The following is a 102,500-nucleotide window of genomic DNA, read 5'->3' as shown; positions in this document are numbered from 1 at the left end:
AAAAAGAAGAAGCTCCCTGGAAGGAGATCCAACCTGGAAATAAAGAGGAATTTCTTGACAGTGGGAACAATTAAGCAGTTGAGGAACGGAATCAGAGGTGCTAGTCAGCCGGTTCAGCTCGGTTTGTGCGAACCGGTGGTAGCAACCTGCGGGTGGGCCCAGCCACACGCCCAGACGCAATCCCGTCCTATATCGCTGTGTTTTTGATGCTGCATGCATCTGCGGATGGCACATGTGAGCGAATTGCGGTGTTGTTTGACGTCACACGCATGTGCAGACAGCACATGTGAGCGAATTGCCGTGTTTTATGATGCCGCACAGATGCGCATATGCGCACGCTCACATTTCTGGTGCTGGGCAAACCAGTGGGAACAGTATGTGAAACCCATCTCTGGATGGAATCAAGATCATGTGAAGTATTAATAGCACTTTATAAGGCCTTGGTAAGGCCACACTTGGAATCCTGCATTCAGTTTTGGTCGCCACGATGTAAAAAAGATGTTGAGACTCTGGAAAGAGTGCAGAGAAGAGCAACAAAGGGGATGAGGGGATTGGAGGCTGAAACATATAAAGAACAGTTGCTGGAATTTGGTATGTCTAGTTTGATGAAAAGAAGGACTAGGGGAGACATGATAGCAGTCTTCCAATATCTCAGGGGCTGCCTCAAAGAAGAGGGAGTCAAGCTATTCTCCAAAGCACCTGAAGGCAGGAGAAGAAGCAACAGATGGAAACTAATCAAGGAGAGAAGCAACCTGGAATGAAGGAGAAACTTTTGGACAGTGAGAACAATCAACCAGTGGGACAGTTTTGCCGTCAGAATTTGTGGAGAATTTGTTTCATCCCTGGAGGTTTTTAAGAAGAGACCGGAAAACCCTTTGTCTGAAATTGTATAGGGTTTCCTGCTTGAGCAGGGAGTTCGACCCTTCCAAATCTGATATTCTGAACAGCTTTCCTCCTGGAGTTGTGGGTCTTCCTTCACTGGACATTTTCAAGAAAAGATTGGAGCATCACTTGTCTGGGGTGAAATAAGGACTCCTGCCTTGGGCAGGGGGTTGGGCTAGAGCAGGGGTGAAATCCAGCAGGTTCTGACAGGTTCTGGAGAACCGGTGGCGGAAATTTTGAGCAGTTCGGAGAACCGGTAGCGGAAATTTTGAGCAGTTCGGAGAACCGGTAGCGGAAATTTTGAGTATTTCAGAGAACCGGCAAATACTACCTCGGGCTGGCCTCAGAGTGGGGAGGGAATGGGGATTTTGCAGTATTCTTCCCCTGCCACGCCCACCAAGCCACACCATGCCCACCAAGCCACGCCCACAGAACCGGTAGTAAAAAAAATTGGATTTCACCAATTTTTGGTGGACTAGAGGACCTCCAGTGTCCTTCCTGCCCTAGGGTTATATGATTTTACTTCTGGGGTGGGGAGAAGAGGAGCGGAGGGGGAGGGCAGAGAGGGATGCTGGGAGTTGGCTGAAGTTAAATTATTTCAGCAGTTCCACAGATCTCTCTGGGGTTAGCTACAAGCTGTCAGGAAGTGTTCAGCTTCCAGTTTCAGCCTCTGGGTGTAATCTGTAAACAACGACAACAATATTATTACAAAGTCATTTAGAGACCCGGGTGCTCTCCGATCGAAAGGAAGTTGAGAAAAGGGAGTACCCCAAACGCCTTTCTACCCTTTGCAGTGCAAAAATAATAATAATAATAATCTACTTTCTTGCAAAAGGTCTTCTCTTCCTTACTTTCTGCAATGCGTTTTAGGCTTCGCTATGACTCAGTTGTTTTGAGTCTTTGGTAGAATTAGTCACAATGGGGCTTTGGGGGGGGTTGCAGGAGCTGCTAAGATGCTTCATTGTGAAAGGGGAGGATTAGGGACCGAAAAACAGCTGTCTGAGTGACTTGTTCATCTGATCTGAATGGATGAAAAGAAACCTGTGAGTTATCTTTGACCTGACATCCTGGTTAGCTGGGGAAGTTCTCCTAAGGTGACTTGAAATTAGTCAACAGATTCATCAACTGTCACCCTGCCTGCTTATTCTGGGGATGCTTTTCCTTATCCAAATTCTTTCTAACGCTGAAGAACATTGGAACGAAAGATATAAATTGGCCCATCAGTCTGTCCATCCACTTTACCGTGTTTCCCTGAAAATAAGACCCTGTCTTATATTTTTTTTGAAGCCTGAAATAAGCGCTTGGCCTTATTTTCGGGGAGGTCTTATTATTTTGGGGTGTGTGGAGCAAGACGGGGATCCTCTTGCCATCTTGCCTGATTTCCAGCTCTGTCTCCCTAACACTAACCAGAGGAAATGGCGGGAACCGGTTGCACATGCATTTAAATATTTTTAGGGAGGGCTTATTTTCGGGGAGGACTTAGTTTAGCGCATGTGCTCAAAAGCTCGATTGGGCTTATTATCAGGGGATGTCTTATTTTCGGGGAAACAGGGTATTCATCCGTTTGCCAGTTTTCCATCTGTGCATCAGTCCCCTTGCCCATTCATGTATCTTGTCCATTCAGTTATATCTCTCTGTCTCCCACCCCATTCCTCTGTCTATCTCACTTTTGTCACTCCAGCCATCTGTCTTTCTGCCTGGCCAGCCGACTCTGTCTGCCAGCCCTTCCATCTGCCAGCCCATCTCTCTGCTTATTGACCTATCTGTTGGTCGGTCTGTCCGTGGTGACCTCTGCCCATCCTTCTAGTTGTCTCCCTGACTATCTCGCTGCCCCTCCGCAGAATATATCTCTTGAAAAAAATGAAACAGAATGGGACTAAAAATAAGTACGGGTTTTAAAATGACTCCAATATTAAGCTCTGAAGCGAGGGGGGAAATTCAGAAAATATACCCCGATAAATCTGTGTAGGAGAGGCAGTTGGGCAGTTACTAATTCCTGCTTATTCTTGGTCCTATGAGCTGTTTTTATGGGGTTGTAACCAGGGGTGAAATCCAGCAGGTTCTGACAGGTTCTGGAGAACCAGTAGCAGAAATTTTGAGTAGTTCGGAGAACTGGCAAATGCCACCTCTGGCTGGCCTCAGAGTGGGGTGGGAATGGAGATTTTGCAGTATCCTTTCCCCAGGAGTGGGGAGGGAATGGGGATTTTGTAGTATCCTGACCCTGCCACGCCCACCAAGCCACGCCCAAAGAACCGGAAGTAAAAAAATTTGAATTTGAATTTCACCAGAGTGGGAATCCCCAAAATACCAACTTCCAATTAAAGGAGGATGTGCTTGGTACACCGCCAAAGCAAAATCCCTTTGGAGGATGGACTTTGTCATACTCAAAACCTGGTTTTTGTTGTACTGTTGCACTGGCTAAGTAACATGTTGGGTTTTTTAAATTTATTTTAAATTTGCTTTTTCAATTGTACGGCTAATCATTTTCCAGAAGCCTTAACCTTTAAGAAAAACCTTTCTTTTCTTTTCTTTTCTTTTCTTTTCTTTTCTTTTCTTTTCTTTTCTTTTCTTTTCTTTTCTTTTCTTTTCTTTTCTTTTTTGACTTTTTTTTCTTTGCAAAAGTTCCTTTTACTTTTACTCAGAATACATAATGCTCTTTTCTATGGCTGTGCTCACATATTATTGGATGCTTGCTTTTATTCTTGTGATGTAACTGAAGGGATGGCTATTTCTAAACTGATCAACTTCTTTTTTGTGTTAACTACAAAGATTTTATTTCCCTGGGCTCCAAGATCACCGCAGATGAGGACTGCAGCCAAGAAATTAAAAGACGCTGGCTCCTGGGGAGGAAAGCTATGGCAAATCTAGACAGCATACTAAAAAGCAGAGCCATCATCCTGCCAACAAAAGTGTGTATAGTCAAGGCTATGGTTTTCCCAGTTGTAATGTCTGGCTGTGAAAGTTGGGACCATAAGGAAGGCTGAGCACCAAAGAATTGAGGCCTTTCGAACTCTGGTGCTAGAGAAGACTCCTGTGAGTCCCTTGGACTGCAAGGCGATCCAACCGGTCAGTCCTAGAGGAGATCAACCCTGACTGCTCTTTAGAAGGCCAGATCCTGAAGATGAAACTCAAATCCTTTGGCCACCTAATGAGAAGGAAGGACTCCCTGGAGAAGAGCCTAATGCTTGGAAAGATTGAGGGTAAAAGAAGAAGGGGACGACAGAGAACGAGGTGGCTGGATGGAGATACTGAAGCAGTAGGCGTGAGCTTAAATGGACTCCAGAAGATGGCAGAAGACAGGAAGGCCTGGAGGAATGTTGTCCATGGGGTCACAATGGGCCGGACATGACTTCACAACTAACAACAACAACAAATGTTATCCATTTTTTCCTGGTTATGGAGACCTCACTTTATCATCCTTTTAATCAATCTTCCAACTCGGTTGCTTATTGGAAAAGGTAAACCGAGGCAGAGTTTAGGGCCAGATTTAGCCAACACTTTGCTGCAGTTCTTAAAACTATGGAAAAGCATTTTTCCCCTCCTTGAAAATGTAAAAATAATCTGGATGGGGAGAAGAAGGAAGAGATGTCTACATTCAACTTCTGTCTTCCTTTCCTTTAACATGCCCAGCTGTAGGCAAGATATTCCTTTTGTTTCTTCAGCTGCTCAGCGACAGCAGTTCAAAAGCAAGATTGTGGTGCTGTTTTATCTGACTTTGCATGCAAATGTTGGCACTTTTCCCAGAAAAGTGTTGGCTTGCCTTCTCTTTGCTCTTCTTGCTTAATGGGTCTCTGCAGAAACCGTTCGAGAAATACCAGAGTCCAGCAGCATTTAATCACTGCCCTGTCCTGAAACTTACTTTGATGTATGTGTTTCCTTAAACAGGATCTTTGCAAAAGAAACAAAATGAAATGAAAAAAACAACCACAATCTTCCCCTCCTTATTTGACCTCCCAGGTCAAACAGTTATGGAGGGCGGTATAATTTTAAACAGAGCCTAAAGCTTACAGGTACTTCTTTTGTAATTTATAAAATCTATAATTTTTCACACTTGCTCTTAGCTACAAGACTCATAAGTCTAGGACCACCTGTACTTATTTTAGTTTTGATGTTTTTATGGTTTGCCGTGTCTTTTCGATTGTTTAAATTGTTTTAGAATTGTAAGCTGCCCAGAGTCACTTGGATGAGTTGGGCAGCTGTAAAAAAATGAATGAATGAATGAATGAATGAACGAACGAATGAATGAATGAATGAACCAATCAATCAATCGTCTGCAGCTGGATAGTGGGCTAGGCGAGAGACTCAAAAAAGACCCTCTCAATTTTTGGGGGTGTCAAGAAGACGAGAAAAGTCCTTCCCAATTTCCAAGATTGATGTACACCTTGATCAGGTAGACCAAACGAACACAAGCAGATGAGCTAATTCTACTTTATCGTACGTTAATATTAACAGAATCTTGTAAGCCGGAAAGTCGAATTCTCCTCCCGTCTCCTTTACACCTTGAGAAATTAGGGAGGGTCCTTCTGGAGCCCCACCCACTATTCGCCTTGTCTCTAATCTGATGGTTCCCTAAGTAACATTTCTGGACCTACCCTCCCAAGGTCATTCTTATATATACCATTCCAGGTGACTTCATGAGGCCACAGCCCTCTGATTCTTAGGAACCATATAGAAGTGATTTACTGCCGCCTGGTCTCCTTCCATTTCCACTTTCAGTTGCTCAATCTGGTTTATAGCTCCGATTCCCTGGTGGTCCCTCGTCTGAAAAGTGTTATCCAGGTAAATAAGACACCGTAAAAACTAGTTACTCATTAAGCAGACTCCATTGAAATGTCAGGCTCTTACGAGTTTCTGGCGAAGGAAGGGCCTTGTACAGAGGAGAATTCTATTTTCACAAATTGTCCAAATGCAACAACACCAAGAGCAAAGACCAATGACACAGATCTTACATTTGTTCTCAAATCGTGGTTGGGAGTAAGCCGTGCGCATTAATGAGCCCCAAGTTTGCAAAAAGGTGTTTTTGAAAAAACGTTGATCTTGCCTGGGCTTCTCCAGAAGTTTGATTAACTATTTTCCAAGGCCGTATGTAAGATGGTCTCGGTTACTAATGTCAACAAAGCCCAGCCAAGCCAAGACATAATCTCACACTTACGAATCCCTCCGAATTCAAATCAACCGCACAGCCAACCAGCGAAGGCACTGACTGTCAATCAACCTACACATCCCCACAACTAGTGGTGAAATCTAAAATTTGTTACTACCAGTTCTGTGGGTGTGGCTTGGTGGTGGTGGGGGGGGTAATGTGACTGGGTGGGCGTGGCCAATTTTATTTTATTTTTTTACTTTTAAAGCCATTTTTTCTACAACTTCTTCGGCGAAGAGGTTGTTAAAAAATGCTTTCAAAAGGCTCTGATGATCCCAGCTGAGTTGCCTGATCGGCAGAGGCTTTTTTTTCTTTTAAAAGCCTCTGCCGATCAGGCAACTCAGCTGCGATCGTCAGAGCCTTTTAAAAGAAAAAAAGCCTCTGCCGATCAGGCAACTCAGCTGGGATCGTCAGAAGCTTTTAAAAGAAAAAAAGCCTCTGATGATCGCACGGCTCAGCTGGGATCATCAGAGGCTTTTAAAACCATTTTTTTCTACAACCTCTGAAGAGGTTGTAGAAAAAATGCTTTTAAAAGCCTTTGACGATCCCAGCTGAGCCAGGCTGGTGTTCTCGGCTTCGTGCTTCCAGGAGCATTTGCTCCTGGAAGCACGAAGCCGAGAACACCAGCCTGAAGATGACGAATGAGACTTTGTCGAAACGTCGCCAAGACACTTCCAATTTTACGTGGGAGAAGACCCGAATAACCAAAGACCTACATATATCTATCTATCTATCTATCTATCTATCTATCTATCTATCTATCTATCTATCTATCTACATACTTTTAAAAGCATTTTTTTGGCTAAAGAGGTTGTAGAAAAAAATGCTTTTAAAAATTAAAAAAAAAGCCTCTGATGATTGTGCGGCTCAGCTGGGCATGAGGGGGGGCAGGGATTTTTGTTACCGGTTGTCCGAACCACCCACCTCCATCGCTACCGGATCAGGCGATCCGGTCCGAACCGGGAGCATTTCACCCCTGCCCCCAACCAGCATTTCACCTCCCCATCACAAGACCCTCACTTGACACACCCATCACAAGGCCTATTGACTACACAAAGCCTTTATAAGCTGAAAAACACGGATACAGTCATCCCCTAAACTCCGCTAAAGATGTTACCTAGCTTGGTAAATGAAACATTTGGAAACCGTCCCACAAGTTCGGAGAACGAAACTCCATCCTCGTAATCTCAAACTTAATTTGAGCAAAACGCCATTCTTGATCCACCAAATAAAGCCAACGCTTCCAGTTTCCACACCTGGAATTATTGCATCCAGTTTTGAGCACCACATTACAAAAAACAGATGTTGAGACTTTGGGAAAAGTGCAAAGAAGAGCAACGGATTAAAGGCCTGGAGAGTAAAACATATGAAGAACGGTTGGAGAATTTGGGTTTGGCTAGTCTAGAGAATAGAATAGAATAGAATAGAATAGAATAGAATAGAATAGAATAGAATAGAATAGAATAGAATAGAATAGAATAGAATAGAATATGGCGCAGAGTGCGGCTGCGTGGGTGGTGACGGGAGCGGCGTGGCACTCCCATGTAACGCCTCTCCTGCGCGAGCTGCACTGGCTCCCGGTGGTCTTCCGAGTGCGCTTCAAGGTTCTGGTTACCACCTTTAGAGCGCTCCATGGCTTAGGACCTGGTTATTTACGGGACCGCCTGCTACCACCAATAGCCTCCCACCGACCAGTACGCTCCCATAGAGAGGGGCTCCTCCGGGTGCCGTCGGCCAAACAATGTCAACTGGCGGCCCCCAGGGAGAGAGCCTTTTCTGTGGGGGCACCTACGATCTGGAACTAGCTCCCCCCGGAGATACGGAGGATCCCGGATCTGCGTACCTTCCGTCGCGCGCTCAAGACTTTCTTATTTCATCAGACCGAAGTCTTTCCCCTTCTTAAATGGAAATTTTAAATTTGGTTTTAAATTATTGGGGTTTTAAATTTGTCTCAGTCAAATTATTTAATTCGTTTTAGTTTATTTTAAATTTTGTATCTATATGTTTTATTCTATGGCTGTTCACCGCCCTGAGTCCTTCGGGAGTAAAATGAAAAATGAAATGAAATAGAATAGAATAGAATGGAAGGGAGAGGAAGGGAAGGGAAGGGAAGGGAAGGGAGGGGAGGGGAGGGGAGGGGAGGGGAAGGGAAGGGAAGGGAAGGGAAGGGAAGGGAAGGGAAGGGAAGGGAAGGGAAGGGAAGGGAAGGGAAGGGAAGGGAATAGAATTTTATTGGCCAAGTGTGATTGGACACACAAGGAATTTGTCTCGGTGCATACGCTCTCAGTGTCCATAAAAGAAAAGATATGTTCATCAAGAATCAAGAAGGACCAGGGGAGACATGATATCAGTAATCCAGTATCTGAGAGGCTGCCACAAAGAGGAGGGGGTTAATTTATTTTCCAAAGCACCTGAAGGCAGAACAAGGAACAATGAATGGAGACTAATCAAGGAGAGAAACAATGAAGAATTAACAGTGGAACAACTGGCCCTCGGAAGTTGTGGGTGCTTCATCAGTGGAGGTTTTTAAGAAGATACTGACATTTATTTGAAATGGTATAGGATCTCCTACTAGAGCAGGGGGCTGGACTAGAAGACCTCCAAGGTCCCTCCCAGCTCTATTTTGATTAGTTCTGACCAAGTTACATTGGGTACGTTGGGAATTTAGATGTATCTATTCTACCATGGTGGATGGATAGTGTCCAGCTAGTACAGGAATCAGTAACCTGTGGCTCTGGAGCCGCCTGTGGCTCTTTCACCCCTCTGCTGCGGCTCCCTGTCACTCAAAATATGCCGGTCACAACCGCCAATGTGCGACACCCGCCTGCACCTGATTTATTGAGCTTTTCAACCCCCGGTAGGCCAACCATGGATAAATCCGAGAAAAGAAAAGTTTCAGAAGAAAACAGAACTTTTAATTCAACTACATATGCTCAGTTTTGTGGCTGCTCAAAAAACAGTCAGGCACGGGAAGGATTTTGTGGCTCCCGGTGTTTTCTTTTCTGTGGGAAACGGGTCCAAATGGCTCTTTTGGGTGTTTAAGGTTGCAGACCCCTGGTATAAAAGATGATCTACATGACAGATCAGCATGAAAAAAAAATATCTGTGATTTTTAATAGTCAACACCAACATTCATTCATTCATTCATTCATTCATTCATTCATTCATTCATTTATTTATTTATTTATTTATTTATTTATTTATTTAATTTCTATACCGCCCTTCTCCCGAAGGACTCAGGGCGGTGTACAGCCTGATTAAAAGCACAAAGACAGACAAAATTTAAAAATAATTAAAATTATTAAATAATAGGCCCAATTTATAAAACCCCAAATTTAAAATCCCATTTAAAACCAATTAAAATCTTTACATTGATAGCCCAGTCTGGCGGAACAACATGGTTTTGAGGGCACAGCGAAACACACGGAGGTCAGAGATTGTGCGTATTTCCGGGAGCAGTTCATTCCAAAGGGCAGGGGTTCCCACAGAGAAGGCCCTCCCCCTGGGTGTCGCCAGCCGACATAATTTGGCCGATGGCACCCTGAGGAGACCCTCTCTGTGGGAGCGAACTGGCCGGTGGGAGGCTACTTGTGGCAGAAGATGGTCTCGGAGGTACCCGGGTCCTATGCCATGGAGCGCTTTAAAGGTGGTAACCAACATCTTGAATCGCACCCGGAAGACCACTGGGAGCCAGTGCAGCTCGCACAGGAGGGGTGTCACGTGGGCACAACGAGTTGCGCCCATAACCACCCGCGCGGCCGTATTCTGGACCAGTTGGAGCCTCCGGGTGCTTTTCAAGGGGAGCCCCATGTAGAGAGCATTGCAGTAGTCCAGTCGGGAGGTGACAAGGGCGTGAGTGACTGTGCGCAAGGCGTCGCGGTCCAGAAACATGATGGCACATACTCAATCACCTCTTAATTAGGTGCTATGAATTTAAAATTTAGGTCACTCACATCCTGGTATTCCTGTAGATGAAGAAAATGCATGTTTCCCAACTGTATTTAAGCTTTGGCAATAGGTTTCCTTCCAAAGCATGCACACCACTGCTGCAATTTAGCATTATCTTTTTCATCAGTCTTCTAAATTACTTCAAAATAAATGTGTGAAGTCGTTGAACTCATGGAGGTGACGACGTTGGCCACGGATACGTCAAAATTTACCGTTTTTGCGACCTTACAGCAGCCAAACAAGGTTAAATCCCACCGAGAAATAGATCAGCTTCGTTTGGCTTCTGTTCAAAGGAGAATATATCCTCTCTAGTCAGGTAGTCCTCAAGTTACAACACTTCGTTTAGTGACTCTTCGAAGTTACACCACCGCTGAAAACGGTGACAGGACCGTTTTTCACATTTTCAGACTTACGACCACAGCAGCATCCCCATGATCACATAAATCGAAATTTTCTCACTTAGCAACCAACTCATATTTATGACGGTCCCGGGGTCCCATAATCCTCTTTTGCAACCTTCTGACGAGCAAAGTCAATGGGGAAGACAGATTCACTCAACAACCGTGGTATGAACTTAAAACAAGTGCAGGGATTCACTTAGCAACGGTGGCCAAATGGGAGCAAACTCCTTTAACAACCGTCTCGCTTAGCGACAGAAACGTTGGGCTCAACTGCGGTCGTAAGGCGAGGACTACCTGTACGGTGAAATGGACCTTTTTTTTAAGAACAGAAAGATTTTCAGGCGATTAGACTGACGAAAACTATACAAATGAGCAAGCGGAGGTTTCAAAGCTGGACTTTCCTATATTTTCGGTAAACAAACCCAGCTTTTTCTCCACTCCCTTCCTCTGGCCCCCGTCCTGTTTCAAAAGTCACGGCGATTTCCCTGTTTGCTGAATCTGTAAATAAGTAATTATTTAGTTTACTTATTAAGGGGATACCACACCCTGACCAAGACGGAAAAACCAGCCTTACAGGATCATTCCTTCTCACATTTCACAGGCCTGAAGTGTCATTATACACTTTCACATATCCTAATGCAGAATATTCGCAACGGAGGTGATTTCGCTCCGAATTTGGAATGATTCGAAATGTCGGCTGTTCCAAATCGAGCTGTGCAAACGGTACGGACACCCTGGGTTGCTGGAGGTTTCGGTTATGGTTTTTTTTTTTTCCCTGCTCCTTTCATTCAGAGCCAAATTTCCCACAATTCTTGCAACGGTGGCTTTTGATGCCTTCCGTCCAGCTCAGCCCATCCACACAAAAGACAAACAGAGGCCTAGTTTGCAAAGGCAGAAGGAGGCTTTTAACCTCTTCTAATCCCTTTGGATTTAAAAAAAAATAAAATAAATAAATCTCTCAATTTTTTTTTTTACTGCTTTGGAAGCCGAGGCGGGGGGGTGGGGGGGAGGAAAAACTGGCCTAATCTTTTCCCTCTTTTTAATTACGCAAATTTTAATTGGTTTTTTTAAATGATTGGGGTTTTAATACATTTGGGCCAAATTTGTTTAATTCGATTTTACTTTGTTTTTAAATTTTGTATCCATGTATTTTTACTGTTTGGCTGTTCACTGCCCTGAGTCCTTCGGGAGTAGGGCGGTATATAAATTAAATAAATAAATAAATAAATAAAAATAAATAAAAGGAAGCTAGCCACATCTAAAGCTAAGAAAAGGATCGTTTTTAACCAAGGGATGGGGGACGGGGGGGGGGGAAACCACAGTTATTAAGGCATTGTCTTGCATGGAAAAGTTGAAGAGTTTATGTTAACAGTTAACAGAGTCGGAAGGGATCTTGGAGGTCATCTAGTCTGACCCCCTGACCTTGGTTTGTGTACCTTTTATATCCAAATGGCTAAAGACGTTGTTTGTTTTTCTCTCTTGCTTACTTATGAAGTAAATGGTCCTGTTTACCTTTTTTAAAAAAAATAAATAAATAAAGAATCTTCCAACAGGTTTACTCCATAGAGTAAATATATAAGGCAAAGGCAAGCAAGGGTTTTTTGAAGTCAGGTGTGCAAAGTCTGCGTGAATGAAGATCACGCGGGCATCCGTTCCGGTAGGATGCACGGAGGAGAGAATTTGACAAACATCCATCCTTCACCGCTTCACAGAATGATAGGGTTCCTTGGAGGTCTTATAGACCAACCCCTACTCAAGCCATTTTGGACAAATGGCTTGCCAGTCTCTTCTTGAAAGCTTCCAGTGATGGAGAATCCACAACTTCTGAAAACAAGGCTGTTCAGCTGTTTTAAAGTTGTAGGTCACTTCTCTCCTTGATGAGTTTCCATCCGTTGCTTCTTTTTCCTGCCTTCAGGTGCTTTAGAGAATAGGTGGACCCAGAGGTGGGCTTCAAAAACTTTAGCAAGGGGTTGTCTGCCCGGTTGCTGGGTGGGTGTGGCCTAGTCGGCCTCCTGCACCATGGCGGTGGGAGGGGATGTTTTTGCCCTCCCCGGGCTCCGGAGGCTTTTCTTGAGCCTCTGGGAGGGTGAAAACGGCCTCCCCGGGCTCCGGAGGCCCTCTGGAGGCCAGAAACGGGCCCATTTCCCGCCTTCCTGAACTTCCGGTAGGCCCATTTTTCACCCTCCCCGAGCCTCTGTGCACGCCCTGCACTAACCTGCATCCAAAACGGGCTGCGTGGAGACTCCTGGGAGGGGCAGGGTGGGAGGGGCCAGCCAGGAATGGGATTTGGGGGTTCTCCGAACTGCACAGAATCTTAGCTAGAGGTTCTCCCGAACCCCTGCGATCTCACAGCAGCCCACCCCTGGGTGGACCGGAAGACTTCTATCCTGTCACCCCCGAATCCTTCTCTTCTTTTCACCAGCACCGACTGTGTGGGAGAAAAGCTTTTAACCTCTCCTATAGAGAAACCTCCTTGTGGTTAACAACACCTCTGCTGACACTCCTAGGTGTGCTATATAGGTAGTTCTCGATTTACGACCACAACTGAGCCCTATATTTCTGTTTGCTAAGTGAGATACTGGTTAGGTTTTGCCCCATTTTACGAACGTCCTGGTCCCAGCCGTGAAGGGAATCCCTGCGGTTGTTAAGTGAGTAACACGCTTGTTAAACGAATCTGCCATCCCCATTGACTTGGCAGGTCAGACGGTCGCAAAAAAAGGATGGTTTGATCCCAGGACGCTGTGCCCGTCGTAAGTATGAGTCAGTGGCCCAGCCTCGGGATTTTGATCACGTGAGCTTAGGGCAGTGATGGCTAACCTTTTTGCTGTCGCGTGCCAAAAGCGAGGGGGAGTGCGAGGGGGGTCGCCCATGCGTGTGCCCACACCCATAATGCAATGCACCCGGCCCACCTCCGTGCACGCGCACACGACCCCCCCCCCCCAGCACTCCCCTGTAGGCCCATTTTTTGCCCTCCCCAGGCTCCAGAGGCTTTCTTGGAACCTGGGGAGGGCACAAACAGCCTTCCCCACCCCACCGGAAGTCCTCTGGAGGCTGGAAACGGTTAGTTTCCCGACTTCCGGTCGGCCGGGAAGGCTAGAAAATCAGTGCCATAGGTTTGCCATCACAGCCTTAGGGCAACGGTTGTAAGTGTGAGAAACGGTCGTAAGTCGTTTTTTTTTCAATGCCGTTGTAACTTAACGGTTGCTAAATGAACTGTTGTAAGTCTAGAACTACCCATAGATGCTATTTCCTTGATGTTTTTAACAGCAAAGCAATAATAACCTTGATACACAGATTATGCGTCCTGGCCCCACTGAACCAGCAGTCTTAATCGGGTTCACTGGGGAAGGAGAGGCTAATCTTGGCCCTCCTTCTCCTTGAATGAACCTGATTTAAATGTGCTCACAGTATGATCTCACCTCACACCTATTAGTGGACAGGTGTTGTAGGAATGCTTACGGAGCTTCATGCATTTTTTATTTTTTTAAGTTGTGAGTTACCACAGCTTCACTACGATCCATGCAAAGGGAGGGCCTGGCCTAACAGTAGCTACAAGTAAGTCCTCGGCTTACGACCACAATGGAGCCCAGAATGGATGTTGCTGAGCGAGAAATTCATTAAGAAGAGTTTTGCTCCGTTTTACGACTTTTCTTGCCACATTTGTTAAGTGAATTAGTAAGACGGTTGTTCAGGGAATCTGCTTTCCCCTTTGCTTGTGAGAAGAGGATCACATGACCGCAGGACGCTGCAACCGTCATAAATGTGAGCCAGTTGCCAAGCCTCTGAATGAAAATCACATGTCCACGGGGCTGCTTCAATGGTCGTGTGAGAAATGGTCATAAGTCACTTTGTAAATTGGTTGTAACTTGGTTGTAACTTGGTTGTAACTTCAAATAGTCACCGAACGAACTGTTGTAAGTTGCGGACTACTTGTATTTAGTACGTTTATTAAGTTGTACATTGTTCTGTTTCCAAATTCAGTTTTGAAAAGTCTTCCAAATGTCTTTTTAATTGTTATCTCTCACTGTTCACCCTTTTACCATGGTCCCGAATTACAACTGTGATGGGCAGGCTCCATTGTGGTGGTAAGTTGGCGGCTACCCATATTTTATTCATTTTATTAAAGACATTTACAGTCCTTGACTTACAACAGGTCATTTAGTGACCGTTCAAACTTATAGCGGCCATGAAAAAAATGACTTATGACAAGTGGTGAAATCCAAATATTTTTACTACCGGTTCTGTGGGCGTGGCTTGGTGGGCATGGTGTGGCTTGGTGGGCGTGGCTTGGTGAGCGTGGCAGGGGAAGGATATTGTAAAATCTCCATTCCCACCCCACTCCAGGGGAAGGATATTGCAAAATCTCCATTCCCACCCCACTCTCGAGCCAGCCAGAGGTGGCATTTGCCGGTTTTCTGAAGTACTCAAAATTTCCGCTAGCAGTTCTCCAGAACCTGTCAGAACCTGCTGGATTTCACCCCTGCTTATGACCCTTTTTCACACTTACAATTGTTGCAACTGATCACGTAATCAAAATTGGCACACTGGTTCATATTTACGACGGTTACGTCATCCCCTTTTGCGATCTTCTGACCAGCCAAGTCTAATGGGGAAGCCAGATTCACTTAACTATGTTACCAACGTAATAACTGCCAGTGATTCACTTAACAGCGGTGGCAAGAAAGGTCGTAAAGTGGAGCAAAACTCACTTAACTAATTTTTCACTTAGCAACAGAAATGTTGGGCTCCGTTGTGGTCATAAGTCGAGAACTACTGTCTTTAGCCACTCATCTTATAGAAAACTACAGGTAGCTCCCAATGAACCCCTCTCCACCGTGACGTCCCTATGCAATAAGTGATTGTGTTCAGAAGTGGGATTCACATACTGTAGCAACCTGTTCACCCAGCACCGGAAATGTGAGCGTGCGCATGCGGACACATGCGGCATCATAAAACAAGACAATTCGCTCGCTCGCGTGTGCCGTCCGCACGTGGATGAGGCGTCGAAACACAGCGATATAGGACGGGATTGCACCCAGACGGTTGGGCAGGCCCACCTGCAGGTGGCCACTACCGGTTCGCACGAACCGATCCGAACCGGCTGAATACCACCTCTGATTGAGTTGTGAATGCCATGATCCTCTTAGCATAAATTCTGCTAGGAGGAAATTCTCTTTAGGACTCTGCAGAGAGAATGGAAGGGCCGTGGATATTTTAGTGACTTCGTTACTAAACTATTATTAGCTTGATTACAGTTTCACGTATGCTAATTCCCTTTGTAAAGCAATCCCTTCCGTACCTGTTTTGCAAAAATTAGGGCAGCTTAACAAAGCCACTCTTTTTTCTTTTTTTTTTAAAGGCAAACATTTTTCCGGATGCGGAACAAGGACGTCTCATTGTTAAGATGGTTAAGATAGGGATGATCTTAGCCTCAGTTTGCATCTCTTGTCTTCACCTCTGGAATTTGTCCCCTCTAGCCGTCACGCTCTTACAGTTTTATCGTAATTAATTGCTACTAGACGTTGCCACTGAAACACAAGTGTTTCATCCCCTTGGAACAAATCTACAACACAAAACGATCATATCGTAACCAGAATACATATTTTTAAGTGCACAATCCCGGAAGTTGTTTCAACTTTGCCATGGCTCTCAAAATGTTAGAGGAAGCATGTGTGATCCTCCCCCAAATAGGTCAAAACCAAGTAGGCTGAATGAGAATCGTGTGTTTCGCTTAAATAACCACTAAAAAGGCAGAAAACTGTTCACTTTACAGAATCTTACAGAATCGGCTGACATCTGATAGAGCCGGGATGGCGAACCTATGGCACGCGTGACACAGGTGGTACACGTAGCCATATCGGTGGGCACATGAGCTCAGCTCCGGCGTGCTGATTTTCAGGCCTTCTGGGCCCACCAGAAGTAGGGAAACAGGCTGTTTCCTGCCTCCGGAGGGCCTAGGGGTGGTGGGGAAGGCCCATTTTTCTCTCTCCCCAGCCTCCAGAGCCTTTCTAGGAGTCTGGGGAGGGCGAAAATGGTCTCCCCCCCACTCCCCGGAGGCCCTCCGGAGCCCAGAAACGGCCCATTTGCCAACTTCCCGTGAGACAGGAAAGCCCATTTTTTTGCTCTCCCCAGCCTCCAGAGCCTTTCTAGGAGTCTGGGGAGGGTGAAAACGGCCTTGCCCACCCCCCAAGGAGGCCCTCTGGATGCTGAAAACAGCCCATTTGCGAACTTCCAGAAGTTGCAAATAGGCTATTTTCAGCCTCTGGAGGGTCTCTGGGGAGTGAGGAAGGCCGTTTTTGCCCTCCCCAGACTCCTAGAAAGGCTCTGGAGGCTGGGGAGAGCAAGAAATGGGCGTACCGTGCCATCGCGTGTCAGGAGCGGGAGGGGTCGCGCACGCATGCACGGAGGCAGGGCGCATAGAATTATGGGTGTGGGCATACGCTCGCGCAACACACACACACGCCCCCCCCCCGCTCCTGGCACGTGATGGCAAAAAGGTTAGCCATCACCATGATAGAGGATGTAGGTATCTACCTTCTGATATGGTCTGATGGCTGTTATTTATTTATTTGTTTATTTATTTATTTATTTATTTATTTATTTATTTATTTATTTATTTATTTATTTATTTATTTATTTTATTTAAGTTTCCACCTCCCCCATGTATTTGTATTTGAAACTGTATTTCCTTAATTTGCCTAAATATTCACGCTGAAGAACAAAAAAAAAATTATACTGGAAAGCAGCCTTAAAAATTGCCCAGTGCTGATTAGCCAAATACATTTAGAACAAAGAATAGGGCTGGAAGGGACCTCGGAGATCTTCTAGTCCAACCCCCTGCTCAAGGCAGGAAACCCTCTACCATTTCAGGCCAATGGTTGTCCAATCTCTTCTTAAAAGCCTCCAGTGATGGAGCATTTACAACTTTTGGAAGCAACTCATCCCACTGATTAATTGTTGTGTCGGAAAACTTCTCCTTAATTCTAGGTTGCTTCTCTCCTTGATGAGTTTCCATCCGTTGCTTCTTCTCCTGCCTTCAGGTGCTTTGGACAATAGGTTGACCCCCTCTTCTTTGGGGCAGCCCCTCCAATATTGGAACACTGCTATCATGTCACCCCTACTCCTCCTTTTCGTTAGAGTAGGCATATCGAGGTTTGCAACCAATCCAGCGTTTCAATTTTCTGAACATACCTATAGGTCCATCTGAAGGGACTAGTGCAGTGACTAGTGCGGTCGCGCAGAAACATCGCGTGCTCACGCTCGTCAGGGCCGTGCTCCGGAAAAGCCAAACTTCCGGTTTTCTAGCACGCATTCGTGCCTGATGATCAGCTGGCTGGTTTTAGAGCGCTGCTGCGCTCGCAAAGGGGTCACGCTCCGGAAAAGCTGAACTTTCAGGTTCTGGCGTGGATGTGCACCCGACAATCAGCTGGCTGGTGCACCAGTTTTCAGCACTGCTGTGTACGCGAAGAACAGCTGATCATCCCGCTTGCATGCGAGCCAGAAACCCAGAAGACAAACAGGCAAGGTTGTGCGTGACAGGCAACATGGATTCACGTGCCACTTTGGGCACCGTGCCATAGATTCGCCATCGCGGGACTAGTGCCTTGCTTGCCCTACAAGTAGTCCTCAACTTAACAACAGTTCACTCAGTGACCATACAAAGTCACAACGGCACTGGGGGGAAAAAAGCAAGTTACAACCGTTTTCACACGACTATTGCAACATCCCCATGGTCCCGTGATCAAAATTCGGACGCTCGGCAGCCGACTCGTATTTATGACGGTTGCCGCATCCCAAGCTCACGTGATTCGCCTTTTGCGACTTTCTGACAAACTCAAATGAGGGGGAAGCCAGATTCACTGAATAACTGTGCCGCTAATGTAAGAACGGCAGTGATTCGCTTAACAACTGTGGCAAGAAAGGTCGTAAAAAAGGGGGCAAAAGTCACATAACGAATGTCTCAGCAACAGAAATTTGGGGGTCGACTGTGGTCGTAAGGTGAGGACTACCTAGATATCCGGGTTCTTTTTTTTTTAGGTTTTTGTAGAAAAAAAAATATGGAGAAGTTTATTTGGAATTCGTTTGGTGAAGTGGTTAAGGCAGTGATGGCTAACCTTTTTGCCATCGCGTGCCAGGAAAGGGGGGTGGGGAGGTTCGTGTGTGCACGTGCTCACACCCATGATTCCATGCGCCCTGCCCTGTGCATGTGCGCGCAACCCCCCCTCCCCCCCGCTCCTAGCACGCGATGGCCCAGTAGGCCTCTTTTTCTTTCTCACCTCTCTATGCAGATCCTGTCTATGCATCTGGGGAGGGCGAAAACAGCCTTCCCCACCCCCTCGGAGGACCTCCGCAGGCAGAAAACAGCCTGTTTCCCTACTTCTGGTGGGCCCAGAAAGCCTGAAAATCAGCTGGCCAGCTGACCTGGCATATGATATGGCTGTGGCACGCGTGCCATAGGTTCGCCATCACGGGGTTTAAGGCATCAGGCTAGAAATCTGGAGGACGTAAATTCTGGTCCCACCGTAGGCCAAAGCCGATTGGGTGACCTTGGGCCAGTTACTTTCTCTCAGCCCTAGAAAGAAAGCAATGCCAAACCATTTATCTTCAAAACCTTGCGAAGAAAAATGGAGGGGCTTCTCCAGGTGGTCTGTGAGAATCAAACATTATTGAGGAATGGGGAAATGGAAGGGGGGAGGGGGGGAATTAAATGAAGCCAGGGAAACTTCTCTTTGCTAACCGAAGTGATCCAAGGAGCATCGCGGCCTGAGCCTCCCCTGCTTAACTGGGCAGGAAACATTTTGTCCCTAATAATCCCAGCAGCTGGTTTAGCAGGTAGCAAATGGATTATTATTATTTTTATTTTTATTTTGGGTGATCTTTTGGCATGTAGATAAACTTGTTGTGCAAACGAAATATGCGCTGGTTTTTATAGGGAATTTTGCCTGTTGTAGGATTGCAAAACTACTTTGGTAATATAGTAAGACGCAGAAGGAATTAATTCTCCGAGAACAGGAAAATGAAAGCGTTCTGTTCGTCTATTCAAATGCGATGCGAGTACAGGTAGTCCTCGACTTAACAACAGCTCGTTTAGTGACCGATCAAAGGTTCAACGGCACTGAAAAAAAAATGTTTTTCACAGTTACGACCTTTGCAGCATTCCCCACGATCACATAATCAAAATTCAGACGCTTGGCAACCGACTCATATTTATGACGTTTTCAATGTCCCGGGATCACGTGATTCCCCTTTAGCGACCTTCTGACCAGCAAAGTCAATGGGAAAGCCAGACTCACTTAACAACTATGTTACTAACTTAACAACTGCCTTGATTCAATGCACAACTGTGGCAAGAAAGGTCATAAAAATGGAGCAAAACTCACCTAACAGTGATCTCACTTAGCGACAGAAATGTTGGGCTCAGTTTTGGTCATAAATGAGGACTCTGTTAGGGTTCCAACAGCTGCCCTAATTAAATCATGAGCCTCGAACCAAGCTTCAAAAGAAATCCAGTCATTTATTAGGAGCTTCATGTCGGCATGTTCCAAGTGAAGCCAATTCTGACCCCACGTAATTGATGACCCAATCTTGACCCTCTTTCCTCCCCTTCCCCCAGGGTGTGTCATCAGTCACATTCGCCAACCGAGCAATTTTGCAGGTTGTAGAGATCACTCCCCTCCGGCCGCTGTAGGTTACCCTGGAAAACAGCCTTGAGAGAGATATGTCTGGAATGTGCTTTTGTTTTTGGCTGCCATGCTGCTTCGTCGTTTTCCCATCCCCCTTGCTTATGGCAACTCGAGAGCAGGACAGGGATGCTTTGCAAGTTGACATTCGGCTCCCCTCACTTCCTGAAGGCGACCTGTGCAAAGCAAAAACAATTTGCATTTGCATAGATACGACCTGCCAATCTATCTTAAAAAAAATTCTGCATAGATACGAACTGCCAATCTATCTTAAAAAAAAATCTGCATACATACGAACTGCCAATCTACCTAAAAAAAAAAAAATACCCGCAAACTCTGGCAGGACAGGATCTAAGGATAATCATTGTCTGTTTCAGCTTCCTTTTCATCAAATGCATTTTCCCAGGAATATCACGGCTGCTTTTAAAAATGTGGATATTTCCAAGAGCACGTGAGAACCAAGGCCTGAATCGATAGAGGATGTTTATTGTATTATATATTGTTTATTCTAATTATTAGATCAGTTATTAGATTTGTAGGGTATTTCTTTTTGCAAAAGGGAAATTGAATTTCTCTACGCTTTCACTGTATTTTCCCATTCAGTTTGCGGCTCAGGGTGGCTGTGATTGAAATGACAGTGGCAATAAATAAGCCAATCAAATCACATTTGGGATTTAAAACGATATATTTACGTGTGCAATTTACCCCACCGCTCCGTGACTCTCTGGACAGTTTGCAGGTCATCATGATTTTTTTAAAAAAAAATGGTACAGAATACGACATTGCAGAAAGAAAACTTCCGATACATAAACTAGCAGAGTAACTCTGCATACTAAATATTTGAAATAGCTTTAAATGTTGTTTTGCATCATCTGACTCAGATGATGATGGTTAATCTGTGGCACTAAACCGCCATACAATCGGGTCCCATTAGAATCTGCTGGAACCAAGAAAAAAATAACTAGGATTCAGGCAGTGGTGAAATCCAATTTTTTTTTACTACCGGTTCTGTGGGCGTGGCTTGGTGGGCATGGCAGGGGAAGGATACTGCAAAATCTCCATTCCCACCCCACTCCTGGGGGAAGGATATTGCAAAATCTCCATTCCCACCCCACTCCAGGGGAAGGATACTACAAAATCTCCATTCCCTCCCCACTCCTGGGGGAAGGATATTGCAAAATCTCCATTCCCTCCCCACTCCTGGGGGAAGGATATTGCAAAATCTCCATTCCCACCCCACTCCAGGGGAAGGATACTACAAAATCTCCATTCCCTCCCCACTCCAGGGGAAGAATACTGCAAAATCTCCATTCCCACCCCACCCCAGGGGAAGAATACTGCAAAATCTCCATTCCCACCCCACCCCAGGGGAAGGATACTGCAAAATCTCCATTCCCTCCCCACTCCAGGGGAAGAATACTGCAAACTCTCCATTCCCACCCCACTCCTGGGGGAAGGATATTGCAAACTCTCCATTCCCTCCCCACTCCTGGGGGAAGGATATTGCAAAATCTCCATTCCCTCCCCACTCCTGGGGGAAGGATATTGCAAAATCTCCATTCCCAGCCCACTCCAGGGGAAGAATACTGCAAAATCTCCATTCCCTCCCCACTCCAGGGGAAGAATACCGCAAACTCTCCATTCCCACCCCACTCCTGGGGGAAGGATATTGCAAACTCTCCATTCCCTCCCCACTCCTGGGGGAAGGATATTGCAAACTCTTTCATTCCCACCCCACTCCAGGGGAAGGATACTACAAAATCTCCATTCCCTCCCCACTCCAGGGAAAGAATACTCCAAAATCTCCATTCCCACCCCACTCCAGGGGAAGAATACTGCAAAATCTCCATTCCCACCCCACTCCTGGGGCCAGACAGAGTTGGTATTTGCCGGTTCTCCGAACTACTCAGAATTTCCGCTACCGGTTCTCCAGAACCTGTCAGAACCTGCTGGATTTCACCCCTGGATTCAGGGTTTTACTGGTTTTGCGTAGAATTATTTTTAAGTTTTGACATATGCTTCAGTTCCAAGCAATGGCCGTATCTGACGCTTCCAGAGGATATCGAATATTGCTTTATTAAAAAGTTGGTAAAAGAATGATGTACTGTCTCTGGATATTGCCAAAGAAAACTGTCAATCATCAGACCAGGTTGGAGGTGTGTGTACTCAGTTGAGAAGGCGTTGGCATCAATGAAAATTGCAAAATCCCGTATTTAAGCAAGGCAATGTTACCAAAAACGCCCTGTAACATTGGTAGCCCTCAACTTATGACCACGGTTGAGCCCAAAATTTCCATAGCTAAGCGAGGTGCATGGTAAGTGAGTTGTGCCTCATTTCACAAACGTTTTGCCGCAGTTGCTAAGTGAGCCCCGGAAGTGGTTAAGTGAATTGTGCAGTCGTTAAGCAAATCTTCCTTCCGCAGATTGATTTTGCTTGTCGAAAACCAGCAGGGAAGGTAAGAAAAGGTAATCAAAGAAACCCAAGACAGTGCAAAAACTACTACTACTAGTAGTAGTAGTACTGGCACTAATGAGTGGCATTATTTAAATAAAAGTAGTACTTGGTCATCGTTTTAATGTTTTATATGTGCAAACTTCGGTGAAGCGGTAAATGTGTAACTTAAGCTAAATATTTTCTTTTGATTGCTTTATTTTACATTGTGTACTGTATACTAAACTACTCTACAGAGACAAAAATTTGTGACAATCATGATCTTCTTCTTCTTCTTCTTCTTCTTCTTCTTCTTCTTCTCCTCCTCCTCCTCCTCCTCCTCCTCCTCCTCCTCCTTCTTCTCCTTCTCCTTCTCCTTCTCCTCCTCCTCCTCCTCTTCCTCCTCCTCCTCCTCCTCCTCCTCCTCCTCCTCCTCCTCCTCCTCCTCCTCCTCCTTCTTCTTCTTCTTCTTCTTCTTCTTCTTCTTCTTCTTCTTCTTCTTCTTCTTCTTCTCTGCCTCCTCCTCCTCCTTCTTCTTCTCCTCCCCTCCCACTTCCTCCCCTACTCTCCTGTTTTCTCTTCTCTTCCTTTCTTCTCCTTCCCCTTCCCACTCTCCTCCTCCTCCATCCCTCTGCAAACCCCCCTTCTCTTCTAGCACTGATGATGTTACCTAGTTTGGTCATGAGAGGTCTTCAAGAAAGCCATCCACCTCAGAGAGCCCTGGGGACCCCACACTCCTCCTCCTCCTCGTTTCTGACACATCGGATATGTTATATGCGAAATCAAAAACCAGCCCTTAAATACAGAAACGGTTATTACCTTCCAGAATAAAATCGAACATGTATTTTGGTCGGTTCGCCTGACTTGATGATCCTGTCCTCAGTTTCATTGGTTTAACTAGCTGTGCCAACCATTGGGAGTTACCAGCAGATGGGAAGGAGAATCAGAGTTATAATTACTGGCGTTACATTTATGACACCTTATTGCTGAGCATATATATATATATGTATGTGTGTAGCAACAGCAAAGAACTGCCAATTGTACACACCAATTGTGAGCTTTCTATAGGCGGTGAAGGTAGGTGTGTACACATATGCACAGACAGGCAGACACACAGAGACCCCATTTAAATAAATTTATAGTCCTCAAAAATACAATCATGCTGTTTCACAGAATGATATGGTAATCTTTCGGTTAAATTAAAGGTAAAGGTTCCCCTTGCATATATGTGCTAGTCGTTCCACTGGTATGAGCCATTCCTGCCTTAAGATGTTACCTGTAAGATTAAGATGTTTCCAAGTACATCTCCACTCTGTTGGAAATGTAAAGCGCATAAAGGGACATACTATCATATATGGTGGTCATGTCCCAAAGCTAAAAAATTCTGGAACAATATAAAAATGCAACTGGAACAAATAATAACTCAAAAGGTGCCATTAAAGCCAGAAACTTATTTATTAGGAATACCTACAAGCAAATATGAAAAAGAAATAATATATTTAATAACACACATTTTGACTGCAGCAAGAATCATATGCGCACAAAATTGGAAACAAGAAGAGGTCCCGACTCAAGAGAAATTAATATCCAAAATTATGGAATGCGCTGAGATGGATAAACTCACCAAGGAGATCCAAGGAAAGGAAGAATCTGAATATTATCTGGTCTGGCAAAAGTGGTATAAATGGTTAGAGGGAAGTGGAAAAAAAAGAGAAGAAGAAAGAAAAAAAATTAAATAAAAGAAAAGATATCAATCGAGTAAAATAAATTTTTACATCAAATGAAATTTAAGAAAGAGACACTAGATATCAATAAAATAATATCATTATATAAGGTGAGAGAAATAATGTATACTGAAGAATATAGGATATTGATATTGTAACAATTCAGATATTATAGGTAGATGTCATTAAGATGATGCTTGTTGTAAATTATTTTACTTGCATTTATAAATGTATTATGTGGTTTCTTAAATTAATAAAAGTTTTAAAAAAATTTTTAAAAAAAGATGTTACCTGTAAGTAACATGGCACCTGAGAACATCAAAGCACCCCCAAATCACTTCCCCTCTCCACGTTGTCACCAAATAATCGAGCAAATTTAATAAAGAGCAAACGTTTTGTGAGATCTCATGCCAGTTCTGATGAGATTCTGGCATGCCTATCTGAAATCGGGAGGGGGGGGAAATACATCAGAATTTTCTGAGTTGCTTTGGCAATCGAAGCGGCATTCCTACGGATAAATAAATAAGACTTGGCCATTTTAGGAGATTTGAACGTAGGTCTCTATTTCTCTTATCCCGGGATCCACATCAATCTGCACAAGGGCCTTGGTGGCACAGCGGACTAAAACTGCTGTTAAAGTAGCACTTAGCTGCCAGCTGCCTGCAATTACTGAGAGTTCAATTCTCACCAGGCTCAAGGTTGACTCAGCCTTCCATCCTTCCGAGGTAGGTAAAATGAGGACCCAGATTGTGGGGGCAATAAGCTGACTTTGTATAAAAAAGAACACCGCTTCGGGGGGGGGGGCAAAAGCCCTACTAAGCAGGTATATACAAAAGTATGAAGGCTATTGCTTAACGCATTGTAAGCCGCCCTGAGTCTCCGGAGAAGGGCGGCATATAAATCGAACTAATAAATAAATAAGGAAGAAGCGAAACCTGTGACAAAATGCGACCGAATCACCCTTTGCTTTTTTCTTTTTTTGTCATTTTCATCCTTTAAGGTGAAACTGTTCTCATTGGGAATAATCTTATCACCGAAGAGGATAGACCGAAGCCCTACAGAAGAGAGAAGTAGGGACTGAAGGCATGATTGAATTATTCTAGCCCCGTGATGGCAAACTTATGGCACATGTGCCACAGGTGGCATGCATAGCCATATCAGTGGGCACGCCAGCTCAGCTCTGGCGCACATGCCCGCGCCAGGCAGCTGATTTTCTGGCCTTCTGGGCCCACCAGAAGTAGGGAAACAGGCTGTTTCCTGCCTCCGGAGGGCCTGCGGAGGATGAGGAAGGCCTGTTTTTCTTTCTCACCTGGCTCCAGATCCTCTCTATGCATCTGGGGAGGGCGAAAACAGCCTTCCCCGCCCTCTTGGAGGGCAAAACAGGCCTACTGGGCCATCGCGTGCCAGGAGCGGGGAGGGAGGGGGGGTTGCGTACACATGCGCAGGACGGGACGCATAGAATTATGGGTGTGGGCACACCCACGTGCGCGAACCTCCCCCACCCCCACCCCCTTGTAGCCCGTGATGGCAAAAAGGTTAGCCAACACTGTTCTAGCCTGTGTAATCTTTTAATTCAAATTCGTCGCATCCAAGGCAAACCGTCTGCCAAAGTCCAGATTTTACAAAGTCAAATCAATCTCATTTGGCTCAGCAGAGTGGCGTTGTTTGTCTAAAGATTTCTACGAAACGACGTGAAACGGATGAGTGTAATATTAGGTAGTCCTTTGACTAAAAACCGGAAACAAGCCCCCAAATTCCTGTTGCGAAACGTGACCGTTGTTAAGTCAATTCGGTCCCGTTTTATGAACTTTCTTGCCGCGGCGGTTAAGTGAGTCACGGCAGTTGTTAAATTAGGAACCCGGTCGTAAAGGGAATCCGGCTTCCCCGCCAATTTGGCTTGTCAGAAGGTCGCAAAAAGGGATTGCAGGGCACTGCAACCATCATAAATATGAGTCGGTTTTGATCGAGTGACTCTGGGACGCTGCAACCGTCATAAATATGAACCAGCTGCCAAGCGTCCAAATTTGATTCACCATACCATGGGGATGCTGCAACAGTTGTAAGTGTAAAAGCGGTCGTAAGTCAGTTTATTCGGGGCCGTTGTAACTTTGAACAATCACTAAACGAATGGTGGAAAGTCAAGGATTATCTTTTTAAGTCTCCAATTGTTATTGTTCAGTCACTAAGTCGTGACCGAATCTTTGTGATCCCGTAGAGTAGAACACAGCGTGCCAGCACCCATCCACCCCTGTCCTCCATCGACTCCCAGAGTTTGTCCAAATTTATGTTCATGGCATCAATGAAATTACCTATTGTTCTTCCCCAGATATGGATCCCAAAGAACACAGCACACACAAAGTTTGTACAAAACTTAATTTACTAAAATAATTCAGTCTTTTTCAAAACAAAGGCTGCCCTGCCCACCCCCTCACAGGAGTCCCCACGCGGCCCGTTTCGAATGTAGGTAAGTGCAGGGCACGCACGGAGGCTCGGGGAGGACGAAAAACGGGCCTACCGGAAGTTTGGGAAGGCCGGAAACGGGCCCAGAGGGCCTCTGGAGCCTGGGGAGGCCGCTTTCGCCCTCCTGGAGGCTCAAAGAAAGACTCTGGAGCCTGGGGAGGGCAAAAACGCACCATCACCCCCGCTGTGGTGCAGGAGGCCAACTAGGCCACGCCCACCCAGCAACTTGGCAGAGAACCCCTTGCTAAAATTTTTGAAGCCCAACCCTGAATTAAGGAAAAGCAGTAGATACAGCCGACATCTGTATGCATTGTGGCTCGTGAACATGATTTGTCACATGCTGAGAAACTGGAAAAACAGACTCCTTACCACACCTCTAACTTATGACATATAATAGCTGTATCAGATGAACCAATTCATTATACGCTGGGCTGGCTGTGACACCAAAATGCACCACATCATTGGGCCACACAGATCCCTTCCCGTGGTCATTCTCTTTCGTTCGCACGGAGAGTGCGGTCATAAGATAAATTCTTATATTTAATGAGCCAATGAACCTTTGGGATTTCAGCCTGATTAAGTTACATCTTCCATGAAAACCAGCCTAAACTCAGAAACATGGCCTGTGCTTTTAAAGTTAGAGGCAGTCTCGGCTTACGACCCCCCACAGAGTCCTAAACGTCTGTTGCTAAGTGAGACAGTTGTTAAGTGAGTTTTGCCGCTTTGGAAGACCGTTCTTGCTACAGTTAAGTTAGTAACACGCTTGTTAAGTGAATCTGGCTTCCTCATTGACTTTGCTTGTCAGAAGGGCGCTGAAGAGGATCAGGTGATATCCTCACCCCCGGGACGATGCAACCGTCATAAATACGATGTCAGACTTCGATGCTATCTCAAACTAAATGAATTTCCAAACTGCCAATCTTTAAGGAAATCTTTTCTTTAATTGAGCACAGCCACCGGATCATGACTCGATGCTGACAAGACTGACCTTTTGCCCCCCAATCCCTCCCTTTCCGATCCCCAAATCTCTGCTTCTCATTGGCTATCTTCCAAGTCATTCTCCAGACTTCTTGTCTCGTCATTTCCCAGGAATGTCCCCCCTCCTCATTTCCACGACAACCCGACTTCAAAGGGATTTAGCAGGCAAAAGTTCAGAGCTTATCTCTCTCCTCTGCTCTCTATGCCAGCGTTGAGGCGCTGACATACAAATCAGTTGCCAAGCGTCCAAATTTTGATCACATAACCACCGCGATGCCCGAACAGTCGTTAAGTGTGAAAAATGGTTAAAAATCACTTTTCCAATGCCGTTGTAACTTTGGGAGTTACAACGAATGGATGGACACTAAACAAATTGTTGTAAGGAGAGACTACCGATATGGCAAGCAAGACCAGGTACTGAAATACTCAGGTGGTATTTAAAAAGTTACGCGACATCGCTAAATAAAAATTAGACACCAGGTTATTCAAAGCGTATCTTTAAAACTCCCTCGGGTTTACAAACTTCAAACTGTTTAAAATGGTATAAATCTTTATGTTGTTGTTGTTTTAATCATTTGTTTTGGTTAAAACAAGGTAAAATGCAAATTCCCAAAAAAAAAAAAGAGAGAGAAATTTGATAAAACGCAAAACAAAGATAAGACAAAACAATAAAAAAAAATGTGCCTTAGATCTTTTGAAGCATTTTTTCCCCCCCACCTGTTCCTAAATATTTTGAAATCAAGGTTGCATGTCGTGCAAATGTTTTATGTACTCAGGGAAAAAAAAAAAAACTTAGTGGCTATGAAATAGGGCGTTGGTGGATTTCTTGATACCCGCATCTGTGGTGCAGGGATGCTTGGTTTAAGTAGGACAGCCAAGGCCATCATTTCCCATGTCAAGGGTATTCTTGCATGGACTTTGCAAGCTGCTGAGATGTATTCCACATGAAGAATCAGGTACCTCCAAAAACTCATTTGAGGCTGCCAATAAAATGGTGTCCATTCCTTTGTTTGTTTGCTCATTTGCACACTCACTCACTCATGTGAAGTCCCATTTGAAGCAAAGGAAGTGTGTCTTCCTGCTTCAGATTCCCAAATATATTAGATATTAGATTAACAGAGTTGGAAGGGACTTTGGAGGTCATCTAGTCCAAGCTGGAGACCCTACACCATTTCTGACAGAGGGCAGTCCAGTCTCTTCTTGAAAGCCTCCAGTGATGAAGCTCCCACAACTTCTGAAGGCAGCTTCTGTTCCATGGGTTGATGGTTCTCACTGTCAGGAAATTTCTCCTTATTTCTAGGTTGAATCTCTCCTTGTTCAGTTTCCATCCATTGTTCCTTGTCTGGCCTTCAAGTGCTTTTGAAAAATACATGAAAAATATCCGTAGGACTAACCCATCTTATCAACCAAGCCTTAGGGAGATGGCCTATGGTTGTAGAATTTTGAACCATGGATGTAAATCCTCAACTTACGCCTACAATTGAACCCAACGTTGACGTAGCCAAGTGAGAAATGTCTTTGAGTTCTGCCCCATTTTGCGACTTTTCCTACCACTGCAGTTGTTCAATTAGTAACACGGTCGTTAAGTGAATCCGGCTTCCCTGTTGATTTTGTTTGTCAGAAGGTCACAAAAGAGGATCGTGCCCCCCCCCCGGAATATTTGCAACCGTCATAAATGTGAATCATTTGTCAAGCATCCGAATGTTAAATCAAGTGACGTAAAGATGCCTGCAATGGTCATAAGTGGGGGGAAATGGTCCTAAATCACTTTTTTCGGCACCGTTGTAATTTCGGTCACTAAGCGAACTGTTGCAAGTCGAGGACTGCCTGTACACTTTCATGGGGGCAATAAGGTGTATGAGGAAGGAAGGAGTAACCGTCTGTCAGAAGGTCAAATGTCAAGGCAAAGTGGACTCTTGATGACTTTATGGAGATTGAGTTGCCAAAATAGGTCTCTACCCTCCTAACTGCCCCATCGCCATATAGAATAGAAATAGAAATAGAAATAGAAATAGAAATAGAAATAGAAATAGAAATAGAAATAGAAATAGAAATAGAAATAGAATAGGTTAGGAGTAGAGGTAATGGAGTAGAATAGAATAGAGTAGAGTAGAGTAGAGTAGAGTAGAGTAGAGTAGAATAGAATAGAATAGAATAGAATAGAATAGAATAGAATAGAATAGAATAGAATAGAATAGAATAGGAGTAGAGGTAATGGAGTAGAGTAGAGTAGAGTAGAGTAGAGTAGAATAGAATAGAACAGAATAGAATAGAATAGGAGTAGAGGTAATGGAGTAGAGTAGAGTAGAGTAGAGTAGAATAGAACAGAACAGAACAGAACAGAACAGAACAGAACAGAACAGAACAGAATAGAATAGAATAGAATAGAATAGAATAGAATAGAATAGAATAGAATAGGAGTAGAGATAATGGAGTGGAGTAGAGTAGAGTAGAGTAGAATAGAATAGAATAGAATAGAATAGAATAGAATAGAATAGAATAGAATAGAATAGAATAGAATAGAATAGAATAGGAGTAGAGGTAATGGAGTAGAGTAGAGTAGAGTAGAGTAGAGTAGAGTAGAGTAGAGTAGAATAGAATAGAATAGAATAGGAGTAGAGGTAATGGAGTAGAGTAGAGTAGAGTAGAATAGAATAGAATAGAATAGAATAGAATAGAATAGAATAGAATAGAATAGGAGTAGAGATAATGGAGTGGAGTAGAGTAGAGTAGAGTAGAGTAGAGTAGAGTAGAGTAGAGTAGAATAGAATAGAATAGAATAGAATAGAATAGAATAGAATAGAATAGAATAGGAGTAGAGGTAATGGAGTAGAGTAGAGTAGAGTAGAGCAGAGCAGAACAGAACAGAACAGAACAGAACAGAACAGAACAGAACAGAACAGAATAGAATTCTTTATTGGCCAAGTGTGATTGGACACACAAGGAATTTGTCTTTGGTGCATACACTCTCAGTGTATTAGTTGTTGTTAGTTGTGAAGTCGTGTCCAACCCATCGCGACCCCAGGGACAACGTTCCTCCAGGCCTTCCTGTCCTCTACCATACTCTGGAGTGCATTTAAGCTCACGCCGACTGCTTCAGTGACTCCATCCAGCCACCTCGTTCTCTGCCATCCCCTTCTTCTTTCGCCCTCCATCGTTCCCAGCATGAGGCTCTTCTCCAGGGAGTCCTTCCTTCTCATTAGGTGGCCAAAGGATTTGAGTTTCCTCTTCAGGATCTGTCCTTCTAAAGAGCAGTCAGGGTTGATCTCCTCTAGGACTGACCGGTTTGATGGCCTTGCAGTCCAAGGGACTCGCAGGAGTCTTCTCCAGCACCAGAGTTCAAAGGCCTCCATTCTTTGGCCTTCTCGGCCTTCCTTATGGTCCAACTTTCACAGCCAGACATTGCAATTGGGAAAACCATCGCCTTGACTATACGCACTTTTGTTGGCAGGGTGATGGTTTTTTTTTCCTTTTCCTAATATTCCCACCCAATCCAAAGGAGCATGGAAGACGGAACCTGTACTACCGGGAAAGAGAAGGATGAGCTCGGATCCAATTTTTTATCTGGGATTCCAGGATTCAGGCAACCTTTGGCCTTGGCCCTGGGTGCAAGGGACCTCAATCCTCTTCATTGTAGACTATGCTCATTGCTGTACCCCCAAAAGACACTTGGCCTCCGTCCTGGGTGCAAGGGACCCTCCCCTTCCCCTCTTCCCTATGGACTACACTCTTTGCCGAACTCCCAAAAGACTCTTGGGCTTGGCCCTGGCTTCAAGGGATCTTCTTCGCTGTGGACTATGCTCATTGCTGTACCCCCAAAAGACACTTGGCCTTGGTCCTGAGTGCAAGGGACCCTCCCCCCTCTTCCCTATGGACTACACTCTTTGCCGAACTCCCAAAAGACTCTTGGGCTTGGCCCTGGCTTCAAGGGATCTTCTTCGCTGTGGACTATGCTCATTGCTGTACCCCCAGAAGACACTTGGCCTTGGTCCTGAGTGCAAGGGACCCTCCCCCCCTTCCCTATGGACTACACTCATTGCCGAACCCCCAAAAGACTCTTGGGCTTGGCACTGGCTTCAAGGGATCTTCTTCGCTGTGGACTATGCTCATTGCTGTACCCCCAGAAGACACTTGGCCTTGGTCCTGAGTGCAAGGGACCCTCCCCCCTCTTCCCTATGGACTACACTCATTGCCGAACCCCCAAAAGACTCTTGGGCTTGGCCCTGGCTTCAAGGGATCTTCTTCGCTGTGGACTATGCTCATTGCTGTACCCCCAGAAGACACTTGGCCTTGGTCCTGAGTGCAAGGGACCCTCCCCCCTCTTCCCTATGGACTACACTCATTGCCGAACCCCCAAAAGACTCTTGGGCTTGGCCCTGGCTTCAAGGGATCTTCTTCGCTGTGGACTATGCTCATTGCTGTACCCCCAGAAGACACTTGGCCTTGGTCCTGAGTGCAAGGGACCCTCCCCCCTCTTCCCTATGGACTACACTCATTGCCGAACCCCCAAAAGACTCTTGGGCTTGGCCCTGGCTTCAAGGGATCTTCTTCGCTGTGGACTATGCTCATTGCTGTACCCCCAGAAGACACTTGGCCTTGGTCCTGAGTGCAAGGGACCCTCCCCCCCTCTTCCCTATGGACCACACTCTTTGCCGAACCCCCAAAAGACTCTTGGGCTTGGCCCTGGCTTCAAGGGATCTTCTTCGCTGTGGACTATGCTCATTGCTGTACCCCCAAAAGACACTTGGCCTTGGTCCTGAGTGCAAGGGACCCTCCCCCCCTCTTCCCTATGGACTACACTCATTGCCGAACCCCCAAAAGACTCTTGGGCTTGGCCCTGGCTTCAAGGGATCTTCTTCGCTGTGGACTATGCTCATTGCTGTACCCCCAAAAGACACTTGGCCTGGGCCCTGGGTGCAAGGGACCCTCCCCCCTCTTCCCTATGGACTACACTCATTGCCGAACCCCCAAAAGACTCTTGGGCTTGGCCCTGGCTTCAAGGGATCTTCTTCGCTGTGGACTATGCTCATTGCTGTACCCCCAGAAGACACTTGGCCTTGGTCCTGAGTGCAAGGGACCCTCCCCCCCTCTTCCCTATGGACCACACTCATTGCCGAACCCCCAAAAGACTCTTGGGCTTGGCCCTGGCTTCAAGGGATCTTCTTCGCTGTGGACTATGCTCATTGCTGTACCCCCAAAAGACACTTGGCCTTGGTCCTGAGTGCAAGGGACCCTCCCCCCTCTTCCCTATGGACTACACTCATTGCCGAACCCCCAAAAGACTCTTGGGCTTGGCCCTGGCTTCAAGGGATCTTCTTCGCTGTGGACTATGCTCATTGCTGTACCCCCAAAAGACACTTGGCCTTGGTCCTGAGTGCAAGGGACCCTCCCCCCTCTTCCCTATGGACTACACTCATTGCCGAACCCCCAAAAGACTCTTGGGCTTGGCCCTGGCTTCAAGGGATCTTCTTCGCTGTGGACTATGCTCATTGCTGTACCCCCAAAAGACACTTGGCCTTGGTCCTGAGTGCAAGGGACCCTCCCCCCTCTTCCCTATGGACTACACTCATTGCCGAACCCCCAAAAGACTCTTGGGCTTGGCCCTGGCTTCAAGGGATCTTCTTCGCTGTGGACTATGCTCATTGCTGTACCCCCAGAAGACACTTGGCCTTGGTCCTGAGTGCAAGGGACCCTCCCCCCCTCTTCCCTATGGACCACACTCATTGCCGAACCCCCAAAAGACTCTTGGGCTTGGCCCTGGCTTCAAGGGATCTTCTTCGCTGTGGACTATGCTCATTGCTGTACCCCCAGAAGACACTTGGCCTTGGTCCTGAGTGCAAGGGACCCTCCCCCCCTCTTCCCTATGGACCACACTCTTTGCCGAACCCCCAAAAGACTCTTGGGCTTGGCCCTGGCTTCAAGGGATCTTCTTCGCTGTGGACTATGCTCATTGCTGTACCCCCAAAAGACACTTGGCCTGGACCCTGGGTGCAAGGGACCCTCTTCCCTCTTCTCTATAGACTAAACTCATTGCCGAACCCCCAAAAGACTCTTGGGCTTGGCCCTGGGTGCAAGAGACTCTCTCCCCTCTTCTCTATACTCATTGCCCAATTCTCAAAAGACCCTTCGGCTCGGTCTTTTTTATTATTATTGAAAAGTTTTATAGGAAATACAAACATTTTCTCCCCCCCTTCGCCCCTCCCCCCCTCCCTCCCCCCCTTACCCTCCCACCCATCCCCCCCCACCCCCAGACTTCCCAGAACAAGCACAGGGTATAGCATTCACAAACATAAAACTAAATTATGCTAACAAATTATTGACTTCAAATTCTCTCTAGGTCTTTAACTCCTTATAGCTCAAAACCCTATCAACATAAAGATTGAAAATGTTTCATTCATAAGCTAAATGAATCTTCTTAGTCTGATACTTATTTTGAATAGAGTCGATCCATCTTCTCCATTCCAGTATGTATCTTTCGTTTCAATGGTCTTTTAAGATATGATGAAATTTTCGCCATCTCTGCCAAATGCACGACTTTTAATGTCCATTCCTCAATAGTAGGTGGATCTTCCTTCTTCCAATACTGTGCCACCAGTAACCTGGCAGCTGTTATTAAATTCAAAACCAATTTAGTCTCTATTACAGTACAATCCGTAACTATTCCCAACAAAAAAAAACTGTGGTGTAAATTTAATCTTTTTCTTTAAAATATTTTGAATAATCCACCATATTTTTATCCAAAAGGCCTTAATTTTTTTACATGTCCACCGTATATGAAAATACGTAGCATCTTCACACTCGCATCGCCAACACTTAGGTTGTAAGTTTGGATACATACAGGCAAGGTTTTTTGGATCTAAATGCCATCTATAAAACATTTTATAAAAGTTCTCTCCTTTGGCTCAGTCTTGAGTGCAAGGGATCTTCTTCCCTGTGGACTACATTCATTGCCGAACTCTCAAAAGACCCTTGGTCCTGGGTTCAAGGAACCCTCTCCCCTCTTTGGTACAGGCCCTTAGCTTCGGTCCTGGGTGCAAGGGACCCTCCCTCCTTCTTCCCTACGGACTACGCTCCTTGCCCAACCACCCCAAAAGAGCCTTGGTAGTACAGTGGTCTAAGGCACCCTGTTATTAAGCTGGTTATTAAGACCAGCTGCCTGCAATTACTGCAGGTTCGAATCTCGCCAAGGCTCAAGGTTGACTCAGCCTTCCATCCTTTCTAAGGTAGGTCAATTGAGGACCCAGTTTGTGGGGGCAATAAGCTGAATTTGTATAAATATACAAAAGTATGAAGGCTATTGCTTAACGCACTGTAAGCCACCCTGAGTCTCCGGAGAAGGGCGGCATATAAATCAAATTAAAAAAAAAAAAAAAAGCCCCTCGGCCTTGGGTGCAAAGGACCCTCTTCTTGGCTCGGTGGCTAAGATGCTGAGCTTGTCGAACAGAAAAGTTCGGCAGTTCAGGGCAGGTTCAAATCCCTAAGTATAGGTCCCCTGGCTGAGCAACGGGGGGTGGGTTGGCCTAGATGACCTCCAAGGTCCCTTCCCGCTCTTGTTACTGCTGCTCTTCTGTCCACATCCTATCCGAGACTGGCGTGGCTGTTGGGGTGCGATAGTGGTGGCGAAGGCAGGGTTGTTGGGAGCGGCAGGCGTTTCCTCCTGTCACGCCACCCCTCCCTTCCTGCCCTGGGGGGGCATTTTGGGTGGGGGGGGAGGGAGGGAGAGAGGTGGGAGGTGAGAAGGGGGGGGCTAGGTTGGCAAGGGCGTCTCCAGCAGCCACCGCCAGCTGTTTTGTTTTTGCAAAGCCAAAGCTTGCAGCTTTGGCCTTGCAGGACGGGGGGGCGGGTGCCTGCCTCTCCCTCTGGGTGTGTTTATGTGTGTGTTTGTGTGTGTGAGTGTGTGATTGTGTGTCTCATTCCAGGTGCGGCTGACAAGCAAGGGAGGCTGGCGGGGGAGGAAGGGAGGGAAAAGGAGGGAAGGAAGGAAGAAGGGGAAAAAAAAAGGAGGAGGGCGCAAAGAGGCAGCTGGAAGGGCGAGTTTGGCAGCTGGGCGGCTCCTGCAGGGAGGCAATTAAGCCGGCGGCTGGGGCAGGCAAGGCAGGCAGGCAGGCAAGGAAGGCAAGGCAGGCAGGCAGTCAGCCGGCTTTCGCTCTGCCTCCCGGGGCCAAGCAGGGCAGAGCTCACTTGTTTGTGTGCGAAGGTGGCGCCCAGCCCAGCAGGGACTCGAACCGCGCCCAGGACCCCTTGGCTGGGCTTGCGGTGCGCGGAAACCTCGCCCCAGCCAGCCAGCCAGCCCGCCAGCCAGCCCGCCCGTCCGCCAGCCAGCCGGGGAGACGCCCTGCCTGCTCAGCCGGCTGAGTGATCGGCGCGCCCCTCCCTGACCCTCCCTGCCTGCCTGCCTGCCTCTCCCCTTACCTCCCCGCCCTCTTAGTTACCCAGCCGGCCGAAGGGAGCCTGGCACAGCCAGCCAGCCCGCCCGCCAGCCAGCCCGCGTCATGTGACAGCGCTGCCTAGTGCCAGGAGCCCGGGTGGTGGGGGGAAAAGCCCAGCGCAGGAGGAGGAGGAGGAGGAGGAAGAGGCCCCAGCCCCACCGAGGTGGCCCGCCCGCTGGAGAGAGAGAGAGAAAGAGAGAGAGAGAAAGAGAGAGAAGAAGAAGAAGAAAACCCCGAAGGGAAGCGAGGCCCGAGCCCACCGATCACCTTCCCCCCCCTTTCCCCAAATCCGCCAGCCAGCCAGTCCCAGCAGCGCCAACTTCGGAGGTTGGTTGCTTTGACAAGTCCAAGTAAGTCCTGCCCTGGAGGGGGGGGGGGGGAGGAGGAGGAGGAAGAAGAAGAAGAAGAAGAAAGGGGGGAGGGGGTGCGAAGGAGGCTCAGCTGTTAGCAGGAGAAAAGGGGTCTTGGGAGGAAGAGGAGGAGGAGGAGGAGGAGGAAGAAGAAGAAGAAGAAAGGGGGGAGGGGGTGCGAAGGAGGCTCAGCTGTTAGCAAGAGAAAAGGGGTCTTGGGAGGAAGAGGAGGAGGAGGAGGAAGAAGAAGAAAAAAAGGGGGGGTTGAGAGGAAGGCTCGAAGTGTCTATTGCAAGGAGAAAGGGGGTCTTGGAGGGCTCCGGGGAGGGGGGGAGGAGGAAGAGGAGGAGGAAGAAGAAGGAGGATTGCGAAGAAGGCTCGACGTGTCTGTTAAAAGGAGAAAGGGGTCTTGGGAGGAAGAGGAAGGAGAAGGAGAAAGGGGGTTGAGAGGAAGGCTCAACGTGTCTGTTAAGAAGAGCAAGGGCTCTTGGAGCGCTCGAGGAGAGGAGGAGGAGGAGGAGGAAGAAGAAGAAAAGGGAGTTGAGAGGAAGGCTCAACGTGTCTATTGCAAGGAGAAAGGGGTCTTGGAGGGCTCGGGGGTGGGAGGAGGAAGAAGAGAAGGGGGTTGAGAAGAAGGCTGAAAGTGTCTATTGCAAGGAGAAAGGGGTCTTGGAGGGCTCGGTGGGGAGGAGGAAGAAGGAGAAGGGGGGTTGAGAGGAAGGCTCAACGTGTCTGTTAAAAAGAGCAAGGGCTCTTGGAGCGCTCGGGGGAGGAGGAGGAAGAATTGGGGTGAGAGGAAGGCTCAACGTGTCTATTGCAAGGAGCAAAGGGGTCTTGGAGGGCTCGGTGGGGAGGAGGAAGAGGAGGAGGAAGAGGAGAAGGGCGATTGCGAAGAAGGCTCAGCCTGTCTGTTAAAAGGAGAAAGGGGTCTTGGAGGGAGGAAGAGGAGGAGGAGGAAGAGGGGGTGCGAAGAAGGCTCAACTATTACCTGGAGAAAAAGGGGTCTTGGATGCTTAGGAGGAAGAGGAGAAGAAAGAAGGGGGGGGAGAGGAAGGCTTAATGTGTCTATTGCAGGGAGCAAAGGGGTCTTGGAGGGCTCGGGAGGAGGAGGAGGAGGAGGAAGAAGAAAAGGGGGTCTCGGGAGCGCTCGGGCCGAGCAGTCCGAGAAGGCTCCCCGAGGTGACTCCGCGATGGAGAGCAAGAGAGCGCGGCTCTTTATCGACGTGGCGGGGAACGGGACAAAAGTGCCTCTCGCCACTTGGGGGGGAAATCTGCAAAAGAGGGAGCGGGGAGAGAGAGAGAGAGAGAGAGTGGGACTTGGGGAGGGGTGGGGGGCTCAGGGTGGAGAGATCTCTCTCTCCCACCCACCCCCAAGCCGGTGGAAACTCGGGGGGAAGGGGGGACATGATCCCAGGGATCTCCTAACCTGCGATTGGCTGGGAGGAACAGGAGTGGGGGGCCAGAGAAAGATGTTTTTTTAGGGTTCAGGAAATCTCCCCCCCCTCCTGTCAATTGGGTTAGGAAAGGCAAAGCATTTGAACAAAACGCAGAGCTTTTTGCAAAAACACAATTTTAAAAAAAGGAAGGTTGCAATGCTGCATTGGACTCTTTGATTTTTCCCCCCCTCCCCATTCTTGGGATGGGGGAGGGGACAGTCTTTGTGAGCTTTTCATTCCCCCCCCCCCCCATGGGTTGACCTGCTTTCTTGACACCCAATGACCCCTTTTTCAATTCCCAGGCAACTTGAGAGAAATCCATTTAAATCCTGGGGCCGTGTGGAGTTCCTGCTTTTGTTCCTCTCTGTAACACACACACACACACACACACACACACACACACACACACGAGATGAGGGTCGCGATTAATTTTGAATTTGCAATTATACTCCTAAATAACCCGGGCATCTGATAGGGAAGGTGTTCAATGCCGACGTTTATTCTTTTTTTATTTATTTACTTAGACAAATGTATTTGCCACACTCGCTTGGTCAAAATGAACACGCTCTTTAAGAGTTCTGTTAGAATATGTGTTTTCATAAAAAAAAATACGATTGGGTCTAATTTAGCTCCCTCAAAACACGTATGTCTTGACATGGAGATACTGTGTTGTGGTTTTACATTCCTCCCGGTTTTTAAAGCACTCGCAAACACACAATCTGCGTGTACGCAACCTTTATTTATGGCACCTGTATTGATTTGTATTAAAACGGCGTTAATAATATTTACGTAACACCCCTAGAAATGCCAGAACGACGTGTAAATAGTACAACATTTAAACCTAATTGAAAAAGTCATCGATATTTGACTTCTGTTTTGTTTTTCTCTCTCCAAATATTGCTTTCTGGGTGTTTTAAGAAAAGTGTAATATTGCATATTTGGAAAGCTTGTGAGATGCAGACTTTGGAGCGAGGTGCTAATCATTTGAACATAACTTAGAACCCGGCTTCTTGAATAAATTTAAACACTTCCAGGTGACCAAAACTTCCAATGTGTTCCCTTTTTGATGCAGGCATTTGCGTCAAGTCGGGAAAATTCACTCTCTTCTAAATTATTGTTATAGTTTGGCCGTTCGTTGTCGTTTTAAGTTCTTTTTGCATAGCTTGTAAATGTCTTAGTTTACACTGGGCTCAGGTGCTGTTTTTTTTTTTTCCCAGTTTCTGGGAAAATGTAAACTTTGTCTTGAAGTCATTTGCACATTGAGTCACAGTTCGTAACTTGTACACTTTTCTTCTGCCGTCTAAAAGATTTGTTATTTATTTTGTTGGCATCGTAGAGTAGTTTTCAAAGCTTGCCGAAGTGTTTGACCAATCCTTAACTACAGACTTGATCAAAACTGCGTTCTATCAATCTAACGTTACTATTGTATTTAGGCTCAATTGTATATTTTGTGTGTGCTTTTTGTGGCACTGATGCTTCCCACCTGACAGCATTCGTGCCACACAGGCACACAATACACAAAATACACGATCATCCAAGCGCTTGTCGAAGTGAACCAGCGAGTTCAGACTTCTTAACTTTGGCTTTTCCTGAACGCTAGACTGATAAAGAAACTTGACATGAAAATAAACTCAGAGAAAAGGGCGATTAATAAAGAAAGAAAGCTTATTCTTTAAACCTCACGCCTTTCTTTTTTTACAAGTAGTCAGAACTCACACGATGACCTGTTATGTAAAGAAAAGTCTATTTTCTTTTCCTGTCTAGATATTTTGCCCCAGATCCTCCCACCCCTTCTAGTTATAATAACTAGAGCCACTGTTGTTCAGGTTAAGGATAGTGTAATCTACAGGGCAACGGGTTAGGAAAAAACTGGAATATTTCTTTGAAAGGAAAAAAAAAAAAGAGGCAAACACATTAATCAAAGGTTACAGTGCTGTGCATATATTTACTTTGGGGTAAGCTGCATTTTAACTCATTTTGACTCGCTTCCAAATAAACATGTACCGCATGGGATTGCTTGAGGCCCAGCATTTGTCCTTATTATTAATTTAAGAGTTGGAGCCCCCTAATCTAAGATGTTTTCCACTTCTGAGTAGCTGAGAAAGTGTGAGCTTCGCTGGGAGTCTTCGGCGGTGGTGAAGCTGGGGAGGGTTGAAAACTGTGCTCCCAGTCGTTCCAGTGTCACGTTAAGCTAATGCAAAGCGAAGAAAACTTGTGTGCCCTTCTGCTTAAGGGTGTGATGGTTAAACATCAGCGTTGTAAAACCAATGCGGAGCGGAGACGCCGCTTTTAAAAAAGAGCTCTGTAGACATGGTGATCTATGGTTTATTGTGACGGAAGTGTACTGAACGTCAAGTGAATTTAGAAATGGCATTTGCTCCTAAAACGGTGGTTAATCCCTTATTATGCTTTGTTTGGACAGAGCCGGCTTCATAACTAGTACGTGTAGTCTTTGATTACAAGCATTCGTTTAGTGACCGTTCAAAGTTACGACGGCGTGGGGGGGAGGGAAAAACAATGATTTACGTCCGTTTTTCACAGTTGCAACTTTTCCGGTGAATCAAAATTCAGGCGCTTGGCAACTGATTCATATTTATGTCTGTTGTTGCGTCTCCGGGGCTCACGTGATCCTTTTTTGGCGACCTTCCGACAAGCAACGTCAATGTGGGAAGTCAGATTCGCTTAACAACCGGGGGGTTACTAACTTATCCACTGCAGTGATTCGCTTAACAACAACTTTGACCGGAAAGGTTGTAAAATGGAGCAAAATTCACTTAGCAAATATCTCACTTAACAACGGAAAAGTTTGGGCTTAGTTGTGAAGTCGAGGACGACTACCTGTGTTTTGAGTTATAGCTTATTTCAAACAAACGAACTGAGAAGAAACATTTATTGTTCAGTCGCAACCCTCAGGGAATAAAATCCCATAAAGTTTACGAATTTCTCAAACTCAGCTTAGAACAAGATGGATCGATATGTCATATCACTGTGTAGCCAGTGGTGGGATTCAAATAATTTAACAACCGGTTCTCTGCCCTAATGATTTCTTCCAACAACCAGTTCACCAAACTGCTCAGAAAGTTAACAACCGGTTCTCCCGAAGTGGTGCGAACCGGCTGAATCCCACTACGGTGTGTAGCTATCACTAAATCCTGTTGCTCATTTACATTATAAGCAAAAGCTTAGCTTAATGTTTTCAAGATTCGTTTCTGGTGTTTTTTCCCTCCCTTCGAATGTTTCTTGCATATAGATATAAATGTAAATTTTCAGCACTTAGGTGCCTTTGGCTGATTTCCCCCACAAGCATCCATCCTATCTGGTTAATACACCAATAGATCCCAGATCTATAAATCAGATGAGAAGTCAGAAAATGTCCAGAAGTTGATAGTTGTTGTTATCTTGCAGCTAAGAAAACGACATTGGCATCTTTAGATCTGATGGTGGCTTTGCTTATATTTACTCCATAATACCATATACTTTCATTGGGGCATTATCCGCAGAGAACAAAAGTTTCTTGAATTGAACAGATTTGCATGAATAGATGTAATAAGGCAGACAAGTGACGGGACAGCCGCTGTGTCTGAAACGATGAGCAGGGGGTTAGACTAGAAGACCTCCAAGGCCCCTTCCAACTCTGTCGTTCCGTTAGCCCTAAAAACAATGCTCTATTTTTTTTTTTTTAAATTAATTTTATTTGTAAACATAACCCAAATCAAACCCGGCATCCCGACAGCATCGTCGAGCATCTCGTTCATTTATTTTAGATTTGATTTTTTTTAAAAAAAAAAAATACATTTATTTATTTAGAAGTCACTTAAATGTTTTGTGCAGCTCGGCGTGCAGAGTGGAAGAAGCATATCTATGGGGAGGAGGCGGCGTTGCCTCCTGTAGATACTCCACCCGGTTCCCTACGGATAGAGGCTGTTGTTTGGGATACGTCTTGATTGACCAATGGCTGTTTTTTTTGTGGTGGGTTTGTTTTGTGGTGGAAGCCATCTGCCCCTCCTTCTCCGTCGGACATGAGCAGGAGAGGAAAGGTCCAGGAAAGGTCAGCCTTTCTTCCTTTCCAGCCAAGAGAGAGAGAAAAAGAGAAAAAGAGAGAGAGAGAGAGAGAGAGAGCCACTAGCACTGTTTCCTGTTCTTTGTTTCAAGGTTGAGTTTTGCGTCACACATTCCAAGTAGCATATGTGTGTTCTTTCCTGTTTCAGGCTGTTTTCTGGTCGATCAGTAGCCCAGACCTGTCCTCTTGTCACTGCCCCAACAACATTCAGTCTCCACCCAGCGAATTATCATGTCTTCCCGCACACTCTTCGGATTGCTTTTTTTAAAAAAACAAAAAACAAAAACCGTCTGCGTTATGTCACCACAAAAGAGCCGGTCTTAACCTTTTCACTCTTGCGCGCTGCAAGGCTGCAATCTTGTTTATTTTAGAGTATCCGAGAGGAGAGATTATTTTCTGGGTTGGATTTGTGGTGGTGGGAGGGGGGGTTTGTGGGGGGCGAGAAAAGGTGTAGATGCAGTGCCTTTTTTATATATATAATGAGGAGAGGTGGGGATATATTTTTGGGGAAACCAAAAGGAAGCCATTCCCAAGGTCAATGATAGTGAATCTTTTCGGCACCGAGTGCCCAAACCAGAATTCGCGTGCATATGTGCACGCCGGAGCACTGAATCTCAAAGACCAGCTTGCTGGCGTACACATGTCTGTTTTTTGGTTGTTTTGGCTGTTTTTCTGACCGTTTTCAGGCCATTTTCAGACCATTTTCCAGTGCTCCAGCGCCCGCGAAGACTAGCTGGCTGGCACGCATGCGCGTGCTGGAAACCAGAAGAGCAGCTGGCGATGATGTGCATGCCCACAGAGTGTTCTGCCCCAGCTACGGACCCCAAAGTACGCAGCGGACACAAAGTCTGTACAAACCTTAGTTTACTAAATTAAATCAGTCTTTTTCAAACAAAGGCTGTTAATTAACTTTCTTGACGGCCTACAAGAATCCAAAGAATAAATAATCGTAATCTTACTCTGGTTGGCAGAAAGCCCAGAAGCAATTTGCAGGAAACTTATAAGAGAACTAAGATCAGGACACAAAGGAGAGTGAACAAAGTTGTTCCCTGCAAATTGCTTCAGTCGGTGTTCCTCCTTAAATAGGCTAAGGGAGTGGCCAATTAGCTCCAAGCTTTACTCTCGAGGAGACCTCCTCCTGAGGAGCCACTCCTGCCTTTTGGCAGCTCTGCGCGCCCGTGCATCGAGAAGAGGCTCCTCCTCTTCTTCCTCTTCACTTATGGGAGCTTCTGGAGGTTCTGAAGGCTCTGGCTGAATCCCCACCTCTGGCACCACATCTTCTCCAGCCTCCTCATTGTCTGACTCGAGTGCCAGCTGCATAGGCTGCTGGCGCAGCACCACACCAGCCTCCTCGCTGTCAGAATCAGCTACTAGTTGCACAAGCCTCTGAAGGGCCACAACACAGAGAGGGCTCTGTGTGCCACAGGTTCGCCATCACGGCCCTAGGTTATATGCATGCGTAATTTCCTCAGTGAGTCAGTGACACCACTTTTATTCAAATGGTCTTTTTATACGCGCCACTGGTTCAATAATAAAAGAAGAAACCTGCTTCTCTAAAAAGTTTGGCCAAGTTTTGTGTAAGCTTTCTCCCACAAACAGTTGCTAATGGCTTTGGTTCTTAGGGGATGGTTTTTGACGTTGTTCGTATTATCGCTCATATTTTTTTTATCGGTCAACAAGACCGACCAGACAGACAGGGAGAAATTTATTCTGTCCGCCCCGTCTGTCTGTCCAGCCGGCCTCCATTTTGCAAGTTTTCCAGGCATCGTTTCGGATGAAGTGTCATCAGCGTTGACAACGGTGATCGTGGCACCTCCTAACAGCCACTGTATTCACGAGACAAGAAAACCGAATTTCGAGAATGCAGGATGCAAAAAATAAAAAATCAAAATCAAAAGTGTGTCGGAATTAGGAAGGCAAGTCGGTATTTCGTTCAGTTCAGATTCTGCACTGGGCCCTGTCTGTTCGTCAGAAATGGCTTAAGACGCTTCAGAAAAGACAGTTTAGAAAATTGTTGTAGGCTTATTTGATCAGAAGCACTCCTTGTTGACACAGCGTGGCCTATCAGATGAGGAAAAAACACCACACATTCACACTGAGAGCAAGCAGGCCGAATGTGCTGAAGAGGAAGTTCCGAGTGAGAACTTAAAATATCTACATTATTATGCTCGGTGTTGCTAGTAAATGAGCTGAAGATGCATTTTGCAGGCACCACTTCTTCCTGAGACTCTATGACTATTTATAAATACACGAGGCCAAGGAAGACATTTTCTGGCTGAGGCAATGTCCCCAGTCAACTGTAATACCATGCTGTTAAAATATTAATTTCCTCACCCAGCTTTGTATAAATTCCAAAAAAAAAAGTAAAACATAACGAAAATTGAACAGGCCCAAAGCTCTGCTGTGTTTTTGCACGGAAGGAAAAGTTGCAATTCTCTACATTGTTTTTTTTTTTTTCCCCTCATCAAAAAAATGACTTATTCAAGGAAACTACATTGTTCCATTATTGGACAAGTTAACGGCTGAAAGCATATCAATAAATAAACAGCTTAAATTATTTTGGCTTTTTTTTTCTTTGATGTAATAACATTTCACTACAGGTCGTCCTGGATTTAGGTTTAGGGACCGTTCAAAGTTACAACAGCACTGGAAAAAAAGTGATTTATGAACGCGTTTCACACTTTGTGACCGTGCCGACATCCCTTTGGGTCACTGGATCCAAATTCGGACATTTGGCCACTAACTCATATTTATGACACAGCGTCCTGTGGTCATGGCTTCCCCTTTTGCAAGCTTCTGACAAACCAAGTCATTGGGAAAGCCAGTTCCATTTAACAACCCTGTTACTAATTTAACAAGTACAATGATTCACTTAACAACCCTGTTACTAATTTAGCAAGTACAATGATTCACTTAACAACGGTGGAGTGTAAGATGTAAAATGGGGCAAAACTAAGGTCTCACTTTGTAACCAAAATTATGGCCTCAATGGCGGTGGTAAGTCGAGAATTACCTGTAGTATCTTTTACACTGTGCTGTCCCGGTCCAGAGTAAGAAGTTTACGTGGAGTAGCAGGTGTCTATGTTTACAGGAATTTGAGCAGGTTATAAGGTGTGTATGTGTGTGTGAGAAAAGTCAGGATGGCAGGTGTGGCCACCGGATCGCACTGCCGTGTTGTTTCTTTGACCCACAAAGAAGTAAAAAAAATCTTCATCACATCCTTGAGGAATCATAGGTAAAGGATGTAATTGAAGGGAGATCAGATTATGGGTGTAGTCTAATAGAGATTGATTCACGCATGTGTCGCGGCCTCTTGCTTGCTCCATTCAGTCACGTGAAGCTCTTCCTGGATGCAAAATTGACTTCAGATTTAACAGATTAACAGAGTTGGAAGGGACCTTGTGGGTCATCTAGTCCAACCCCCATCTCCCGCCCAAGTAGGAGACCTTACACCATTTTTTGACAGAGGGCAGTCCAATCTCTTCTTGAAAGCCTCCAGTGATGAAACTCCCACAACTTCTGAAGGCAACTTCTGTTCCATGGGTTGATTGTTCTCCCACAGTTTCTGATGTTTGTTAACCTAATTGATTTGAAACTTGGGGATTGCCGTATTTCCCCACTAAAACTTTGTGGTGCAGTTAGCTGGATTCTTTTTTTTTTTTTTTTCTCCTGGCCATTTATACGATACACTAAAAACCAGGAGTGTCCAACCTTGGCAACTTTTAAGACTTGTGGACTTCAACTCCCAGAATTCCCCAGGCAGCCATGGCTGCTTGGGGAATTATGGGTCAAAATCCACAGGTCTTAAAAGTTGCCAAAGTTGGACACTCCTGTGCTAAACCATAATTTGGGCAGTTCACGTTACTTAAACAGCATTTTGAGTCCAAAAGACTGGCAAATTGCAAGTCAATAAGCAATGTTTAGCTGAAGAGAGCTTTGAGCCTAAATTGGCTTGTTTAAGTGAAGCGTAGCAATAGTCCAAAAACTGAACATGGAAGTAACCCCCCAAAAAAGCAAAATAACTCTTTTTCTGAACTGTACAAAAGAGAATAGGTAGCATTTGGGGCTTGTTGTAGCTTGTTGCTATTTGTGCTTGTCATTCTAAGCCAGGGTTTTGCAGAAGGGATAGGCAGAATAAAGGTATCTATAGCTGAATTTGGGGAAAGTGAGGGAGGGAGGGAGGGAGGGAGGAGAGGGTAGTAGGATGGATGGATGGATGGATGGATGGATGGATGGAAGGAAGGAAGGAAGGAAGGAAGGAAGGAAGGAAAGAAGGAAGGAAGGCATAATGGAGAAAAGAAGAAATCATGGTGGGAGGGAGGAAAGGAAGGAAAAGAAGGGAGGAATAAGAAGGGAGGGAGGAGAGGGTAGGATGGATGGATTGATGGATAGATGGGTGGATGGATGGAAGGAAGGAAGACATAATGAGGAAAAGAAGAAACAATGGTGGGAGGGAGGGAAGAAAGGAAAGGAAGGAAGGAATAGGGAGGGAGGAGAGGGTAGGATGGATGGATGGATGGATGGATGGATGGATGGATGGATGGAAGGTGTCAGCACTTCAAGCTGCATTTACTCTAGTGCTGACATAAGAAGGAGAAGCGGGGGCATCTGGAAAGGGACGTTTGACTTTTCACCTACTTATTTTCCCTGGAGATAATATCCCGTAGGAGATGGGATGGGAGGGGGGAAATTCCTTTGAGCTGGAGCAATAGATTAGGGGTAGAGTGACTTGGAAGATGGCCAATGAGTGCAGAGGAGTGGGGAACGGAAAGGGAGGGTTTTGGGTCTGGAAGTCAGTGTTGGCTGCGATGGAGTCGGAGTTATAATGTCGTGCTTAATAAATGGAAGCTTTTCATCAAAGACTTTGTTTGAAATGCAATTTATTTGAGACGACCTCGAAACCTGACAGAAGGAAGGAAGGCATAATGGGGAAAAGAAGAAACAATGGTGGGAGGGAGGGAGGGAAGAAAGGAAAGGAAGGAAGGAATAGGAAGGGAGGGAGGAGAGGGTAGGATGGATGGGTGGATGGAAGGAAGGAAGGAAGGCATAATGGGGAAAAGAAGAAACAATGGTGGGAGGGAGGGAAGGAAGGAAAGGAAGGAATAAGAAGGGAGGGAGGGACGAGAAGGTGGGATGGATGGATGGATGGAAGGAAGGAAGGAAGGAAGGAAGGAAGGCATAATGGGGAAAAAGAAGAAACAATGGTGGGAGGGAAGGAAGGAAGGAATAGGAAGGGAGGGAGGGATGAGAGGGTCGGATGGAAAGAAGGAAAGGAAGGCATAATAGGGAGGGAGGGATGAGAGGGTGGGATGGATAGAAAGAAGGAAGACACAATGAAAAGAATGAACAAGGGAGGGAGGATGGGATGCATGTATGTATGGAAGGATGTATGAAAGGAAGAAAGGCATAATGGGGGAAAGGAAGGAAGGAAAGGAAGGAAGGAAGGAAGATTAAGGCGTGATTAGAAAAGGAGGTTACATTGCCAACTTAGAAAGACAGTTTAAAAAAACCCCTCAAAACAATACCTACCTGATTTTTTATTTTATTTTTTTTAGTATAAGACGAGACAGACAGAAACATAGTCGTGCTGTCAATATTGCGTTAATTTACTTTTCAACCCTAAACAAGCATTTCTGGAGTCCCTACAATGGCTCTCTCTCAATTGGGCCTACTTGGAAGGCCAGAGACGTCGTCTGAAGACCATCAGATGAATCGGAATGGAGACTCGACCAACCTCGCGTCTTCTTTTCCCAAACTTGGAATGTTGGGGCAGCCATTTTGCAGGATTGCCGCAAGTTGCAAATAGCCATTTTCTGAAAACATTTCACCTCAGGTCGTCCTGGATTTACGTTTACTGACCGTTCAAAGTTACGACGGCAGTGGGGGGGAAAAAGTGATTTATGAACGTTTTCCACACTCACGATCGTTATGGCATCCCCGTAGTCCCGGGATCCAAATTCAGATGCTTGGCCACCGACTCATGTTTATGACAGTTGCGGTATCCTGTCGTCATGGGATTCCCCTTCTGAGACCTTCTGACAAGCCAAATCAGTGGGGAAGCCAGATCCACTTAACAACCATGTTATTAACTTCAGTGATTCGCTTAACAAATGTGGCAAGAGAAATCGTACAATGGGGCAACTTCATAAATGTCTCACTTAGCAACATAAATTTTGGGGGTCTATTATGGACATAAGGTGAGGACTACTTGTATCCATTATCGGCCAAGCTGTCGTAAACCAGAGTCCACGGGACTCTGCAAATAGTCATAAGTGTGATCACATAAGCACAGGCCACTGGCCATCGGATTTTAGAATCAGGCGATAAGTACCTCTGGGGATGTCCGTTGTAACTTTGGTCTCTTAAGCAGCTGGTTATAAGGCGAGGATTTCACGAATGCCAGTATAAAATGTATTTCTTCCATGACGCTGAAATTTTGTCATGTCCTTTCATTGCAGTCCTCTTTTTGCACTGACACTTCTCTTTGAGATAATGTTGAGTCTGTCCATTTTGTTTAAGGAGGCCCTTATTTGAAGATTTCTTGTTTTTTCAATAACTGTTGCTAATTTTTAAAAAAAGATTTATCATTTCTGTTATTTAAACCCACTTAAGTGCCCTTAAAACCCACTTTTTCCAGCAAGCCGGGCTGGCTTAGGAAGAAATTTTTAAAAATTTTTAAATGTTTAATTGGTTTGTGGTTTTTTAAATTTTTGGGCCAAATTTATATAGATTTTAATTGTTTTTAATATTTGTATTTCATGTTTTTAATTCTGGCTGTGCACCGCCCTGAGTCCTCAGGGAGAAGGGCGGTATATAAATTGAAATATATATATATATATAAAAAATATTTATTTATTTATTTATTTATTTAATTTTTTTTTTTAAATTTGATTTATATGCCGCCCTTCTCCGAAGACTCAGGGCGGCTTACAATGTGCTCAGCAATAGCCTTCATCCTTTTGTATATTTATACAAAGTCAGCTTATTGCCCCCACAAACTGGGTCCTCAATTTACCTACCTTAGAAAGGATGGAAGGCTGAGTCAACCTTGAGCCTTGGCGAGATTCGAACCAGCAGAAATTGCAGGCAGCTGGTCTTAATAACCAGCTTAATAACAGGGTGCCTTAAACCCCTGTACTACCAAGGCTCTTAATTAATTTATATTAATGCGTGTTGTGGAGAGATTGGTCCAAAAGATATTGAATGTATTCATCCCATTAATATTGATAATGGTTATATTATTAATCCCATTCAAGCATAAAGGATAAAATCCTATTTAGGTTTTGCCCTCAAATAAAATTGCTTTGAAAAAAAAAGACCGGGCATTTTTCATAAATCCAGGTAGTCCTTGACTTACGACATTTCAGTTGCTGAAAGAGAGATTTGTTAAGTGAAGCTTACGACTTTTCTTGACACCGTTGTTAAGTGAATCCCTGCAGTTGTTAACGTTAGTAACATGGTTGTTAAGTGAATCTGGGCTTCCCCCTTGACTTTGAAGGTCGCAAAAGGTGATCACAGGACCCCGGGACACCGCAACTGTCATAAATACGAGTCAATTGCCCAGCATCTGAATTTTAATCATGTGACCATGGGAATGCTTTGGTGGTCATAAGTGTGAGGAAAAAGTCACTTTTTCAGTGCCGTTGTAATATTGAACGGTCACTAAATGAACTGTCGTAAGTGGAGGGTCACCTGTATTGTATAAACTTGTGTCAAATGGATAAATTATGGAGAATACACAAATGTATATAAGGTAGGCGAATTTTATGAACATTAAGTACATTTGAATTTAACAGAGATTTGGATATCGCCGATACCCATTGCCTTCCGAATAGACTAGACTAGACTAGACTAGAATAGACTAGAATAGACTAGAATAGAATAGAATAGAATAGAATAGAATAGAATAGAATAGAAGTAGAGTAGAGTAGAGTAGAGTAGAGTAGAGTAGAGTAGAGTAGAGTAGAGTAGAGTAGAATAGAATAGAATAGAATAGAATAGAATAGAATAGAATAGAATAGAATAGAATAGAATAGAATAGAATAGAATAGAATAATAGAATTCTTTATTGGCCAAGTGTGATTGGACACACAAGGAATTTGTCTTGGTGCATATGCTCTCAGTATACATAAAAGAAAAGATACGTTCCTCAAGAATCATAAGGTACAACACTTAATGATAGTCATAGGGTACAAGTAAGCAATCAGGAAACAATATAAATCGTAAGGATACCAGCAACAAAGTTACAGTCATACAGTCATAAGTGGAAGGAGATGGGTGGTGGAAACAATGAGAAGATTAATAGTAATGCAGACTTAGTAACTAGTTTGACAGTGTTGAGGGAATTATTTGTTTAGCAGAGTGATGGCATTGGGGAAAAAACTGTTCTTGTGTCTACTTGTTCTGGTGTGCAGTGCTCCATAGCGTCATTTTGAGGGTAGGAGTTGAAACAGTTTACGTCCAGGATGCAAGGGGTCTGTAAATATTTTCCCAGCCCTCTTTTTGACTCGTGCAGTATACAGGTCCTCCATGGAAGGCAGGTTGGTAGCCATGTTTTTTTCTGCCGTTCTAATGATCCTCTGAAGTCTGTGTCTGTCTTGTTGGGTTGCAGAATTGTGGCCGATTTGTGTTTTCCACTGATTCAGGGAACATGAATCAGAAAAAAAGATGGTGTATTTCTGTTAACCATCTTGGTTGGATTTAAGCTGTAAATCTGTGCTTTATTGCAACTTTAATGCTCTTAGTCAGAGGAAGTGCTTTACGAAGAGACAGATTCACTGCAGCCAACACGGAAGTGTTTTCATTCCAAAGAAGTAGTTGATTCCAGTCCATAATTTGATATTTGGCAGGGCTAGTCTGAGGAATAAATTTAAATCTTCTCTATGCTATCCAGGGCCAAGCTTTCCTTATATAGGGGTTTATAATAGCCATTGTTTATATGATCCAAGACGATCCAACGTAACAGTGATAGGAACAAAACACAGAGCTACTGCTAGGGACTTTAAATGCAAACATTAATTATAAGTAAAGCTTATAAAAAGTGATGTTTATTACAAGCAGCTTAATAGCTTAAGGCGTTCTGGTTTTTGGGGGCGGGAAACATCCCGAGTTCATCGGATCGTTGTTGTTGTTTTAAAAAAAAAAATCATCATGTTCTTTCTTTGTCTCTCGTTTCTTGTTTGTTTCTTTTCATTATTGGTACATTGCCTCTTCTCGGATTTTCCCATCTTACTCATATCAAGAGCATGAAATTTTTGATCGGTTTCTGACTTCAGGCGACTTTTGTTGGTTCTGTGTCCCCGTTTCCCCCCCCCCCCGCCCCTCCCCCGTTGACGGGAATGAATTTGAAGCACCCGCCACTCAAAACCCTTCTTCTGCTTAAGCGGGTTCTATCGAGCTTTGCGATATCCACAAAGTTGACATAAAATGGGGGATTAATTAATTTTTTTTTTAAATTTGATTTATATGCCGCCTTTCTCCGGAGACTCAGGGCGGCTTACAATGAGTTAAGCAATAATTGTGCTGGAAGGATGAAATTGGCTGCAAGGAAGCTGGGAGGAGTGATCGGAGTTTCTTTCCTTCGTAATCAAACCTTCTTTTTGTAAGTGTGATGACCCACATAAAAGAAAGCCAGGCTTCGGTGGCACAGTTGCAGCTGCCATCTTGTGTCGTTTCGACCTCCCGTCCCTTGGAGGCCTTTTGCTCCTGGCGTTTTCTGCAGTGGTCTACTTGCATTAGCTTTGACATTTTATTTATTTATTTTATTGTATTTCGAATTTATATACCGCACCTTCTCCCGAGGGACTCAGGGCGGTGTACAGCCGGATAAAAAATATACAATACAAACATTAAAAACAATTAAAAAGATATATATTAATTTGGGCCCAATTTAAAATAACAAACCAATTAAAAATATTTAAAAAAATATATTAAGCCAGCCCGGCTTGCTGAAAAAAGAAAGTTTTAAGGGCACGTCAGAAGGCACCGAGGTCTTGGATTCTCCTTATCTCTGGGGGCAGCTGATTCCAGAGGGTAGGTGCCCCCACAGAGAAGGCCCTCCCTTCTTATATCTTAATATCTTAATTAATTAATTAAAGGGATGGGGTAATGTGAACGATTTATCGTTCTAGGAAACACAAATTTGTAATTTTGTAATGCTTATTGGACGATTGCTGTTTAATATTCAGCTTGTGTTTGAACTACCGTGTTTCCCCCAAAAATAAGACTGGGTCAGGGGTGAAATGTAAAATTTGTTACTATCGGTTCTGTGGGTGTGGCTTGGGGGGGTGTAATGTGACTGGGTGGGCGTGGCCAACTTTTCTTTTTTTTTTTACCTTTTCAAAGCATTTTTTCTAATGCTTTGAAAAGCCTCTCTGCCGATCAGGCAAGTCAGCTGGGATTGTCAGAGACTTTTCAAAGCATTTTTTTTTTACCACCTCTTCGGCCAAGAGGTTGCAGGAAAAAATGCTTTGAAAAGCCTCTGACGATACCAGCTGAGTCGCGCGATCCTCAGAGGCTTTTTTTTTTACTTTTAAAAGCATTTTTGGTCGGAAGAGGTTGTAGAAAAAATGCTTTTAAAAGTAAAAAAAAAAAAGCCTCTGATGATTGTGCAGCTCAGCTGGGCATGGTGGGGGGGGCAGGGATTTTTGCTACCGGTTCTCCGAACCACCCGCCTCCATCGCTATCGGATCGGGTGATCCGGTCCGAACCAGGAGCATTTCACCCCTGGACTGGGTCTTATATTAATTTTTGCTCCAAAAGACACATTAGGGCTTATTTTCTGATTAGGTCTTATTTTTAGGGAAATATGGTACTAAATGCATCCATTTGGCTGACAATCTTAACTGGGGCTTATTTTGGGGTGTAGGGCTTATATTACGAGCATCCTGAAAAATCATGCTGGGACTTATTTTCCGGTTGGGTCTTATTTTTGGGGAAACGGGGTACTCAGTTCTGCTAAAGTTGTATTACACTAAAATGTGAGTGCAGATAGTCCTCAATTTACAACTGTTCGTCGAGTGACCATTAAAAGTTACAACAGCACTGAAAAAAATTGACTTACGGCTGTTTCTCACTTACGACTGTGGCAAAATCCCCACAATCAAAATTCAGACGCTCGGCAGCTGACTCATATTTATGACAGTTGCCGTGTCCCAGGGTCACCCCTTTTGCGACCTTCTGACCAATGAGGAATTCACTTAATAACTGGGTTACTAACTTAACAACTGCGGTGATTCACTTAACAACTGTGGCAAGAAAGGTCATAAAATGAGTCAAATTTGAGCTCAATTGCAGTGATAAGTCAAGGACTACCCCGTACTTTGTTTTGGCTTGCTTATTCAGAATTCGGCTGTTTTTAAGAAAAATGGAGAGGAAATGTTTAGAAATGTCCGAAAACGCACCTTATTTTGAGGTGTGAATTGTTGGGAGCACCATTTAGACCAGGGGTGGGTTCTACATTTTTTTACTATCGGTTCTGTGGGCGTGGCTTATTTTGTGGGCGTGGCTTGATGGTCATGTGACAATTCTTTAGGATTTAGCAGAGGTACTGATCTACTAGGCTTTTAACTGCTTGCAGAGCTGTACCGGTCTACTCATTTGTTTTTGCAGGCATCGATCTACTCATTTGTTTTTGGAGGCACTGGTCTACCAGCACACTGCCTTTTAACACTGATCAGCTGTAGGGCGGCCCTTTGAAGCCCTGCAACAAGAGTTTGAACAGCTTTTTTCCTTCTAGCAGATCAGCTGGAACTCAGGAGGCAGCAATAGATTGGGGGTGGGGCCAAATAAAAGGTAAGAATAACGGGGGGCAGGGGGTGGGGGGACAGAACCGTTTTGGTGACGTATTGTCACCGCTACTGGCTCGGTGGAACCGGGCCGAACCGGGAGGAACCCAACACTGATTTAGACTCAATTTTTTGGTGATTGTTTTAATACCTGTAGTTTGTCTTTTTTATACTCGATCAGGGCTAGCGGTCAACTCGCAATCAAAAGAGTTTTAGGATTATACAGCATAAGGAGAAAAAGATCCTTTGAAAGCAACAGCCAAATATTAAGTTTCTCGGTTGGTTGAAGTCCCGTTCCCTTCACTTTGTCACTGAAATTGGACAATGGCCTGGAGAGAAATGGAAGAAATGTGACAAGATTTTTCTGCTACGAAAATATAACTGTAATTTAAAAAAAAAAAAAAGAGTACATTTTTACGTATTTGTAGATTTGAAAACCACCCAAATCAAGATTTTTTTTTAGGAATCTCGATTTTGACAGCTTGGGAGATCTCGTGTGGAAACACGGAAATCTCTTGAGATTTTTTGGGACATTTTGTATATGGAACCAAATGTGGGGAGGAAGGGATAAGGCTGCCATTTTGAACTGCCATGGACATCTAGTCTGTCATATTCCCGTGGAAATTTCTCATTGGTGGGATTCAGCCTGTTGGCCCCGCCCACCCACCCCTGCCCTATTCTGTCCTATATTTTCATGTTTTTCAGCTCAGCTGATTTGCGCGGCAAGTGGATTCCCGCGCCTCAGCTGTTTTACTCACTGGCGTAAGTGAATAGAAGGTTAGGTTTTGCGCTTAAAATAAGCAATTTTTCAACACTGCATGTGTGCACAAATCGCCCGCTTACCAAACTGGTTATTAAACCAGTTGAATCCCACCACTGAAATTTCTCCATATGTTCCTGCATCAAAACCACTTCACACACCTTGCCTATAAATCCTGACTCTTAATAAAAAGCCACCTGCATTTGCATGAATATCTTTTTTGAATCAAAACTTTTTAATAAATGGATTAAAGCAGTTCTTTCTTCTCTGCTTTGAAGGAGAGGGAGGGAAAACCCTATACCATTCGATATACGGGTAGTCTTCAACTTACACCCACAATTGAGGCCAAAATTTCTGTTGTTCAGTGAGACATTTGTTAAGTGAATTTTGACCCGTTTTACGACCTTTCTTGCCACAGTTGTTAAGTGAATCACTGAAGTTAGTACTGAAATCGAGAGGAGAGGAAGGGAGGGGAGAAAGGTTGGGAGAAAAGGAGAGGGAAGAAGAGGGAAGTAGAGAGGGGAAAGAAGAGAAGGAAGTGGATAGGAGGAGAGGAGTAGGAGAAAGGGAAGGAGAGGGAAGCGGAAGAGAGGAGAAGGGAGAGGAGGAGAGGAAAAGGGAGGAGAGGGGAGAGGAGAAGGAGAGAGGGGAGGGGAGGAGAAGGAAAGAGGGAAGGAGAGAGAAGTGGAGGGGAGAAGGAAAGGGAGGGAAGGAGAAGAAAGACGGAAAGGGATGGACTGTCGTTGTAAAATTGGGTAAAATATGGTATATATGAGAAAGGAAAACAGATGGGTAATTTTTTATTTTACTTGATGGTTATGTAATCGACAACATAATGGAAGACAATATATGTTATAATATGATGGATGTTATCGCATATCTGTTTATACGTTACTGCATATTTGTTCATGTATATATGACTATAACGACGATGATGATGATGTTTGTACGTTCGCATGTTAACATCTTGGACATGTGGAGAGCACACGGGTCAACATAGAAAGGAAATGTATGATATAAAACAATAAAAACGCAGTAACGCAGTCGTTGAGTGAGTCTTGCTTGTCAAAAGGTCGCAAAAGGAGATCACATGACCTCGGGACACAGCGACGGTCATAAGTAAGAACCCGTTGCCAAGCATCTGAATTTTGATCACTTTGGAGTGGGGCTGCTACAAAGGTTGTAAGTGTAAAAAATGGTCATAAATCACTTTTTTTCCAGTGCCATCGTAACTCCGAACTGTTGCAAATTGAGAATTATCTGTACTTCATTTGCTTTTGAATGTCTGCCTTTTTAATCTTGTTCTCTTTCGTAGCTGTGTTTCTCTCTGAAAGCTGAAGCTTAAGACAGGAAGCCAGATAACTTTCTGCTCCGATAAGGAATTCTTTGTCTCTCAGAACTGGCCGGACGCTCTTAGCAATGTTTCATAGATTTAAACTTGGAAGATTTTTGTTTGCTTACTTACTAACTTGATTTATAAGCTATTCTAGGCTAAAATGACTCAGAGAGGCTTATGTCCCCATCTTTCAGTAGGAAAGTTAAAAAGAGAAAAAGGGGGGACAGTATTTTAACCCCGTAACCATTAAGACTTACTGGTGGAATTTCATGGATTTTATACAACTACAGCAATGTTCAGTAGAGATATATACTCTTCAATCAGTAGATGGCAGTGTTTATAGGTTTGTAGTTGCATCTATGGTATATGTGCTATGTCTTCCCTCTGAATAAGATTTCCTGCTTCCTTCTGGCAGTTAAGCAGAAAACCACATGTGGACTGTGCACTGTCTGTTCTGTTGGGTTATATACAGAATTTGTAACAGTTGTAACTAAAATTCTTCTGCAATTGCAGATCCATCACGTTTTCAACAACTTTCCCTAAAAAAAATGGGAGATTGCAGACAGGAAAATATTTACCTACTGTTGTTGAGTTGAGCAATGGCTTCTTGAGAAGAGACCATCCCAGCTTTATCTTCAAAACAGACAAGGCCACCTTCTCTCTCACATATGCATTCAGTTCCTGAATCAGTTTCCTTTACCTCCCTCAAGATATTCACCAGTCATGAAGGACCCCTGAGGTCTAAACCACAGGTAGCAGAACTAAAGAGAACCTGTCTGACATCAAAGGTCCAATTAAACTGATTTATTGCTAAACAACCTATGCACAGGAATCTTCTCAACTAATGGCCATCACCTGATTAGAGTTAGATAAGTAGAATTCAAGAGAGGTTGAATTTACTCTGCTTGTGGCTCAGGGGTGGGTTCTATTTACCTTTACTACCGATTCGCAATGGGATCACGTGCATGCGCTCGCTTCATTCACACACGTGCCTTGCTTGTGCGCATGCACAGATCGCTGATGATGACATCCGGGGCAGTGGGCGGGGCCTCCCGCCGGTTTTACTACCGGTTCTTGCGAAGCGGTCCAAACCGGGGACAACCCACCACTGTTGTGGTTACATAAGAATTCTGGGCTGTGGTATTCAGCAGGTTCTGACAGTTCTAGAGAACCGGTAGCGGAAATTTTGAGTAGTTCGTAGAACCGGTAAATACCACCTCTGAGACTGGACCCATCCCCATCTATTCTCTGCCTCCCGAATCCCAGCTGATCAGGAGGAAATGGGGATTATGCCTTCCCCTGGAGTGGGGAAGGAATTGAGATTTTACAGTATCCTTCCCCTGCCAGGCCCACCAAGCCACGCCCACCAAGCCACACCACACCCACCAAGCCATTCCCACAGAACCGGTAGTAAAATAATTTGAATCTCACCACTGGCTGAGCCCCCTTTTAAGAAATCGTTGTTAATTCCTTAATGTCCATGAAGTCAGAAATTATATGATTTGTAACAGTTTGCATCAGAATGAGGACAAGGGAGATTGACATAGAAGTGTCAATTGCATTGTATTGTTCATCAATTTCTTTGCGCTAATGCAGAGTTCCCCAATGTTTTCAGCTTCGTGGACTGGCAAGGGGATGGAGAGGGATGGTTCCACCAGAGCTCAAGACCCAGACGTGGCCTGCAGCCCTGGAGGGGGGATTAGGGACCTCTGTGATAATAGATCTTTTGTTCTCACAAAACTAGTACTACAAACGGGAAGGATCTAATTAGATCACAAAGACACAATGGGAGCATAGCATGCACAAACAAACGGATTCTTTGTTTCTTCTGTTCCGCTGCATTCAAGATCGGTGGAGGAATTTTGACTCAAAATCCTAACTATGTAATTTCTCAGGTTAAAGAATGTTTTCGTTCTTCCGAAATGAAACATGAATGGAATAGATAGCTTAGCGGATGGACTAATTTTTATTTTATTTTTTTAAGTTAGCTTGTATTGCTTGCTCGGGGTGATAAGAGTTTAAAATAAGTCGATCTATGATTTTTAACACAGTTCGTTTGTTGCAGTAATTCCATTACGTTTGACACTTGCAGAATCTCAAAAATTTACTCAGAAAGAGTTTGTCTGGTTTTCAGTGAGACTTCAAATTTTAACCTCAAGAGACCCGGCATTGAATTATAGAGTTTGGAACAAGCCATCATCTTTCTTTGAATTTTTAGGCACCGTGTTTCTGAATTTTAAGCTGCGATCGCACGCTAGAAAAAGGTTCAAGGGAAACCAGGATCTTTTTCTCGGTGAGCATCAGCTATGAATAAAAGAAACCTGGCTAGGAAGTTTGACAGCAATAAATAAGTGAATTTCACAACGCAATTGGAAGGAGTTCCTTCTTCCTTCCTTTCTCCTGTGAAAATGGGAATTAAGCAAAATGTATTTACAGAAACATTTGGGGTATTGTAGAAGCAAGCAAGCAAGAGAACGATCAAGATTGCAGTCTGGATCAAAGGTGGGTTGCACATAATTTTACCACCGGTTCGCCGCGCACCGAAAATGTGAGCACATATGCTCACTTCACTCAAGTGCACACCTTCCATGCATGTGTGCGGGCTTCCGAGCATGCGCTTTGCTCGCACGCATGGCTTGCGTGCGTGCGTGCGTGTGGCTTAGAAAACATGCCTAAGCGTCCCCACTGTCAAGTAATCAAGAGTTCAGGCATTTTATGGTGTTTATGTATTTATGACGTGATCGCCATTTGTAAACGTCCCAGCCGGCTTCCGACAAGCCAAGTCAATCGGGGGGGGGGAGCCAGATTCGCTTAACGGCTGCACCACTGCCTTAACCAACACGGTGATGATTCGTTCAACAACCGTGGCAAAAAAAAAAAAGGCAATAAAACACGACGTGCAACTCCCTTAACAATTGTCTCGCTTATCCGTGGAAATTTTGGGCTCGGTTGGGGTCGTAAGTTGAGGACTCCTATATATATACGACACACACACACGCAAATAAATAAAATAAAATCTCTTTTCTCGTCTTGCTTTTGCTGGATCTTTTTTTTTTTTTTTTTTGGCCATCCCCGACTTTCTCTCTCCTGATTATCAGACCTATGCCTTAGATCCGTGACGAACCTATGGCACGTGGAGCCATGTTGCCTGGCACGCCAGCTCAGCTCCGGTGTGCATGTATGCGCAGGCCAACTGATTTTTGGGTCTTCTGGGCCCACCAGAAGTAGGGAAACAGGCTGTTTCCTGCCTCTGAAGGGCCTGGGGGGGGGGATGCGGAAGGCCCGTTTTTCTTTCTCACTCCATATCCTCCAGATCCTCTCTATGCATCTGGGGAGGGCGAAAACAGCCTTCCCCACTCCCTTGGAGGCCCTCCGGAGGCCCGAAACAACCCGTTTTCCAACTCCCCAGATGCATAGAGAGGATCTGGAGCCAGGTGAGAAAGAAAAATGGGCCTACCAGCCCTGTGGAATGAACTGCCCTCGGAAGTGCGTAAGATTTCCGACCTCCGGGTATTTCGCTGTGCACTCAAGACCCTTTTGTTCCGCCAGGCCGGGCTATCAACATAATAATTTTAAATTGAGTGTTTTAAATTTCTGGGGTTTTAAATTGAGCCGAATTATTTAATAATTTTAAATTATTTTAATTGATGTTTGTCTTGTGCTTTTAATAGGCTGTACACCGCCCTGAGTCCTTCGGGAGAAGGGCAGTATAGAAATAAATTTATTCTTATTCTTATTCTACTGGGCTATCGTGTGCCAGGAGCCGGGGGGGAGGGGGGGTCGTGTGCGCATGCACGGGGCACATAGAATTATGGATGTGGGCACGTGCACACACGAACCTTCCCCGCCACACACCCCCTTCCTGGCACGTGACGGCAAAAAGGTTAGCCATCACTGTCTTAGATTGTGTTCCTTTCTTACCTTTATACCTGGGCCTTATTTGCATACAAAAATCCCATTTCTTCGCTTAGCACAGGGCGTGAGCAAAATCTTATCGCAACCCATGTCCTGTTTGGACAAGTTGCTTTGCCTTGGCCTCACTCCACAGGGTGGAGCAGCAGGGAGGAGACGGAAAAGTTACACTGTGCAGTTTTGTATTTTTTTTATTTTTATTTTTAACACAAGGCAAGGCCAAGGTTGTTTTCTTAAGGGAGCAGGGTTCATTATCTGATTTCTTATTAATGCTATCTACAATTCTACGTAGCTAAAATGTTGGGCATCGGGGGGGGGGGTTCCTCTCTCTTTGAACTTGGCCTACTGATTTGACTTTTAAGAACATTGCTGAATCCGCATGTCATTCAGTTGTTTCTTGGGGGAGTTGAAAAAACGTAACTCCCGATTGCAAAAAAATAAATAAAATGTAATTATAGACTTTAAAAAACAACAACAACAAACAAACCCCATTGAGGGAAAGAGCATCTTGGAAACGCAGGAGGGGGTAAAGCTGCAGTCTTTCGCCTTTAAAAAAAAAATAATAATTTCTGATTTTCAAAAACTTTCCGCATTTACTCAAAAGTTTTTTTCAGAAGGGGTTTGCCAGTCACCTCCTTGAAAAGGTTGAGAGAAATGCGATTGTGATATGTGCCCGAAGCAGGACTAGAACCCACAACCTCCCAGTTTCTAGCCTGATGTTGTTCCACCCTAAGGGTGACGTCCAATTGGCTGTTCTTTTGTCTTAAAATTTGGCAAAAACTCATACCGGCGACTAGCTATTAAATCAGCAAGTATGAATTTTAAAGTATTTTACTCTTAAGTTTTTCTAATCGGGGAGTAGCGGTGGGATTCAAATAAATTTACAATCGATTCTCTGCCGTAATGACCGTCTGGGTGAGCGTGGCCATGATGGGCGTGGCCAGAGGGTGTGGCAGGCAGCACTCGGCCTCCTGTACCCCCCTGGGAGCAAGCACAGGCCACATGGGGAACGCCGCCCCTCCGCGCCCCGTTTTGGGTCTAGTAGGCCTCCCTGCAGCCTATTGGGAGCAAAAACGGGCCATTTTTGCTCCGTGGGGGCTGCACTGCACACACTCCTGTGCCCCGTTTTGGGCCTAGTAGGCCTCACTGCAGCCTCTTGGGAGCAAAACCGGGCTGTGGTGGGCCTGTTTTCCACCTTCCCAGGTTCCATGCACCCCCTGCACTTACCTGAAATCCAAAACAGGCTGCATGGGGACTTTGGGGTGGGTCGGAGCCAGCCAGTCATTGGAACTACTAGGTCATCGAACCGGACATAAAATTAACATCCCAAACTGGTTCAAACCGGCTGAATCCCACCTCTGCCCCTTTTGCAACCCTCTGACGAGCAAAGTCAGTGGGGAAGCCAGATTCACTTAACAACCGGGTGACTAACGTATCCACTGCGGTGATTCACTTAACAACTGAGGCCAGAAAGGTCCTAAAACCAGGCAAAACTCACTTAACAAATGCCTCCCTTAAAAACATAAACTTTGGACTCACCTGTGGGCATAAGTCGAGACTACCTGTATAGTGAAAACATATAAATATTTGCGAAAATCATAAATACAGATATTCTTCATAGTTAGACATTATGGACAAAGTAGGTTTATAAAACCAGATGAAAACATACCATGAGCCAGCAGAATTCTGGAGATATTTGGCATCAATTCTGTTTTCCATTCATCTTTCTTAGCTTAAATTAATATATCAGAGTGATTATAATACATGATTATATTATAAATCGATTATAGGTTCGCTTAGTGTTTTATAAAAGGCGCATACCTTGCGATTAATCATGTTATACTTGGGATCTTCTGAGCTTGCATTTTTAATTTCAAAAATGCCCAGTTGAAAATGATTTTTAATTTATTGGCCGACATCCTGAACGGAATTCAAAAATTGATAATTATCATGTGTTGGTTTTTATTCATTTCTAGCGCCACCTATGGATGCAAATAAATTATCTCCTGTGAACGGCTGAATACAGGTAGTCCTCAAATTACGACTCCCACTCAGCCCAGAATTTCTGTTGTTAAGCGAGACATTTGTTAAGTGAGTTTTGCCCGGTTTTACAACCTCAGTTGTTAATTGAGGCACTGCAGTCGATAGGTTAGTAGCCCGGTTGTTAAGTGAATCTGGCTTTTCCATGGACTTTGCTCATCAGAAGGTCGCAAAAGGAGATCACACATGATCTTAGGCAGAGGTCATAAATATGAGTCAGTTGCCAAGCGTCTGAATTTTGATCACATGATCATGGGGATGCTGCAATGGTTGTAACTGAAAAATGGTCATAAGTCACATTTTTCAGTGTCGCTGTAACTCAACTTACAACAATTTGCGCAGTGACTGTTCAAAGTTACAACTGCACTGAAAAAAAGTGACTTATGTCCATTTTTCACACTTAATGACCATTGCAGCATCCCCATGGTCACGTGATTTACATTTGGATACTGGTCAACTGACTCACATTTATGACGGTTGCTGTGTCCCAAGATCACACAATCCTCTCCTGCGACCTTCTGACAAGCCAAGTCCACGGAGAAGCCAGATTCACTTAACAACCAGGTTGCTAACTTAACAACTGCGGTGATTCACTTAACCAACGGGACCAGAACAGTCGTAAAATGGAGCAAGAGTCACTTCACCAATGTCTCACTTAGCAACATAAATTTTGGCTCAGCTGTGGTCATATGGGGCGGACTCCCCCATGCAACATAATGGACAATACCCTGTTTCCCTGAAAATAAGACATCCCCTGATAATAAGCCCAATTGGGCTTTTGAGCACATGCACTAAAATAAGCCCTTCCTGAAAATAAGCCCTCCCCGAAAATATTTAAACACATGCACAGCCGGTCCCCGCCATTTCCTCTGGTTTCCTCCCCGTGCCCCAAAATAATAAGACCTCCCCGAAAATAAGGCCAAGCGCTTATTTCGGGGTTCAAAAAAATATAAGACAGGGTCTTATTTTCGGGGAAACACGGTAGTTGTATAATTTGAAGTTCTGCAAAAGTTAAGAGTGCTGGAGCGGTGTTAGATAATGTTTGGCACACTCATTTTGGAAGAGCTGTTTGCGGTGTTTTGCAAATAAAATCACAACCCCCTTTGGTTTCACCTTTCATAATTCAAGAAGTCGGTTTCAAGATGACAGTACTTGGGTTATTTCCATTTATTTAAAACTCTGACCTTCAAATTTGGGGTGATGCCTCCACCAGGAAAAAAATTGGGCCAATTCCTGCTTTCAAGTTAGCAATGATAGTGTGTGTGTGTGTGTGTGTGTGTGTGTGTGTGTGTGTAAGAGAGAGAGAGAGAGAGAAAGAATATGGCTAGTCCTAGACTTACAACCATAATTGACCTCAAAATTTCGGTTGTTAAGTGAGGTGTTTGTTAAGTGAGCTTTTTTTCCCCCATTTTACGACCTTTCTTGCTACATTTATTAAGTGAGTCTCTGCCGTTGACACATTACTATAACCTGATTGTTAAGTGAACCTGGCTTCCCCATGGACCTTTGCAGGTCAAAAGGTCGCCAAAGGGGATTGATTGCATGACCTTGGGACATAGCAACAGTCATAAGCGTGAACCGATGACCGAGCATCTGAATTTTGATCATGTGATCATGGGGATGCTGCAAAGGTTGTAACTGTGAAAAGTGGTCGCAAGCCACTTTTTTCAGTGCCCGCTGTCACTTGGAACGGTCACTAAATGAACTGTCGTAAGTCGAGGTCTACCCATATGATGGATTCGTTTTTAATCTATTATAAACCAATACATAGTGATACAGGTGGTCCTGGAGTTACAACCATTCTTTTAGTGACCGTTCAAAGTTACAGCAGCATTGAAAAAAGTGACTTATGACCTGACATGCCTCCCCTCCTTCCAGCGAGTGAGAGGGCAGCTCTGGTTGGCCTTGGAGGAAACTGGGGAAGGGCAGAGTCAGGCCAGGCAAGGCTGTTCGGAGTTAGCAAGGCCTGTAGGCAGGATGGAGAGACAGGGCTCAGACAAGGAGCAAGGGCTAAGAGAGTGCAGAGAAGGCGGGATCAGTGCAGGCAGAGAAGGCCACGTGCGAGGAGAGTGCCCCACCTAGTTTCACCAGGAGCACCTGGGGAATGAGACTTAAGGAGACGCCATGGGGAGGGGCATTTGTCGGGAACAAACTCTGAGTTCATGAAGTGTTGTGTGCTGACGTTTGAACTTGCCAAGAGTCCTTGCATTCCTTGTTGGTGTTCTGGACTAATTATCTGGATCTTCTGCTCCCTGAACTCCTTGCCTGGCTCTTGTTTTGCCAAATACATTTGGGATTTATTGCCGTGCAGCCTTGGGGCAGATAGCGCTGGGCTGGATTAATTGCAGCCAGAGGCTGCTTGAGGTTTGTGTGGGGGTTTGTTCTCACTCTGCTCTGGGACTTGCCAGAAACGTGAGAGCATTTGGGGGAGATTTGGAGCAATAAAGGAGCTGTTTGAACTGCTAGCTGTTTGTGTTATCTCTGTGCCGTGTCCTGGGTCATCACATGACCAGTTTTCACACTTATGACTCATGAGTATTCAAAACATTGTTTTAAAATGTGTGTCCTTATTCCAAAACGTCATGTTGTAATCATGCTTTTTAAAGGATCTTGGGTTTAGAATTTGAACACGTTGGCATCATAAACTCAGAAACCCTGCAGAAAATGTTTTTAGTTTTTGAAAATGTCTTTAGTCTGGTTTTTGCTGTAATCCACAATTGAAATACCGTTTGTTAATCCCATATTGAAGTGATGTAAAATGAAAATTACAACCGTTGTACTTTTCTCCCCCCTGTTTTTAGAATCCAAGCTATTTATCTCGAAAGAAAATGTTAATGTTTGACCCCGTCCCTATCAAACAAGAAGCAATGGAGCCAATTCCAGTGGTCAGTATTTAAAAAGAATATAAATGTTAAATATTTATTCTCATGACATTGTAATAAGGCTGTGTGCAATACCATTCACATTCTTTTTTTCCGGTTCTGAAAGATGCAAGATTAAAAACAGGGTAGAGGTGACCAAATATGCGTTCTGAGCATTTATAACAAATAAATTGGATTTATTTTCCTTTTTTTTTTTTTATTGGATTTATATACCGCCCTACTCCCAAAGGACTCAGGGCGGTGAACAGCCACAGAATAAAACACATAAATACAAAAATTTAAAATAGAATAAAAATGAATTAAATAATTTGGCTGAGACAAATTTAAAATACCCAATAATTTAAAAACAAATTAAAATTTACATTTAAAAGGGGAGAAGATTTAGGCCAGGCCAGCTTGATGAAATAAGAAAGTCTTGAGCGTGCGACAGAAGGTGCACAGATCCGGGATCCTCCATATCTCCGAGGGGAGCTCGTTCCAGATCGTAGGTGCCCCCACAGAGAAGGCTCTCCCCCTAGGGGCCGCCAGTCGACATAGTTTGGCCGACGGCACCCGGAGGAGCCCCTCTCTATGGGAGCGTACTGGCCGGTGGGAGGCTATTGGTGGTAGCAGGCGGTCCCATAGCAGGCGGTCCCGTACATCAAAACTTACTTACTGCGGGTATTAAAAAGCGTTACCTGTTTCCAGACATTGTTGCTTCAGCAGAGACGTAGATTTGCAATACAATATTTGGATTAAGAGACAGCGACAAAACAAAAACATCTATGGGTATGACAAAGAATAGAAGCCAATTTAGTGTAGTGATTAAGTTGCTGCTGGCCTAGAAACAGGAGACTGGGAGTTCTAGTCCCACTTTAGGAATGAAAACCAGCTAGGAGATCTTCAGACCAATCACCAGGAAAGTGTGAGTTCTAGTCCCGACTTAGACATGAAGACTGGTTTGTTGGCTTAGGCCAATCACCAGGAAACTGGGAATTCTAGTCTCACCTTAGGAATGAAAACCAGCTAGGTCCGTGATGGTGAATCTATGGCACGCGTGTCTGAAGTGGCACACGGAGCCATGTTGCCTGGCACGCACGGAGGCTCCCATTCCTCTTCCGGGTTTCTGGCACGCATGCGCGCACGACGATCAGCTGCCGTTTTTGCGCACGGCAGTGCCGGAAACTGGAAAAGCTGGTCTTCTGTTTTCCTGCGTGAGCATACGCGCCGGTCAGCTGATCATCAAGTGCGCATGCGCATGTCCACCAGAAACCCGGAAGAGTAGCTGGCCACCGCACATGGGCTTACCGGAAACCGGAAGTTCATTTTGGGCACGCGCATGCACTCTGGGCAGCTTCCTCTTCGGGGTTGCGGCCTAGACAAATGCGCTCAATTTGCCATCACTGAGGTAGGTGATCTTGGGACCAATCACCGAGGGAGTGTGAGTTCTAGTCCTGCCTTATGCATGAAGACTGGCTAGTTGACTTTAGGAATGAAACCCAGCTAGGTGATCTTGGGACCAATCACCGGGAGGGTGTGGGTTCTAGTCCTGCCGTAGGCATGAAAGCCACCTGGGTGATTTTGAGCCAATCACTCCCTCTCAGCCCAACTTACCTCACAGAGTTGTTGTTGAGGGGAAAATAGGAGGAGGAAGGAGTATTAAGTATGCTCGTTGCCTTGAGTTACTGATAAAGTAAGAAAGGCAAGATAAAAACCTAATAACTGAATCGTTTACTAGAATGAAATAAGCGTATCTGTGCAGTATTGTCATTTGTAGTATGGTTTTCAAAAAAACGTTTCTGTATATTCACTGGATTTACTTTCATTTTAAGTCCAGTAGAACTCACGTTAGAGCATGACAGAAACAAGTCACAAAGAAGGAGTTCCTGTTCTCCAATACATTTTTTTTCCTTGTTCTTTTCTGCCACTGGTTTCCATTCATTCCTTTCTTCCCCCTTTTCTTCCGCAGTCGTTCAACTCTACTTACATGGACCACATGAAGTCCAACAAGTACGGTGTCATCTACTCCACGCCAGATATGATGTCCAATAAGTTCTACCAGATTCCAGATGGACTGTGCAGTGGGGTTCAGGTGGAACCTGTTGACCTTACCATGAACAAACGGAGTTCACCGCTGTCAGCTGGAAATTCTCCTTCCTCTTTCAAATTCCAGACTCTACCCCGGAGATCTCCCCCTGGATTATTAAATCTTCCCTCATCCAGCCCTCCTATGAAGAAACTGGGCCCACCGGGAATGCAGCCTTTTACTATGCCCTTAACGATCCCTCCGGTCATGGCGGCTCTTTCCCGTCACGGACTAAGGAGTCCCGGAATACTCCCAGTTATTCAGCCCCTTGTCGTTCAACCCGTCCCTTTTATGTACGCCTCTCACCTTCAACAGCCTATCATGGTGTCCACCGTTCTTTCCGAAGAGTTGGAAAACCCAAGCAGTGTCCCAGGTAAAACATCTGTCCTCGGGTCTGTTTTGCCCTTTCTTGTCTTATTTTTTGGGGTGGGGAAGTCAACCTAAAAGAATTTTGTTCATCTTCTACTTTAAATGATGGCAATAGCACTAGGGCTTAGACTTATATACCGCTTCACAGTGCTTTACAGACGTCTCTTAAGAGTCAGCCTATCGCCCCCAACAATCTGGGTCCTCATTTGACTGACCTCGGAAGGACGGAGGGCTGAATCAACCTTGAACTGATCAGAATCGAACTGCTGACAGTCAGCAGAATTAGCCTGCAATGCTGCATTCTAACCATTGTGCACCATGGAAGGGAGGGAGGGAGGGAGGGAGGGAGGAAGGAAGGAAGGAAGGAAGGAAGGAAGGAAGGAAGGAAGGAAGGAAGGAAGGAAGGAAGAGCTATAGCACTGGAAATAGCACTTTAGACTTATATACCGCTTCACAGTGCTTTTACAGCCCTCTCTAAGCGTTTTACAGAGTCAGCCTCTTGCCCCCAACAATCTGGGTCCTCATTTTACCGATCTCAGAAGGATGGAAGGCTGAGTCAACCTTGAGCCGGTCAGAATCGAACTTCTGACAGTCAGCAGAGTCTGCCTGCAATACTGTATTCTTACCACTGTGCCACCACTGCTCTATAAATTATCCTAAGCTTGATGGTGTAACTGGAAGCTTATAAAGAGAGATACTGAACCATAGGGAGCATCCATAAGAACTGAAGAAAATGCTTCTCCTTAAGCAATCTTTAGCTAGCTTTCCCTTACTTTAAGGTATCCCATTGTCGTAGTGAGAAATGCGGTGATAAATGGAAGGGCAGAAAGAAATTGTAGGCTGACCTACATTTCTTGGAGGAATGGAATCTCTCAAAGATATATAGCTAAAGTGTTTCAAATATATTTGCTAGGTGCTAAATTGATTTTTATTATTATTATTAAATATGAATTATTCTACATTATTATTAACACCAAGCACTTGGTGTTCATATAGAAAGCAAAGCAATAGAATGGAAGTTATGTAGATTAATTCAATTATTCTTAATAGAATAACTGATATTATTCTATGGCATTAAGCACTTGGTGTTCCTATAGAAAGCAAAGCAATTTAATTATTCTTAATAAAGTAATTGATATTATTCTACGGTGTAAAACACTTGGTGTTCCTATAGAAAGCAAAGCAATAGAATGGAAGTTATGTAGATTAAATCCATTATTCTTAATAGAATAATTGATATTATTCTATGGTATTAAGCACTTGGTGTTCCTATAGAAAGCAAAACAATTCAATTATTCTTAATAAAATAATTGATATTGTTCTACGGTGTTAAACACTTGGTGTTCCTATAGAAAGCAAAACAATAGAATGGAAGTTATGTAGATTAATTCCATTATTCTTAATAAAATAATTGATATTGTTCTACGGTGTTAAACACTTGGTGTTCCTATAGAAAGCAAAACAATAGAATGGAAGTTATGTAGATTAATTCCATTATTCTTAATAGAATAATTGATATTGTTCTATTAAGCACTTGGTGTTCCTATAGAAAGCAAAGCAATAGAATGGAAGTTATGTAGATTAATTCCATTATTCTTAATAGAATAATTGATATTGTTCTATTAAGCACTTGGTGTTCCTATAGAAAGCAAAGCAGTAGAATGGGAGCCACGGTAGATTTTTCTATAGAGACCAGAACAAAGAGCTGGGTTATAAGGTTTAGTATAGAACGGCATTGTCATTCAGCTATGTAAATTAATTCAAATGATTTTATTTGCAATTTATATTTTTAAGAACGATGTAGCAAGAATGCGGTGACAGAAGACTCCAATGCAAGCTGTTTTCCTCTTTCTTTATCATTTACTGACTTCTTCCTCCGCACAGTATCCGTCATCGAATCTTACGAAAAGCCAGCACTAACGAAATCTATCAAGATCGAACCAGGCTTGGAATCGCCAAGAAACGACTACTATCCGGAGCAAATGTCTCCTCCTGTGATGACCTCCTTGTCACCTCCCATGCTACAAGAGTAAGTAGTTTAGAAGTAGTTTTCGAATCTCGCCAACGGAAGAGCGAATGGCGGTTGAAAGCTAGTTGACTGGCCTTTGAGGCAAGCTCAGCAACGTTGGGCGCCTTTCGTTAGCCTAATTCACAAATCTAATTTGCATAGGTATGGGCCCATTCAAATATTGAGCAAAGAAGAGCAATAAAGATGATTAGGGGACTCTGGAGGCTAAAACATATGAAGAACCGTTGCAGGAATTGGATACATCCAGAGGTGATATTCAGCCAGTTCGGATCGGTTTGCCCGAACCGGTAGCAGAAATCGTGGTGAGCCTGCCCACTTGCCCCAACTCTCTGCCATCCTGTTTAGTCATGTTTTTGAGGCTGGGTGCATGTGCGGAAGGCGTGCGCACCAGCGAAGTGCATGCATCGAAGGCTGGGCGCATGCATGGGTTCACATTTGTTCTGTCCCTGTACCACACACGCACCCCCACAGACGGCCCAGAGTTAATAAGCCACACGACAAAATTCTTTGAAGATAAAGCTGACAGCAACCCAGTGGCTAGCTGCCAATTCAGACTTTACTCACACAAAACAAAGATTAGACTGCAAGCATTCCGATAAAGCAGGCAGAGTTTCAACAATACAAGGATTAATCCAAATGCAGTCCAATAAAGCAGGCAAAGTCCAGTAACGCAGAGATCATGGATTATTTCTAGTTTTTGCTCGTCACAAACTGAACCGGCCACTGCACCCACATTTATACCCTGTGGGGTGTGGTCCAGTGACTCAGCTAATCTCTGGCATGCCTTCCCCTCTGCTGCGCACGCTTCTCCCTGCGCCTCTGCCGAGGGTCCAGCCAGCACTTATCTCCTTCGTCGCTGTCCACCTGTGGCTGCGGGGACGTGCTTGGCTCTGAGCCTATCTTTTGGCCTTCGGTGTCCTCCGGAGGCATTGCCAGAGAGGAGGGTCCTGGAGAGGGAGGCCTTGCCAACTCCTCTTCCTCACTCTCAGAGTCTGCATCTGTCGATAGCCCAGGCTCAGGCAACAGAGCCACAACAACATTTGCGAACCGGTAGGGAAAGTAAGTGAATACCACTCCTGGATACTTCTAGTTTAATGAAAAGAAGGACTTGGGGTGACATGATAGCAGTCTTCCAATATCTCAGGGGGTTTCCACAAAGAAGAGGGAATCAGGCTATCCTCCAAAGCACCTGAGGGCAGGACAAGAAACAATGGATGGAAAGTAATCAAGGAGAGAAACAACCTAGAACTATGGAGAAACTTCCCGACAAAACAATCAGTAGAACGACTTGCCTCCTGAAGTTATAGGTCAGTGATGGCTAAGCTTTTTGCCATCGCGTGCCAAAAGTAGGGGGAGCATGGGGGGGTCACGTGCATGTGTGTGCCCAGAAGCTTTCTAGGAGCCTGGGGAGGGCGAAAACTGTCTTCCCCACCCCCTCAGAGGCCCTCCGGAGGCAGGAAACAGCCTGTTTCCCAACTTCCAGTGGGACTGAAAGGCCCGAAAATCAGCTGGCCGGCACGCGCATGCACGCTGGAGCTAAGCTAGGGCAACGCTTGTGTGCCCAGGTGGCACGCGTGCCGTAGGTTTGCCATCACGGTTATAGGTGCTCCATCACTGGAGGTTTTTAAGAAGAGATTGGACACCCGTGCATCTGAAATGGTATAGGGTTTCCTGCTTGTTCAGAGGGTTGGACTAGAAGACCTCTAAGGTCCCTTCCAATTGTTAAATCTCAGGGAATTTGTTCAACTGAGATTATTCTTTATCATTGGCCAGAATAAAAAATAATCTCTTCTATGTCCTAATTTTGGTACGGCCATCAGGTTTTCATCGATTTGTCATCGTCTTATCTTTCCTAGCCAGATCCAATTTCAAAGGTATATCTCTAGAACCGTGGTCTGTGTGAACTTCAAATATACCCCGCTGTGCATCTTATCTAAATTGTAGTCTTCAGAATAAATGTTACAACCGTCATTTATGGAAGCCAAAGGCACTGTTTTAGAAAGACAAAGAGTGCATTTCTGTACAAACATAAGTCTTAATTCTACTTGTAGGAAAGTCCTTGGTGGTAAAAGGAGTTTGCATCCTTGTGGTTGCGCCAAATCAGAAATTCTGATTTGGGCTCTGAAGAAATAGATGAAGAATAAAATCTGTTGAGTTTATGGCGGTAGAGCAAAGGAAGTTGGTAGCATTCATAGCATCGGGGATGGGGAGGGAGAATCTGTATCATTTAAAAAAGAAGAATACTTTGCTAAGATATTTAGAAAAATGTGTAAACCAATAGAAGCAGGGGTGGTATTTACTTACTTTCCCTACCGGTTCGCAAATGTGAAGCACACGCGCCTTCTGTGCATGCACCCGGCCTCAAAAAACGTGCCTAAATAGGACGGCATAGAGCCGGCGGGGGCAGGCCCACCCGTGATTTCCTCTACCAGTTCGGGTAAATCGGTCCGAACCAGCTGAATACCACCTAGAAGCAATAGAAGCACTGAGATTTCTGAATTCTGCTTTCCTGGAAAACAAGATTGCGGCTTAAACTTAAGAGAGATGTGATAGATAGATGATAGATAGATAGATAGATAGATAGATAGATAGATAGATAGATAGATAGATAGATAGATGTGATAGATGTGATTGATAGATAGATAGATAGATATAGAGAGATAGATGATAGATAAATTAATAGATGAGAGAGAAAGAGAGAGAGATGTGATGATAGATGATAGATGATAGATAGATAAATATAGATGATAGATAGATAGATAGATAGATAGATAGATAGATAGATAGATAGATAGATAGATGTGATAGATGTGATTGATAGATAGATATAGAGATAGATGATAGATAGATTAATAGATGAGAGAGAGAGAGAGAGATGAGAGAGAGAGATGTGATGATAGATGATAGATGATAGATAGATAGATAGATAGATATAGATGATAGATAGATAGATAGATAGATAGATAGATTAATAGATGAGAGAGAGAGAGAGAGAGAGAGAGAGAGAGAGAGATGAGAGAGAGAGAGATGTGATAGATAGATACAGAGCTAGATGATAGATAGATAGATAGATAGATAGATAGATAGATAGATAGATAGATAGATAGATAGATAGATAGATGTGGGGGGGGGAGAAATAGGGGAGGGGGGAGATGGCTTGTTCATTCCAGAGACTAAATGAAACCAAATCTTTATTAGGAAAGCAAGCCAAAACTATTATACCGCAGAAGCCCATGAAATTTCCTAAGCTTGCTTGAATTTTTTCCACATGTATGTAATGTTATTGATGCCGGCAGAAGACAAATGGCCATTGAAGAAGTGAACTCGGGGGTGTGGGCCCTTTTTAAAAAAAAAAGAAGAAGAAGAAAGAAGTTTTTAGTTCAAAAAGTTGCCCTTTTAACATATGATTCAACTTAACGCAGGAATCATCCTTCAGTTATAGTCCAGCCTGGGAAGAGGCCTCTACCTGTGGAATCGCCAGACACGCAAAGGAAGAGAAGGATACACCGGTGTGATTACGAAGGCTGCAACAAGGTGTACACTAAAAGCTCTCACTTAAAAGCCCATAGAAGAACACACACAGGTAAGGAAGCAAATGTTTATTTTCTTTTGGCGGGGAGTGGAGGTTGGAAACCTTCATGAAATGATTTTTTTTTAAAAAAACCCAGCTTCTACTACAGGTAGTCCTCGACTTACAACAGTTTGCTGAGCGACCGATCGAAGTTAGAACGGCACTGGCAGAAAGTGACTTAGGACCGTTTTTTCCACACTTAACGACCGTTGCAGCATCCCCACAGTCAGATGATAATTAAAATTCAGATGTGGGTTTCACTCACCTTTGCTACCGATTTCGCTCGCGCATCCGCAGAGCGTATTTGATGACATTCTGGGCCTGTGGGCGGAGCCTCCCGCCGCCGCTACTACCGGTTCGTGCGAACCGGTAGCCACCCACCACTGTCGGCAACTGATTCACATTTATGATGGTTTCCGTGTCCCCGGAATCTGGATTCAAATGTTATTCAGATGTGTTGCTAATTTTAACAAATGCAAAGATTCACTTCATTAACTGCCTCGCTTAGCAACAGAAATTTTGGGCTGTCGTTGCGGTTGTAACTTGCGGTTGTAAGTCGAGGACTACTTTCTTGTATATCCTATGCAAGCTTGTTTTAGAAGCCGGCTTTACTGTGTTTAGTGATTTATTCCCCCACAAGTAGATTCAAGAGGCTGATATTTATTTTCCCCTTGGTACATTTTGCTTCTCTGTCTGGTAGCTAAGCTTATTTTTTTGGCCTTCTAAGTGTGACTCAGTGGAATATTCACCAACACACCCAACTATATTGGCAGTAAACGACTTCCTCAAAGAACTGAATGGTATTTAAAAGTTTATGATGTGCTTTTTAAAGCAAATAAAGGGTTCTTGAGAAGAGAATTATGGATCTTTTTTTTTCCTTTCCATCTTTCCAGTTTTTTCCATTTAATACAGGGGTGAAATCCAAATTTTTTCGCTACCAGTTCTGTGGGTGTGGCTTGGTGGGCGTGGCAGGGGAAGGATATTGCAAAATCTCCATTCCCACCCCAATCCAGGGGATACTTATTTATTTATTTATTTGTTTGTTTATTTATTTATTTATTTATTTGATTTATATGCCACCCTTCTCCGGAGACTCAGGGCAGCTTACAATGCGTTAAGCAATAGCCTTCATACTTTTGTATATACCACCCCAAGCGGTGTTCTTTTTTATACAAAGTCAGCTTATTGCCCCCACAATCCGGGTCTTCATTTTACCTACCTCGAAAGGATGGAAGGCTGAGTCAACCTTGAGCCTGGTGAGATTCGAACTTGCAGTAATTGCAGGCAGCTGGTGCTAGTTAATAGCAGTTTAGTCTGCTGTGCTACGAAGGCTCTTTGTCATTGCAAAATCTTCCAAAATCTTGCAAAATCTCCATTCCCACCCCACTCTGGGGCCAGCCAGAGGTGGTATTTGCCGGTTCTCCAAAGTACTCAAAATTTCCGCTACCGGTTTGCCAGAACCTGTTAGAACCTGCTGGATTTCACCCCTGATTTAATGGTAGCATCATTGAAAGCCATTTGAAATGTTGCTTTGACGTTCCTCAAATTTAGAAAGTTTAGATATTGGGTTTTGGGCCCAAGTTTAAATATTCATTGGCCCAAGGACTCATGAACACCACTGGCGATACAGGTAGTCCTTGACTTATGACCACAAGAGAGCCCAAAATTTTATGTTGCTAAGTAAGACATTTGTTAAGTGAGTTCCCCCCCCCCTTTTTACCATCTTTCTTTCCACAGTCATTAAGTGAAACATTGCAGTTGGTACATTAGTAACCCGGTTGTTAAGTGAATCTAACTTTGCTTGTCAGGAGGTCACAAAAGAGGATCGCATGACCCCGGAAACAATGCAACGGTCATAAATATGAACCAGTTGCCAAGCGTCCGCATTTTGATCATATGACTGTGGGAATGCTGGAACTGTTGTGTGAAAAACAGTCGTAAGTCACTTTTTTTGGTGCCGTTGTAACTTTGAACGGTCACTAAATGAACTCTTGTAAATCGAGGACTTCCTGTATATTTTTTAAATTAAGTAAGGAGACGAAACCTTTAGTCACATTGCAAAGGTAATAATATATACATTTATCAAATCAAATAAGTAATAAACATGATATTGCAAAAGATTTGAGGTCCTACATAAAAAATAGACAAAGGTGTAATTGATTTGTGTATAAAAAGTTCATCCTGAATTGACTGTGCAAATTATCCATCGCTGGCAAGAGAGCAAATGTACACATTTTGTGACACATTTTAAATGTACAAGGACCTAGTTTACTAATGTTTCCAACCAGAATCAAAACATCTGCCGGGAAAATAGATGTAGGGGAAGAAGTGGCAGAAGTTGAGGGCGGAGTTAAAAGAGGTACCAGCCTAGAATCCCATAGGGATTCCATAGGGACGTTCAGTGAAATTACCGGCGATGAAGAAATATTGCTCTTCTCGTACGTTTTTTTTTTAATGTATCGTTAAAATAATCTCGTTTGTGTTTCTTAAAAAAGTATTTCCTTTTTAAAAAAAAAAAAATCCACAGGTGAAAAGCCTTACAAATGCACTTGGGAAGGTTGCACATGGAAGTTTGCTCGATCGGACGAACTAACACGGCACTTCCGGAAACATACCGGCGTCAAACCGTTCCAGTGTCCGGACTGTGATCGCAGTTTCTCTCGCTCTGACCATCTTGCCCTCCATCGGAAACGCCACATGCTCGTCTGAACTTCTCACTTCTCTGCCCTTTTTTGGGTTTTTTTTTTCTTTCTTTTAATTTTTTTTTTTTTTTACCTCAGCGTTTTAATTCAGATTCAGCTGGACTGGATCTTTGGATTTTTATCTCCTCGCAACCTTTCTTGATGGTCAGTAAAATAAAAAAATAAATGTTTGCTTGGCCCATCTCGGATTCTTGCCTTCGGACAGACCGAAAGAATGTGAACATTTTTTGTGTGTTTTGTTTGTTTCCTGGGGGATGCTAAGCGCCCCCTCATTTGCCAGCAAATAGATTATATCTCCTTAAGACAACTTATAATCAAGCTGATTAGTTTTGCCATTTAATCAGCCAGTATATATTGATGATACAGTTACTGGTTTGTTTTTTTTTCTTCCTGAAATCCAGTTTGCTAATCCTTGCCAGAGACTCGGTGTGCCTGTCGTAAAAGGATGCACGTCTCCTTTTTATGCCCAGCAATGCAATGAATGGATTTGTTTTGAATATGGTTGGTTGGTTAGAGAAGCATGTTCCAGAAGACATAATTATTTTTATTTTTGGGGGGCGATGCAGAAAATGAAATCCTCAACCCTGGGAATGAATGAAAAAAAAAATTTCTTCATTTATCAGCAGAAAGCAGACGTCCACACAGATGTCACAAATCCTGATCAATGTTGCCTTTTTTGTGTGTGGGGTGGGGTGGGGGGTTATGCAAGTTGTTTTGCCTGGGAATCGAGTGTCTTGGTAGATTCACTGAGCAAACCCTTTCGGTGGGATGCAGTGATCTGTTTTTTGTCATGCAACTGTGTGAATGGGACACACACGGTACTCCTTGTGGTGTGACATTCATTGATAAAAATTGATTAAAAATCTACCTCGCTGGGGAAGCGTGGCAGGCATAGAAATTTTTCTCCACGCCTCGGCATTTTCCTGCCCTCACGAGAACACCTCGACCTGCCTTAGCGGAGAAAAAGCCACCGTTCCAGCAAAAATAAATTCAGCTCTTCCTTGTTGGAAATGAATTTCCATCCGAGACCTTTTCCAATATTCCTATGATCCCGGATGAAAAAAGATTTGCTTAATTGAAGCACTTCCAGAGAGCATAGGATTCGGTCACAATGATCACCAATTAAAGACTTGGAATCCCGTCAAACCGTTTTTACCAGCCCGTATGAAAACTTCAGCGGACAAGCCCTCGCCAAGTATTTTTGTAATACCTTCTCAGTATCAATGATTTTCCAAAAAAATAATAATAATAATAATTTTGAAAGATTAGATAGTTTCATCCTATAAATCTTCCGTATCTTCAGAGATGCAAATTTTTATATTTATATTAAGGAAATGAGACTCGCCGTAATCCACCAGCATTTTGTCCTTTTGCAACCTATGGTTAAATTCGTGGGAATTGTTTCTCTCGTATGTAGAAAAAAAGGAAAGATTTTTTTTTATATAAAAAAAGGAAGCCAACGATGACGACAACAGCCAGAGGAATGAGCAGGAGAGGAAGGGATTACAGAATATAAACTAAACACTTTATAAACTAAAAAAATCACATACATTTCGAGTAAATAATTGCTCAGGGGCAACTTGGCTTACTCAAAATTGCTTGTTGTATTGTTCCATAAATTGTATTTAGCTTCAGTTGTTCTGGTATAAACTTTTTCTAGCACTTTCATCATCCTGTTCCCTCTCTTACTTTTTAAAAGTTGTATTACCGAACTCTCATTAAACCGGTGTGTAATATGGAACACTGTGACTGGACCACGTCCATTGTTTCTGGTACAAAGGTTCTCACGCCTTAGTTAAGTCTTGCTCAGTTCCTCAAAAAAAAAAAATATATTATTTAAATTCCAAATTAGCTGGCCTAATCTCCTCTTCCCCATCCTCACACTTTTGATATTTCTGAAATAAGGTTCTCACAAAAAGTAAGTTATAGGTAGCCGTTGACCGCAATTGGAAGCAGAATTTACATTACTAAGCAAGGTCGTTCTTAAGGAAGTTGCGTCCGATTTGTTAAGCGAATCATTGCATTTGTTAAGTGAATCATGGGTTCATTAACCGAATCCCGACTTCCCCCATGAACTGGGAAGATCAGGAATGGTGATCCTATGACCTTAGGTTGTTTTCGCAACCCCGAGCAACCAAATTTTGACCTGTAGTTGAGTAGAATTGTGTTTCAGTGGTGTGCAACCGAATAGGCAGCTGAGAGCTTGACAGAAAATTCAATTTATTTGATACTTCAGAACAATGGTGAGTAAAGGCTCCTTTCTGGCAATTGAATTTATGCAATTAGTTTCTTACGGTGCATTTTATTATTATGCCAAGAATTTGAAAATTGTGGAAGGCGTACAGAGATAATCTTCGACTTCTGACCGCAATTGAGCCCACAATTTCTGTGGGATAAGCGAGACAATTGTTAAGTGAGTTTTGCGACCGTTGTTAAGTGAATCACTGCGGTTATTAAGTTAGTAATACGGTGGCTGAGTAAATCTGGCTTCCCCCATTGACTTTGCTTGTGACCCTGGGACACCGCAACCGTCATAAGTGTGAATCCGTTGCCAAGCGTGCGAATTTTGACCACGTGGCAGCTGCAACAGTTGAAAGTGTGAAAAATGATCAAAACTCACCTCAGTGACATTGTAACTTTGAACGGTCACTAAATGGATCATCATAAATTGAGGGTTGCCTGTATGTGCTTCTAATTGTTCTTGCCCTAAGACAAAGAAACTATTGTCCATTTCAGGGAAAGAGGCAAAAAAAAAAGTCACTTTTGGAGCTAAATGGCATGATTAGCCAGTACTAGTAGTCCTCAACTTGCAACGGTTCAGCTTAATGGCTGTTCGGAGTTACCACGGCACTGAAAGAAGTGACTTATGACCATTTTTCACACTTATGACCATTGCAGAGTCCCCAGGGTCATGTGATTTGCATTCATATGCATGGCAACTGACTCACATTTATGACAATTTTAGCGTCTACGGGTCAGAGGATTATCAGACAATAATTAGAACTGCAGAAAAAAAACATGGCTACCAACCTGCCTTCCATTGAGGACCTGTATACTGCACGAGTCAAAAAGAGGGCTGGGAAAATATTTACAGACCCCTCGCATCCTGGACCTAAACTGTTTCAACTCCCATCCTCAAAACGAGGCTATAGAGCACTCGTAAAAAACAAGGACAGTTTTTTTCCCGAACGCCATCACTCTGCTAAACAAATAATTCCCTCAACACTGTCAAACTAGTTACTAAGTCTGCATTACTATTACCCTTCTCATCGTTCCCACCACCCATCTCCTCCCACTTATGACTGTATGACTGTAACCTTGTTGCTGGTGTCCTTAAGATTTATATTGACCGTTTCCTAATATGATTCGATTGCTTATTTGTACCCTATGACTATCATTAAGTGTTGTACCTTATGATTCTTGAGGAACGTATCGTTACTTTTATGTACCCTGAGAGCGTATGCACCAAAGACAAATTCCTTGTGTGTCCAATCACACTTGGCCAATTTAAAAAAAAAATGCTACCTTCTGACAAGCAAATGAGCCTTGGTAGTACAGGGGTTTAAAGCATCCTGTTATTAACACAGCTGCCTGCAATTACTGCAGGTTCGAATCTTGCCAGGCTCAAGGTTGACTCAGCCTTCCATCCTTTCTAAGGTAGGTAAATTGAGGACCCAGATTGTGGGGGCAAAAAGCTGACTTTGTATAAATATACAAAAGTATGAAGGCTATTGCTTAACGCATTGTAAGCCGCCCTGAGTCTCCGGAGAAGGGCGGCATATAAATCAAATTTAAAAAAAAAAAAAAAGTCAATAAGGAAGCCAGGTTGACTTAACAACCGTGTCACAAAAGAACTGCAGCAATTCACTTCACAAATGTGGCGAGGAAAGCTGTAAAACGGGATAAAATTCACTTAACAACATAAAATTTCGGGGCTCACTTCTGGTCGTAAGTTGAGGACTGCCTGTCTAGTCCTGTATATAATCTAGCATTTTCAAGGTATCGGAGAAATACCAGATGGAAATAAGCATATCTTTGTGCGTTCAGAACAGGGTAATGCTGAATTCAAAATTCACAGAAAATTGCAGATCAACAACATGAATTTGCAGTAATTTGGAAGAAGGAAGAAGAAGGAAACAACTCACTTTAGTGACCAACTCACTTTAGATTTGATATAAGGGTAATCCTCGATTTACGGCCACAACTGAGCTTATAATCTCTGTTGCTAAGCGAGACAGATGTTGAATGAGTTTTGCCCCCATTTTGATTAAGTGAATCACTGCAGTTGGTAACAGGGTTGTTAAGTGAGTTTGGCTTCCCCGTTGACTTTCCTCGTCACAAACGGGGGATCTCGTGACCCCGGGATACTGCAACCGTCATAAATATGAATCAGTTGCCAAGCGTTCGGATTTTGATTATGTGACCACGTGATTGTCATAAGGGCGAAAAACGGTCAGAAGTGCCGGCGTAACTTCAAAAGGTCACTAAACGAACTGTCGCAAGACAAGGACTGCTTGTAGCCTGTTTCCAATTCGGAGTCAAACTTTAAGGTAACCGTGCTCTACAGGGACATGAGGACTAGTCTCTTTGAGGTTCATTGAATAAGGCACATTCATGCTGCTGTTCTGATATCAGTTTATACCAGGGGGAATTGTTTGTTTATTGGAATATAAAGTAAGACTACGATATCTGCCCGGCAAAAATCTAGATGATCGATAGCAAACAGAGGAGAATTATTAATTCGGCTCTTTGGTTTAGTGGCTATCTAGAAATCATCATTTAATAATCCCTTGTGGGGTGGAGTCTGGGCAACTGAATGGAGCTAGTAGAGTGTTTTAATGGCCAGATGCTCTTCCTGTTGCCAATGAGGAGTTTTGTTCAGCAGATATATTCTCATCGTGCCCAGAGAGAGAAATATCTGCCTCTACCTAGGATTGAACTCACAAACCTCCTGATTGTGAGACGAGAGCTCCACCTCTAGGCTGCCGCCCCACTCTGCTTAGCGGCTATCTAGAAACGGTCGTTCTAAATGGAGCAAAGATCTCTTGCGTTTTCTGCTGTATTGTCAAACCAAATTGATGCTTAGACATTTCACACTAACCTTTTTTTTTTTTTTAATTTGATTTATATGCCGCCCTTCTCCGGAGACTCAGGGCGGCTTACAATGCATTAAGCAATAGCCTTCATCCTTTTGTATATTTATACAAAGTCATCTTATTGCCCCCACAATCTGGGTCCTCAATTTACCTACCTTAGAAAGGATGGAAGGCTGAGTCAACCTTGAGCCTTGGCGAGATTCGAACCTGCAGTAATTGCAGGCAGCTGGTCTTAATAACCAGCTTAATAACAGGGTGCCTTAGACCACTGTGCTACCAAGGCCCCTTTGAGAAGAGAAAGGGGGGAAAAAAATCAGAAGAAAATGAATTAGTTTTGAAGTGTCAGGAACTGAACCCTGGGACATCCAAGCAGAGAAAATCGGAAGTCTAAACGGATCCTTAAAAATAATCAAGATTTTTAAAATGGAAAGCATCTGAAAGCATACACCAGGAGCCGAAATGTATATATATATAATTTACCAAGTTATGCCTTTTGCATAAAACGGATGCTCCATTTTTGAAGCTCCTTGGTCACCAATATCTTTTTTAAAAAAACAAAGAAGTGCTTATTATCATAAACTTATTTCCTACAGAGCGTTTTATATTTTTTCCCCTCCCCAAACACATGTCTTCAGTGGATTGATGCTGTCCCATATTTACCATACAATGGACGAAGAAGAAGAAGAAAAATTTGCTCCTACCCCTAATTCTAAATTGCTGATAAAGCTTCAGAATCTCTTCATCTAATTCCCTATTTTAAATGTGTCGGGGTATTTTCCCCCTTTGTTCCTTAATTCTGAGCAAAAAAAAAAAAAGAGGAGAGGGTACAATGGCAAATGGACGCTATGCTGATTTTAATCTGTATAACCAGCTAATTAATTTGATTAGCTATTAAAGATTCTTTTGTAGATGCTATTAAAAATTCTTTGTATTGATGTGGCCAAATATGTGCCAGGATTGAGGGGGAAAAAAACAGATTTACACAATTTGTAGTTTGGTTTAAAACGTTTGGCTGGACTGCAGGAAAACTAAGGATGCAAAATACTACAGGTAGTAATCAACATAGGCCCAAAATTTATGTGGCTAAACGAGACAGTTGTTGAGTTTGGCCTCATTTTACGACCTTTCTTGCCACAATTGTGGTTAAGTTAGTTCTTAAGTGAATCTGGCTTCCCCATTGACTTGGCTGGACAGAAGGTCGCAAAAGGGAATCACATGACTCTGCGACACTGCAACCGTCATAAATGTGAACTTATGCATATGAATGCAAACCATGTGACCAATGGGAATGCTGCGACGGTCGTAAGTGTGAAAAACGGTCATTGGTCACTTCTTTCAGTGCCGTGGTAACTTCAAACGCTCAGTAAATAAAGTGATGTAAGTTGAAGACTAGCAACTGAATACTGTGTAGGTAGTCTTCGACTTACAACTGTTCATTTAGTGACCAAAGTTGCAACGGCACCGAACCACGGGATTTATGACCATTTTTCACACCTACGCAGCATCCCCATGATTTACATTCGGAAGCTCGACAACTGACTCATATTTATGACAGTTGCAGAGTTCAGGAGCCATTTTGAGGCCTCCCGACAAGCAAAGGTCAACGGGGAGCCCGGATTCAACTGACTAATGTTACTAATTTAACAACCGCCGTGATTCGCTTAACAAAATGGGGCGAGAAAAGTCGTAAAACGGGACGAAACTCACAACTAATTTTTCACTCAGCCACATAACGTTTTGGACTCAGTTGTGGTCGTAAGTTGAGGACTACCTGTTGGAAGGGACCTTGGAGGTCTTCTAGTCCAGCGCCACTCACACGGCCCAATTCTAAATAGTCCATGGCCTGGTATTGGGCAGTGGCCAATGGGTTGGGGACCACTGTTCTAGTCCAACTCCCTACTCAGGCAGGAAACCCTATACCAGTGATGGCTAACCTTTTTGCCATCACGTGCCAGGAAGGGGGGGGCGGGGGAGATTCACATGCGTGTGTGCCCACACCCATAATTCTATGTGCCCCATCCCGCGCATGTGCACGCGACCCCCGCTCCTGGCATGCGATGGCCCAGTAGACCCATTTTTCTTTCTCACCTGGCTCCAGATCCTCTCTATGCATCTGGGGAGGGCGAAAACAGCCTTCCCCACCCCATCAGAAGTCCTCCGGAGGCCCGAAAGGGCCCGTTTTCCAACTTTCGGTTAGACAGGAAGTGACTTTTTTGCTGTCCCCAGCCTCCAGAGTCTCCTAGAGAGGCTGACAGCTGAGCCGGTGTGCCAAGTGACATGGTTCCATGTGCCACCTGTGGCACACATGCCATAGGTTCGCCATCACGGCCCTATACCATTTCAGACCAATGTTTGTCCAATCTCTTCTTAAAAACTTCCACAACTTCTGGAGGCAAGCTGTTCCACTGATTTATTGTTCTCGCTGTCAGAAAATTTCTCCTACGTTGCTTCTCTCCTTGATGAGTTTCCATCTGTTGCTTCTTGTCCTGCCTTCAAATACTTTGGAGAATACTTTAACACCCCCTCTTGTTTGTGGCAGCTCCTCAAATATTGAAACTCTATCATGTCACCCCTAGTTCTTCTAAATCCATCTAAATTCTGACTAGGACCTCCTAGTCAGAGCTTAGATTAGAGCCGAAGACTAGAATGGACAATAGAAGAAACATTCTAGAAAATTACTTGCGTATTTATGTCATGTTAAGTTACGACACGAGATCTCTATACGGAGACTCTCATTCTTCCAGGTGATAATTATCCCAATGGTGTTTTTATTTTAAAGGCAAGTAGACTTTCTAGATTTTTCTTTTAAGATGTCTTGCTTCATATCCGAGAAGCTTCTTCAAATTCTAACTATCTGGGGGGAAGTGGAACGGAAGCGAAGAAGATTCTTGGATGAGAAGCGAGACGTTCGTAAAGAAAAATCAGAAAGTCAGCTGGCTTTCAAATAGAAGCGTCTTTGAGATATGACAAAGGCAGAGGCGGTATTCAGCCGGTTCGGATCGGTTCGCCTGAACTGTTAGCAGAAATTGTGGGTGGGCCCGCCCCCGCCCCGCCCATTCGCCCCGGCTCCATGCCATCTATTTAGGCACATTTTTGAGGCCAGATGCATGCGTGAATGACAACATCCGGGGCGATGGGCGGAGCCTCCCACCAGGGGGCAACCCACCATTGAATCATAGGTCATAAATCATAACATACAATCGATTTTCCTAAGATTGTATCCTATGATTCATAAATTATATGATACAATCTGGGGCCAGCATAAATCCATGCTGGCATCAGATGTCCAGAGTTTGACAAGAAGACAAGAAGGCATAGTTATAATAACACGGAAAGTTCAAGAACAAGAAGAGAAATTGCTGACTTTGGGAAATTGTGTTGCTAATCCAGAGACGACAGTACAAAATAAATACTTAAAATGTCTGTTTCTCAGCCTCCTCGCTCACGAGTTAGAATTGCACTGTATAGGATACGTGTTTTAGGATGCCTCTTGTAGTCACGTCGTATGAAGCATGATGAAAAATAGCTTCTTCCCCAGCTGTTCAGTGAGCTGCTGAGATTTCCAAAATCTTGTTTCCAGTTACGGCTGTTTTTACACATGCAGATATATATATATATATATTCCAACAGAACTGCAGGAAAACTATTTTACACATGTTAAAGGGCTATAATAATTCCCATTAATGTTTTACAAATATTAGCACTTTCTTAACTATTTATATATTTTAAAATATATAAAATTACACAGACAGAATAATCGCCTTGCTTTTAGCATCTTTTCCAATTTCTCCTGCAAATGTAGCAGGAATATTACATTTATTCTACTTCCTGTATAAAACTATGCAGAAATTTTTTTAAAAAAAATAAATAAAATAAAATGTAATATATTTTATAAGCTAATCATAATTGGGTAAATAAAGGTTTTTAGTATGTCTTCCTATCATTTGCGGATACTGAAAATTTTGGTAATCTTTCTCACTAAGGATGTAAATGTTTTAATCTTCCTTTACCATTTCTTCTTTCTTGTAATGGGATGGGGATTCAGTGATGACATTTTGTCATATCAAACTGTGAATATAAATTTGTACTGTACAGTCCTCATGTTTTATATATAGTATACAAAAATGTATAAAACTTCTTAATAAAATAAGGCATATAATAAATGTCAGTATGTAAATAACACTCCCTGCAAAGTTGTATTTTAAAAAGGTTAAGAAAATGAAAATGAAAATGAAAATGAAAATAATAATAATAATAATAATAATAATAATAATAAGAAGAAGAAGAAGAAGAAGAAGAAGAAGAAGAAGAAGAAGAAGAAGAAGAAGAAGAAGAAGAAGGAGGAGGAGGAAGAGGAGGAGGAGGGGGAGGAGGAAGAAGATGAAGAAGAAGAAGAAGAAGAAGAAGAAGAAGAAGAAGAAGAAGAAGAAGAAGAAGAAGAAGAAGAAGAAGAAGAAGAAGAAGAAGAAGAAGAAGAAGAAGACTTTAGCACAGAAGGGATATTTAGAGTAGATCCATTCAATTTAAGAGAGCTTAATTACAGATAGTCCTCAACTTATGACCACAATTGCTCCCAAAATTTCTGTTGCTAATTTGAGACATTTGTTAAGTCAGTTTTGCCCCATTTTACGACCTTTTTCGCCACGGTTCTTAAGTGAATCACTGCAGTTGATAAGTTACTAACCCAGTTGGTTAAGTGAATCTGGGTTCCCCATTGATTTTGCTGGTCAAAACTTTCCAAAAGAAGATCACGTGATCCCGGGGACTGCCACTAAGAAGATGGGATCCAATTATTCTCCAAAGCAGCAAAAGGCAAGACAAGAAAGAATGGCTGGAAACTGAACAAAGAGAGAAGCAACCTGGAATTAAGGAGAAACTTCCTAACAGTGAGGACAATTAACCAGTGGAACAGTTTGCCACCAGAAATCGTGAAGAAGAGACTAGACCAGGGGTGTCAAACTGGATTTCTTTGAGGGACGGATCAGCATTGTAGTTCTGCATGGGCCAGCCGGGAGGGGGGGAAGGTGAGGAGACGGGACGGACACCTCCTGCAGCACCTTGCCGGCCAAAACAGGATGCGGGGAGGGGGCTTGTGCGCCCCCTGCAGCCCTTTTTCAGCCTCCACAGCCTTCTAAAACGCTCTGTCAGCCTAAAACGGGCCATGGGAGAGCCTCGCGCAGCCACCCCGCGGCCTGTTGTCGCCGCAGCAGAATGCTGCAAGAGGCCATTGAGGCCAAAAATGGGCCACAGGCCAGTCCTTTGATATTGCTAGGCCAACCCGCGGACCGGATCTAAGCACCCCGTGAGACGGATCTAGCCCGCGGGTTTTGAGTTTGTCACCCCTGAGCTAGACAGTCACTTATCTGAAATGGTATAGGTTCTCCTGCTTGAGCATTGGGCTGGACTAGATGACCTCCAAGGTCCCTTCCAACTCTGTTATTCTCTTCTCTTCTCTTCTCTTCTCTTCTCTTCTCTTCTCTTCTCTTCTCTTCTCTTCTCTTCTCTTCTCTTCTCTTCCCTTCCCTTCTCCTCTCCTCTATTCTATTCTATTCTATTCTATTCTATTCTATTCTATTCTATTCTATTCTATTCTATTCTATTCTATTCTATTCTTTCTATTCTATTTTATTCTATTCTAATTATTCTCTGCTATTTAATTCAATCTGTGATCCAGATGAATAGCAAGCATACCCTCCCAACAAATCAACCTACCAGCTGGTTGAGGGGTCCTTGGTATTCTCTGAGTTTGGTTGTTTTCTTGCTGATGTTTTGTTACCAGACTAGGTAATATCATCAATGCTGGGTGTCAAGGCTCCGACTAAACAACCCAAGCAAATCAGAACTCATTCAGAAGTTGACACTAGGAGGAAGCGGGGTTTGCAGAGTGGAGATGGAAGAGGAACGTGGGGGGGACATTGATGCTCTTTCTTGTTTTCTTGCAGACATTTTGTTACCAAACTAGGTAACGTCATCGGTGCTAGAAGGGAGTGAGGGTTTGTAGAGTGAAGGAGGAACACGGTAGGGTCCTCAGTGCTCTTCGACCTTGATAGTTTTCTTGTAGACATTTCATTAGCAAACGATGTAACAAACTCAAGAAAACAAGCTCAGAGGGCATTAAGGACTCCTCAGTTGCAAGCAGAGCTGGAGGTAATAAATGCATCATCAGTTTAGAGTCTTTGCATTGTCATGGAATTTAAATCTAGCCTCCTTGAATTCCCTGGAGTTTTCTGAACTACAGCTCAATCTGTGATCCTAATCCTTTGACAAGACTATTTTGCGGTCCTTTGTATTTTAGATACTTACCCAAGGAGGTAGCTGGTCTTCAGATGAAGGATCTTTAACAGTTACAGAGTTGGAAGGTACCTTGGAGGTCATCTAGTCCAGCCCCCTGCTCACGCAGGAGACCTGTACTAGGGATTCGAACCGCCGAACTGCTGACCTTTCTGATGGACAAGCTCAGTGTCTTAGCCACTGAGCCACCTAGTCATCTTTTTTTTTTTTTGCTTTAATTTATATGCCGCCCTTCTCCAGAGACTCAGGGTGGCTTACAATGCGTTAAGCAATAGCCTTCATACTTTTGTATATTTATATAAAGTCAGCTTATTGCCCCCACAATCTGGGTCCTCATTTCACCTACCTTTGAAAGGATGAAAGGCTGAGTCAACCTTGAGCCTGGTGAGATTTGAACTTGCAGTAATTGCAAGCAGCAGTTGTTAATAACAGTGCTTTAGTCCACTGTACTACAAGCATCTTACCTGATGCTTTCAGTAGAATGGACCTACTGTTATTTATTTCTCCTGCAACCAAGAGCATTTTGTAGCCAAAATGTCCTAAAGTCATAAAAAGTGCCCCATATGAGTAAATCCATGTGTTTCTTCTTATTCCTTCTACTAATAATAGTTTATTTTCCTAGAGACAACATAAACTTCTCATTTTCCAGGAATATCTAACACCACTAGATGTCACCAATGCTCCATGAAGATTTTATACAGTGATGGCATTTGGGGGAAAACTGTTCCTGTGTCTAGTTGTTCTGGTGTGCAGTGCTCTATAGCCTCGTTTGGAGGGGAGGAGTTGAAACAATTTATGTCCAGGATGCGAGGGGTCTGTAGATATTTTCACAACCCTCTTTTTGACTTGTGCAGTATACAGGTCCTCCATGGAAGGCAGGTTGGTAGCCATTTTTTTTGCAGAATGAAGGGACAGATGCAGAAAGGAGGAACAGAATGAAATGTGAGTGGCAAAAAGTAAAATAATTTTTAAATTTATTTTAAATAATTAAGTAGAATTGTTAAATGGTCCCGCAGCGAGTTTTCCCACAGTAAATTGGCTGTGGCGAATTGGCCATGGTGAATTGCTCACAGCGGCTTGGCCACAGCAAGTTGTCCCATTCCGCCAATAGTAATAGGCGCCTTGGGTGCAATCCCAAAACATCCGGAGCACCACTTGAATACCATCAGTGTTAGGATTTCTAATTTAGTAGTTGGAACAACAAAGTGTACAATAAGCCAGAACACACAGTTGTAGTTGATTAATTAGAATTTGCTGACTCATACATGAGGCAATCTACGCTCCGATTGGTCGCTGTAAGTATAAAGTGGGAGTTTCCCTTTTTTCCCGCCTTTTTGGTCTGTGTGTTCTGCTTGCTGTTTAATTTACCTCAGGATGTTCCTGTGTTCCTGACTACTTTATGTTCTTCCTTTTCTGCATGATGACAAAGACGGCTGTAAATTTGAACAGTTTATACACTGCTCAAACAACTAAAGGGAACACAAAATTACTGTATGTAACAAACAAAGTATTTAATAAGGCTATTTCATTCATTCAGATATATATATATTTATACTTTTTAATTCATAGGTTTAAATGTATGATATTTTGTAATCAGGGTTTTTTTCCTATGTAGATAAAGTTGTTAAATGGCCATGGTGGGATGAAATCTCCAATCATCACTTTCAGGCCTGTCAGACATTTTGTGTTGTTTATTCTGAGACTTATGGGAGACTGGGATAGCACTATTTTGGTTTTTTTGAACCTCTTCAGCCAGCCACACCCATATTTTATGACTCCTCCCTGTAAAGGTCAAATATTTATACTTTTTAATTCATAGGTTTAAATGTATGATATTTTTGTAATCAGGGTTTTTTTTCCTATGTAGATAAATTTGTATATATATATATATATATATATATATATATATATATGCATTTCTCTCTAGCCAGGTTCTTCCTACGTAAACCAAGATTTTTATGCAACCATAGTTCAGTGAAATCACAATCCACTAGTTTCTAGGCTTTTTTCAGGCACCTTGCTGCCCCTTTTGGGAGACTTTTTACAAACTATTCTAAAAATACGAGTTCCAGGTATATTAGTAAAGAAAGAAGCAATGGCCAAATTGATTAATGGCATATAAAAACAGAGGTCTCTGTAATGGTAGTTTAATACTCTGACAATGTCAGAAGATGGCTGACGAAAGCTTAGTAAAATAAAAATAGTAATTATTTTAAAATTTTAAAATTTTAAATTCCGGAGCTCGCAGGATGTCTGCTCCTTTCTTTACTAATATATATCTGTGTGTGTGTGTGTGTATGTGTATGTGTGTGTGTGTATATCTGTATATATATATGTGTGTGTCTGTCTGTCTGTCTACAGGTTTGTCTCTGACAGGTGCTGCGCAACTCCATGACAATCAGCATTGACAAAATCACCCTCAGTCAATTGCAAAAGGCAATCGGAACAGCTTACATCCTCCAACTGTACCTTTAACGCCATCAGTCAACATCTGCCTATCCCAAAACCTTGGGAAAGACTCGATCAGTGGCTAAAAATGCCAAATCCAGTCAAAACATCTGGCTTTGAGACAACCCATGAATATTATCACATTGGTTGGAATTAGCCTTCGCAAATCCTAATTCTGTTGGCCTTGTAAGGTGTACTAAAGAGAAGTTGGAGATGATACAACTTGATTTTTTCACTCCATCTTTTTTCTTTTTGAGGGGCGATTTCTTTTTTATCCAGAAGATACCTCGGTGAGATGGGATTGCACAATGAGTCATGTCCAGATCTGTTTAGACCAGCGAGGGCTTAAAAGTAGATCAAAACAGACATAAGAGCACTACACACTACACACTACACAGTTGCCACACACTACAATCAACCACCTGCTCTGTTTTACAATCCAAGCAAAAGATTATTTCAGAAATGATCACTTTGTCATGGGGATCAGAGGGGACAATTGCGCGAAAATGTTTTTTGATTACAATCTGATTGTCATTTTTCTTGGACTAAATCCCACGAAATTAACCTGGATTTACTTTGGATAAGATGTTTATAGGTTGCAAGAAGATCGATATAATTCAGTTGATATCTACAGAGAAAGAGCAACTGAAAAGATTTTTTTTTCATGATTTTTTTAAAAAAATTTGTAGAACACCTAGAAAATTTTTAAACAAATCCAAGATGACTTCTAGCAAAAATCAAGCACAACAGAAAAACTAGGAAGTAGACAACAACAAAAAAAGAAAGAAAAAAAAAGAAAAACTAGGAAGTAGAAAAGTCAGCAAAATTACACCTAATAAAAACCCCATTTTTTTTTTAAAAAAAAAAAGATATTTACTTACAGCATTGTTTTCTTCACAAAACCCAAATGCAAGCAGTTGAAATCCCCCTCTTCTTTGCAGCAGCCCCTCAAATACTGGAATATTGCTATCATGTCACCCCTAGTCCTTCTTTTCTCTAGACTTCCCAACAGAGGTGGGTTTCAGCAGGTTCTGACCAGTTCTGGAGAACCGGTAGCAGAAATTTTGAGTAGTCCGGAGAACCGGTAAATACCACCTCTGATTGGCCCCGCCCCATCTATTCTCTGCCTCCCGAGTCCCAGCTGATCGGGAGAGAATGGGGATTGTGCAGTAACCTTCCCTTGCAGTGGGGAGGGAATGGAGATTTTACAGTATCTTTCCACTGGAGTGGGGTGGGAATGGAGATTTTACAGTATCTTTCTACTGGAGTGGGGTGGGAATGGAGATTTTACAGTATCCCTCCCCCTGCAATGGGGTGGGAATGGAGATTTTGCAGTATCCTTCCCCCTGCAGTGGGGTGGGAAGGGAATGGAGATTTTGCAGTATCCTTCCCCTGGAGTGGGGTGGGAAGGGAGATTCTGCAGTATTCTTCCGCCTGGAGTGGGGAGGGAATGGGGATTTTGCAGTATCCTTCCCCTGGAGTGGGGAGGGAATGAAGATTTTGCAGTATCCTTCCTCGGGTGGGATGGGAATGGAGATTTTACAGTATCCTTCTCCTGCCATGCCCACCAAGCCTTGCCATGCCCACCAAGCCACGCCCACAGAACCAGTAATTAAAAAAAATTGAATCCCACCACTGCTACTCATACCCAGTTCCTGCAACCATTCTTAATATATGTTTTAGTCTCCAGGCCTTTAATTTTCTTTGTCGCTCTTCTCTGTACTCTTTCTAGAGTCTCAACCAGTGGTGAAAGCTAAAATTTGTTACTACTGGTTCTGTGGGCGTGGCTTGGTGGTGGTGGGGTAATGTGACTTGGTGGGCGTGGCCAATTTTTTTTTTAACTTTTAAAATCATTTTCTTTACAACCTCTTCGGCAAAAAGGTTGTAAAAAAATACTTTCAAAAGGCTCTGACGATCCCAGCTGAGTTGCCTGATCGTCAGAGCCTTTTTTTTTTCCTTTTAAATGCTTCTGACGATCAGGCAACTCAGCTTGGATCATCAGGCATCGTCTTGGATCGTCAGCTTGGATCGTCGAACTCAGCTTGACGATCAGGCAACTCAGCTTGGATCGTCAGAGGCGTTTAAAAGAAAAAAAAGCCTCTGATGATCGCGCGGCTCAGCTGGACATTGGGGGGGCAGGGATTTTTGCTACTGGTTCTCCGAACTACCTGCCTCCATCGCTACCGGATTGGGTGATCCGGTCCGAACCGGGAGCATTTCACCCCTGGTCTCAACATCTTTTTTATGATACGGTGACCAAAACTAGAGGGATGTATAGCGGTATTAATCCTTCTAATACTAATACTGCTCGTGGATGACCATGAGCAGTGTTTCCCAACCTAGGAACTATCTAGGAAAATAGAAAAGATATATTTCTGCAGAGGTTCTTTTGGACATGGATGTCACTTGCTCTTCAGGCGGGAACTATGAGTCCAGATTGTGTACCAGTTTCAGACTGGGAGATGTCACTCCCATTAAAGAGGGCAAAATACTGGGAAACATAAAAACCACAGTCATCAGCTCTTGTCGATATTACATCAGATTCCTCTTCCTCCACGCAGTTCCTGTAATAAAAAAACAAAGTTAGTAGATTAAATGTAGATGAAAATGTGTCAAAATGAAAATGCCGGGGACAAGACAACAGGTTACTCTGTAGAAAATGGACACGTTTTAAAAACACGGAAGTGATTTTCTTATGGATCTGTACAGGACAATATATAAGGGCTGCCCCTTTGCCTTACAATTTGAAGTCAAGCGGTTATTGTCCTTTGTATAAAGAGAAAAGTAACAATAGTGAATGCAAAATCTACAGTGCGATGAATCAATGAAGATTCTCTTGTCATCCAGGTAGACTCGTCTCGAATTGATTTATGGCAACTGGATTTAGTTATGCAAGTTAAATTTTAACGTATGTGATGAGGGGACTGGAGCTTAAAACATACGATGAACGGTTACAGGAATTGGGCCTGGCTAGTCTACTGAAGAGAAGGACCAGGGGTGACACGATAGCAGTCTTACAATATCTGATGGGCTGCCACGAAGAAGAGGGGAGTCAGCCTGTTCTCCAAAGCACCAGAAGGGAGGATAAGAAGCAATGGATGGAAATGAAGCAACGAGAGGAGCAAGAACTAGAAAGGGGGAAATTATTAATTTAATATTTAAAAAAATATAAAACTGGTATGGATAACGTTGAGTTAGACATCCCTCTTCTCTTTAAGTCACAACCCAAACGAAAACTTGTAACCACCCACAAAATGATTTTTTCTGTAATTAAAAAACGATGAGCACCAATGTGTTGGATCGTTCCAACTCGGTTAATCTCTTAAAACTGTTAGCATTCTTACCTAAAGCTCTTTTATTTCTTCGGGATTGGGCAGTTTAATCTGAAGAGCTGCTCTAAGATTAGTCCAGAAAAATGGATGCTTTCTCTTGTCTTCTGGCCATTCCAAATAGGTCCTCTTGGCCATGAGAGCTTTGAGTTTGTAGTACCTGGCGGGAATGATGTAGGCCGGTATGGACTCCAACAAAATCAGAATTAAGCCGTCGGCGTTTTCGCTGAACAACTTGTGATGAGCAAAATACAGCTCGTAATGGCACCATTCGCTCTGCACGAAATTGGGAGATAGCACGAAGATGGACTTGTAACTTTTCTCGATGCAGTCGATGATGTTCTCCACGATGCTCTTCCCTGGAATGAAGTTCCTCTCGTGTTGGCAGATCCGTAAGGACCCTTCTTCCTTCTCCAGATTGGGGATGAGCTCGGTTTTGACCCAGTTAGCATCATGCTCGCTGTAGGAGACAAATGCGTGGTATTGAATGCTCTCGGGGATCTCTTCCGATTTATTCTTCCATATCCGATGTTTTACCTGGCTCCACCGACAGATCATCTTGAAATACCAGGGGACGTCGAAGCGGATGCAGAGGAAGGCAACAACAGCTATTACGAACAGCGAAACCGCTAAAACGACTGTAATCAAGAGAGCCACGTTGCACTGAAGTTCAGAAATATGGAAATTTTTTAAGAGAGTTCCCTTTAAGTTGCTGGGATATTCACACATATAAATATCAGGCCAACCAATTAACGCCACCGATTCTTCTTTTTGAAGATTAATGAGCTGCCTTAATTGACAGTGGCACCCGAAGGGATTACGTCCTGCTTTTAATCTTCGAATATTCTGACAGGTCTGGAAGAATTCAGAAAACTGGTCAAGAACAAAATTATTCTCTACGTTAAGCGCCTGAAGGTTTTTAAAATCGCCGCATCCTGGAAAAGCATTGAGTCTATTAGAAGCCAAATTTAACTCCTTTAAAGCAGTCAGTTCAATGATGTCTTTAGGCACAGCTGAAATCTGATTACTTTGTAAATCCAACATTTGGATATTGTTCGGTAAACATCTAAAAACAGAGTCTGTTAACTTGTTGGATGACAAATTCAGTTTAATTATATGTTCACCCCAGTTGCATTTGATTTCACTGTCTTTGTAGTACAAGCGATTCTGACTTACATCCATAGAATTCAGAGAGATCATGCTAGTTGTCATTAGGCTCACTTTGGTAAGATCTTCAAGTCTATTCTTTTGTAAAATGAGCGTTTGTAGCATAGTTAAATTTTTGCAACCTTGAAATATGGTGTCAGTCAATGTGTTGTTTTTAAAACTTAAATACTTAAATCTACTGGGTGTTTCAGGACAATATATATATAATATACCAGAATCAGAAATAGTCAAGCTGTCAATGTTCAAGTTTGAAAAAGTTGAGTACACAATATTTTGGTCAAATATTGTTGTCTCGAAAAGTCCATATTGGACGGTTACACTTTTTAATGAGGGATCCGCATTTTTAAAAGCGCCATCATTGAATTCGATAATGGTTGGATATAAAATGGTTAAATGATTAATGCTGGATTTCCCCACTGCTTTAAAGACATCAATGAGGTCTTTCCAACTCAACTTCGTATCGATTATTGTTAGATTTAGCAATGTGCTTTTTTCATCCAGCCGTGTCAGAAATGTTCTTAAGTCTTCCATTTGCTCCAATGGGATCTTAGAAAGTTCTAAACTTTCTGTACCGTTGAACCGCAGATCCAAGAGGATGCGAACGTTGGCGTTTTGAGGGAGCACAATCCGAACTGTCTTTGCATTGAACACCAGAAGACTTCCTGCCTTATATCCATCAAGATCTTCTAAGCCCAGAAATAGTGTGTCCACTTGTAAATGCACAAGAGCTTCGACACTCGAAAGTTTTCTAGCGCTAATTCCAAAATAGTTCAGTTTTGTTGTTTTGGTGAACTCGGTGAAGAGCGGCATGGTGGGAAAGTCATTGTAAGCGAGATCTACGTGCTTGAGGCTTTTAGTAGGAAAACCAGAAACATTCCTTAGCGTGTTGTGTGATACATCAAGGTGCTCCAAGACGTCGTTGTGCTGGAAAATCCCCAAATCAATTTCTGTGATAGAATTATGAGTCAGAATTAGCACTTGCAAGTTGGGAAGGGAACGAAAATCAGAGCTTTCCAATTTTGATATACTGTTACTGGATAGATCCAGAACTGTGGTTTGTGTTGGCAGATGTTTGGGGACAGTAAACAGGGAACTCCTTGAGTAGTTTGCTACAAGTCCACTTTCTGCGGTTGAGTGGGTGAAATTCCATGAGGTTATCGCAAATATACAAAGAGAGAGAAAATTATTCGTAGCTGACATCTTCCTTCCAGTTATAGGACAGGCGGATTTAGGCCCTCTTCTCAACTGGACATCGTTCTGTTAAAAAATAAATACAAATTCACAGTACAATATTATGTCAGCCTTTAATATTTCATTGTTCAATATTCTTTACCGTGGTGGCCCAAATTGTGGAAACCTTTTGGGAAAAGCGTGTATTTTCTAAAACTAGCTAATAACGCAACTTTGTGGGGGTTTTTGGAGTAGTACCATAAAATTATATATCAACGGAAAGATAATTTAATCAAGAATGTAATGCAATAACTTTTATGAAGGATTTGCTGTTAGAATAGCAGTTACGGTATAAAGAAGAAAAGTGAAACACGTAGAAAAAATGAGATGTACAAAAATGATCACCCTAGAAAAAACGAGATATACAAAAATGATCACCATGTCAGTTAATACTTAGTTGGGTAACCTTTAGCATGAATGACGGCCTTACAACGTCTTCCCATGGAGTGAACCAAGTCTTTGAGTTCCACAGCTGTTATCATGTGAAACCAAGATTGAATGATGGCTTCTATTAACTGAGTTTTATTGCTGGGTCGCTTCTGACTAACAAGTTTCTTTAGTCGGCTCCATAGATTTTCCATTGGGTTAAGGTCTGGGCTATTCCCAGGCCATTCCAGCAGTGGAATAGGATTATCTTGAAACTCCACCAAAAAAAAAAAGTGGTGTTATTAGCCATCAAACCTCAAAAATACACTTTTCCCAAAAGGTTTCCACAATTTTGGCCATTACTGTATCTTACTCACTTCTGAATACAGGTAGTCTTTAATTTACGATAAACCTTACATTAATGCTGCCAAATCTGTTTGTTCAGCTGAACTCGAATGTGGAGTATATTTTACTGTATGTACGTCTCACTGAACAGCAATCCTTAAATTCCAGGAAGGTAACTCAAGTACTTTCAAAGATGCTAATTCACAAAGATAACATTTAAAAAAAACCTGGTGTTATATATATATATTACAAACTATTCTAAAAATTCGAGTTCCAGGTATATTAGTAAAGAAAGAAGCAGACATACTGCGAACTCCGGAACTTAAGATTTTAAAATTTTAAAAGAATTAAAATTTTATTTTATTAAGCTTTTGTCAGACATCTGCTGACATCGTCAGAGTATTAAACTACCATTACAGAGATCTCTGCCTTTATATGACATTGATCAATTTGGCCCTTGCACGTGTAATAGGCCCCTCCAGCTTGTAATCAGCTGTTTTGTTTTTGCTGTCGTCATGCTGGATGATGGAGGCTTGATTCCTACTGTTTTAAAATTTTAAAATCTTAAGTTCCAGCGTTCGCAGTATGTCTGCTTCTTTCTTTACATATATACAGTGATGGGATTCAAATAATTTAACAACCGGTTCTCTGCCCTAATGATTTCTTCCAACAACCAGTTCACCAAACTGCTCAGAAAGTTAACAACCGGTTCTCCCGAAGTGGTGCAAACTGGCTGAATCCCACCACTGCATACAAAAGTTCATATTCATTAAGATACTAGAAACATGATTGGTTGCAAACTTCTCTAAAGTAACGTGATCGCTCTCTGTGATTCTATAAGGCAATTTGATTCTTTGGGGAGGAATTAAGCAGCACGGAATACTTCCTTTGTGTTTTGAGCTTTTGTAAGGTCATTTGCATGTTTTTAACTCTCCTAGTTTCTTTCTTACTCAGGGCCGTACAAGATGTTGTAATAGCAGCTACTTTCTCCACATTGTGGCTCATCTATATTCTTAAATCTCAGTGACTAAATCCGTTTCCCACAGCAGTCTTAACCACATATGTCTAAGATCTTCTTGTGACATTTAAAAGAACATAACGTCATTTGAGACTTTTTACTCCTATTTAAAGTTTTGCTACATATTCAGGTTATGTTAAAAGGTTGGTTTTTCATTCCCAAAACACTGCCGTGGAATTTGATTGAATTCCCCCCCCCCTTTGTTTGGTTTTTTTTGGGTTTGTTTATTTATCTGTTGCAGCTGAGAGAATCAAATTCTCTTTGTTTCTTAAAGAAGCTTTCATCTTCTCTTTTTTTAAAAAAATAAATAAATAAAATCCTGAAATACAATAGCACTTTTTCTACAAAATAGCTCCGTGAACAAGCTACCAACCAAACCTATTCAGGTAGTCCTCAGCTTACGACTGCAACTGAGCCCAAAAAAAATCCATCGCTAAGCGAGACAGGGGTTAAGTGAGGGTTTTTTCCCCCATTTGACGACCCTTCTTGCCCTGGCTGTTAAGTGAATCACTGCAGCTGTCGTTAGTAACATGATTGTTAAGCGAATCTGGATTTCCCGCGTTGACTTTGCTCGTCAGAAGGTTTCACGTGATCTCAAGAACATGGCAACTGTCATAAACGTGAGACAAGCATCTGAATTCTGATCACGTGACCATGGGGATGGCTGCAAGATCATGTGAAAACAATCCCAAGTCACTGTCAGTGCCATTGTAACTTCGAACGGTCACTAAATGAACTGTTCCAAGTTAAGGACTACTTGTACGGAGGACTTGGGTGCTGATTAATGTGCTGGATAAGGACCATGGGACTTACAGTAGGGCCTGCTGAAGTCTGGACCATGTGAATTTTGAACCCAAGCCCACCTTTTGAGGATGCTGGGAACCAGGATCCAAACCTTCTAGGAAACAGAACCTGTCAAAACTCGAATTGATTCAGCCTAGCTTGTTTTAAGGCCGAGTCAGATACTGAATAATTTTGAAATAATCCGAATCAATTCTTCACAACTGTTCCTTTGATTCATTCGTTCCCCTATTATGCAGGTGGTCCTCGACTTACGACCTCAATTGAGCCCAAAATTTCCATTGCTAAGTGAGACATTTGTTAAGCGAGTTTTGCCCCATTGTTATGACTTTTCCTGGCAGGGAATCACCGAAGTTGTTAATTTGGTCACCCGGTTGTTAAGCGGATCCGTGGCTTCCCCACTGACTTTTGCTTGTCGGGAAGGTCACAAAAAGGGATCCTGGGACACCGCGACCATCATAAGTACGAGTCAGTGGCCAAGCACCTAAGTTTTGATTTGACGCGACCCTGGGCATATGGCAACGGCCGTTCCATGTGAAAAAGGGTTATACGCCATTTTTTTTTTCAGTGCCACTGTAACTTTGAACAGTTACTAAATGAAATGTCATAAGTCGAAGTCTACCTGCATCCATTTTGTTTTGCTTTAAACGCCCAGGACGCCTCAAATCAGGCCCTGGGAATTTAAAAAAAAAAAGGTTTTGGGTGGGGAACATCTGAAGGATTTTCTCTCTAGGAGCAAATCATAACCGGTTTTAAACAATGACTGCTACTATTTCAGGGGGAAATAATCTCCTCTCCCTGATTCTTTTTTTCCTTTTTTCTGTTTTTCTTTCTCTTTCTTTCTTTTTTTCTTTCTCTCTGTCTGTCTGTCTCTCTCTCTCTCTGTGTCTCTCTCTCTATGTCTCCGTCTGTCTCTCTGTGTCTCCCTCTGTCTGTCTCTGTCTGTCTGTCTGTCTGTCTGTCTATCTGTCTCTGTCTGTCTGTCTGTCTGTCTCTCTGAGTCTCTCTCTCTGTCTGTCTCTCGGTCTCTCTCTGTCTCTCTCTCTCTGTCTGTGTCTCTGTCTGTCTGTCTGTCTCTGTCTGTCTGTCTCTCTCTCTCTGTCCGTCTGTGTCTCTCTCTCTGTCTCTGTCTGTCTCTCTCTGTGTCTCTCTGTGTCTCTGTCTGTCTCTCTGTGTGTGTCTCTCTCCCCCTGTCTCCCTCTCTCTGTCTCTCCCTGTCTTTCTCTTGCTCTGTGTCTCTGTTTGCCTGTCTCTCTCTCTGTCTCTCTTTCTTTCTGTGTGTCTCTATCTGTCTCTGTCTGTCTGTCTCTCTCTCTCTCTTTTTTAAGACCCATCTGCTTCAAAAGAGGAAGTCAGGTTATAACAGCCCAGGGGATTAGAAATGCTCTGAAAATCAGGAAGCGGAAAGCAAAGGGAGGTTTTTGATGGCCAAACCTCATTTTCCATCCGCCTGACCCAGATTTTCTACCTTTGAAGCAGATCCAATCCCAGAGAGAGAGGGGGTGGGGAGAGGGGGAGAGAGAGAGACAGAGACAGAGAGAGAGAGAGAGGAAAGGCAACCCCAAAGGACTTCAGATTCTTATTTCTTATTATTCTTTTTTTTTTCTTTAAAGGGCTTCGCAAGCAAAGGAGAAGCGCGCCCGGTTGTTCTGCGTTGCTTTAGAAGCCAAGAAGCGCGCAGCTCCGGGGACAGAGGTTTCCAGCTGCGTCTGGATTCAACCACGGCTGCTTCACACGTTCCCCCCCCGGGGGAGGATGGAGAATAACCTACCTTGGAAGGTTAGAGACGCCCTGCCCTGGTCTATGAATACGGTTGATTCTCTGCGCACTTGGAGACGCGCGGACACGGGTGTCGCTCGGCTTGGAACTTCCCCGCTTTCTGAACGCGGAGAAAGTTTTGCCCGTTTCCCCTTCTTCCCCTTGCCGGGAAGACACACCTCCCACCCCCACCCCCCACCCTTCCCCGCTTCCGGACCCTTCTTGGCTCAGCAGGGTGAGAGATGTGGGGGAAAGTCCGGCGGATCCAAAGTGAAAGTGGAAAGAGGAACTTTCACTTTCGGCTCATTAAGCGCCAGCCGCCGGCCAGGCTTCCCAGGCAGGGAAGGGGGAACAGAAAAGGATTTCACCTCCGATGGTGAAATCCATTTTTTTTTTTACCACCGGTCCTGTGGGCGTGGCTTGGTGGGCGTGGCAGGGGAAGGCTACTGCAAAATCTCCATTCCTTCCCCACTCCAGGGGAAGGATACTGCAAAATCCCCATTCCCTCCTTATTTTATTTTAATTTATTTTTATTTTTATATAAAAGCAGCTAAATTTAAAACTTCCTAGACTTTAAATGGCTAGGTCTAAAAAACAGAACCACTAAAAAAAACCCCAATTAACTATTTTTTTTAAAGCTCCCAAAGGGGGAAAAAAACTTACCCAATAGAACAGGGGTCTCCAACCTTGGCAACTTTAAAACTTGTGGACTTCAACTCCCAGAATTCCTCAGCCAGCTTTGCTGGGAGTTGAAGTCCACAAGTCTAGGCAGGAAGGCAGGCAGGCAGATAGAGCTGCTCCCCGATGAGCTTGATTGCAGGCAGGGAGATTCAGTTGCTTGCTGATGCAATGGATTGTAGGTATTACAGCAAGCGAAGCAAGGCAGGCCTTGCAACCTGCAGCTAAGGTAAGCAAGCTGGAGGCTGGGGGGAGGGGGGAGAGAGGGATTTTTGCTACCAGTTAGCAGGCAACTCAGCTGGGATCGTCAGAGCTTGGCTCGTCAGAGCCATTTAAAAGAAAAAAAAGGCTCCGATGATGGCACGGCTCAGCTGGGCATGGGGGGGGGCGGGGGCAGGGATTTTTGCTACCAGTTCTCCGAACTGCCCGCCGCCATCACTATCTACTCGCCCGAGCCGGGAGCAATTCACCCCTGGACTGTAGCCTAAAGCATACGATGAATGGTTATAGGAACAGGGCCTGGCTAGTCTACTGAAGAGAAGGACCAGGGGAGACACGATAGCAGTCTTCCAATATTTGATGGGCTGCCACGAAGAAGAGGGGAGTCAACCTGTTTTCCAAAGCACCAGAAGGGAGGATAAGAAGCAATGGATGGAAACGAAGCAAGGAGAGGAGCAAGAACTAGAAAGGGGGAAATTATTAATTTAATATTTAAAAAAAAATATAAAACTGGTATGGATAACGTTTAGTTAGACATCCCTCTTCTCTTTAAGTCACAACCCAACTTGGTTGGCTTTTTGTAACCACCCTACCAAAACGATTTTTTTCTGTAATTAAAAAATGATGAGCACCAATGTGTTGGATCGTTCCAACTTGTTTAATCTGTTAAAACTGTTAGCATTCTTACCTAAAGCTCTTTCATTTCTTCGGGATTGGGCAGTTTAATCTGAAGAGCTGCTCTAAGATTAGTCCAGAAAAATGGATGCTTTCTCTTGTCTTCTGGCCATTCCAAATAGGTCCTCTTGGCCATGAGAGCTTTGAGTTTGTAGTACCTGGCGGGAATGATGTAGGCCGGTATGGACTCCAACAAAATCAGAATTAAGCCGTCGGCGTTTTCGCTGAACAACTTGTGATGAGCAAAATACAGCTCGTAATGGCACCATTCGCTCTGCACGAAATTGGGAGATAGCACGAAGATGGACTTGTAACTTTTCTCGATGCAGTCGATGATGTTCTCCATGATGCTCTTCCCTGGAATGAAGTTCCTCTCGTGTTGGCAGATCCTTAAGGAGCCTTCTTCCTTCTCCAGATTGGGGATGAGTTCGGTTTTGACCCAGTTAGCATCATGCTCGCTGTAGGAGACAAATGCGTGGTATTGAATGCTCTCGGGGATCTCTTCCGATTTATTCTTCCATATCCGATGTTTTACCTGGCTCCACCGACAGATCATCTTTAAATACCAGGGGACGTCGAAGCGGACGCAGAGGAAGGCAACGACAGCTATTACGAACAGCGAAACCATTAAAACGACTGTAATCAAGAGAGCCAGGTTGCACTGAAGTTCAGAAATACGGAAATTTTTTAAGAGAGTTCCCTTTAAGTCGCTGGGATATTCACACATATAAATATCAGGCCAACCAACTAACACCACCGATTCTTCTTTTTGAAGATTAATGAGCTGCCTTAATTGACAGTGGCACCCGAAGGGATTACGTCCTGCTTTTAATCTTCGAATATTCTGACAGGTCTGGAAGAATTCAGAAAACTGGTCAAGAACAAAATTATTCTCTACGTTAAGCGCCTGAAGGTTCTTAAAATCGCCGCATCCTGGAAAAGCATTGAGTCTATTAGAAGCCAAATTTAACTCCTTTAAAGCAGTCAGTTCAATGATGTCTTTAGGCACAGCTGAAATCTGATTACTTTGTAAATCCAACATTTGGATATTGTTCGGTAAACATCTAAAAACAGAGTCTGTTAACTTGTTGGATGACAAATTCAGTTTAATTATATGTTCACCCCAGTTGCATTTGATTTCACTGTCTTTGTAGTACAAGCGATTCTGACTTACATCCATGGATTTCAGAGAGATCATGCTAGTTGTCATTAAGCTCACTTTGGTAAGATCTTCAAGTCTATTCTTTTGTAAAATGAGCGTTCGTAGCATAGTTAAATTTTTGCAACCTTGTAACATGGTGTCAGTCAATGTATTGTTTTTATAACTTAAATACTTAAATCTACTGGGTGTTTCAGGACAATATATATATAATATACTAGAATCAGAAACAGTCAAGCTGTCAATATTCAAATTTGAAAAAGTTAAGTACACAATACTTTGGTCATATGTTCTTGTATTGGAAAGTACATATTGGAGGGTTACACTTTTTAATGAGGGATCCGCATTTTTAAAAGCGCCATCATTGAATTCGGTAATGGTTGGATATAAAACGGTTAAATGATTAATGCTGGATTTCCCCACTGCTGTAAAGACATCAATGAGGTCTTTCCAACTCAACTGCGTATCGATTATTGTTAGATTTAGCAATGTGCTTTTTTCATCCAGCCGTGTCAGAAATGTTCTTAAGTCTTCCATTTGCTCCAAT

The 102,500-nt window shown here is 43.6% G+C and overlaps 2 protein-coding genes and 1 pseudogene across 2 annotated transcripts; 1 reads left to right on the top strand and 2 right to left on the bottom strand.

Moving 5' to 3' along the window:
* The first annotated feature begins 36,105 nt into the window (after window positions 1-36,105).
* KLF3 (KLF transcription factor 3) lies at window positions 36,106-77,114 on the top strand. The gene is made up of 6 exons (XM_070948881.1): window positions 36,106-36,425; window positions 64,557-64,640; window positions 66,586-67,075; window positions 68,956-69,100; window positions 72,523-72,683; window positions 75,199-77,114. The coding sequence occupies exons 2-6, from the start codon at window positions 64,584-64,586 to the stop codon at window positions 75,378-75,380; spliced, it is 1,035 nt and encodes a 344-aa protein (XP_070804982.1). The 5' UTR covers window positions 36,106-36,425; window positions 64,557-64,583; the 3' UTR covers window positions 75,381-77,114.
* A 14,589-nt stretch (window positions 77,115-91,703) lies between these two features.
* On the bottom strand, window positions 91,704-94,904 carry LOC139320086 (toll-like receptor 6). The gene is made up of 2 exons (XM_070948226.1): window positions 92,553-94,904; window positions 91,704-91,772 (listed from the first exon to the last, which is right to left on the bottom strand). Exon 1 carries the CDS (start codon window positions 94,902-94,904, stop codon window positions 92,553-92,555), a length of 2,352 nt encoding a protein of 783 aa, XP_070804327.1. The 3' UTR covers window positions 91,704-91,772.
* Window positions 94,905-100,807: 5,903 nt separating this feature from the next.
* Window positions 100,808-102,500, bottom strand: part of LOC139320085 (toll-like receptor 6 pseudogene) — a 4,531-nt pseudogene continuing 2,838 nt past the window's right edge.

Source organism: Pituophis catenifer, unplaced genomic scaffold (assembly GCF_029215685.1).
Source record: "Pituophis catenifer annectens isolate HBS135680 unplaced genomic scaffold, rPitCat1.0.hap2 SCAF_8, whole genome shotgun sequence".
NCBI classification, from domain to species: domain Eukaryota; kingdom Metazoa; phylum Chordata; class Lepidosauria; order Squamata; family Colubridae; genus Pituophis; species Pituophis catenifer.
The sequence above is the reverse complement of the archived record's forward strand: the minus strand, read 5'-3'. Positions and strand labels throughout refer to the sequence as shown.

Bases quoted from the DNA above. Each gene is read 5' to 3' on its own strand.
- LOC139320086 (XM_070948226.1), bottom strand. From the start codon at position 94,904: ATGTCAGCTACGAATAATTTTCTCTCTCTTTGTATATTTGCGATAACC.
- KLF3 (XM_070948881.1), top strand. From the start codon at position 64,584: ATGTTAATGTTTGACCCCGTCCCTATCAAACAAGAAGCAATGGAGCCA. The intron at 64,641-66,585 runs GTCAGTATTTAA...TTTCTTCCGCAG, and splicing joins CAATGGAGCCAATTCCAGTG to TCGTTCAACTCTACTTACAT. The intron at 72,684-75,198 runs GTAAGGAAGCAA...AAAAATCCACAG, and splicing joins CCATAGAAGAACACACACAG to GTGAAAAGCCTTACAAATGC.